General features: G+C 35.0%; 2 protein-coding genes and 22 non-coding genes across 24 annotated transcripts; 4 read left to right on the plus strand and 20 right to left on the minus strand.

Annotated features, from left to right (window-relative positions):
* Nucleotides 1-42,385: 42,385 nt before the first annotated feature.
* On the minus strand, nucleotides 42,386-42,458 carry Trnak-cuu (transfer RNA lysine (anticodon CUU)). Its single transcript has one exon. It is a non-coding gene; the product is annotated as a tRNA-Lys (tRNA).
* Nucleotides 42,459-44,531: 2,073 nt separating this feature from the next.
* Trnak-cuu (transfer RNA lysine (anticodon CUU)) lies at nucleotides 44,532-44,604 on the minus strand. Its single transcript has one exon. It is a non-coding gene; the product is annotated as a tRNA-Lys (tRNA).
* Nucleotides 44,605-46,032: 1,428 nt separating this feature from the next.
* On the minus strand, nucleotides 46,033-46,105 carry Trnak-cuu (transfer RNA lysine (anticodon CUU)). The gene has a single exon. It is a non-coding gene; the product is annotated as a tRNA-Lys (tRNA).
* Nucleotides 46,106-48,900: 2,795 nt separating this feature from the next.
* Nucleotides 48,901-48,973, minus strand: Trnak-cuu (transfer RNA lysine (anticodon CUU)). Its single transcript has one exon. It is a non-coding gene; the product is annotated as a tRNA-Lys (tRNA).
* Nucleotides 48,974-50,759: 1,786 nt separating this feature from the next.
* On the minus strand, nucleotides 50,760-50,832 carry Trnak-cuu (transfer RNA lysine (anticodon CUU)). Its single transcript has one exon. It is a non-coding gene; the product is annotated as a tRNA-Lys (tRNA).
* Nucleotides 50,833-52,940: 2,108 nt separating this feature from the next.
* Trnak-cuu (transfer RNA lysine (anticodon CUU)) lies at nucleotides 52,941-53,013 on the minus strand. The gene has a single exon. It is a non-coding gene; the product is annotated as a tRNA-Lys (tRNA).
* Nucleotides 53,014-53,813: 800 nt separating this feature from the next.
* Nucleotides 53,814-53,886, minus strand: Trnak-cuu (transfer RNA lysine (anticodon CUU)). The gene has a single exon. It is a non-coding gene; the product is annotated as a tRNA-Lys (tRNA).
* Nucleotides 53,887-54,308: 422 nt separating this feature from the next.
* Trnak-cuu (transfer RNA lysine (anticodon CUU)) lies at nucleotides 54,309-54,381 on the minus strand. The gene has a single exon. It is a non-coding gene; the product is annotated as a tRNA-Lys (tRNA).
* A 2,179-nt stretch (nucleotides 54,382-56,560) lies between these two features.
* Nucleotides 56,561-56,638, minus strand: Trnak-cuu (transfer RNA lysine (anticodon CUU)). Its single transcript has one exon. It is a non-coding gene; the product is annotated as a tRNA-Lys (tRNA).
* Nucleotides 56,639-57,706: 1,068 nt separating this feature from the next.
* On the minus strand, nucleotides 57,707-57,779 carry Trnak-cuu (transfer RNA lysine (anticodon CUU)). Its single transcript has one exon. It is a non-coding gene; the product is annotated as a tRNA-Lys (tRNA).
* A 4,790-nt stretch (nucleotides 57,780-62,569) lies between these two features.
* Nucleotides 62,570-62,642, minus strand: Trnak-cuu (transfer RNA lysine (anticodon CUU)). The gene has a single exon. It is a non-coding gene; the product is annotated as a tRNA-Lys (tRNA).
* A 2,271-nt stretch (nucleotides 62,643-64,913) lies between these two features.
* On the minus strand, nucleotides 64,914-64,986 carry Trnak-cuu (transfer RNA lysine (anticodon CUU)). The gene has a single exon. It is a non-coding gene; the product is annotated as a tRNA-Lys (tRNA).
* Nucleotides 64,987-66,972: 1,986 nt separating this feature from the next.
* Trnak-cuu (transfer RNA lysine (anticodon CUU)) lies at nucleotides 66,973-67,045 on the minus strand. The gene has a single exon. It is a non-coding gene; the product is annotated as a tRNA-Lys (tRNA).
* Nucleotides 67,046-67,488: 443 nt separating this feature from the next.
* Nucleotides 67,489-67,561, minus strand: Trnak-cuu (transfer RNA lysine (anticodon CUU)). Its single transcript has one exon. It is a non-coding gene; the product is annotated as a tRNA-Lys (tRNA).
* Nucleotides 67,562-69,894: 2,333 nt separating this feature from the next.
* Nucleotides 69,895-69,967, minus strand: Trnak-cuu (transfer RNA lysine (anticodon CUU)). Its single transcript has one exon. It is a non-coding gene; the product is annotated as a tRNA-Lys (tRNA).
* A 14,194-nt stretch (nucleotides 69,968-84,161) lies between these two features.
* Nucleotides 84,162-84,234, plus strand: Trnak-cuu (transfer RNA lysine (anticodon CUU)). Its single transcript has one exon. It is a non-coding gene; the product is annotated as a tRNA-Lys (tRNA).
* Nucleotides 84,235-89,635: 5,401 nt separating this feature from the next.
* On the minus strand, nucleotides 89,636-104,011 carry LOC140142547 (uncharacterized). Its single transcript, XM_072164541.1, has 2 exons — nucleotides 102,978-104,011; nucleotides 89,636-91,245 (listed from the first exon to the last, which is right to left on the minus strand). Exons 1-2 carry the CDS (start codon nucleotides 103,447-103,449, stop codon nucleotides 90,326-90,328), a joined length of 1,392 nt encoding a protein of 463 aa, XP_072020642.1. The 5' UTR covers nucleotides 103,450-104,011; the 3' UTR covers nucleotides 89,636-90,325.
* Nucleotides 98,654-98,726, plus strand: Trnak-cuu (transfer RNA lysine (anticodon CUU)). Its single transcript has one exon. It is a non-coding gene; the product is annotated as a tRNA-Lys (tRNA).
* Trnak-cuu (transfer RNA lysine (anticodon CUU)) lies at nucleotides 99,157-99,229 on the plus strand. Its single transcript has one exon. It is a non-coding gene; the product is annotated as a tRNA-Lys (tRNA).
* A 1,264-nt stretch (nucleotides 104,012-105,275) lies between the features above and the next one.
* Nucleotides 105,276-105,348, minus strand: Trnak-cuu (transfer RNA lysine (anticodon CUU)). Its single transcript has one exon. It is a non-coding gene; the product is annotated as a tRNA-Lys (tRNA).
* Nucleotides 105,349-109,376: 4,028 nt separating this feature from the next.
* Trnak-cuu (transfer RNA lysine (anticodon CUU)) lies at nucleotides 109,377-109,449 on the minus strand. Its single transcript has one exon. It is a non-coding gene; the product is annotated as a tRNA-Lys (tRNA).
* A 970-nt stretch (nucleotides 109,450-110,419) lies between these two features.
* Trnak-cuu (transfer RNA lysine (anticodon CUU)) lies at nucleotides 110,420-110,492 on the minus strand. Its single transcript has one exon. It is a non-coding gene; the product is annotated as a tRNA-Lys (tRNA).
* A 2,997-nt stretch (nucleotides 110,493-113,489) lies between these two features.
* Trnak-cuu (transfer RNA lysine (anticodon CUU)) lies at nucleotides 113,490-113,565 on the minus strand. The gene has a single exon. It is a non-coding gene; the product is annotated as a tRNA-Lys (tRNA).
* Nucleotides 113,566-139,198: 25,633 nt separating this feature from the next.
* LOC140142135 (G-protein coupled receptor 52-like) lies at nucleotides 139,199-140,221 on the plus strand. Its single transcript, XM_072164101.1, has one exon. The coding sequence runs from the start codon at nucleotides 139,199-139,201 to the stop codon at nucleotides 140,219-140,221; it is 1,023 nt and encodes a 340-aa protein (XP_072020202.1).
* Nucleotides 140,222-144,179: the final 3,958 nt, after the last annotated feature.

The following is a 144,179-nucleotide window of genomic DNA, read 5'->3' on the forward strand; positions in this document are numbered from 1 at the left end:
ATAGACTCTCTAATGCTATCTTCAGAATATAGCAATGTAAATAGACACTCTAATGCTATCTACGGAAGATAGCACTGTAAATGGACACTCTATGCTATCTTTTTGGATAGCAATGTAAATAGACACTCTAATGCTATCTTCAGAAGATAGGACTGTAAATTGACATTCTAGTGCTATCTACAGAAGATAGCACTGTAAATAGACTCTCTAATGCTATCTTCAGAATATAGCAATGTAAATAGACACTCTAATGCTATCTACGGAAGATAGCACTGTAAATGGACACTCTATGCTATCTTTTTGGATAGCAATGTAAATAGGCACTCTAATGCTATCTTCAGAAGATAGCAATGTAAATTGACACTCTAATGCTATCTTCAGAAGCACTGTAAATAGACACTGTAATGCTATCTACAAAAGATATCACTAGATACTCTAATGCTAGCAGAAGATAGCAATGTAAATAGACATTCTAATACTATCTTCAGAAAAACATTGTAAATAGACACTCTTATACTATCTACAGAAGATAGCAGTGTACTCTAATGCTATCTTCAGAAGATAGCAATGTAATTATAGATATAATGCTATCTACAGAAGATCGCAATGTAAATAGACACTCTAATGCTATCTTCAGAAGATAGGACTGTAAATTGACATTCTAGTGCTATCTACAGAAGATAGCACTGTAAATAGACTCTCTAATGCTATCTTCAGAATATAGCAATGTAAATAGACACTCTAATGCTATCTACGGAAGATAGCACTGTAAATGGACACTCTATGCTATCTTTTTGGATAGCAATGTAAATAGACACTCTAATGCTATCTTCAGAAGATAGCACTATAAATAAACACTCTATTATAAATAAATAGACTATTTTATAGACTATAAATAGACACTCTATTGCTATCTACAGAAGATAGCACTGTAAAGGGACACTCTAATGCTATCTTCAGAAGATAGCAATGTAAATAGACACTCTAATGCTATCTTCAGAAGATAGCAATGTAAATGGACACTCTAATGCTATCTTCAGAAGATAGCAATGTAAATAGACACTCTAATGCTATATTCAGAAGATAGCACTGTAAATATAGACACTCTAATGCTATATTCAGAAGATAGCAATATAAATATAGACACTCTAATGCTATCTTCAGAAGATAGCACTGTAAATAGACACTCTAATGTTATCTTCAGAAGATAGCAATGTAAATAGACACTCTAATGCTATCTTCAAAAGATAGCAATGTAAACATAGACACTCTAATGCTATCTTCAGACGATAGCAATGTAAATAGACACTCTAATGCTATCTTCAGAAGATAGCACTGTAAACAGACACTCTAATGCTATCTTCAGAAGATAGCAATGTAAATAGACACTCTAATACTATCTATGTAAGATAGCACTGTAAATGGACTCTCTAATGCTATCTTCAGAATATAGCAATGTAAATAGACACTCTACTGCTATCTACGGAAGATAGCACTGTAAATGGACACTCTATGCTATCTTTTGGATAGCAATGTAAATAGACACTCTAATGCTATCTTCAGAAGATAGCACTATAAATAAACACTCTGTTATAAATAAATAGACTATTTTATAGACTATAAATAGACACTCTAATGTTATCTTCAGAAGATAGCAATGTAAATAGACACTCTAATGCTATCTTCAAAAGATAGCAATGTAAACATAGACACTCTAATGCTATCTTCAGAAGATAGCAATGTAAATAGACACTCTAATGCTATCTTCAGAAGATAGCACTGTAAACAGACACTCTAATGCTATCTTCAGAAGATAGCAATGTAAATAGACACTCTTATACTATCTATGGAAGATAGCACTGTAAATGGACACTCTAATGCTATCTTCAGAAGATAGCAATGTAAATAGACACTCTAATGCTATCTTCAGAAGATAGCACTGTAAATAAACACTCTATTATAAATAAATAGACTATTTTATAGACTATAAATAGACACTCTATTGCTATCTACAGAAGATAGCACTGTAAAGGGACACTCTAATGCTATCTTCAGAAGATAGCAATGTAAATAGACACTCTAATGCTATCTTCAGAAGATAGCAATGTAAATATAGACACTCTAATGCTATATTCAGAAGATAGCAATGTAAATAGATTGACTCTAATGCTATCTACAGAAGATAGCACTGTAAATATAGACACTCTAATGCTATCTTCAGAAGATAGCAATGTAAATAGACACTCTAATGCTATCTACAGAAGATAGCACTGTAAATAGACACTAATGCTATCTTCAGAAGACAGCACTATAAATAAATACATAGACTATTTTATAGACTATAAATAGACACTCTAATGCTATCTTCAGAAGATAGCACTGTAAATAGACACTCTAATGCTATCTGCAAAAGATAGCAATATAAATAAACACTCCAATGCTATCTACAGAAGATAGCAATGTAAATAGGTACTCTAATGCTATCTTCAGACGATAGCACTGTAAATAGACACTCTAATGCTATCTTCAGAAGATAGCACTGTAAATATAGACACTCTAATGCTATCTTCAGAAGATAGCAATGTAAATAGACACTCTAATGCTATCTTCAGAAGATAGCAATGTAAATAGACATTCTAATGCTATCTTCAGAAGATAGCACTGTAAATATAGACACTCTAATGCTATCTTCAGAAGATAGCAATGTAAATAGACACTCTAATGCTATCTACAGAAGATAGCACTGTAAATAGACACTAATGCTATCTTCAGAAGATAGCACTATAAATAAATACTCTATTATAAATAAATACATAGACTATTTTATAGACTATAAATAGACACTCTAATGCTATCTTCAGAAGATAGCACTGTAAATAGACACTCTAATGCTATCTGCAAAAGATAGCAATATAAATAAACACTCCAATGCTATCTACAGAAGATAGCAATGTAAATAGGTACTCTAATGCTATCTTCAGACGATAGCACTGTAAATAGACACTCTAATGCTATCTTCAGAAGATAGCACTGTAAATAGACACTCTAATGCTTTCTACAGAAGATAGCACTGTAAATAGACACTCTAATGCTATCTTCAGAAGATAGCAATGTAAATTGACACTCTAATGCTATCTTCAGAAGCACTGTAAATAGACACTGTAATGCTATCTACAAAAGATATCACTAGATACTCTAATGCTAGCAGAAGATAGCAATGTAAATAGACATTCTAATACTATCTTCAGAAAAACATCATTGTAAATAGACACTCTTATACTATCTACAGAAGATAGCAGTGTACTTTAATGCTATCTTCAGAAGATAGCAATGTAATTATAGATATAATGCTATCTACAGAAGATAGCAATGTAAATAGACACTCTAATGCTATCTTCAGAAGATAGGACTGTAAATTGACATTCTAGTGCTATCTACAGAAGATAGCACTGTAAATAGACTCTCTAATGCTATCTTCAGAATATAGCACTGTAAATGGACACTCTATGCTATCTTTTTGGATAGCAATGTAAATAGACACTCTAATGCTATCTTCAGAAGATAGCACTATAAATAAACACTCTATTATAAATAAATAGACTAGTTTATAGACTATAAATAGACACTCTATTGCTATCTACAGAAGATAGCAATGTAAATAGATTGACCCTAATGCTATCTTCAGAAGATAGCAATGTAAATTGACACTCTAATGCTATCTTCAGAAGATAGCACTGTAAATATAGACACTCTAATGCTATCTTCAGAAGATAGCACTGTAAATAGACACTAATGCTATCTTCAGAAGATAGCACTATAAATAAATACTCTATTATAGATAAATAAATAGACTATTTTATAGACTATAAATAGACACTCTAATGCTATCTACAGAAGATAGCACTGTAAATGGACACTCTAATGCTATCTTCAGAAGATAGCAATGTAAATAAACACCCAATGCTATCTACAGAAGATAGCAATGTAAATAGGCACTCTAATGCTATCTTCAGAAGATAGCAATGTAAATTGACACTCTAATGCTATCTTCAGAAGCACTGTAAATAGACACTGTAATGCTATCTACAAAAGATATCACTAGATACTCTAATGCTAGCAGAAGATAGCAATGTAAATAGACATTCTAATACTATCTTCAGAAAAACATCATTGTAAATAGACACTCTTATACTATCTACAGAAGATAGCAGTGTACTCTAATGCTATCTGCAGAAGATAGCAATGTAATTATAGATATAATGCTATCTACAGAAGATAGCAATGTAAATAGACACTCTAATGCTATCTTCAGAAGATAGGACTGTAAATTGACATTCTAGGGCTATCTACAGAAGATAGCACTGTAAATAGACTCTCTAATGCTATCTTCAGAATATAGCAATGTAAATAGACACTCTAATGCTATCTACGGAAGATAGCACTGTAAATGGACATTCTATGCTATCTTTTTGGATAGCAATGTAAATAGACACTCTAATGCTATCTTCAGAAGATAGCACTATAAATAAACACTCTATTATAAATAAATAGACTAGTTTATAGACTATAAATAGACACTCTATTGCTATCTACAGAAGATAGCAATGTAAATAGATTGACTCTAATGCTATCTTCAGAAGATAGCAATGTAAATGGACACTCTAATGCTATCTTCAGAAGATAGCAATGTAAATAGACACTCTAATGCTATATTCAGAAGATAGCACTGTAAATATAGACACTCTAATGCTATATTCAGAAGATAGCAATATAAATATAGACACTCTAATGCTATCTTCAGAAGATAGCACTGTAAATAGACACTCTAATGTTATCTTCAGAAGATAGCAATGTAAATAGACACTCTAATGCTATCTTCAAAAGATAGCAATGTAAACATAGACACTCTAATGCTATCTTCAGACGATAGCAATGTAAATAGACACTCTAATGCTATCTTCAGAAGATAGCACTGTAAACAGACACTCTAATGCTATCTTCAGAAGATAGCAATGTAAATAGACACTCTAATACTATCTATGTAAGATAGCACTGTAAATGGACTCTCTAATGCTATCTTCAGAATATAGCAATGTAAATAGACACTCTACTGCTATCTACGGAAGATAGCACTGTAAATGGACACTCTATGCTATCTTTTTGGATAGCAATGTAAATAGACACTCTAATGCTATCTTCAGAAGATAGCACTATAAATAAACACTCTGTTATAAATAAATAGACTATTTTATAGACTATAAATAGACACTCTAATGTTATCTTCAGAAGATAGCAATGTAAATAGACACTCTAATGCTATCTTCAAAAGATAGCAATGTAAACATAGACACTCTAATGCTATCTTCAGAAGATAGCAATGTAAATAGACACTCTAATGCTATCTTCAGAAGATAGCACTGTAAACAGACACTCTAATGCTATCTTCAGAAGATAGCAATGTAAATAGACACTCTTATACTATCTATGGAAGATAGCACTGTAAATGGACACTCTAATGCTATCTTCAGAAGATAGCAATGTAAATAGACACTCTAATGCTATCTTCAGAAGATAGCACTGTAAATAAACACTCTATTATAAATAAATAGACTATTTTATAGACTATAAATAGACACTCTATTGCTATCTACAGAAGATAGCACTGTAAAGGGACACTCTAATGCTATCTTCAGAAGATAGCAATGTAAATAGACACTCTAATGCTATCTTCAGAAGATAGCAATGTAAATATAGACACTCTAATGCTATATTCAGAAGATAGCAATGTAAATAGACACTCTAATGCTATCTACAGAAGATAGCACTGTAAATATAGACACTCTAATGCTATCTTCAGAAGATAGCAATGTAAATAGACACTCTAATGCTATCTACAGAAGATAGCACTGTAAATAGACACTAATGCTATCTTCAGAAGACAGCACTATAAATAAATACATAGACTATTTTATAGACTATAAATAGACACTCTAATGCTATCTTCAGAAGATAGCACTGTAAATAGACACTCTAATGCTATCTGCAAAAGATAGCAATATAAATAAACACTCCAATGCTATCTACAGAAGATAGCACTGTAAATATAGACACTCTAATGCTATCTTCAGAAGATAGCAATGTAAATAGACACTCTAATGCTATCTTCAGAAGATAGCAATGTAAATAGATATTCTAATGCTATCTTCAGAAGATAGCACTGTAAATATAGACACTCTAATGCTATCTTCAGAAGATAGCAATGTAAATAGACACTCTAATGCTATCTACAGAAGATAGCACTGTAAATAGACACTAATGCTATCTTCAGAAGATAGCACTATAAATAAATACTCTATTATAAATAAATACATAGACTATTTTATAGACTATAAATAGACACTCTAATGCTATCTTCAGAAGATAGCACTGTAAATAGACACTCTAATGCTATCTGCAAAAGATAGCAATATAAATAAACACTCCAATGCTATCTACAGAAGATAGCAATGTAAATAGGTACTCTAATGCTATCTTCAGACGATAGCACTGTAAATAGATTGACTCTAATGCTATCTTCAGAAGATAGCACTGTAAATAGACACTCTAATGCTTTCTACAGAAGATAGCACTGTAAATAGACACTCTAATGCTATCTTCAGAAGATAGCAATGTAAATTGACACTCTAATGCTATCTTCAGAAGCACTGTAAATAGACACTGTAATGCTATCTACAAAAGATATCACTAGATACTCTAATGCTAGCAGAAGATAGCAATGTAAATAGACATTCTAATACTATCTTCAGAAAAACATCATTGTAAATAGACACTCTTATACTATCTACAGAAGATAGCAGTGTACTTTAATGCTATCTTCAGAAGATAGCAAATGTAATTATAGATATAATGCTATCTACAGAAGATAGCAATGTAAATAGACACTCTAATGCTATCTTCAGAAGATAGGACTGTAAATTGACATTCTAGTGCTATCTACAGAAGATAGCACTGTAAATAGACTCTCTAATGCTATCTTCAGAATATAGCACTGTAAATGGACACTCTATGCTATCTTTTGGATAGCAATGTAAATAGACACTCTAATGCTATCTTCAGAAGATAGCACTATAAATAAACACTCTATTATAAATAAATAGACTAGTTTATAGACTATAAATAGACACTCTATTGCTATCTACAGAAGATAGCAATGTAAATAGACACCCTAATGCTATCTTCAGAAGATAGCAATGTAAATTGACACTCTAATGCTATCTTCAGAAGATAGCACTGTAAATATAGACACTCTAATGCTATCTTCAGAAGATAGCACTGTAAATAGACACTAATGCTATCTTCAGAAGATAGCACTATAAATAAATACTCTATTATAGATAAATAAATAGACTATTTTATAGACTATAAATAGACACTCTAATGCTATCTACAGAAGATAGCACTGTAAATGGACACTCTAATGCTATCTTCAGAAGATAGCAATGTAAATAAACACTCCAATGCTATCTACAGAAGATAGCAATGTAAATAGGCACTCTAATGCTATCTTCAGAAGATAGCAATGTAAATTGACACTCTAATGCTATCTTCAGAAGCACTGTAAATAGACACTGTAATGCTATCTACAAAAGATATCACTAGATACTCTAATGCTAGCAGAAGATAGCAATGTAAATAGACATTCTAATACTATCTTCAGAAAAACATCATTGTAAATAGACACTCTTATACTATCTACAGAAGATAGCAGTGTACTCTAATGCTATCTGCAGAAGATAGCAATGTAATTATAGATATAATGCTATCTACAGAAGATAGCAATGTAAATAGACACTCTAATGCTATCTTCAGAAGATAGGACTGTAAATTGACATTCTAGTGCTATCTACAGAAGATAGCACTGTAAATAGACTCTCTAATGCTATCTTCAGAATATAGCAATGTAAATAGACACTCTAATGCTATCTACGGAAGATAGCACTGTAAATGGACATTCTATGCTATCTTTTGGATAGCAATGTAAATAGATACTCTAATGCTATCTTCAGAAGATAGCACTATAAATAAACACTCTATTATAAATAAATAGACTAGTTTATAGACTATAAATAGACACTCTATTGCTATCTACAGAAGATAGCAATGTAAATAGACACTCTAATGCTATCTTCAGAAGATAGCAATGTAAATTGACACTCTAATGCTATCTTCAGAAGCACTGTAAATAGACACTGTAATGCTATCTACAAAAGATATCACTAGATACTCTAATGCTAGCAGAAGATAGCAATGTAAATAGACATTCTAATACTATCTTCAGAAAAACATCATTGTAAATAGACACTCTTATACTATCTACAGAAGATAGCAGTGTACTCTAATGCTATCTGCAGAAGATAGCAATGTAATTATAGATATAATGCTATCTACAGAAGATAGCAATGTAAATAGACACTCTAATGCTATCTTCAGAAGATAGGACTGTAAATTGACATTCTAGTGCTATCTACAGAAGATAGCACTGTAAATAGACTCTCTAATGCTATCTTCAGAATATAGCAATGTAAATAGACACTAATGCTATCTTCAGAAGATAGCACTATAAATAAATACTCTATTATAAATAAATAGACTATTTTATAGACTATAAATAGACACTCTAATGCTATCTTCAGAAGATAGCACTGTAAATAGACACTCTAATGCTATCTGCAAAAGATAGCAATATAAATAAACACTCCAATGCTATCTTCAGACGATAGCACTACGGAAGATAGCACTGTAAATGGACACTCTATGCTATCTTTTTGGATAGCAATGTAAATAGACACTCTAATGCTATCTTCAGAAGATAGCACTATAAATAAACACTCTATTATAAATAAATAGCCTATTTTATAGACTATAAATAGACACTCTATTGCTATCTACAGAAGATAGCACTGTAAATGGACACTCTAATGCTATCTTCAGAAGATAGCAATGTAAATAGACACTCTAATGCTATCTTCAGAAGAAAGCACTGTAAATATAGACACTCTAATGCTATCTTCAGAAGATAGCAATATAAATAGACACTCTAATGCTATCTACAGAAGATAGCACTGTAAATAGACACTAATGCTATCTTCAGAAGATAGCACTATAAATAAATACTCTATTATAAATAAATAGACTATTTTACAGACTATAAATAGAGACTCTAATGCTATCTTCAGAAGATAGCACTGTAAATAGACACTCTAATGCTATCTGCAAAAGATAGCAATATAAATAAACACTCCAATGCTATCTTCAGACGATAGCACTGTAAATAGACACTCTAATGCTATCTTCAGAAGATAGCACTATAAATAAACACTCTATTATAAATAAATAGACTATTTTATAGAATATAAATAGACACTCTATTGCTATCTACAGAAGATAGCACTGTAAAGGGACACTCTAATGCTATCTTCAGAAGATAGCAATGTAAATAGACACTCTAATGCTATCTTCAGAAGATAGCACTGTAAATATAGACACTCTAATGCTATCTTCAGAAGATAGCAATGTAAATGGACACTCTAATGCTATCTTCAGAAGATAGCACTGTAAATAGACACTCTAATGCTATCTACGGAAGATAGCACTGTAAATGGACACTCTAATGCTATCTTCAGAAGATAGTACTGTAAATAGACACTCTAATGCTATCTACGGAAGATAGCAATGTAAATAGACACTCTAATGCTATCTACGGAAGATAGTACTGTAAATGGACATTCTAATGCTATCTTCAGAAGATAGCAATGTAAATAGACACTCTAATGCTATCTTCAGAAGATAGCACTGTAAATATAGACACTCTAATGCTATATTCAGAAGATAGCAATATAAATACAGACACTCTAATGCTATCTTCAGAAGATAGCACTGTAAATAGACACTCTAATGTTATCTTCAGAAGATAGCAATGTAAATAGACACTCTAATGCTATCTTCAAAAGATAGCAATGTAAACATAGACACTCTAATGCTATCTTCAGAAGATAGCAATGTAAATAGACACTCTAATGCTATCTTCAGAAGATAGCACTGTAAATATAGACACTCTAATGCTATATTCAGAAGATAGCAATGTAAATAGACACTCTAATGCTATCTACAGAAGATAGCAATATAAATAGACACTCTAATGCTATCTTCAGAAGATAGCAATGTAAATAGGAACATAAATGCCACTGTAAATATTGTTTAGGGTTTAAATATATTTACAGATCGATAAAAAATATGTTTAGATTTTGTTCAATTCCTAGAACATGTAGAAAGTTTTTTTGCAGTGCCAATTTTCATTTTAAGAAAAAATTCGGCCTTTGAACTCATCACTCCTTATTATATACTTAAAATAATGATATCGCCCGTGTTGGGTGAGACAAGTCATTTATTCTCAAAGTTCTAACCCCATAAGAACTACCTGCCGATTGGCCAAAAAGAAGTTTTCATTATCAATTGGACCAATCAGCAACATTGTTAGAATACTTTCACCACACAAAAAATTGGGGTAAATTATTTGCAAAGCTCCAATCTGATTGGTGCTTAAAGTGAAGATATCATGTAATTGACCAATCAGAGGCAATGTGAGATCGGCAGGTAGTACTCTGGGGTAGTACTCAGTATTCTTCTACAATTATGTCCTAGTTATTCGTAACAAGTATACTTACACATTTACAGTATTCAAATAGCAAATTATTAAAGATTGAGCGGTTTAGATTTGAGGATGTGATAACGTCAGATGCTTGAACTTGCCACACATCTGGAAATCCACCGAGCTTGGAATGTTTCACGTTCTTAACAGAAGAAAACGCACCTGTGGACCGAGTTTACATGTATACACACCTCTCACAAAGTAATGTTACTCTTACGGAATCGAATAGCAATGTTTGCACAGCATTTTTTGTGGGACATGAGAGCACATCGAATTGCATTGTTACAGTGTTATCCCCACCTGTGATGTTTACAACGTCTTGGCAACCCATTTAGCTATACTTAATCTGTAAGGCACTTAACTTATTTGGGTGTTTTGAAAGTAACCCTCCTTATTATAATTACTGTAAAACAGTACATAATAATACAACAGCAATGGTAGACTTTGTTGACTTACAGAATTATTTTCATTTGATTCATTTAAACCTCACCTACTCGAAACATTCTGCATAACATGTTTCCAGATATTCCTAATATTTGTTCATATAGACTGACAAGGAAACCGTTGTTCGTTTGAAAATCAGAATGTTGTTTAGTAAAATCGTATGATGTCTAGTATTATGTGAGCCCGGTAGGCGACTGCTCCATGTTATTACCCCTAGCCCTCTGCGTTTCAGACATTGCCGAACCACACGAGCAGAAAATAAAGGGAACCTCCAAAATAACTGATCGCCATTGGTGGCCAGATTTTTCGCACTAAGTACGTCGAAGTTCACTTTTCAAAGGGCGAACTGTGGTAAAGACAACAAAAACAACTGGTAAGAAAGTCTACTAGATGACCTCAAAAGGTTAAGTCGTAGGTGAAAATTAAAATGGCGAAATATCAACAAGAAATGTTACTCTTTTGAGCGAAAATATAGCTTAAGAAAGTGCAAATGTTTGTCATTTTTCGGCACAAAATTATTGTAAAAAAAATACGTCACGGATGTAAACACCAATCTCCTAATAGCCGACATTTCTCCAGCTAGCTCGTCAAAATCCCTGGCCCGTGATTGGTCTAGGTATATTTGATGTCTATGCTGTTATGGCATTCATTGAAGTTGGATAAGACGGTCGAGTCAGAAATTAAACCTAATTGTCCTGTGTTCGAATTCACATTTATCTTTTTTTTTCTTGGAAACTTGAACTAATATGATTCGAACCTATGTCGTTCCGATTTAATTTCTGAATGTCACTGACTGGATTCTGATCTATCCAACAGCACAATAAATGACAGAACAGTATTAATAGTATATTGGTTGACCACATCTTGAATTCAGTGCATCCTTGAGCGGATTGTCCATCTGAGACAGTAGTGATTAGGCAGAATTTTGCGAAATGCCGTTCTGTAATTCGACTATTCTACTTCAACTTCATTCATTATAGGAGTTGTATTTTACAGTAGAGTGAGTTTGTATAGATTATCTTTTAGACGGCGAAGTAAACTGCATTTCGCAAACTCTGTGTTAACATGGTTAGTAGGCATGGTGGGTCGCACAGTGTCATCGCCCCGATATCTTCATGGCAGAAATCGCCATGGTAGGTAGAATCCATCGACACGCATGGCCATTTTGTTCCGACCTGTTTAATAGTTTTGAGACGCATAATGGGCCGAAGGACATCTGACTAAGGCTACTGACAATTGTCCGGTGACTGACCTCGCTGTGTGTGAGTCGAGCATGGTACGCCATAGGTCATATGCTTTTAGACTACCCACGATTGGCCTATAAACTGCGCTATATAATTCGGCACATATAAAATCAAAATTATTGCCAGTTTTTGAGTTCAAGACGCAAGCTTCTTTACGGGAGATATTCATAATTTTCTATCCCGGTATCCAAAGATTTTCATCTGAATATCAAAATCGTGCATAGCACATTCACGTGTATCGATCCCGGGATCCTTTGGTGTACCAAGTAATTATTAGCCAGGCGATGTCGGTAGTCTACCTTCCCAGCATACTTCGGTACCTATTTGTACACCTGCTATGACTTGAACCCATGATCTGGTGGTTATGAGTCCGATGGCTTGCTGCTGTTCTGCACATAAGCCTATACAAAACAGTAGCACATTTATTATACTACATTAAAGGAGTTTATTCATCGATGCGTTCAAAGCTTTCAAACAATGCAATGTTGAATAACATGCAAGTACAAGAGTGCTTTCATGTAAAATCGGTATGTAGCACTGCATCAATCATTTCTTTAAATAAACTACATAAATATTACATGTCTGGCTTTTTGAAGTAATGTTTGTCATTTTTTGTCATCGTTTTTTCGTCAAAAGAATGCAACGTCTACATAAAATATAATGCCGACGACATTTTAAGTTTCAAATAATTAATGGCACAATTACTCACTGCCGGTCGCCTACATTCGGTAATGTCTTTGATAATAAGACAGGTCTCTTACAATATGCTTACTAATTCATTAAAATAATAATTACATTATATAGAGTGTTTTTATGTCCTTTTCTTTCTTGAAGATATTCATCAGGACTGTTCATGATAAACTGGTATTTGTAATTTCTTACAACTAGTCCAAAAATTTCCACTTACTTGCAGACGTTTCGAAAACTGACAGTTTTCTTTATCGATGCTATTGTTGCAATGACGATCTGTGTACAGCTGATGATTTCTGCTGCTTGGCAACGGCCAAAAACAGTTGTTCACAAATCGGCTATCACCGATCATGTAGTAGAAAACAATCATGTCATCGATTGGGAGGAGGCTAGGATCGTCGGCAAAGAGAGTAATAGATATAAGAGATGGATTAAGGAGGCGATCACCATCAGAAAGCGGGGCAATACCATGAACAGAGACGAGGGGCAATACAACTTGAGTCACATCTTTGACGATCTGATAAGTGAAAAACCAACTGGCAACTCCGTTGCCAAGCAGCAGAAATCATCAGCTGTACACAGATCGTCATTGCAACAATAGCATCGATAAAGAAAACTGTCAGTTTTCGAAACGTCTGCAAGTAAGTGGAAATTTTTGGACTAGTTGTAAGAAATTACAAATACCTGTTTTTATGTCGATATGAGTTTGGCAGTAAATATGAATAATCCATCTCAATTAGTATTATTATATCATAATGTATTAATGTATTTTGTTGAAATGTATTTTAATTGTACTTTTCCGTATGCGTTATTAAAATGTTAAGATATATTTTTGCGTGTTGTAGGCTATGTTGAGTTGTATCCTGACTGGATCGAGTAGGTTTGTGGGTGGGTTTGGTTAATAAATAGGAACCGGGCCAACGTCACCTGTGTAGCTACATGCTGGGGATCTTCTGCGTGGCATGCGAGGGGTCCGAGGTTCGAATCCAGGGGTGCCAAGTGACTTTCTTCTTCATCTTCTCTCCTTTTTTTTTTTTTTTTTCCCTTCCGATACCCAAAAACCACTGTTAGGGTGAATGCTCTTATCCTGATATCCGCAGGAGAGAAAGCCCTAAAAATAGCGGTATATCAGTGTATTGTATTGTCAATTGTATTGTCTCTTTTACATATAATTAGGGCTGACAATAGAACAAGATCAAGAACACCAACAAGAGAAACAACTATATATACAAACAAACATGAAGCAAAGGCAGTTGGTCTAAAAGATACAGCTGCTGGCTATCTACCGTGTTTACGAGATACGCGTTTCCAGATGATGCGTATGCATATCTTTATATGGCACATTGGCAGCCCCATTTGTGCCAAATTTCCACTTTTGTAAAAATACATATCCCGTAAGTCATTATTTCGAGCTTATAAATTTGTTAGTAAGAAATGACATGGCATAAGGCACATGAAGACTTAACTTGTTCTATTTTCGAATATCCCTTTTAGCGTTCAGTTATTGTCTTTTTACACATTTGACACGCCCATCGTTCACATAGCACATAAAGGAACATACAGGAGACGCTTCTATAAATCTGTATATCGTATGTTACACCATGGATTCGTATAAACTGGGTCATTAAAATATAATTGTGACCACGCTACTATAGCGGCGGTTACCTCTGCAATTGTCAACGAATTCTATCCTCTTCATCCGTCACAGATAGATCGGCTACTTTTGTAGGCTACAAATAATTAATTGGTAAAGCACCGACAAAGTGTTACATTATAATTGTACAGAAATGGATTTGTAACTGAACAGAAAAGGCGGCAGAAAAAAGGCGCGGAGAATCTTTTTGTTTTATGCATCTAATTCGTTCATTGGTGCATCGTGTTTTTGTTATCTTCTGATCTGCAAAAGCGGTAAATCCGCCACCGTATATCGAGACAGGAATACTTTTCGTCGTATCTTAACATAGCCCTACGTCGTGAGGCAAACTTCATGCTACAAAGGTGTCATTATTTGTCTTTAAATTGTTGTAATTAAAGGAAGGAGTGACTTTATTGGTTTAGGATTGGGATTTTATGTCAAATATCGCAGGTAGAAAAAAGTCGAACTAAGAACTTTTTTGTCCCGCAGGGAACACCTTCAGGAAATAAAGGCTTCTCCCAGTTGTCTTTATAATGTTCAAGAATCCAAAAAGTTCCTTATAGAACCATGTATAAAATGGTTCTTTCTGGCTTTTGCAGAACCTTTTTCAATAATAACATTGTTCTTTCTGGCTTTTGCAGAACCTTTTTCATGTATAAAATGGTTCTTTCTGGCTTTTGCAGAACCTTTTTCATGTATAAAATGGTTCTTTCAGGCTTTTACAGAACCTTTTTCATGATAAAATGGTTCTTTAGTCTGGCTTTTGCAGAACCTTTTTAGTTGTTTGTAGATCTATTTAAGGTTCTACATGCAGGACAGCCTTAGAACCTTTCTCTGAACCTTAGAATACACTTGAAGAACTTACTATTTAATCTTTATCTTCAGGTATTCAATCCGCCAGCAATGTCTCAATGTCTCAAATATTTTAAGCGATTGCTAAATCCAAATTTTGTAACATTACTTTTCCTATATAGTTTCACAAGTTGCTATCAGACTATACAGCTTCTTCTGCACTGAGGCTGATATTACATGTACTATCGTTGGTGGCATTAGAAGCTGATAATTCCCCTCATCTCCGTTCACATTGTTTCTCACTCTCCTCCCCCATCGAGATTGCTCCCCTGATTTGGCTCCTATTTCTTAACGATTCCTTTCACTGAAGAACTGATGAAAGTACTGCGTATATCAGCTTGAAACTGTAACACAATTTGTCCCCAATATCTAATTTTATTCAATATTTTGTGGAGATTTTGCAAGCATGATGTTGCAAAGACACTGGAACCTCGAATATATATATACACTGTGCGTATTTTTCTTACACTCAACACTCAAAGCTGAAAACGCATTGCTCATAAAAGCCCAGGTAAGGGCTTAATAATATACCATAATATCTCAGACCCTGGGATTGCAAGTTTAATCAAAACAAAATGTCACCAAAACCAGCCTAATTCGACAACGCGACACCTTAATGCGTTTGGACAGGGAATCAACCGGGTAAAATCAGACTTTCTATTGCCCAAAAATTTACCGAAGTACTTTTGACGTCAATCAGAGAACAATTTGTACAAACCCCGCAGGGAAGCGCTAATACCTGAACGCCGAGAGAGAGAGATTATTATAGTAGCTTTCATTCCATATAATTTAAGAAATTTATTTTGATTTAAGCAATTGAAACCTATCAAAATAAGCCTAACCTAACCTATTAATGTTGCGTATATTCGCCTTGTTCAGTCAAATAAAAGCACATTTATTTTGTAAGTAGTTTTTGTTAAAACTGTGAGATAGATATTAATTCTTCATTTGCTCTGCATGCGTGCTAAGGTTATAAACCCGCAGGCATATTCCTTAATTTTTTGAACCTGAGTATAATGATCGAGCTGTACCGCGGTAAGACTCGGTCCAGCTAGTTAATTTCCTGGTTTCATACGCACCATTTGTATAGTATTTTTAAACACTACACATTAATGTGAAGTTCGCTTTTGAAAAATATTTTGTCCAATTATTTCTTGTACCGGTTATAGCAGCAACTAAGTGTATTTCAACAAAGCAATAGTTTTACCTTGCACTGTAAGTTAAACATTGTAGCATGATAAACATATAATATTTACTTAAGGGGGTACTACACCCATGTGGTAAATTTGTGACTATTTTTGGATTTTTCTCAAAAAATAATTACACACTGGTAGCAAATTAAGTTATGTATATTATTGGGGCAAGAAATCCAATTACTACACTGAAATTTCAGCGACTCAAGACAAGCGGTTCAGTATATTAGATAGGAAACGAGGTACATCCTAGCGGTACCTTATTTCTGATCATAAATAACAAACCGCTTGTCTTGGGTTACTGAAATTCCAGTGTAGTAATTGGATTCCTTGCCCCTATAATATACATAACTTTTGTTACTACTGTGTTATTAGTTTTTGAGAAAAATGCAAAAATAGACACACATTTATCGAGGGGTGTAGTACCCCCTTAAAGTCACACAGTTTGTGAATCTATTTTAACTCTCTTCACGCGGGTGTCGACTGCAGACGACAAGTTTAAAAATTCAAAAATTTCAAAAATGTAAATTTTCATGACCATATTTGGAATCAGCATGAAAAATGCATTAAAATGAGTACAAACAAGCCTAGTATTGATTCAGTAGTTCTTAAGATAGCTCTTGATATTTTGAGAAAATATTTCAAAACTTGACATTTTTCCATTGAAGCGCATGGCTAGCACGCAGAGCATTAACATTGAACATTTATTTTGTACTTTAATGTGTTAAAATACAAACTGTTAATAATTTATCACCGGTATACGTCATAAGACTTTTAATAAAGGTTATGTCTGCTAACTAAAGTGAATATTAAAAAGTAGGTCTAGATCAAACATCCAAAATTATTAGCATGTCTTCAATCATTCAAATTGAAAGGATAATATACTTCATAATCTATTGTTTTATCATAATGTAGTGTGCTGGTAGCGCTATACGGCAGCAATAACATCACCTGCTATGCTTTTCCTATGTTGGTACCTTCCGTCAAATACATTTCCGAACCGTGCGATAAGAACAGTATACATGGCGAAATAGTCGATTCATCATTCACTTGTTTATCACGTTTTCAAAAATGGTATAAATGGTGTTTTTTATTTTTCGAATTCGGTTGTTCCGTTTGAAATTCACACACCCTCTATGGAAGACATGATCTTAATCTTTCACACAGGGAGTAAGTATTTTAAATTGAGTTATTTAAATATGTGACTCTATACACTCCCTGTAAAAAGATTAAGGTCATGTCTTCCATAAGGGGTGTATGCATTTCATCTGGAATAGCCCAATGTTCTTTAAAAGTGTGCTATAGTCTATTCAGTATAAAATCGCACATGACCCAGTTCTGGTTTCACTTTTCACTTAATGTCAATAATTTTGTTTCAGAAAAAGACATGTTCAAGTTGTGGCAACATTAACCAAAGCTGCCACACATTTTCCAAAAGTTTTGCATACCATTTGATCTGTGTCTCTCCTGGGAACCTGTGTACTTTTCCAAAGGTCACGTGCCATCTTATAGCGAAATATTGACAGTATGTGTAGTTATGTATTATGTATTTATTTATGTATTATGCACAGACAATACCAAATATTGTCAATAGTAGGCTATCTGCTGTATTGTATTATGACACTCTTGTGTCTCTGACCTAGTTTGCTGACTTGGCATCATAAAGACAGTTAGGCCTATTATCGTAAGCAACAAACATTATTGTTATCTATCCGATAAGCACTTGCCATACAATCTATAAAAATGTACCATTTGACATATACATTTTCAGGACTAGATATTGTTACGAGTCGAAAAATTACTCAATTAGGCCAAAAGCATCTTTTACTTTTAGCCAAATTCACTTCAGAATGTACGAGACAACAAAACATACTGTTTGTGTAAGTTAACAAAATCTGAATCTTAAATGAAATATTATTGATAATGATTTTGCACATAAACATAGATACATGGATACACTTTGTAATCACACTAGTAATTACTATATTATCCGGCAGGCTTCTTGTTGATTACAAAGTTCTGTTGCGCACTCAGTGTTCCGGACGACTGATGTATAATCCTGCTTCAACTTGTCTTTAAAAGATCACTATTCGGCGAAGTCCACTGATGACTTGAATATATCCTTTGCGTGAATCCTCGCACAGATGGCAATTTCCCAAAATGGTGCTGCTTTCACCAATCACTCACTTTCTCCACTGTTCCACTTCATACATTGATATTCATTCATATCATAAACCAGACTTCAGCAAGTCTACAGAAGAATATATACCCCTTTTGGGAAGAGAAGGGTACTTTGTTGCACTCGAAATCTCCTTCGTATATATAATTGCTGGAAAACAGCACATTATTGGCTATGCAAATTAATTGGCTCACATGTATAACGGCTCTTGTTTGAGTCACAATTTTATCAATATAGCTGAAGTGTTGATATATTCTAACGATATAATTTATCTAAACCATTATACTTAACAGATCGAGCCATTACTTCAAACTTTTGTCAGTATCATTGTTCTGAAGCTGAAAGACATTACTGAAATTCTCCGTCCCGTTTATGGTCATGATTGTTATGAGGATTGGCACGAGAACTAACATCTACAATATTTTCCAGGCAAAGAAATAATTAAAAACCACATCGGATGTGCGGGCAGATAAACTTTCATCGTGAGTTTCACTGTGGTCAGTAAAATCAACCAGACAAATTCAAAATATTACAAAAGCACGTGTTCTTTAAGTTTTATAAACTATTTTCCATGAGATCACGCTTCACGATGAGCACTTTCAATTGACAGATTTTAACATTTGTATAACATTTATGTTGTTATATATTTTAATTAATTTAATTCTAACAGCCGAACTCCAATAAACGAACAGAATAGTGCGTATATGTTCGATCTAAAAATACCTTGGTTGATACAACGAAACAAACAAACGTCTAAGTCAATCAAGATCAGGAATTAAAAGATTCAATAATCTCCCACGTCGGTTAATTCCAAAAAGCTTTTATTATAATGTTGCAAAAATATATAAATTGTAGATTGTTAAAGATTTAATATTGCGCTGCTAGCTATAGCTTCAGTCGCCTCTGTGTTATAATAAAGGCGAATTAAAGCGTACATCACTGACGTGTATTCTAATTGCTCATATTCTCAGCTTGTCACTTTTTGGGATACATTTATAACTAACAGTGAATGACACTTCCTCGTAAAGGTGGTTTCCTGTCTCGAAGTCGTATGAGCCAAAACGGCCGCCTTTTCAACGGCGTAGTTCAACAATCTCCACTCAACAATCACAGCGCTAAACTTGACCTTCAGTTATGGAGTACGAGTTTTTGTGCCCAAAGCATTCAAAGGTCATTTGATAAGTATACAAGTGTATTAGGGTTCAAACACTGCGTACTGGTAGATGAGCATATAAGAGTCTAGTGTGATGTAATAAAAATGCAGAAGTAACAAATATAGGCAGAGGTTTGCTCGTATGCTTTAACTTAAACACATATTGCTGAGAAAAATGCATTGCAATCAAAATGTAATTAGCACATACTATCCAGACTAATTATTCGCACTTATTTTTACCAAGTTCAAGAGCATTCATTACTTGTGTGTAACGAAAATTGACCTCATGTTTTTGGGTATGTGGTTTGATACCCAAAATGAATAGCACTACGGATTGTGTCGTGATACTGTGGAAGTTGTCTTCGGGAACCTATGGAAACTGAAGTTATAATGGTCTTGAATTCTTTTTGCATGTAAGACATTAAAGGCCCTTTCAGTGATTTTACAGGAACATTAAAAAAAATGGAAATTTGTCATAGTTGCTTAGAAATAAAGAATAAGTCTACAGAATTTCATTAAACCACTTTTCCCTGAATACATCGACAAATTAGTCAAAAACAGAAGTTTTAGAAAGGTTTTCTACTTCAACTCAGATCGACTCGAGAAAATCGAGATTTTCGTACAGTGCGCCACCAATCGACTGGAAAAACTTCCTAGTCCAGTGTTTCTAACACGGGGAAGTAGAGTCTAAATTGATTTAAAACAGACGCTTAATTTTTGTAGTAGAAAACAAAATAAGCAATTAAACATGTTAAAGGTCACCGAGGCAAACTAACGGTCAATTCAAATATGAAAAACAGTTAAAATTGTGTATTTTGTTTAAAATAGTAGCTACTGATGTAATAAGTAGTAGAAACAATACGCAACGCGTGTTGGTACGTGGAGAGTGAGCTTCTTTCGATCTCGAGTCGGACTTTTGTACTGTCAGTATCAAAAGTCCAGAATCATGCAAATGCTTTATTTTGTCTAAAATACACGGCTTTCGACCGAACCACTAGCAGGCTATGTTAGCACATCTATGCCAATTACAAAGGTACCAAAATCTGAATTTTGATGATTTTTACGATCGTCCGGATGAGCAAATCACTGAATGGGCCTTTAAGAAGCTCATATCAGCAAGAAACAGAGAGCGTATAAACAAATCTGTGAGATGAGAAAGAATACTTTCTAATTATCTTGCCGTCACACTGTACTTTCTTGACATTGCGTTTGTTTGAAGATTTTGATCAAATTATTATGTTGTGAAATAGTTATCCAAAATGACTGGAATTGTGAATGAATGTGCCTGAAGATGAGAATGTGTGACTTTAAAGCTACCACTAATCGAGTAATGAGATGATTTTCTGTAACGAAAATGTATCTTAAAATGGTATTCCAAGGGAAATGTCCATCCACCATATTGCGCTTGAGCCATTCATCTATTTTAGATGACCATCTTTATACACCATCCAATTTGGAAAGCCATCTTACAACTGATCAAAACATGCAATGAAACGAAACATGACGGTCGTGAAATACATCGATAGTGTGATCATGACACTTTTTAAGTATTCTACTGTAACTTCTCAATACGTCAAATTATCAGCCTAGATGAGGTAAAAATGATGGCGACAATCAAACAATCATGACAATATCCCAGCAAACACAAAACGTTTTCGACATCATTCGCAAAAGGTTATAAAAGGTTGTCAGAAAACGTTTAAATGTCGGGTTATATAAAGGGTATATTAAGGGTATAAAACGTTTTCATAACATTAAAAATCATTTTTTGATAATCTACTGCTCCGCAAACAAAAAATGTTTTAGAGAAAACGTTTAAATGTCGGGTTATATAAAGGGTATAAAACGTTTTAATAACATTCCAAAAACATTTTTGAAAACTTGATACAAAACATTCTAAACAGAATGTTATTTTGGGGTTGAAAAATATTTTGCAAAAAATATTTGCCCAAAATATTTGCAATAACGTTTTAAAAACGTTTTCATGACCTTTATATAACCCAACATTTAAATGTTATTAAAACGTTTTGAAAAAACATTTTAAGAACATTTCTGTGTTTGCTGAGTGCAAATATTTTAACATAATGTTATTTAAGTGTTAACAAAATATTTGGCAAAAAATGTTTGCAAAAATAGTTTACAATAACATTTTTGAAACATTTTAAAAATATTGTTGTGGTGTGTTTTTATACAAAACTTTTCAAAACGTTTTCATGACCTTTATATAACCCGACATTTTAATGTTATTAAAACATTTTTATGTAAACCAAAAGCCAATATATAACTGATTAAAAACGTTTTTAAAACGTTTTTGTATTTGCTGGGATGGCCCTCCAGTTTGTCTGCCATTTTAAGAGACAAATGTCTGACGACGTTTCAAAAGTGATGTTTTCTGCGTATTTTGGGGAAAGAACAGCAAAGTCAATTCTTCGATCACTCCAAAAGATCGTCTGCTACAGAAGATTCGGGAGAAGATATATAGGGAGGAGCAGAAGACATTGGACCGGACTCGCTATTCATTCAGCGGTGCAACTTAGTGCCCTAAATCGTCACGCCTGGAGATGCACATCGGTGGTCCCCTGCCACCAACCCTCGATCTTACTGAGAAAGGAACCGGATAGACTGAGTTTTAGGATCATTTGCTTTTTGAAAACATAGCTCAAAATTGAAAGCTTTGATCATATTTCTTGTCACATATGACTATTATAAAGAATATTCTTACGAAGAATTACAAACTGTTTAATCATTATAAGATTTAACCATTGAATCAGCATCATTGTGAACGTCAATTTGAAATAAAATAAAAATAAAAGACGACACAATGGTAGAAAACATAATAATTATATTTATTTATTATAGTCATAAATAACGTTTTGACAGACATAAGTAATATGTTACAAAGCCTTTACAGACGACACAAATTATGCAATGGCGGGAACTTATTCCGTGTGATAGATGAACGTATACACCAGTACAGCCATCAGAACGCCATTACCTTTACACATCGTCACCATATTAACCAGCGTAGTATTCGTGTAGCATATTAGCACGCTAAATCTGATTTAGATACGCCAGAAAAATTTGGCTGGCATTTTCATCACGCTGACCTAATCAGCCAGTAAATAATTATGATGAATTATCGGACTAGATGAATTAGGATGGCTTATTTCATCCACTGGAGGGGATAAAAGACGCAAATAAAACATCGTGAATGATGAAGACGCAATCCAATAAAGTGCTAATAAACTTCTCTCTATTTTGACTTATGTATACGAATAATAATCACGCCATTGGAACTAGGAATGTTTGTACTCGTATAGTTAAACTTCTTTAAGCATGTAAATGTTCAATACTGCTGTTGCATGGTTTGTTTTTATTACCACCATCTTAGTACTGAGTGGTTAATATTATTATGATGCATTGCCTGCCTAAATGAATGAAGATGCCTTCCCTTTCAAATGCGTTCGTCTTTTTGGACTAATTTGTCTAGCTCATGTTAAACCGTCATCTACGACGTACTAATGAGAGCTGAAACGTTTGTTGTATTTCATGTACAGTCAAGCTCACGCCAATATAGCAAAGCAGTACATTGCATTATTTTTACACCCTGGTATTCCTAATTAAAGGAGAAGAATATCAATCCTGATTCACTGTCGATAACCAAATTCATTGCCCCAGTAATTCAGTAAGAATTAAGTCGTGATACACTATTCTAGGCGCAGTACCCTTAGCAACCGAAATATTCTAATGACCTTGGTTGCCGAGTCATTTTAATGATGATTGAATAGTATTACTGAAGATAAGCCATCAAAATGTAGGGATATACTTTCAGACTGGCAACCCAGATTTGGCGATTCGCACACATCGGTGCTGCAATTTATGACCTTTGACCTCAACTTATGTATGTACGTGTCACAGACTCATGGTTTCGAATTCGGCCGCCGTCTATGTCGTTCAATAAGGTTCTTCATCGCAAACTCATATATATAGTTAAGGATTTGCATATATAACAAAATACAGATAATCTACCCGCCTATTGTACCAAAACCTCATTATTTAAATGAGGAAAAGTTGGGATGAACTTCGTCCATTGAACAGACCAATACACATAATAAAAAGGCATAATGGGATGATTATGTGGTAGACAAGCCAAATTACGATATGACCTACGGCTACCACTAATCAGTCCCAGAACAACGCCAAATATGGATTAAAAGACCTTTGACCTTGGATGTACAACAGCATGTTATGATCTAATGGGAAACTGTGCACATCAACATACACCATTTCTATCAAAAGTATCAAAAAGGCAACGGCCGATATAATTTGAAACCACATAAATTACTAGAGTTGGTTCTTCTCTTGGATTTGGACCAAGCTTTAGAATATCGACTGTTGCGTTTTGAAATAAAACAAACCAGAAATTTATCACCCATAGTAAAGATATGGCACATGTACCGAATACATGTACATACATTGGCTGACCTTGTGGATTTCCTGGCCCAGCCATGCTAACCACATAAGGAGATTATACGATTAACCTAGTGCAGCTATTGTCATAGCAGGGTATTATTATGTAATACTCCTGATCCATATTTGGCGTTCTCTTGGACTGCTAATTGCACCAGAATCCACTTCGCATGCATCCATCTATCAAAGGTCCCAGAATTCCAAATAGTGAAACAGTGCCTAATTTGCATAAAATGGCCGCTTGATGTGTAGGGGGGAAGAGTGAAGTAAAGAATACTGAAATATAGTTACTATATATTACTTTCTTTACTTTTAAGACGTGTATATCGTTCGATTTTGTCCCGAAGTCATTTATCCCGGTCAACTATATTTACATTCATCTTGAATAGCATTATGTTATATTTGAAGATCTTATTTCCAAACCGTGTTAAGTCCAGAACCACAAGTGTTACATTTACTTGCGTGATACAATCGTTGACAATTTTGACATTAGCAACAGTGAGTTGTACCATCAACAAGCCATTATTTACCACAACAATGCTGGTAAACAATATGCAAACGATTGTTCTCATTTGGGAATCAAAGGCCTCACACAAGGCCTCACACAGTATTGTTACCGTGTGCCCATCTACTGTTTGCTTTGTAATGGTGCATCCAACTGAAATTATAATACCTATAGCGTAACAACCCATAGCAATATCGCACAGGTAAATCAGACACATATATGTGTGGACTTAACACGGTTTGGAAATATAAGCTCTTTATTTTAAGCCTGTTGAAGTTTCGCAAGTTGTCCATATACTAGCCTCATTCGAATGAGCAATGGAACTATGACTTTGCTAAAGAGCGCTTACAAATTGATATGCAGGCAAAGTGAAACATGGGTTCGAGCCCCTGAATATATATTGATTTCTTTTCTTTTTTATTATCATTTTACAATATCCTTCATCATATTATTTTTGTCATTCTATTATTTTTTTGCCAATGTGCGTCCTTCTTTTTTTCTGTATTTCTACCTTTATAATACGGCACTGTAGAAAGATTCCCACAATTGCAGCACTGGTGCTTTTTAGACATATGCTACATATGCCATAATATATGATACGGGTGCAATTACTTTAATTTGAAGTAAATGTATTTTATTTTGGAATGAAATTTTGAAGTATGAAACTGTAATGCAAGGGTAGGCCTTAGTTACAAATATTTTACACACAATGACATTGTGAAACACACAATGCTATCTTCTGAAGATAGCTACACATCATGTCCAAAAGGTTGATGCTATATTATGATAGCCGTAGCTCATTATTTATTTACTTTAAAAATAACTTCAAAAATAAGTTTGGAAAATCGGTTTCTTGTAGCTTAGAGCCCTAATTACGAAATGTGTGTGTCATTTAGCATTAGGGATGTTTTGAGTAACCACTCCCTAAATAAACCAAACTTGTTATGATCAATTTTATTATGATTCAAAAGCATGTAATCTACTTCCAAATTGTGTATAATATGAAGCTCATACTACATTCGGTTTTTGAGTTATGGATAAACACTATGGATGACACAGTATCATGCAATTTAGATCCTAATTACGAAATGTGTGTAATTTAGCATACCGTAAAACCCCGCCTACAAGCATATATTGTCTTTTTTATGAAAGCTAAATTAATTCGAAGTAAGCGTAAATATACCAATACAATAGATTGGTCTTAAAATAATACTTGTTTGTATATGCTTGGATCCGTAATTTATTTGCTCAAAGTCCATAATGGCGCCTGGATTAATGTATTTTTCATCAGAAGCACTCTATACATGTATGCTTGTAGACGGGGTTTTACGGTATACGGGGTGTTTTCAGTGACCACTATTCCCTAAATAAACCAAGTTCTTATCAATGATTTTATTATGATTGAAAAGAATCTACTCCCAAGTCGTGTGCAATATGAACCTTATGCGACATTCCGTTAATGAGTTATGAGACGAAAACGAAAGTTAGATGACATATTTTGCATTCGCCAGAGACAATCTTGGAAAAAGGTACTTGGAACACTATACGTTAGGGTGGGCCAAAAAACACGTTTTTTCTCGGATCGACTTGGAACTCTCGGAGAATTTTACTGGGGTATATACTAGTATTGTGCTGAAATATCAGTAAGATCGGAGCATGTTTCGCCCAGGCAGTAGATTTTCACAAAATCCCTACTTTTTTGCTATTTCTTACTGTATAACTCTATATAATTACTGATATTTTAGCACAATAGTAGTATGTACCCTAGTAAAATTCTTCGAGAGTTCCAAAACGATCCGAGAAAAAAAGTGTTTTTTGGCCCACCCTAATGTACGTTGTCGTAATTCCGTGCGGAATTTGAAATGATCATGGGAATGACGTGTATTTTGTTTACGAGCAAACATGACACCTACAACAATGATTTACCCTTCCCCTCTCCCCATCAATCAATGTTGGAACAATTTGGAAAACTGCTGAAAACATTGGCACGGGGGAGAGGGGTGTCAGTTTTACGTTCTTGACACAAAAGTGTTCCAAGACTTATTTCCAAGATTGTAGGAGAAATGGTGGGTGATAATTAGTATAAGATTTTTAAATGTCCATAAAAGTGAAATTTAATACAATTCACAATTTTTGAAAGTTATATACTACATGAATATGCTAAATCAAATTGCCCTCCCAGTATAAATTATCCTTATTTACCTCCCTGCATGCATACCTGGGATGGCGTGATCACATGATAATGATTTTTCACGGAATGTTGGTCATTCTGTCTTCTAGAGAATAGCACGCCATGGTTTCATAACAATGTTGCTTTTTCGTACAAAATACGGATTCAATCTTGCCTTATCCTAAACATGGGCATTATGGGATGGGGTTAATTATTGTGTGGGTGAACAAAAATCACATAATTATTTTCTTCTTCTTTACCGTACTTTGGTAGGAATAAAATAAAAGCAGGTCCTAAATAAATGATATTGATACTTGCAGTCTGCTTGCAGTCAGTTTACTAACCTTTTGAAACGGCAACCAAGTAGTGACGTCAAAATCCAGGCAAGTGGAGTTGCGAAAAGTAGCATCTTTGAAACACCCTACACGAGTGTGATTTTATGTGAACTTCTTAAGGGCTCGGATAGCAAAGTGTTCACATATTTTTTGTGGGATCTGAGAGCACATCAGACATATATTTTGATATCAAATAAATTGTCAAATTTGATTTATAAAAATTAAAATGCCCTCAGTGTTGTCGCAAGAAATAGTCCACTTTTCTGTTGCATCAAAATTAAATTGCCAATGTATCCGAATAAAGCACTTCCAGGCTATATGCATTTGAAAATTACCTATTCTCACATTAATTTTTATTATATACATGTAGCAAAATAACTTCCCTTTCGAGGAACCTGTCATCCAAAGATCAATCTTTTGAGCTAAAAATGAACAATTTTACCAGAATAGTGGACACACTTCAAGATACTCAGTCTTATGCCTCAAGGCATAAAACATGTGAAAAATAAAACGACCGGGTAATGGGCACACTTAAATGAGTGTGATATACAATATTTTGTGTTTATCATGCGCAAGCGTTGGTATCAAGAATCATTCATATTTTTCACCATGAGTATTTTTAGTGGTTCAAGGTACACCCAAAAGTCTTGAGAATACACCCGTATTAAAAAGACACCCAGATTTCTTAGAAATGCGCCCAAATGTCTTAGGAATACACCCAAATGTATAAGGAATACTCCCAAATGTATAAGGAATACACCCAAATGTATAAGGAATACTCCCAAATGTATAAGGAATATTCCCAAATGTATAAGGAATACTCCCAAATGTATAAGGAATACTCGTAAATGTATAATGAATACCCCCCGATATAGGGAATACTCCCAAATGTATAAGGAATACACCCAAATGTATAAGGAATACACCCAAATGTATACGGAATACACCCAAATGTATACGGAATACACCCAAATGTATACGGAATACTCCCAAATGTATACGGAATACTCCCAAATGTATAAGGAATACTCCCAAATGTATAAGGAATACACCAAAGGTATTTAGGGGTTTTGCAGAAGTGCAGAGATACCACTTACATGCATGTACTTCAGATTCCAGAATAATTTTGGGGGATTCAAACAATATTATCCTGTTTTGCCAAATAAAACATAGCTCAATCATAATCCTTTAGTTGCACCTAACTGGCAACAAAAGTCAAATTTACATAATAATTTACATAATAGTGCATGTTTACAATACATGTTTTATTATCTAATTTTTGAAACGCTGGCGAAACTTCGGCCAAGTACAAGTGACCAGTTGAGAAGGGGTCGCCATCTAGGACAGGGCATTTACAGCCTTTACAGGACAGGCCAACAATCTATTAATCGGGCTTATTATACCCAGATCGGAACCGACTGTAACGAGGTCTTTTTATCATGGGTCATCTGCCCCGACTCTACCAGATGAGCCTCTAATGAGGAATTAAGATTTTTTGTCCTGCTTGGATTTGAACCCGAGACCTCTCTCACCAAAGGCAAGGACTTTAGTCATATTAGTCAGTGTGCCACACTGCTCCTTACGGTTCTTTTTACGGTTGTTTTTAAATTTTAGAAGAGCAATATTTTCTCAAAATTTCTAAATGCTTCCATTTAAATGTTGTCTGCATGAACGTGACTTTTGATAATCAGCTGATGATCGCGCACGGGCAATGGACAACATACTCGATGATAAACTGTATTAAATAACCAATTTGATGCTTACAAATACAATGCTATCTGATCATAGGCCCCTAATTTAAAATACAATGTAATTCATTTTTTCTTCTTTTTTCTAACAGTCCAAAACGATTCCATTAGATTTATAAGTTCACGTGATCATTCCTTTCAACACATTCAATAAAATGAAAATAATAATGTATGCACATTTGAAACAGTAATTTAAACAAAAATGGGTGCAAAATAACATAATTATATGATAAAATGAATGATGTTTTATAGATCTTTAATGTTGGGTTAGATTTTGGCAATCATGAGGCAGTGATCGAGGCATGGATCGCGGGGGCAGATGGCGTACAAGTGCCCCGAGGCTGTGGCGTTATAGTATACAAGTAGGAGTAGCATGTCATCAGAACACGGGAAATAACCCATTCATTCTGAACCATCTGGCTTACGAACCAAAAACACTCATCATTGACAGTGAATATAGCGTTTACGCTGAAAAGTAGGTCTGTTTGGTAAGTGTAATTTATATTAACCAGAAACAAAATAATGAAATATTGAATCGAAAGGGGGGAGTTTGTTTAACCCTTAAACAAGGTGTCCATTATAAATGAAAACGGTCTCTCCGACCATTAACACACCGGCAACACCGGATTTCTGCACAGCAAGATTGAAACAGCTGAACGCTTTAGTATTTTATGTTACATAGTTTCGAGCCAATTTTTATTCAAGATAAATTCTCAAGATTAACTGAAAAAAGTGCAAATGACACAAACACTTCTATTTTGTAGTATTCCGATATTTTATTTACACAAGGAGCTTTGGCCCACCTTTTTACCGAACCCCTTTGCACGTTTATGCCTTTTTCTATTTATGCTATCTACCGTAGACAACACCATGCATTGAAGTATACACATGCCTTACGGCTGGTCATAACACTTTCCTTCTTTCTCCCCGCCCGACATTTACCCCCATTAATAGGCTAAGTGTTGAGGGGTTTTACTGCAGCAGTCATCAGTGCACACATTGGTCCCTGCCAACCTTCAGGACTAGCACACCGTGGGCGCAGGCGATGAATTCTAGTGCCGTCTCAACGGAGCCATGTACAAAAAAGCTTTACCAAAGCTGGTCAGTCGTTTTCTTGAAGAAGGCTCGAGCCTTAAGGGTTTCCGTGCGCTATGGCATGATACCACACCGTTCACCGTTTCCACTTACAACACAATCTCATATCTGTTAATTTTAATGCAATTTCAATATATTTGCTAGTGTTGTATAGGTGCACGTATTCCAGCTGGTGTTTCGTATTGCATATATATAACTTGCCGTCTGGCTACCCTCAGGCAACATAATTTTTCATATTTTGTAACGTTACACCAGAACGTTACAATTTGACTGAAACTAAATGTTGAGGTAAGTAAAAAAATCAAAGAAAATATTCCCAAATATCACACAATCTGAAAATTGTACCGTACATCTTGTATTCAAATATTCATTTATCATTTTTATAATAATTTTTTACATTTTTGAGGCCAAAACACAGAAGCATGTGATTCATATGCGCGTTTGAACATGTTTAAGGTAAGCAAACAGCAATAACTACCATCATAAGTATAAATCTCACATCAAAGCCTGTTTGTTCTCATACAATATTCGCTCATATTATTGAACACCAATATTGTATATATTTTTTTATATTATGGTCATGCAGTCTTCCACTGAACACGAATGGGAACGGTTAAGTCATCCCTCGCGGTGCATCATGGGCAATCGGAATTGAGGTCTATATTTTCAACCCACCGCCTAGTCTGAGAAGATATATCACATGTCCCACAATGCATTTTTTCAATTTCGGTTTTTATGCTTGTAGGCTATGCAGTTCAACATGGCTGTGAGTCTTTACTAACAAAAAGTAGGTCGATGCGTCATGTAATTATTTTGTGTAAGCTAATCCTGACCCTAACCCTAAGCGTAATTCTAATCATAACCCTAATCATAACCCTAAACTAACCCTAACCCTAAAATTACATGAAGGACTTCAATGAAGAGACTTACACATCTTTGAAAATAATGGTTACGTTATTGACTAACAACTCAAGAATAGCTCTTTTTAGCCAGTCAACATGAAACAGATATGTTTTACAGGAGCCTGTGCAAAGAAATGTAAGTTTCATTTGATTGCATGAGATTGCAAAGGATTTTGGGAAGGGTGAAACATCTTCTCTGCCTCCTAGTATATACTCCTTTGTTCATATACATAGTGACAGTTTTTTTCGTAAGCAAATCGGATTTTCCACTTGAACGCGGCTGAAATGTACTCTGATCTTTACCGCATTTTTGTTCAACTTTTTCACTCTCGTATCGTAGCCAGGGGTCAGTTTCGTCGAGATTTAAACCCGCGGTGAAAGTCACCGCGACAATCCCCGTCGCTATACGCGAGGTCCCATAGCACCATGTAACCACTCGGGGATTTTTTTTGCAACAATAACTATTCCCTTTTTCACGCAAACAAAGATATTACAGAGACCCTGTTTTCATTTTAATTGTAAACTCCAATGGACTTAATAACCTAAAGCACTTTTGAAATTGCCCCAGAATACTTAAGTAGGATTTTGTATAGTTTTACTCCATTACAAATCCGATTAATTTAGGTCAAAATAGATATATATCTCAGACAGATATGAATCAACCGATTCTATTCAGAAATTAATTTTTACCAAATTGCAACATTGTTACAATGCATGGCGATATTCCATCAGATTTTCAAAAACAGGAGCCCATTTAGTTTTAAATGAATAGAGGGAAATTGTAACAATGAATTTCTAGAAATTCTACAGATAAAATTAGGTCTTTGAAAGTTAAAATTTATAACAAAATGTTCTTTACAATATTTATTTGTTACCTGGGCTGACCTAAATTTACTATACCACAAACTCAGATGGGCAGGACCCGTGATTTAAAGAAATGGAGAGAGGAAGATACTATAGTTATGAACCACCAAGTTTCCCAACCAAACACCACCACTACCACCACCCAACAACCACACCACCACCTGTCTCACACCACCACCACCAACAACAACAACTTCAACAACCTTGCACCTTGCACTGGTGCCGATACGCAATTCTCTCCGACAACATACACACTGGATTTCTGCACAGCAAGATTGAAACAGCAGGGAATGTGTTAGCATGTCTGAGGGCCCTGACACCGGTATGCGGGGTATCCCCCAGTATAGTCAAGTTAGCAGTTAAGTTAGCAGTCAAGTTAGCAGTCAAGTTAGCTCAATCGCTAAGGCGTTCGACTGTGGTGCGAGAGGTTGTGGGTTCGAACCCTGGCGGTGCCTTGTACGCTCACGTGGAAAGAAAATTGAGTTCGCTTGAAATTCCCTGGACAAGGAACTCACTGCTAATTTGTCTCGTTGTAACCCGTACGAAACTCGGGGAGCTGATCCTGGTTGCGATGGTTATTTGTGGAATGTCTAGGGTGTGCGCTCTTGAAGCAGCAAAGTCCCTGATTTGTTGTTTAATGGTTTGTGGAATGATGTGGGCCGTAGTGGTCAGCGACAACCTGTAATCTTGTGGATCAACGTCTAGGCGTTGTGCCTGTGCGTAGCGCACTATAAATCACTGCGCTTTTTTTTTTATATGGGGCTCCCCGTTAAAAATTTGAAAATTGAAAAATGTCAGCCTTTTAGGCCCAAAATTACTAATTTTAGGCACATTTTCGGACTTTTGCCCACTTCCAAAAAACTTCAAATGCTTGCTTTCAATATCCGATTTCATGGTTGCTAAATGCAGAAATTGTAACAAGTCATAATAAAATGCTCAATTTTAACGATGTTTATCATCATGTGCTCTAATATTTTGCCTAACTTTGCGGGTCGTTGAAAAATTGGTATCCATTGAAAATCCGATTTTATCTGGGACTTCAAATGTCGAAAGTAATTTCTCATAAATACTCTTTGCGTTGTAAACATTGACCCACCATTCTCTGATTAAAATTTACTGATGATAAACAAATTTGGTTTCCATAGTAACTCAGTAATGAGGATTTTAAATACTATAATTCTTGAAAGCCAAACTTTAAAATGTATTTATTTTACTTGTTTGACTTCTGGCGAAAATATTATTGTGAACTTAGTTTCTTTATTGTATAATCACGGCCAATTCAAGTAAAAAAAACCGTCCGAAGTATGACAATAAGTGACAAATAATATGATTTTCTTTTTGTTAAAAAGATCGATATAATTATGCTTTCTTTGACCATCACGTAAGTTTTAGTCGAATGTAAAAGCGTTTCATTTGAATACCTTTTTATGTTTTCCGCGTTTTTAGCAATGACGTCATGTAGATATAAAAATGCCACAACATTTACAGTACAACAATATTGTACACTAGTCTTGTATGCCTAAAATTATATTGGTCCGACAGGAAAATAATCATAAATATTCCAAAACGATAATATCACCGATCGTAACATACACAAACAACTCTGTAAACATGTTATATATACAGTGTTAATTGTACATATGCAACGCCTCTTTATAATGCTATTAAAATAAACGCGTAAAGTGTTTAAAAGTATTTTGTCATTTTTTTGCAGTAATGAACTTGTAGCATGTTCCTCGGATGCACACCTGTACCTGAACCTTGCGTGTGTATACAAGATCACAAAACTCGATTACAGAAATGGGTTCAATACTTTAACGAATCTACGTCACTTTTATAAAAATCAAAGGCCTATATTTGCCATCAAAAACGGTTAATCATCATGATTATCGTTTTCTAGACTTTTCACCTTGCATGAGGTCATCGCCTTATAATTACTATTAACCCCTTCTATGCGGTAGCTACAGAGACGATCAAACATTTTCTTTTTTTTAATAATCACAAAATTATCAAATTGTTTTTATATTTTTGTAAACAAACAAGACAAATTTGGTGTGATTTTTTTGTGGAAATGACAGTTATAGATATATGTACAAACAAAAATATATAGTATTGGTTCATAAGTTATTGCAATTCGATTGAGCACTTCAAAAAGGACTTATACGAATCGCAGGTGAGTTTTGCATGATGATTGTTTTTCCTCTGGTCGCGTGCAAAGCAACACAACACGACTAGAGGGAATTTCAACTTATCTGAAAAACTGATACACTTACCGACATTACAGCAACCCTTAGGGTTTATTTTCCAACTTCCAAACATTGCCTTAAACTATACCAAAAAAAAGAACGTACAGCTGCAAAACTTAAAGTCAAGTTGTGGTTTCTTTAGATTTTATATTTATTTAGTAAAAGAAATCATTTAGCTATATAATGTACCTATTGTTTAATATCCTTTTAAATTATTGTTCTTAAAGCGCAAAGACCAAAGAAAATCCCAACTCGGTATATAGAAGTCAAAGGTTGCGTTTTGAAATCGGAAAATGCTTTTGGCGTGTGGATTTCTTTTGCTAAAGTATAATGTGCACCAATAAAACTAACGAAATGGACTGTCTCTTGAAATTAGCGTTGTGAAGGGGGAATTGGCCAAATATTTTAATTTTGCCTTCTGGGAGTATCGAGGGCATAACTTTTATTCTTTTGAGGGTAGAACTTTCTTTTATTTCCAGTACATTCTTTATTCTTTCTTTCTCTTAATGTGTCTTCCTTTCTTCCATGCAATCTTTTTTCTCTTTCTTTCTTTTCTCTTTCTCCCTCCATATTTTCACTTTCTAATTTTCTTTGTTTCTTTGTTACTTTCTATCTTTGTTTCTTTCGTTCATTCTTTCCTACTTTCTTTCCTTCTTTTTTGTTCTATCTTTGTTTATTTGTTGGGATGTATTTGCTTGCTTATTTGTTTGTTTGTTCGTTCGTTTGCATCTTTCTTACCATGCTTACCCTATTCTATCTTCTTTTATCTCTGTCTTTTTATTCCTCTCTTCCTTTCCTTTCTCCTATTTTTTTTATTTTTTTCACTGACATTATTCCTACTTTACATTTCTGCTTTACTCCTTCTCTGCTTTGCATCTCTTCTTTTCCTCCATTTTTCAAACTTCCCCAGTCTCTTTCCTCCTTTTTGTTATTTCTCTTCTGTTCACTTTCATTTCCATCTAATTCTTTCTTTTTAAGACGTTTCTCTCTGTTCTTCTTTATGTTGTTTTCTGTCCTTATCCACAAGTCTTTCCTAATTACTGCAACCATTTACTTACCCATCCGTTCATCCGCCTATAAATTACCTATCCATCTCAAGTCGTTTCCTTTGACACCTTCTTACATCTTAACTTTATAAGTAGTCCTACCAGTAAGCCATGTTTTCTTTCCTTTTTTACCTAAATAAAGCATACGCGAAAGAATTTTTGATTTCGCGGCTCCCAAGCGGACATTTTACAAATCAAAGAATGGTCACTTATTGCATGGCATAGGCTATATGTCCTAATATCATGTGCAAATGTTACGAAATTATTTAAGTGCGTTTTTATTTGTCACTTTGTGAAAAGACGCGTTTTACCTGTAATTATATGGAGATAGTGGCCACTAAGGGCGTTATTACTCCAGTTCAGTTTTAGACTTAAAACGCACATTATATAGACATGTTTGCGTCTTTATTTTTTGTTGATAGAGTATTCAAGTATGCAATTCTATATTTCATTAAATCAAGGTTTGTCCTAAGAAAATTAAATATCCTGTCATATGCCTTAATACTTAAAAAACAGAGGTGTCAACGAAAACAAGCGAGTCCTACCACTCGGACCATGAATTTAAGGTGGATGCATGTGATCGCATCGCGCACAAAGCTATAACTTGACTGGTTTTTTTTTTCAAAACAGATTATCATTTTGATGAACTTATTTTAGCAAAAAAGGTCTTAATTACATTTTGTAATAACAGTTAACCTTGGAACCAATGGTGCATCGTTTCTAAGATATATTTTAAAAAGGATGGATTTTGAGCAGATGCTGTTAGGTGGTCCTATTCTCGTTGTCAATACTGGCTTCCCCAAGTTCCCGTGAGAAGCACACCATAAACGATCCATCATTTATCAATGACAGCAGCACTCTATTAAATGAGAATACGAGATAGCCAATGAATGCCCCATCTTATTTTGAATAAATTGAAATAAGTATCTTTTGCCTCTTAAATAAAATTAAAATGAATAATTATTATTTGATATGGTATCATTTCATTTTCAAGATTGACTCTGAGCGATGATGACCTATTGAAAAAAAGTCTTTTACCGAAATAACAATATAATTATTTTGTGCCGCGCCATTGTATATCCGCATGATAAAAGTTTGCTATACCAACGGCATTATATCAAATTATTCCAACTTATGTGATTAGTATCAAAAAGTGACGTTTTCAGTTGTGTGTTTATTAGGTTATTCCATTTAAAATCCACAATACCCCTGTGGAAGATGTAGTTTAAGTCTTCCACAGAGGGAGTAGAAGTTTCGAATAGAATAGACAATTTGGTAACTTCCGTTTGAAATACTCACTCCACTTGTGGAAGTGGAAGATATACCATAATACATGGGGAGTATGGGTTTCAAAATGATTAACTTTGACCTATTACATTTGAAAAATCCCCCCTCCCTGTGGAAGGTGTTTCCAAAATCTTCCACAGGGGTAGTGTGGATTTTAAATGGAATAGCTCATTTGCATAATTATCGATTTTTTTATAGTTAAAATCTAAAGCGCAGTTAAAGATAATTATTTGTATAGAACCAAAATAAGATTTTTAATGTAAAGAGATAAGGAATTCGAAAATGTCACTTTTAATTGTATATGTGTGTTAAAATATTTAACAAAATTATTTTAATGATAATTAACAGAGTTATTAAAATAAATCTGTGATCATTGCTCAAGAACAGCAAAGCTACAGAAATGTGGGTATAATTTTTCAGCATATTTCTTCTAAGAATTACGTATAGCACTTTTTAATTGTGTTTTTGGCCCACGTATATATAATGTGCAGGTCAGTGGATCTATTTTTGATATTTAAAAAAATATTTGTAAAAAGTGTTATATGAATATAATATAGAAATTTTTAGTGAATGCAAATATTGCCTTTTGATATAATTCCAATATTTAAATGTCTATTGGTTTTTTTCTTCAGTCGTTCAAAATGAAGGCACCTTACACTTCTAGTCAAGAATCGCGAGACATAATAAAATATTAAAACAGTTTTGTTGTTGTTGTTGTTTTTGAAATTTTGCTATAACATGCGTGAAAATGTAGTGAATTTGCCAAAATAACCACAGAAAGACGCAGTTAACGTTGGCCAAATACTCTTTGATAATCGTTAGTTTTCAATGAATATTTCAGTATGCTTAATTATATCAAGAACGTATAAAATAAAGTTGGCACATGCAATGTGTGATTGACTCATAATTATGATTTAACGTCTACAATGACAAATTTTGAATTAGTCATAAAGTAATATGATTGAATAAGCATGATAAGTGTTTGCACACGCTCATCATGAGTCCACATTAATTCGTGCCTGTTGAAATTATTTGGTAGCATGCAGTTGTCTTGGTCAAATTGAGAAAATTTGTATTTTATGAAAATTTGTGTTTTTGGTGCAATTTTATTATCAAATCATAAATAAGTACATTTTTGAGGACTATTTTAGTTGAGATCAGCTTCTTTGTGTCATTTTGGGGGAAATGTGTCGACTTTTTTAGAGATACGAATTCGCTCAACATAATATTTACAAAACATCAACCGCGTTCGAAGTTGCATCTCAATGTTATAGTTTTTATCATGAACTTTTTTCATCTTTTATGACTATTATATATACCTATATCTTGGTTTTTAAAGAAAATATATATTTAAAGCAACCAGTTGCTTTATAGGTGAAACGGTGAAAAAGGGTGCATTTGAATAGTTATACCATTTTGCACAGTAACATATAATTAGTGATGTGGACCAACATTGGCGAATGAAAGCCACATTCCTTCGGTATCTTCCCCTCAACATGTCTATAGCAAAGCAAACTTTTATCCGCATATATACGGTAAAAGTCTTGTGAAAAATTGCAATTTTCCGTACATGATGTTCTTGAAAATATCTCACTTTGTTTTTCACACTAAATCGAAAAGCAACTTAATTCTGAAGTGTTCAAACTGTAACGCTTGTGCCTGAAATAATATACCCACGCTGCTATCTACTGAAGATAACAGCCTTTTGATAATCATATTAATCGGCATCAGATAATCACATCAATTTTACCCCAATTTTCCCATACTACACAGGTTTCGAAGCTAATTTCCTGTACCGCCCACCTCTTCCATATCTTTTTGACATACACCAACACAACAAATGCAAATTGTAATGTGAGCTTTTCAAACTTTCTCAACTCTGTCGCTAGATGGCTTCTTCAGGCTTCCATCACGGTGCGCAAAAACGCTTTTCTCAGTCAGCTCAGTCAGTATGTTGGTGTTCCAGCGCCACGGCTGGCGATGTCGTCAAGTCTCTGCTGTTGTTTCTGCTACACAATTCATTCACCGGCCCTATAAGCGCTTTCTGAAGGAAAATGAAAAATAACAAAGACATAAAAACACAGTGTCTTACTTACAAGTTTCACCCATTAGCGGGCGTATAGCCTTCTGTTAAGCGTTGTCGGTTAAACCCGCCCGGCGGCAGATTTGAAAAGATTTTTACACCCTTACGGGTGTTCGATTGAAAAGCGATAGTGCTAAATAGTCTTAACAACTCTCTGTTTCTTTTTAGGATTCTTTGTAACAGTATCCGTTGTTCAATTGTAAAGTAAAGAAGAATTACATGAACAGAGAAAATATATAATTATTATTTGACCGAAAGGTACTTTTCTTAATCCTGGTTTGAGGATATAAATGAAATCTGATGCGCTGTGTCGCGTGTAAAATGCACATGTGATGATACTCAAATTGCTGGTATATATACAGCATATGCAGCTATGAGTCTTTGTAACCACTGCCTTGTGACCCTATCTAAATTGCCCTTTGGACAAATTCAAGGATTTGGTTTTTGGTCCGAGTATTTTTGGTGTAAAGAAGAAATGTAATTTTGTTGCCAAATTAATTAAAGCTGGGACAAAACAAAATAATCATTGGATTAACAAAAATTAAAAAGTGCTTAACTGTTAAACACCACGATGTATGTTTTTAATAACAAATTTTACATTTGAAAGTGTGTTTTTTGTTTGTTTGATTGTTTGTTTGGTTTTTTGTTTGTGTTTTGTAAAGAAATAACTTAACAGCAAAATATAACTAGAATATTATTTGATATTGGAAACGGACTGTTCAAAGAGAATGAATGAAAATACTTCACGCGTGTGAACAAATGGAAATAAGTTTTAAAACATAGGCAGGCAAATTTGTTAGAAGAAAACCGGGATACACTTATCAAATTTAATGTTTTTTATGTACTAGTATTCGGTGAAAAAAATTCACTAAGTGTTTATGGTCAAAGCCTGAGAAGCACCCCTGTGCAAACTAGAAACATATATAGTAGAGAGTTGAGCACCAAAGCTCTTTGGTTTGGTTTTTCATTTATGTAAAAAATTTAACTTTTTGTTGCCAACAAACTGTATAGCCAATACACTAAGAGTCAATGTTGGGGAGCAGTGTGGTACACTGGTTAACGTCTTCGCCTTTGGCGTGAAAGGACCCAGGTTCAAATTCCGCTGGACAAAAAAAACCCAATAAATCCTCGTTTCTCATCTTGAAAAGGTGGAGCAGATGACTCGTGACAAAGACCTCGTTACATCGGTTCCGATCAGGATCAGGGTAACGCCCAATTATCGTCTACACTTACCTGTCCTGTAAAAACTTCCTGACCCACTATCTACGGCGACCCCCTTCACCAAAGTCATTTGACATGGTTGAAGTTTCGTCAGCGTTATTTAGCCGATTTCCGATGTTCATACCTAGTTATGCTTGACATTAAAAATGTTCTTGATGTTCATTCTTAATTCTGGTGTGAAAGAGAAAGTAAGCGACAATTTTCCCGCCATTTTGTCGCCGTATGCTACAGCACCCAAGATGATAGCCAAGACTTGTTTAATATTGATTGTCGAACGAGCAACTTGAAGACGATGTCTGCAAGAGCGCCCACGCGTGCCGATGTGACTTGTACATACATTTTTAAGGCATGTAGGAAAACGGTATGACCTTTTTCTTTTAAGTGGGTCATTTTATTGCATAGTTTCACTGTTTTCTTAGACTGTTTTAGTGCAAAGTGTTATTAAATTTTTATTTCGATTAACAGACACAGGGGCTGGGTGTTAGACAGAGCGACACGTCGATGGCGACACCGACATGCCAATGGATGATGCATAACGGAGGAAGGGGAGAGAAAAGGGGGAGAATCATTCAAATGTTATAAGACGACAAGACGAATGTATAAAAGTAATTTTCTACTTAGCAATGAATTTTTGTATCGACAATGGAATAACGAAATAAATGTGTTCAATGTTCAATTCTGTTTTTTGTTTTGTTTTGATTTTGTTTGTTTGGTGCGTGCATTATATACACACTGCAAAAAGCGTGTTTAGGAAACACTTTTCTTGCACCACATTTCTAAACATGCTTGTTTCCTAAACCCTATAGTGGCAGCCAGCCCTGATATATAGCTACTAACCGCTCCATCTCGGGGCACTTGACGTGATGGGGGTGTGCAGAAAGCGCAAAGAAAAAAGTGTGTTTAGGAATTAAACACTTTTCTAAACACTATCTTGCACCATGTTTTTTAACATGTTTAAATGCTACACATGTTTAGGAATTTGATGGGTATGTGTTTAGGAATTTAACACATGATGTTTTGGAATTTGACATTGGTTTTTAGGAATAAAACACTTTTCTTGCACCACGTTTCTAAACATGTTTGATTACTAAACACCAATGTCAAATTTCCTAAACACAGCCCATCAAATTCCTAAACATGTGTTGCATTTAAACATGTTTAAAAATGTGGTGCAAGATAGTGTTTAGAAAAGTGTTTAATTCCTAAACACACTTTTTGCAGAGCAATTGCTATCTCCTGTAGATAGCAAAATGTGTACATATGGTTGTGGCAAGTACTACATTCGAGAGAAAACAAATGGGTATACATGTAAATGCCATATCGCGATCATGTGATAACAAAGTGAAATTTATACATAAGTCATAAATTTGCTATCTCCAGTAGATAATAATAATAATACAAGAATCTATATAGAGTGTATTCAATAAACCAACCGGAACGGTATAAAATTGAAATGGCAGACATGCTGGAGGACAGAGGGACAGGTCTCTAGATCGATTCCACAACCATTCATAAATATCACACATTTTATTGTATTATCATGCATTTTCCCGTGGTACCTTATGGAGGACAGAAATTTATTTAAATGAGGATGACTCTGTCATGAGTGACGTTGTATTGCATACCCTCTATACATTAGAGCATAAAAATATGCAACTTGGAACCTCGTTTGTCGCATATAGGGGCCTACAGCACCCTAGGCAATGATAAGGTACTATAAAAAAATCTTGAAAAGTTCTATAAAGACTTAAAGAGCCATCCTCTTTAAATATAGCAGCTCACGCTCTGATAGCTCTGACCTTGGGCGGAAAGGCTGCATAGTGAGCAACACTGTGCTGAATATAACTGAGTGTGAATGGCCATTTTACCACTTTCTCTACACCACTGAAGTGGAAAGCATTGTCCCATAAAATAAGTTTCTTATGAGTTGAAATATTACACTGCCACGCCATATTTTTCTCGTCTGTGAGGTCATGGGTCAACGTTCAACGTTCAACCTGAGAGTTTATAGTCTCCTTCACAGCCGGTTTATGTCGTTCCTACACTGCAAAAAGCGTGTTTAGGAATTAAACACTTTTCTTGCACCACATTCTAAACATGAGGAACTAAAACAACAAAATCGAACAAATATTCCAATCAACGAAAGAAGAAACACAAGTGTTCGTCATTAAGGTATGGTATTAATTACAACCTTTATCAAAACAAAAAGAAATCGAAAAAAAAACCACGACGACTATATTTATTCTACAGAAAAAGCACAAATATTTCAAACCAACAATCAATAAAAAAATAAGGTGGTAAAAGTAAAAGAAATCGCCCAACGTGGGGCTCGAACCCACGACCCTGGGATTAAGAGTCCCATGCTCTACCGACTGAGCTAGCCGGGCTGTTATGCACAAAATGGGCTATTCCAGAAATTAAAGGCACCCCCAGTGGAAGATATGGGATTCCAAAATTTTTCATCATTTTTTGCTCTGGGAATTCCAAAAAAAAGTAAAAGAGTAATCCGCAAATGAAATATTAGTAAAAAAAAAGTAGTACATGTGATTTCAGTAGAAAACAGTGGGACAAAGAATTTGGCTTTCCAGTGATACATGTTTTATACATGTATATTTGATATTTGATATTGTTGTCATATCTTCATCAGGTATAGCTCGTGCTATCTTCAGTAGATACACATAGCTATCTTTAGTAGATACACATTGCTATCTTCAGTAGATATATATGTTATCTGCAAAATGCAGATAGCACACCGCTATACTAAATTTATGTTTTAATGCATGTAATATTATCTTTCACCTCTCTCCCTTTTCTCTCTTCGTTTTGGCAGTGACTTTATCTACCTCTATCTTCTGACGTAAAGGGTACGCGAAACATTTGCCAAAATCGGTCCAAATGCTTTTTGTTTGTTTGTTTTTTGCTTTGTTAAATTATGTATTGTCTTGTTTTAATTGGGAAAAATTTAGAAGGGGCACAACTTTGTTCTTAAGAAACCTTGTACCTTGTACCCATGATGCTTGAGAGTATAACCTTAGCCCTTTAGTTGTAATGTTATTTTTACAATCACAGAAGTTAACATCCATCCATATCACCCTACACAGTGTATCGCCCTATGTATAAGCGTACGTCCAAAGAATTTCAAACAAATTTACAAAACCGGACAAACCTTTAGACATGATGGCAAAAAGATGGATGTCTTTGTAAATCTTGCACCGTAGTAGCAGAAGGGATACACGCGACTGCACTCAACGAATGATGACTCGATCCATTTACATATACCTCGCGATATGGGTAAAGGGCTACGTTAATACATAAATGATTGTGTCACTAAATCTTTGTGTTCTTAAGGGAAGGGGTATGAACGTTTGGACAGTATTTATTGTGGGACATTAGAGCACATCAGACATATCGAATTGCATTCTGAATACGAAGAATGGCCTTCTAATATCAAATTATTTTGATTTTTGAAATTCGCAATGTAATACACATTTTATGGCAAATCATTAAAATTGATATTTTGATATTTAACAGTACTCGAAGTAAACTTTATAAATCTGATGATTTCTACCTAAAGTGTATGTAGGTGGTGAAAAGCCGACGATCAATTGAAAATATTGACCTTTCGTATTGAAGATATGGATTTTTTCCCAAAACACGAAAAAATCCATATCTTCAATATGAAAGGTCAAAATTTTCAATTGATCGTCGGCTTTTCCTCCCAGCTACATACACTTTAAGACTATATCATTAAATTTGTAAAATTTACTTCGAGGACTGTTATATCTCAAAATGTGAAAAATATCAAATTTTAATAATTTGTCATAAAATTTATATTATATCGTGAATTTCATAAAATGAAAATTATTTGCTATCAGAAGACATTCTTCGTATTCAGAATGCAGTTCGATATGTCTGATGTGCTCTCATGTCCCACAAAAAATGCTGTCGAAACGCTCAAAACGCTCATTCCAGTTGCCCATTTTTTATTAATTTGTAAAAACTAGATAAAAAATATCCAGGAGCCGCTTTTTCATATTTTGACCAACTTCACCAAAAATATTTGAAATTTGGGCGAAAATCGAAAATGTTTATGTATTTTTTTGAAAATTCTGCATTTTTTTGACAATTTTTGGTGCAAATTTCTCGAAGTTTTATTTATTGCAATGGCCACGGTTTAAATATATTTAAAAATGTATTATTCACATCATTTAACCTCGTTCATAAAAAAAAACAGCTTCTTCTATTTTGTGTTAAACATTTATTACAGCTCTCTGCTCAGTGCTTGTCAACTATTGAACAGTGAAATTGTGCGCCAATAAGGTATGGTATTAATTACAACCTTTATCAAAACAAAAATAAATTGAAATAAAACCATGACGACAACATTTATCATACAGAAAAAGCAAAGCTATTTCAAACCAACAATCAATCAAAAATAAAGTGGTAAAAGTAAAAGAAACCGCCCAACGTGGGGCTCGAACCCACGACCCTGGGATTAAGAGGCCCATGCTCTACCGACTGAGCTAGCCGGGCTGATATGCGCAGATTACTGCGTGTCATCTCATCTTATCTCATTTTATCTCATCTTATCTCATCTCATCTTATCTCATCTTATTTCTTGAATGTGTTTTTCTTTTTGATTGCCAGATTATGTTACATTTTGTATAATCATCAATTTTACACGAATGATTGGTGAAGACAGTTAAGTACTAATCATTTCCTAAAAAAGATATATAAATCTTAAAACTGTTGAACATATATTTTTCTTCTTTACTTATTTGCCTACTTATTGCCTGTTATATTGCTTCAATCTTTTCGTTGTAAAGATTGCAGTATATAAGTTTGTTGTTTGTGTATGTAGGTGGGATGAAAAGCCGAAGATCAATTAAAAATTTTGACCTTCCGAACCGCATTTAAACCACATCAGACACTTAGAAATTTGTTGGTACATCCAAAAGACAAACGGGAAGTTACTCAAACATCAGACTGCGTGTACGAAATTCCTTGTCTCAATTGTGACAAGTCCTATATAGGTGAAACATCCAGACTTTTCGGCACCAGACTCAAAGAACATAAAACAGAAGCTGAAAAAGCTTCCAAGAAAGCCTTCACCCGTTCTCAGAGACAGGCCTCCATTACAGGGGAGGATAATAAATCAGCAATAACTGACCATGTCTCTGAGGAAAATCATGTTATTGGATGGGACAAATCAGAAATCAAAGACAGAGAACAGAACAGAAAGAAGAGATTTATCAAAGAAGCCATTTGGATAAGGAAGAGGGGGCCAAAACACTCAACAGAGACGAAGGAACTACTTTCTTCCGCACATATATGACCAAGTCCTAAAACCAACAGCGCCACCAACGTCAGCTCCAGCAGGTAGCAGCCGTCGAGGTGCAGGGATTGGTCATTCAATTTGAGAAAGTGCTAAGTGTTAGCACGAAACTGTCATTGATCGAGGTATGTAACATCAAAATTGGATTTGCTTTAAGAATTCTGAACTTAATGTTTATGTATTTTTTTGAAAATTCTGCATTTTTTGACCATTTTTGGTGCAAATTTCTCGAAGTTTTATTTATTGCAATGGCCACGGTTTAAATATATTTAAAAATGTATTATTCACATCATTTAACCTCGTTCATAAAAAAAACAGCTTCTTATATTTTGTGTTAAACATTTATTACAGCTCTCTGCTCACATGCTTGTCAACTGTTGAACAGTGAAATGTATTTACTCCACCATGCCAAAAAGGAACTAAAACAACAAAATCGAACAAATATTCCAATCAATGAAAGAAGAAACATAATTGTGCGCCAATAAGGTATGGTATTAATTACAACCTTTATCAAAACAAAAATAAATTGAAAAAAAAACATGACGACAACATTTATCATACAGAAAAAGCAAAGCTATTTCAAACCAACAATCAATCAAAAATAAAGTGGTAAAAGTAAAAGAAACCGCCCAACGTGGGGCTCGAACCCACGACCCTGGGATTAAGAGTCCCATGCTCTACCGACTGAGTTAGCCGGGCTGCTATGCGCAGATTACTGTGTCTCATCTCATCTTATCTCTTCTTATCTCATCTCATTTCTTGAATATGTTTTTCTTTTTGATTGCCAGATTATGTTACATTTAGTATAATCATCAATTTTACACGAATGATTTGTGAAGATAGTTAGGTACCAATCATTTCCTGAAAAGATATGTAAATCTTAAAACTGTTGGAAATATAGGTTTTCTTCATTACTTATTTGCCTACTTATTGCCTGTTATATTGCTTCAATCTTTTCGTTGTTAAGATTGCAGTATATAAGTTTGTTTTTTGAAAGAAAAAGTAACATAGGCTTATAATTATTATGATTTATATCTGCAGTTGATATATTTGATTGATTTTACGTTGTATTTTCTATGTGAAATATAAACAAAATAAACACATTACTTTTATCGTTTATTATAAACTCAACCTATGAATACAACATTACACTTAACAAACAAAAATAGTTATATCATGGAATCAGGGTATGAAATATTTTCTAAAATGTAACCATGTACTTGGCTTTTCAGCGATATACATGTGATGCGATCAAGCAAAATCAGTCGGAACTAGGAAATAAATTTATTACATTTTCATTTTCTTATAGGATAGTAGCATTTACAAAGCTGGATTTTGCAGAAAACCCAATTGAATTGAACAACCAGTTCCAAAGATATGTGCAATTAAAGAGTTTCCAAAGCAACAGGAAACAAAAGGAAATAATTTCTTTGTTTGGCTATATCTCAAAATCAATATTGCCGAGTTCCGATTGATTTTGCTTGATCGCATCACATATATTTGATATTTGATAGGTGTATCTCGTGCTATCTTCAATAATACACATTGCTATCTTCAGTAGATACGTTATCTGCATAATGTCGATACCGATAGATATACGCAAAACATTTGGCAAAATCGGTCCCAAATGCTTTTTGCTTGTTTGTTGTTGTTGATGATTTTTGTTTGTTTGTTTTTGCTTTGCTTTTCTACAAATTTTGTATCGTCTTGTTTTATTTGGTAAAAGTCTAGGAGGGACAAAGCTTTGTTCTTGGGGAAAATACCCTGTACCCATGATGCCTCTAATGCTTGAGCGTATAACCTAAGCCATTTGGTGGCAATGTTATTTTTACAATCAGACGTTAACATCCATCCATATCACCCTACACAGTGTATTGCCCTGTGTATAAGCGTACGTCCAAAGAATTTCAAACAAATTTACAAAACCGGACAAACCTTTAGACATGCTGGCAAAAAGATGGATGTCTTTGTAAATCTTGCACCGTAGTAGCAGAAGGGATACACGCGACTGCACTCAACGAATGATGACTCGATCCATTTACATATACCTCGCGATATTACATAAATGAGTGTGTCATTAAATCGGTGTGTTCTTTTAAAAACCAGTTTTCATAATAAAGTATAACATTACTTGTTCATTTTGAAATTGGTTGGGTTCTTCTTGATTTTGTGTATATGTGAGCATGTGACAAATAAAATAGGAACAGTAAATTATAGAGAAAATGAAGTACGTTTTAAACCATCCTGCATGTGCATACAACATATTGCATCTCATCTCCCGAATGCCTGATTTATGTCTTTTATTTATTGCAATGACCACTGTAAAAATATATTTTCAAATATAATATTTAAAACATTTAGCTAGAAACATAAACATCTATATAGTATAGCGGTAAGCTATCGGCATTATGCAGATAACATATTTACTGTGTATCTATTGAAGATAATAATGTGTATCTACTGAAGATAGCACGAGCTACACCTATCAAATATCAAATTATACCGTATATACATGTATCACTGAAAAGCCAAGTATATACATGGTTACAGAATCGTATTATTTTCTTTATCCCATTGTTGTCTACTGAAGATACACGTACTACTTTGATAATATTTAATTTGCTGGAGAAAGCAGGGATAAAGAAGAAGGGAGAGACCCATAGATCAAATTCAAGTAACACACTGCTATCTACTGAAGATAGCAATGGGTACTGGAGATATAGCATAAACTATACTTACTGATTATATATATATAATATATAGCAATATATTGCATTACTGTAAAGGTGAGTTGGCCTACTTTATCACAGAATTTTATTTCATTTGCTGAATTACACAGTTATCTACTGAAGATAATTATAATACATGCACCAATTTAGAAAATATTTCATACGCTGATTTCAGGAGATAACTATACTAAGTGTAATGTTGTATTCATAAGGTGATTTTAATGCACAATCAAAGTAATGTGTTTTCCGTTTATATCTCACAGTTGTTCACGAAAGATACAATTTAAAAACATTTTAATGTATCAACTGCAGATATAAATTATAACAATTATAGACCAATATGTTACTTTTTAACTTTTTCGTCCAAATAACAAACTTTTAATTTAAAACAAAATAACAGGCATGAAGTATAACTTAAGTAAAGAAGAAGAAGAAGAAGAAACCAAACATTTTCAACAGTTGTAAGGTTTATATATCTTTTCAGGAAATGATTGGTACCTAACTGTCACCAATCATTCCTGTAAAATTGATGATTATACTAAATGTAACATAATCCGACAATTAAAATTCATTTGTTTTATGGCATGGTGGAGTAAATATATTTCACTGTTCAACAGTTGACAAGCATGTGAGTAGAGAAGTGCAATAAATGTTTAACACAAAATATGATAAGCTTATGACGACAACACATTTATCCTACAGAAAAAGCAAAGCTATTTCAAACCAACAATCAATCAAAAATGAAGTGGTAAAAGTAAAAGAATGCGCCCAACGTGGGGCTCGAACCTACGACCCTGGGATTAAGAGTTCCATGCTCTACCAAATGAGCTAGCCGGGCTGATATGCTCAGATTACTGTGTCTCATCTCATCTTATCTCATCTCATCTTATCTCATCTCATTTCTTGAATATGTTTTTCTTTTTGATTGCCAGATTATGTCACATTTAGTATAATCATCAATTTTACAGGAATGATTTGTGAAGATAGTTAGGTACCAATCATTTCCTGAAAAGATATGTAAATCTTAAAACTGTTGGAAATATAGGTTTTCTTCATTCCTTATTTGCCTACTTATTGCCTGTTATTTTGCTTCAATCTTTTCGTTGTTAAGATTGCAGTATATAAGTTTGTTTTTTGAAAGAAAAAGTAACATAGGCTTATAATTGTAATACAGTTGATATATTAAATTGTTTTTAAGTTGCATCTTCAGTGAACTAAACACATTACTTTGATTGTTTTTAAACTCACCCTATATACAACATTACGCTTTTTAGTTATCGTCTGGAATCAGCGTATGAAATATTTTCTAAAATGTAACCATGTACTTGGCTTTTCAGTGATACGTGTATATATATATATGATATTTGATAGGTGTAGTCTCGTGCTATCTTCAGTAGATACACATTGCTATCTTCAGTATAGATACACAATGCTATCTTCAGTAGATATGTTATCTGCATAATGCCGATAGCACACCACTATACTAAATTTACATGTATGTTTCAACATGTGACTCTCGTCCACCACTCTTTTCTTCTCTCCTTTTTTTTGACAGTAGCTTTATCTACCTCTATCTTCTGCATAGGGTATACACGAAACATTTGCCAAAATCGGTCCCAAATGCTGTGGGGTTTTTTTATGTTTTGTTTGTTTTGTTTTTAACTTTTGCATTGTCTTGTTTTAATTGGGAAACATTTAGGAGGGGCAAAGTTGTTTTCTTATAAAGAAACTCTGTACCCATGATGCCTCTAAATATGCTTGAGCGTATATAACCTAAGCCATTTGGTGGCAATATTATTTTTACAATCACAGAAGTTAACATCCATCCATGTCAAACTCCACAGTGTATTGCCCTGTGTATAAGCGTACGTCCAAAGAATTTAAAACTAATTTACAAAACCGGACAAACCTTTAGACATGAGCAAAAAGATGGATGTCTTTGTAAATCTTGCACCGAAGTAGCAGAAGGGATACACGCGACTGCACTCAACGAATGACGACTCGATCCATTTACATATACCTCGCGATATGGGTAAAGGGCTACGTTAGTACATAAATGAGTGTGTCATTAAATCTGTGTGTTCTTAAACCAGTTTTCATAATAAAGTATAACCTTACTTGTTCATTTTGAAATTGGTTGGGTTCTTTTTGATTTTGTGTATATGTGAGCATGTGACAAATAAAATAGGAACAGTACATTATATGAAGTACGTTTCAAACCATCCTGTGCATACAACTTATTGCATCTCATCTCCCGAATGCCTGACTTATGTCTTTTATTTATTGCAATTAGTTCATAAAAAGCTTCTCATATTTTGTGTTCAACATTTATTGCAGTTCTCTGCTCACGGCATGTTTGTCAACTGTCGTGACTGTTGAACAGTGAAATGTATTAACTCCACCATGCCAAAAAGGAACTGAAACAGCAAAATCGGACAAATATTCCAATCAAGGAAAGAAGACACATATTTGTTCGTCATTAAGGTATGGTATCAATTACAACCTTTATCAAAACAAAAATAAATTGAAAAAAAAAACATGACGACAACATTTATCCTACAGAAAAAGCAAAGCTATTTCAAACCAACAATCAATCAAAAATAAGCGGTAAAAGTAAAAGAATCCGCCCAACGTGGGGCTCGAACCCACGACCCTGGGATTAAGAGTCCCATGCTCTACCGACTGAGCTAGCCGGGCTGCTATGCTCAGCTTACTGTGTCTCATCTCATCTTATCTCATCTTATCTCATCTCATTTCTTGAATATGTTTTTCTTTTTGATTGCCAGATTATGTTACATTTAGTATAATCATCAATTTTACACGAATGATTTGTGAAGATAGTTAGGTACCAATCATTTCCTGAAAAGATATGTAAATCTTAAAACTGTTGAAAATATAGGTTTTCTTCATTACTTATTTGCCTACTTATTGCCTGTTATTTTGCTTCAATCTTTTCGTTGTTAAAAGTTTGTTTTTTGAAAGAAAAAGTAACATAGGCTTATAATTGTAATACAGTTGATATATTAAATTGTTTTTAAGTTGCATCTTCAGTGAACTAAACACATTACTTTGATTGTTTTTAAACTCACCCTATATAAATACAACATTACGCTTTTTAGTTATCGTCTGGAATCAGCGTATGAAATATTTTCTAAAATGTAACCACGTACTTGGCTTTTCAGTGATACGTGTATATATATATGATATTTGATAGGTGTATCTCGTGCTATCTTCAGTAGATACACATTTGCTATCTTCAGTAGATACACAATGCTATCTTCAGTAGATATGTTATCTGCATAATGCCGATAGCACACCACTATACTAAATTTACATGTATGTTTCAACATGTGACTCTCGTCCACCACTCTTTTCTTCTCTCCTTTTTTTTTTTGACAGTAGCTTTATCTACCTCTATCTTCTGCATAGGGTATACACGAAACACTTGCCAAAATCGGTCCCAAATGCTGTGTTTTGGGTTTTTTTTTAAATGTTTTGTTTGTTTTGTTTTCAAATTTTGCATTGTCTTGTTTTAATTGGGAAACATTTAGGAGGGGCAAAGCTGTTTTCGTATAAAGAAACTCTGTACCCATGATGCCTCTAAATATGCTTGAGCGTATATAACCATGATAACCTAAGCCATTTTGGTGGCAATGTTATTTTTACAATCACAGAAGTTAACATCCATCCATGTCAAACTCCACAGTGTATTGCCCTGTGTATAAACGTACGTCCAAAGAATTTAAAACTAATTTACAAAACCGGACAAACCTTTAGACATGCTGGCAAAAAGATGGATGTCTTTGTAAATCTTGCACCGTAGTAGCAGAAGGGATACACGCGACTGCACTCAACGAATGATGACTCGATCCATTTACATATACCTCGCGATGTGGGTAAAGGGCTACGTTAGTACATAAATAAATGTGTCATTAAATCTGTGTGTTCTTTTAAAAACCAGTTTTCATAATAAAGTATAACCTTACTTGTTCATTTTGAAATTTGTTGGGTTCTTTTTGATTTTGTGTATATGTGAGCATGTGACAAATAAAATAGGAACAGTAAATTATAGAGAAAATGAAGTACGTTTTAAACCATCCTGTGCATACAACTTATTGCATCTCATTCCCGAATGCCTGATTTGTGTCTTTTATTTATTGCAATGACCACTGCAAAAAATATTTAGCTTTATAGTTCATAAAAAACAGCTTTTTATATTTTGTGTTTTATTACAGTTCTCTGCTCACATGTTTGTCAACTGTTGAACAGTGAAATACATTTACTGCACCATGCCAATAAGGAACTAAAACAACAAAATCGAACAAATATTCCAATCAACGAAAGAAGAAACATAATTGTTCGTCATTGAGGTGTGGTATTAATTACAACCTTTATCAAAACAAAAATAAATTGAAAAAAACCATGACGACAACATTTATCATACAGAAAAAGCAAAAATATTTCAAACCAACTCTCTCTCTCTCTAGGTGCCATATCCTAAGACGTTGGCGATCATGTCATGCCACAATTCTCTGTTATAAGCCATCTCCAGAAGCTCTATCGCTTTATGTTCAGCTCCCCTTTCTTTTAGCCAGTCTTTCAGATTTGATAACCACATCACTCTCTTCCTGCCTCTGCTCCTTGTTCCTTCTATTCTTCCTGTCAATACTAGGTTCTCGAAACCATCCTTTCTGAGGATATGACCAAGGAATTTGAGCTGCTTAACTCTGATTTCACGTAACAGCTTCCTGTTCACATTTGCTCTACTTAGGACATCAAAAATAAGGCGGTAAAAGTAAAAATACCGCCCAACGTGGGGCTCGAACCCACGACCCTGGGATTAAGAGTCCCATGCTCTACCGACTGAGCTAGCCGGGCTGTTGCACACATTATGCTATTCCAGAAATTAAAGGCACCCCCTAAAGAAGACATGGGACTACAAAAATTTTCACCATTTTTTGCTCTGGGAATCCCAAGAAAAAAATTGTCATTATTAGACATGGGAATTCCTAAGAAAAAGACACCTTTTTATTTTAGGCTTGGGAATTCCCAAAAATGTTGGCAACATTTTTCCTGTCTTCTTTAGGGACACTGGGAATTTCCAATTTTTCCAATTCGATATGTCTGATGTGCTCTCATGTCTCACAAAAAATACTGTCGAAACGCTCAAAACACTCATTCCAGATCCCTTAAAACAACCCCAACACGAAATAAGACAACAAAATATTCTTTTGAAATTAAAAATAATAAGAACAGAAACTAGGAAAAACCGTTAATGTTCGCTTATGGATTGATAATAAAACAACAAATAAACGAAAATCAACAAATAAATGAAAACCAATTACAGAAGCAAATATAGTCAAAGGGATTTTGAGATGAGATACCGACTATAAGAAACGCGCTATTTTGATCTTATAATTTATCAAATTTCTCTGCCCCTGTTCTTATGCTTGCCAAACGTTGAATTTTTAATAAATGCATTTGGAATAGAACGAAATCAAACAATAAATGGAACCAAGGTTACAAACAACGAAACAAGAAACGTTACTGTTTGCTTTATGGTTTGGTAATTACAAATAGAAATATAAAACTAACAAAAACATGAAGAAAATATTTAATCTAGGTAAAAAATTACAAACAACATGTAACCAAAAAAGGGCAAATAAAGATACATAAAACGCCCAACGTGGTGCTCGAACCCACGACCCTGGGATTAAGAGTCCCATGCTCTACCGACTGAGCTAGCCGGGCTATGCATACACATGATAACATCTAATCTCTCGAATGCCTGACATATGTCACATGCTTTTATTTATTGTAATGACCACTGTTAAAATATATTCAAAAATATATTATTCAAATCATTTAGCTTATTTCATAAAAAACAGCTTTTCATATTTTGTGTTAAACATTTATTACAGCTCTCTGCTCACATGCTTGTCAACTGTTGATCAGTGAAATGTATTTACTGCACCATGCCAAAAAGGAACTAAAACAACAAAATCGAACAAATATTCCAATCAATGTGCGCCAATAAGGCGTGGTATTAATTACAACCTTTATCAAAACAAAAATAAATGAAAAAAAAACATGACGATAATATTTATCCTACAGAAAAAGCAAAAATATTTCAAACCAACAATCAATCAAAAATCTAAAAAAATAACAGAAACCGCCCAACGTGGGGCTCGAACCCACGACCCTGGGATTAAGAGTCCCATGCTCTACCGACTGAGCTAGCCGGGCTGATATGCTAAGATTATTGCGTCTCATCTCATCTTATCTCATTTTATCTCATCTTATCTCATCTTATCTCATCTCATCTTATCTCATCTCATTTCTTGAATGCGGTTTTTCGTTTTGATTGCCAGATTATGTTACATTTAATATAATCATCAATTTTACACGAATGATTGGTGAAGAAACTTAGTAAGTAACATATACTATAACTGCAGTTGATATTTTTGAATGATTTTAAGCTGTATTTTATACGTGTGCCGTATCTAGCAGAAAACTGAATATATCTAGCTGAAAACATGATGCACGTGATGCATGGGCTATCTTCAGTATAGTGTCTTCAGTAGATAGCAAAAGGTTATTATGCGTGATGGTGTGTCATCTCTAGTAGGATATCAAAACGTGATGAATCCGCTATCTTCAGTAGATAGCAGAATGTGACTTTACATGTGCTATCTCCAGTAGATAGCAGAATGTGACTTAATGTGCTATCTCCAGTAGATAGCAGAATGTGACTTAATGTGCTATCTTCAGTAGATAGCAGAATGTGACTCTTCATGTGCTATCTTTAGTAGATAGCAGAATGTGACTCTTCATGTGCTATCTTCAGTAGATAGCAGAATGTGACTCTTCATGTGCTATCTTCAGTAGATAGCAGAATGTGACTCTTCATGTGCTATCTTCAGTAGATAGCAGAATGTGACTCTTCATGTGCTATCTCCAGTAGATAGCAGAATGTGACTCTTCATGTGCTATCTCCAGTAGATAGCAGAATGTGACTCTTCATGTGCTATCTCCAGTAGATAGCAGAATGTGACTCTTCATGTGCTATCTTCAGTAGATAGGAGAATGTGACTCTTCATGTGCTATCTCCAGTAGATAGCAGAATGTGACTTTACATGTGCTATCTTCAGCCATGATCTTTAGTAGATAGCAACATGTGACTTCGCGTGTGCTATCTTCAATGTGAGTATGCGTGTGCTATCTGTAGTAGATAGCAAAGCGTGATGCATGTAATTAAGAAATATTCTTTTGTTTTTCCAGATGAAACATAACGTGTGCTATCTTCAGTAGATAGCAAAGCGTGATGAATGTGATTAAAGAATATTCTTCTGTTATGCCAGATGAAACATAGCTCAATCGTAATCTATTTGACGTAACTGGGGAAAAAACTCTAACATTCTACATTCAACTATTCTTTAAAGGAAAGAAAGAAAAGCAAAATAATTATAACGGAAAGAAAATATTCAAAAAACAATTGAAAGCAACAATACTAAAGATCAGCAACAACCAAACAAAAACAAGGATGCAAAAGAAACACGATCCGCGCAACTTGGGACAAATAGAACCAATGTTACAAACAACGAAACAAGAGACAACGTTACTGTTCGCTGTATGCCCAGCAAACACAAAACGTTTTCGACATCATTCGCAAAAGGTTATAAAAGGTTTAAATGTCGGGTTATACAAAGGGTATAGTAAGAGTATAAAACGTTTTCATAACCTTAAACAAGATTTTTAGATAATCTACTGCTCAGCAAACAAAAATGTTTTACATAAAACGTTTAAATATCGGGTTATATAAAGGGTATAAAAACGTTTTAATAACATTCCAAAAACATTCTTGAAAACTTGATACAAAACATTCTAAACAGAATGTTATTATGGGGTTGAAAAAATATTTTGTGAAAAACGTTTGCCCAAAATATTTTCAATAACGTTTTAAAAACGTTTCCATGACGTTTATATAACCCGACATTTAAATGTTATTAAAAGGTTTTGAAAAAAAAACATTTTAAGAACATTTCTGTGTTTGCTGGGTTCAAACATTTTAACATATTAAATGTTATTTAAGTATTGACACAATATTTGGCAAAAATGTTTGTAAAAATAGTTTACAATAACATTTTTTGATACATTTAAAAATATTGTTGTAGTGTGTTTTCATACAAAACGTTTTAAAACGTTATCATGACTTTTATATAACCCGACATTTTAATGTTATTAAAACGTTTTTATCTAAACCAAAAGCCAAAATATAACATATTTTTAAATAAAAACGTTTTTAAAACGTTTTTGTGTTTGCTGGGTGGTTTGGTAATTACAAATAAAAAAATATTTAATCTACATAAAAAGTAACATTACTACAAACAAGTAACCGAAAACAAACAAGACAGTAAAAGATACATTAATCGCCCAACGTGGGGCTCGAACTCACGACCCTGGGATAAAGAGTCCCATGCTCTACCGACTGAGCTAGCCGGTATATTATTAGTTATCCCCTGTTTGTTCATGCAATACGAAAAATATCACTGGTTTTGAGGTCGTATCACACGAGGCCGCAGGCCGAGTGTGATACGACCTCAAAACCAGTGATATTTTTCGTATTGCATATGAACAGACAGGGGGTAACGAATTTATCATTCAGTAGACATGAATTTAACACAAATAAATAAAATAAATAAACAAATAATTAAATAATACCACAATCATAAAATGATCAAGTTATAGGCCTACTCCAAACTCTTCCATGCATGCTTTACAGTTTTCTGTCATGCAACTACCGCTAGGCCATGTAATACAGCGCGCCATTGCCAACGCGTGACGCACACTTAGCACGCGACGCGAGGTAGCGCGTAATTGCCGTCTCTATCGCATACGCGCACAGCACAGTGTACAATACAACGCGAGTATGCAGACCCGCTAATTGCCGGTACTGGTAAAGAGCTGAATAATACGGCTATATATTGTACGGTAATTTATGAACACTGAACAATACGAAATTATATTATTTGGCTATTAACCAATGAAATGTCGTTATTCATGTCTACTGAATGATAAATGTGAATACAACTTTTTGCATCTCATCTCTCGAATGCCTGACTTATGTCACATGCTCTTTCACTGGCTGTCATTTATGTATGTGTTAAAAACCTTTCTCATATGTCACGTGCTTTTATTTATTTATTGTAATGACCACGGTTAAAATATATTTTAAAATATATTATTCCAATCATTTAGTTTAGTTCATAAAAAACAGCTTCTCAAATTTTGTGTTAAACATTTATTGCAGTTTTCTGCTCACATGCTTGTCAACTGTTGAACAGTGAAATGTATTTACTGCACCATGCCAAAAAGGAACTAAAACAACAAAATCGAACAAATATTCCAATCAATGAAAGAAGAAACATAATTGTGCGCCATAAAGTATGATATTAATTACAACCTTTATCAAAACAAAAATAAATGAAAAAAAACATAACGACAATATTTATCCTACAGAAAAAGCAAACCAACAATCAATCAAAAATAAAGTGGTAAAAGTAAAAGAACGCGCCCAACGTGGGGCTCGAACCCACGACCCTGGGATTAAGAGTCCCATGCTCTACCGACTGAGCTAGCCGGGCTGCTATGCGCAGATTATTGCGTCTCATCTCATCTTATCTCATCTCATCTCATCTTATTTCATCGCATCTCTTGAAAGTGGTTTTTCTTTCTGATTGCCAGATTAGTCCAGGCCCTAGCTAGAACCCGGCCTACACCGGATAGGGCAGAGATTTTGACACTTGATTTGGGTTATTGGACCTTTGAGGTTAACGAATCACAGAGTGCTTTTGCGAAAGCGGCTGCGAATTCGAGAAATCCAAGATGGCCGCCGGCGGCCATTTTGAAAATTTTAAATTTTAGTTTTCACTCAATATTCATGTGTAATACATCATTCTATAGGTTTTTGCATACAAGGAATCAATTTCTGACATTATTTTTATGATTGAAGGTCAGTATAACATGTTTACATTCAAAATGGCCGCCAAATGGTTGCCAAAAGATGGGGTTTTCATTAAAATGTATTTAGAATTCAATATTTTAACTTATTTGATGTTAAAAATAACCATGGGTTGCTGATATTATGGTCAGTTGTCTATGTCATTTCTATCATCTCCTGGATATGTTTAAAAATCAAAATGGCTGCCAAAATGGCCGCCAAAATCGTCTTTTTTCATTAAAATGTGTTACAGGAGTATTATGAAGTACCAGATTTACAATGAAATGGTGCCAAACATTGTGTTCTTTTGTATTCAAAGTATCTCTCTGGTAAAGGGGTAACAATATGACATCAGCATCAATTAATATGATCTCATGGGCATGTAAACATTCAAAATGGCCGCCAAAATGGCTGCAAAAACATGATTTTTTCATTAAAATGATATTTAAAACAGCATTTTAATAGATGTTGTGTTAAATATTTTCATTGAACGCTGATATAATGTTAAAGGAGTATTTCTATCCAAATTTCTTCCTGCTCATGTGTTTTTACATTCATGAAAGAAACCTAAACCCAAATTTTCATGCAAATCGGACATTCAGTTGGCGAATTATGGGCTATAACATATATTTCAATGGTCCATAGGATTGTGTGTGATACTTTCGTTGTCGACAGAATGAAATTCAAAATCGAACATTTCGGCCCGTTTCTCTAGATATAAATTATAAATTTATAAGATAAATTTGCAAGATTCCTTTTGCACATGATCATTATGCACCTAGTAAGGGAGACCGGGGCAGGTTGGCCCCCTTTTTCCCCACTTATCTGGAGAGCTCAGTTTGTGGGTTAGGAGGCTCTCAATTTGATACTTGAGAGCTGTTTACTCTAGGTAAATGCTAACAAATTTATATGGCTCTGTGACTTATACAAAAGTTATAGTAGTTGTAGGAGAGAGCGAAAAGAAAATTAACCAGGCCGGGGCAGGTTGGCCCACCAAACGGGGCAGGTTGGCCCTCTATGCACAACCGTGTGTTATTGCCATATTTCTTTCCAATAAAACATTCTAAAGTTACAACTGCGGTAAGATATCACCTATCATAGTTCCAAGATAATCAAAAAATAAAATTCATTTTGCGCCATCATGGGTCATTCTTGAGGAAATAGCTAAAATCAAGGAAATAACGTTAACCAATCATCTTTTAAAACCCATAACGAAAAACTGAAAGGCTGTGGATAACAATTGTAATTGACTTTTTTGTTCATTATTAACTATTCTGAGTGATGAATTACTTTTTATGTACAAATTCCCAATTATAAAGAAATATGATATTGAAATATTGCTATTTCCAGTCAAAAAGTGCTCAAATAGGACAACAATATAGATTTTTTGTACTATACTCCGCCTTTGAACAATTTTATCCATGGAACTGACTAGTGTTGGTGTGTAAATTGTATTTTGCTTCATTTGACACAAAATGGGTGAAAATGGAGAAAGTATGCATAACTCTTGCCCATAAACACAATGGGGGCAACATGCCCCAGCACAAGTGGGCCAACCTGCCCCATAGTCTATTTTTGTTTTCCATCAAATTCCGCAAAACAGAAACAGGATGGAAAGCTTTCAACTATATGGCATTTTAAGCAAGACCCATACCTTCCAGCAACTTACAATTTACATAATGTATTATGTGCAACAATAGTGCTTTCTTTCCTTTCTTTTTTTCTCCAAAATGACCATGCAAGTAGTTTTAAATTGATAATATTATGTCTCAACAACATGTAATTTATCTGATTTTTTAAGGAAATGGTGCCACATGAGTGCTTTCTTCGAGATCCAAAAATATCTTTGTGGCAGAAGGGTAACGTAAAATATGTCATTCAAAATTATCCCATGGGTAAGTTCAAAGAAATAAAAGTGACTCCCAAAATGGCCACCAAAATATTATTTTTCATCAAAATCTGTTACAGCGACACTAGGTATCTGGTTTTCAAGGGATGGTGCCATAAAAGGAGAGTATTTTCCCACATAATCATTATAGCATAGCAGTAATAGGAAAACAGCATGGACTTATGGGTAATTGGGCATGTTTAAAATTCAACTTGGCCACCAAAATAATATTTTGGATGTTGGTGTAACAGTCATTTAAAAGAGTATATTATATTCTTTTAAATGACTGTTACACCAACTTTCAAGATACCAGTTTTTACAGGAGATGTCATTTTTTCAGCTTCATGGCATATGGTTAACATTCTGTCGTAAAATGATTCTGCCGGCATGCTCATACCAACGGGACCCCTTATATACTAGGTGCATAATGATCATGTGCAAGAGGAATCTTGCAAATATATTCCCTTTCCAGAGAAACCGGCCAACATGTTCGATTTTGAATTTTATTCTGTCGCCAACGAAAGTATAACACACAATCCTATGGACCATTGAAATATACGGTATGTTATAGTCCATAATTCGCCAACGGAATGTCCGATTTGCATGAAATTTAGGATTTAAGATTCTTTTATGAATGTAAAAACACATGAGCAGGAAGAAATTGGGATAGAAATATCCCTTATATCAGCGTTCCATGGAAATATTTAACACAACATCTATTAAAATGCTGTTTTAAATACCATTTTAATGAAAAAATCATGTTTTGCAGCCATTTTGGCGGCCATTTTGAATGTTTACATGCCCATATGAGATAATATTAATTGATGCCGATGTCATATTGTTACCCCTTTACCAGAGGGATACTTTGAATACAAAAGAACACAATGTTTGGCACCATTTCATTGTAAATCTGGTACTTTATAATACTCCTGTAACACATTTTAATGAAAAAAGACTATTTTGGCGGCCATTTTGGCAGCCATTTTGATTTTTAAACATATCCAGGAGATGATAGAAATGACATAGACGACTTATGCTTTGTTGTCACCATAATATCAGCATCCCATGGTTATTTTTAACATCAAATAAGTTAAAATATTGAATTCTAAATGCATTTTAATGAAAACCCCATCTTTTGGCAACCATTTGGCGGCCATTTTGAATGTAAACATGTTATACTGACCTTCAATCATAAAAATAATGTCAGAAATTGATTCCTTGTATGCAAAAACCTATAGAATGATGTATTACACATGAATATTGAGTGAAAACTAAAATTTAAAATTTTCAAAATGGCGCCGGCGGCCATCTTGATTTCTCGAATTCGCAGCCGCTTTCGCAAAAGCACCTCTGTGATTCGTTAACCTCAAAGGTCCAATAACCCAAATCAAGTGTCAAAATCTCTGCCCTATCCGGTGTAGGCCGGGTTCTAGCTAGGGCCAGGACTAGATTCTGTTACATTGAGTATAATTATTAATTTTACAGGAATGATTAGTGAACACAGTTAGGTACTAATCAATTCCTGAAAAGATTTATAAATCTTAAACTGTCTTGACTGTTGAAAAATTTCTTCTTTACTTATTTATCTTTTCGTTGTTGCAGATTGCAGTAGGCATATATTATAAGTTTGTTTTGTGAAAAAAAACCATATAGGCTTATAATTGTTATAATTTATATCTGCAGTTGATATTTTTTAATCGATTTAAAGTTGTATTTCATATGTGAAATATAAACAAAATAAACACATTACTCTGATAGTTTATTAAACTCACCTATATTATTATACATTTTGTCATATCTTCATCAGGTATATAGCTCGTGCTATCTTCAGTAGATACATGATTGCTATCTTCAATAGATACATATTGCTATCTTCAGTAGATACGTATGTTATCTGCAAAATGCAGATAGCACACCGCTATACTAAATTTATATTTTAATGCATGTAATATTATCTTTCACCTCTCTCCCTTTTCTCTCTTCGTTTTGACAGTGACTTTATCTGCCTCTATCTTCTGACGTAAAGGGTACGCGAAACATTGGCCAAAATCAGTTCAAAATGCTTTTTGTTTGTTTGTTTTTGTTTTTTGCTTTGTTAAATTATGTATTGTCTTGTTTTAATTGGATAAAAATTTAGGAGGGGCAAAACTGTGTCCTTATAAAGAAACCTTGAAACCATTTATTGTAATGACCACGGTTAAAATATATTTTAAAATATATTATTCCAATCATTTAGTTTAGTTCATAAAAAACAGCTTCTCAAATGTTGTGTTAAACATTTATTGCAGTTCTCTGCTCACATGCTTGTCAACTGTTGAACAGTGAAATGTATTTACTGCACCGTGCCAAAAAGGAACTAAAACAACAAAATCGAACAAATATTCCAATCAATGAAAGAAGAAACATAATTGTGCGCCATAAAGTATGATATTAATTACAACCTTTATCAAAACAAAATAAATGAAAAAAACATAACGACAATATTTATCCTACAGAAAAGCAAACCAACAATCAATCAAAAATAAAGTGGTAAAAGTAAAAGAACGCGCCCAACGTGGGGCTCGAACCCACGACCCTGGGATTAAGAGTCCCATGCTCTACCGACTGAGCTAGCCGGGCTGCTATGCGCAGATTATTGCGTCTCATCTCATCTTATCTCATCTCATCTCATCTTATTTCATCGCATCTCTTGAAAGTGGTTTTTCTTTCTGATTGCCAGATTCTGTTACATTGAGTATAATTATTAATTTTACAGGAATGATTAGTGAACACAGTTAGGTACTAATCATTTCCTGAAAAGATTTATAAATCTTAAACTGTCTTGACTGTTGAAAAATTTCTTCTTTACTTATTTATCTTTTCGTTGTTGCAGATTGCAGTAGGCATATATTATAAGTTTGTTTTGTGAAAAAAAAAACCATATAGGCTTATAATTGTTATAATTTATATCTGCAGTTGATATTTTTTAATCGATTTAAAGTTGTATTTCCTATGTGAAATATAAACAAAATAAACACATTACTCATAGTTTATTAAACTCACCTATATTATTATACATTTTGTCATATCTTCATCAGGTATATAGCTCGTGCTATCGTCAGTAGATACATGATTGCTATCTTCAATAGATACATATTGCTATCTTCAGTAAATATGTTATCTGCAAAATGCAGATAGCACACCGCTATACTAAATTTATATTTTAATGCATGTAATATTATCTTTCACCTCTCTCCCTTTTCTCTCTTCGTTTTGGCAGTGACTTTATCTGCCTCTATCTTCTGACACATAGGGTACGAGAAACATTGGCCAAAATCGGTCCAAATGCTTTTTGTTTGTTTGTTTTTGTTTTTTGCTTTGTTAAATTATGTATTGTCTTGTTTTAATTGGGAAAAATTTAGAACGGGCAAAACGTTGTTCTTATAAAGAAACCTTGTACCCATGATACCTCTAAACCTATGTTATTTTTACAATCAAAAGTTAACATCCACCCTTATCAACCTATAAACAGTGTATTGCCCTGTGTATAAGCGTATGTCCAAAGAATTTAAAACAAATTTACAAAACCGGACAAACCTTTAGACATGCTGGCAAAAAGATGGATGTCTTTGTAAATCTTGCACCGTAGTAGCAGAAGGGATACACGCGACTGCACTCAACGAATGATGACTCGATCCATTTACATATGTGACGATCCACATCGAAACGCTCGTAAAGTCGGCCCCTGGTCAATTTTGTTTTCTTGCGTATTTAGAAAATATATATCATAAGCTTTACAATGATATATCATTTGACTCCAAACAATATCCAGAAGCGGGGTTATAGCTTGTTAAACTTTGCTACTTCAGTAAAAAGGTACATTATTTTGGTGCTACAATATATCTCTTTTTCTACATTGCTGGTATTAAATATCAAATGGTCATAATTGGCGGTCACTTCAAATCATCCCCAAGTCAACGAGGTGCAGGACATGTCCTCTCATTGTTAATTGTTGGTTAACTCACCACTTGAACAGGATTTAGCCAAAGCAAACAAAGACTAAAGCTATTTACTTTAAGTATAAGCTTATTATCCTCTTCAACAATAGGATTAAAGATTGGTATTTTGACTGGACTGAAATGAGACACTTGTAGGACAATTATTAGGTACATTATGAATACAAGCTTTGTACACATTTTGGACTGTAACTCGAAATATAATTTGCCGACTTTACGAGCGGTTTGAGATGGATGGTCACATATACCTCGCGATATGGGTAAAGGGCTACGTTAGTACATAAATAAATGCGTCATTAAATCTTTGTGTTCTTAAACCAGTTTTCATAATAAAGTATACATTATTTGTTCATTTTGAAATTTGTTGGGTTCTTTTTGATTTTGTGTATATGTGAGCATGTGACATATAAAATAGGAACAGTAAATTATAGATTAAATAAAATACGTTTCAAACCATCCTGTGCATACAACTTATTGCATCTCATCTCCCGAATGCCTGACTTATGTCTTTTATTTATTGCAATGACTACTGTAAAAAATATATTTTCAAATATATTATTTAAAACATTTAGCTTTATAGTTCATAAAAAACAGCTTTTTATATTTTGTGTTTTATTACAGTTCTCTGCTCACATGTTTGTCAACTGTTGAACAGTGAAATACATTTACTGCACCATGCCAATAAGGAACTAAAACAACAAAATCGAACAAATATTCCAATCAACGAAAGAAGAAACATAATTGTTCGTCATTGAGGTGTGGTATTAATTACAACCTTTATCAAAACAAAAATAAATTGAAAAAAAAACATGACGACAACATTTATCATACAGAAAAAGCAAAAATATTTCAAACCAACAATCAATCAAAAATAAGGCGGTAAAAGTAAAAATACCGCCCAACGTGGGGCTCGAACCCACGACCCTGGGATTAAGAGTCCCATGCTCTACCGACTGAGCTAGCCGGTCTGTTGTACACATTGGGCTATTCCAGAAATTAAAGGCACCCCCTAAAGAAGACATGGGACTACTACAAAAATTTTCACCATTTTTTGCTCTGGGAATCCCAAGAAAAAAATTAGGCTTGGGAATTCCCAAAAATGTTGGCAAAATTTTTCCTGTCTTCTTTAGGGACACTGGGAATTTCCAATTTTTCCAATTCGATATGTCTGATGTGCTCTCATGTCTCACAAAAACACTGTCGAAACGCTCAAAACACTCATTCCAGATCCCTTAAAACAACCCCAACACGTCTATAGACGAATCCAACGAGCCAAGTCATGGTCAGGATTTGGTCGGCCATCTTTGGTTTCCCGCTAGCACCAACCTGGGGTATTGAGCGCCCGATTGTGCAAATAAAAGCCGCCTAACACCTGGAGAAGATGCAAAGACGAGGAGAGTTAATATAATAATATATACAATAGAGGTAATCCTGACGCATCTATTCAAACCTAGTCATTTTGTTCATCCATTTGTACATCTGTGAATACATGCGACGGGATTACCTGCGGAATTATCTCTATTGTATTATTCTATTAACCCTCCTCGACCTTATCTAGGTGTAAGGCGGCTTTAATTTGCACAACTGTTGGAACTGTATTATGTTGTAAACTTAAATCAATCTTTTGTCTACCTGTGTTTTCGCGGAAGGTGTAGAACGGGTGATGGAATGCAGTTTAAAATTTCCACCAAGGCCGAATCATTTCACATTTTGGATGCATTGTAGTCGGCGGGGACCCAACTAAAGGCTGCTAGTCAGGTGTAGGGATGCGTGTATTTGGATTCGTCTCACACCACTCCACGCCATACATAAATTCTCCCAGTCACATTTCCCCAATATGAAATTTTTAAAAAGTAAAATTTTAATTTTAATAATTCTTTTAAAGTTTGGCAGAGGCGGGGTTCGAACTCACGGCTCACCGCTTTGGCTAGTATCACGTTTACCATACGTCCAGCGCCTTAGACCGCTCGACCACGAAGAACTTGATAGTGTCATAGTGAAAATTTATACATATAATATTAATAAATTGCAACTTCATTACTGCATCATATTTTGGAATTTTATCTGCTTAAAACATTAATGTGTATTATAGTAAAGCTACCATTATTTATATTGTTGAATTTTCAAGCGCATAGGGACAATTAATACGAGGGTCCTATGAATAGGCCTACATACACAATACATAACATCGATTTTGATATCGGCCATGTGCTCTGCTGTGCATGTGGTTTCCTGCAGTGGCGGAAGTTGTTTTACGAAGTGCATCCGAACTCCATTTTGAAGCAAATGATTTTGACAAGGCATTGGATTGTTCCAGTTTGCATCCTAAATCCACATTAGACCCTAATATTATTAACAAAATCAAAAGATTAGATTATAATAACAACAAAACGGTAATCTTTTGTCGGGTCTAATGTGAAAATTACATTAAAAAAATAAAGTTTTTACAGAATTAATTTTCACTTAATTCCAAAAAAAATGGCGTATATAAGATTGAAATAAATTATCTACCTTCTATACTAGATCAATTGTGACGCAAGTTGTTATCAAAATTGTTGTGATAGATGTACAGTTAATATTCATATATTCCATTACCTATCTGATGGTACAGTTTTTACACAGAAAATATTTATTTGAAAAACCTGCCACTCGGCTTTTTCCGGAAAGGTCACAGGGTCGCCGTGATCTGTGCAATAATTACAATTAAAATTTTTCTTATTCTAACAGCAAGCGTTTCTAGAATATATTATGGCGAAATGTGGTGTAGATTCGTCTATACCTGTTCCGAATTTTGACATGCCATAGGCTTTGTGTTGTGATCATTTCGATCAGTGGTTCGTAACACAAAGAAAGCGTGATCCAGTTGACCTAGCAACGGTCACATTCTAACGTGCACTACGACAGCGAATTATAAACAACAAGTAACCAAAATAGGCAATAAAAGATACATATTACGCCCAACGTGGGGCTCGAACCCACGACCCTGGGATTAAGAGTCCCATGCTCTACCGACTGAGCTAGCCGGGCTGTGCATACACATCATTACATCTCATCTCCCGAAAGCCCTGACTTGTGTCACATGCTTTTATTTATTGCAATGATCACTGTTAGAATATATTTTACAACATATTATTTAAATCATTTAGTCTAGTTCATAAAAACCGCTTCTCATATTTTTTGTTAAACATTTATTACAGTTATCTGCTCACATGTTTGTCAACTGTTGAATAGTGAAATGTATTTACTCCACCATGGCAAAAAGGAACTAAAACAACAAAATCGAACAAATATTCCAATCAACGAAAGAAGAAACATAATGGTTCGCCAATAAGGTGTGATATTAATTGCAACCTTTATCAAAACAAAAATAAATGAAAAAAAACATGACGAGAATATTTATCCTACTGAAAAAGCAAAAATATTTCAAACCAACAATCAATCAAAAATAAAGTGGTAAAAGTAAAAGAACGCGCCCAACGTGGAGCTCGAACCCACGACCCTGGGATTAAGAGTCCCATGCTCTACCGACTGAGCTAGCCGGGCTGCTATACGCATTTATACTGCGTCTCATCTCATCTTATCTCATCTCATCTCATTTCTTGAATGTGTTTTTCTAATAATCATAAATTTATATGAATGATTAGTGAAGACAGTTAGATACTAATCATTTCCTGAAAAGATATATAAATCTTAAAACTGTTGAAAATATATTATTTCTTTTTTACTTATTTGCCTACTCATCAGGTATAGCTCGTGTTATCTTCAGTAGATACACATTGTTATCTTTAGTAGATACACATTGCTATCTTTAGTAGATACACATTGCTATCTTCAATAGATACACATTGCTATCTTCAGTAGATATGTTATCTGCAAAATGCAGATAGCACACCGCTATACTAAATTTATGTTTTAATGTAATATTATCTTTCACCTGACCTCTCTCCCTTTTCTCTCTTCGTTTTGACAGTAGCTTTATCTACCCATACTGCAGTTACTGTCCGTTTTCCTATACACAATACACAGTGCTCTTTCCCATTGACGCGTGACCTTTACAAATAGCCCTACGTTAACAGTATGGGGATATGACTAGTTAACGTCGCTGTGTGAAAAATAACCGGCCAATATTAAAAGTACTCTTCTAAAGTTCTAGAAAATATAGTTTTTAACATGTCCTAAATTTTAGCTAATTTAGATGTTTGGAAATATTCGTACTTTGGTGTTTTAGTTAATGTTATAGGTAATAGTACATTGCCTAATTAACGTCGCTGTGTGAAAAATAACCGGCCAATATTAAAAGTACTCTTCTAAATTTCTAGACAATATAGTTTTGTAACATGTCCTAAATTTTAGCTAATTTAGGTGTTTGGAGAGGGTCGTACTTTTGTGTTTTAGGAAGGACATGTAAACGACAGATAACACCAAAAATATGAAGAAATTATTTCCAAACCGTGTTAAGTCAAAAATCATTATGTTGCTCATTTTCAAGAATGCTGGTTTACAAAAGCACGACATTGTCTGATTTCGTGAACAAAGCCACACATAACATTGTTCCCTTTCGTTTCCTTTATAATCTGCTACCCAACTGAAGCTATGAATATTAGCTTTATTGCGATATCGCACATGAAAACAGTCACTTGTGCACAACCAGAGAAGATCCGATTTAATCAGTTGAGCTGTTTCAATGAGTGTTATCTTGGTTTAATAGCTTTTAATGGGGTTAAGTCCTGCAAAGGTCGAGATGAATTCTACTGTAGACATGACTGCATCATGCTCTATCTTCTGACGCATAGGGTACGCGAAATATTGGCCAAAAACAGTCCAACATGCTTTTTGTTTGTTTGTTTTTGCTTTTTGCTTTGTTAAAATTATATATTGTCTTGTTTTAATTGGGAAATATTTAGGAGGGACAAAGCTTTGTTCTTATAAAGAAACCTTGTACCCATGATGCCTCTTATGCTTGAGAGTATAACCTTAGCCCTTTAGTTGTAATGTTATTTTTACTATCACAGAAGTTAACATCCATCCATGTCAAACTCCACAGTGTATTGCCCTGTGTATAAGCGTACGTCCAAAGAATTTAAAAGAAATTTACAAAACCGGACAAACCTTTAGACATGCTGGCAAAAAGATGGATGTCTTTGTAAATATTGCACCGTAGTAGCAGAAGGGATACACGCGACTGCACTCAACGAATGACGACTCGATCCATTTACATATACCTCGCGATATGGGTAAAGGGCTACGTTAGTACATAAATAAATGTGTCATTAAATCTGTGTGTTCTTAAACCAGTTTTCATAATAAAGTATACATTATTTGTTCATTTTGAAATTTGTTGGATTCTTCTTGATTTTGTGTATATATGTGAGCATGTGACAAATAAAATGGGAACAGTAAATTATAGATTAAATAAAATACGTTTCAAACCATCCTGTGCATACAACTTATTGCATCTCATTTCCCGAATGCCTGATTTATGTCTTTTATTTATTGCAATGACCACTGTAAAATATATTTGAAAATATAATATTTAAAACATTTAGCTTAGTTCATAAAAAGCTTCTCAATTTTTGTGTTAAACATTTATTGCAGTTCTCTGTTCACATGTTTGTCAACTGTTGAACAGTGAAGTGTATTTACTGCACCATGCCAAAAAGGAACTAAAACAACAAAATCGACCAAATATTCCAATCAACTAAAGAAGAAACATAATTGTTCGTCATTAATTAAGGTGTGGTATTAATTACAACCTTTATCAAAACAAAAATAAATTGGAAAAAAAACATGATGACAACACATTTATCCTACAGAAAAAGCAAAGCTATTTCAATCCAACAATCAATCAAAAATAAGGTGGTAAAAGTAAAAGAAAGCGCCCAACGTGGGGCTCGAACCCACGACCCTGGGATTAAGAGTCCCATGCTCTACCGACTGAGCTAGCCGGGCTGCTATGCGCAGATTCATGCGTGTCATCTCATCTTATCTCTCATGTCATTTTTTTAATGTGTTTTTCTTTTTGATTGCCAGATTATGTTATACATTTAATATAATCATCAATTTTACACGAATAATTGGTGAAGACAGTTAGGTACTATTCATTTCCTGAAAAGATATATAAATCTTAAGGGGGTACTACACCCCTGTGGTAAATTTGTGACTTTTTTTGCATTTTTCTCACAAAATAATAACACATTGGTAACAAAACTTATGTATATTATTGGGGCAAGGAATCCAATTACTACACTGAAATTTCAGTGACTCAAGACAAGCGGTTCAGTATACATGATAGGAAATGAGGTACATCCTAGTGGTACCTTATTTCTTATCATAAATAACGAACTGCTTGTCTTGGGTCACTGAAATTCCAGTGTAGTAATTGGATTCCTTGCCCCTATAATATACATAACTTTTGTTACCACTGTTTTATTAGTTTTTGAGAAAAATGCAAAAATAGACACAAATTTATCGAGGGGTGTAGTACCCTTAAAACTGTTGAAAATATATTTTTCTTCTTTACTTATTTACCTACTTATTGCCTGTTATTTTGCTTCAGTCTTTTCGTTGTTAAGATTGCAGTATGTGTAAGTTTGTTGTTTGAAAGAAAAAGTAACATTATAGGCTTATAATTGTTATAATTTATATCTGCAGTTGATATATTTGATTGATTTTAAGTTGTATTTTCTATGTGAGATATAAACAAAATAACATTACTTTAACCGTTTATTAAACTCGCCTTAAGTATAAATACAACATTACACTAAAATAGTTATCTCCTGGAATTCGTGTATGAATTTTTTTCTAAAATGTAACCATGTTGGCTTTTCAGCGATATACATGTGATGCGATCAAGCAAAATCAGCCGGAACTAGGAAATATTACATTTTCATTTTTTTTATAGGATAGTAGCATTTACAAAGCTGGATTTTGCAGAAATCCCAATTGAATTCTCGCTATTCGCAATAAGGGCGCCGCCAGCGGTTTGCGATGTAATCGTGATGTATCATGATGTATCATGGGAAAAGGTCGACATCCAAGTCCGCGCAATACGAATATTACCATGCTATTACATAGGAACACGTGACAATTAATTTTTACTTTATCGATTAATTTTTACTCTATCGCGTGTAATACCGTTATATTGACAAACTAAAAATATTGTCACGTGTTCCTACATGTAATAGCATGGTAATATTCGTATTGCGCGGACTTGGATGTCGACCTTTTCCCATGATACATCATGATACATCACGATTACATCGCAAACCGCTGGCGGCGCCCTTATTGCGAATAGCGAGAATTGAACGACCAGTTCCAAAGATATGAGCAATTAAAGAGTTTCCAAAACAACAGCAAGAGGTCAGAGGTCAGCTGCGAAGTCAGGACGTGTGGCATAATACGGCGAGAGGAAAATCTCTCTGAAATCCCTTTTTGGGTTTCATACTCCCCCCCAAATAACTGTAATATCTTTCCATCTAACTTTGGGAAGTGTTTTATTCCACACGCGGCATATTTACACCAGCCGAACCTGCACAAACTTCCAGCTACTTTGCTGTAAAACAACTGGTGTAGAATTCAACAACCTACGCAGCCAAGATGGCGACCATGAGTTGCTAAATTCCGCTGCGGGGGCAGGGCTTCCAGTTCTTAAAAAATGGGAAATAATCTGTAAGTATTACTATTTTGTCTATTAACATTGTATATCAGATCTACGTCCGCCTTATTGCATGATGCTGATGATGTAGAATTCACTTTTGACAACAAATCATCGTATGGCTTTTCAGCAACCACAAATAATGTTCTGGTATTTCATCAGCCACGTTATGACAATACAAGCATGTTGTATACAAATATGACTTTACATGTAAACCCTATGTTGAACAGTAGTAAGAAGGTTATGAACATGAAAGAAGGCTACCTGTTCATGGTTATCCTGTTGAGCTCTTGGGACATAGAATTAAATCCTGGCCCTTATAAGACAGCTCGTAAAGTGAAGTGGCCATGTGGCATCTGTGAAAGAAATGTGACATGGAATACAGCTGGCATACAATGTGACCAGTGTAAAGTGTGGTATCATCAAGACTGTATGAACATGCCTACGTGTGTTTATGAAGGAATGACAAATGTTTCCTGGTATTGTTGCACGTGTGGTTTACCGAATTTCAGTACATCCTTGTTCTCCAATTGGGCCATCAATACGTCCAATAGTTTTTCGAGCCTCGATCCTGATCAAACGTGTACAAGCCCAGGTCCTGATCAAACGTGTGCAAGCCCAGATCCAATCAAGGGTCCAATACCCACAGCGACTTCATCGCCAATTCAATCTACTCGTAAAAAGAACACTAAACCCTCAACATTACGCTTATTATCTGCAAATTTCCAAGGTGTTAAAGGCAAGAAACAGCAGTTACTCCACTCCGTTGATGCGGTAAAACCGGACATAATTGTTGGAACAGAGTCTCTGCTAACTTCTTCCTTTGGTGGGAACTATAATGAGCTCTTCCCTCCTGGTTACAGATCCTTTACTAACAACACATGTCGTGGTATATTCATCTTGGTTAAAGAAGAAATACCTGCAACACTCGTTGAAGATCTGTCGATAAGTGACAGTACTATGGTTGTCCAAGTTAAAATCAAAGGGCAGAAACTTCTCCACGTTGTTGCCTTTTATGGTTCGCCAAGCGAAAAAGGATGTGGCTCATTTGATAACCTTGACTCGGTTTTATGTAACTTGCAACAGAAATACAAAGAGCAACATACTCTATGGTTGAGTGGAGACTTTAATCTTCCAGATGTAAACTGGGAAGATCATCAAGTTATGTCTGGTGCTACGAGAGCCCGCCAATCAGAATATATGCTCGATCTATGTCATAAATATAACCTGGACCAGATTCAGTTAGAACCTACGCGTGTTACGAAAACCACTGCTAATGTACTGGATCTATTCTTTACATCCAACTCATCGCTGACCAATGCCATTACTGTCATTCCAGGGTTCGGCGACCATGATGCAGTCTTGGTTGATTCATCGCTGAAACCGGAAGTTCACAAGAAACCACCTCGCAAGATTTTTCTATACAGCAAGGGTGATATGAATGGATTGAAATCAGACCTTGGGGAATATGTTGATAGCTACTTAGAGGTTTGCCAAAATCGCACTGTTGAGAGTAACTGGTTGAGTTTCAAATCCAAACTTTTTGAACTGATGGACAAGTTTATCCCTAGTAAGATGAGTACAACAAGATACAACGTTCCTTGGTTTAACCGAGAGCTTCATAGAATGAGAAGAAAACAACAAAGACTCTACAACAAAGCCAAGAAAAGCGGTAATCACAGACTATGGGAAAAGTTCAGAGAACACAGAAAGTTATACAACAAGACTCTCCGTGAAACGCAGAAATCTCACATCAAGAACATTTTTAGCCAAGATACAGAAGAAAATAAGAAAGCTTTCTTCAAGTATATAAAAAACCTCAAGAAAGACAGGAGTGGTATAAGTCCTCTGAAATCAGGCAACGGCACCGTCTCTGATCCTCAAGGGAAGGCAAATGTTTTGTCTGACTATTTCACGCATGAAACATCAGGTGATATCCCAGAAATGTCTTCAAGAAAACAGCCAACAATTCCATCTTTGGCTTTTTCAGGTGATGGTATTGAAAAACTTTTACAAAAACTGAACCCAAATAAGGCCTCCGGCCAAGACAATATACCGGTTCGCATATTAAAAGAATGTGCTGAACAAATTGCTCCTCTCCTTCAAGCGCTTTTAACTCAAAGTTTGCAAACAGGGAATCTACCAACAGACTGGCAGACAGCATTTATTACACCCTTGTTTAAGAAAGGTGATAGATCTCTACCATCAAACCACCGTCCAGTATCACTAACATCAGTGTGCTGTAAGACCATGGAACATGTTATCTTCAAACACATCATGGATCACTGTGACACTCATAATATCATTACCGATGTCCAACACGGATTCAGGCGCAATCGCTCCTGTGAATCGCAATTGTTGGAAACCATCGACGACCTAGCTTTTAATGTTGACAGAGGCTATCAAACCGACATCGTGGTACTAGACTTTCGAAAAGCTTTCGACATGGTTCCCCATCAAAGACTCTTGTCAAAGTTAGATCATCTAGGAATCAAAGGACCAATACATAGTTGGATCAAGACCTTCCTTACTTGCCGGAAGCAGAAAGTGGTGGTCGACGGAGCGGAATCCGTAGCAGAAGACGTGATATCAGGTGTCCCGCAAGGTACCGTCATGGGACCGCTTCTTTTTCTACTATTTATTAATGACCTGCCTCAATCCATCAAGTCGCAAATTAGGCTATTCGCCGATGATTGTTTGCTCTATCATACCATACGGTCGCAAGCTGACCATAAGATCCTCCAGGAAGACTTACACCATCTTGAACTCTGGCAACAAAAATGGCTCATGCAATTCAACCCCAGCAAATGCACCGTCATCAGAATGACTAGCACCAGACGTACACCAAAAGTCTTTGATTACTCCTTATGTGGACAGACACTGACTCCGGTTGATTCCAACCCGTACCTTGGCGTCGAAGTCTCCCGCACCCTGTCATGGAATACACATATCGACAAAACAGTGAAAAAAGCAAATTCTGTCATGGGTTTAGTCAAAAGGAACCTTTATGCAGCACCCAAAGACACAAAGATTCTCGCCTACCAATCAATTGTGCGGCCAACTTTGGAATACGCAGGTTCCATATGGGATCCTTACACAGCTAAAAACATCTCCAAAATCGAGAAAGTGCAACGTTCCGCGGCCAGATTCGTATGTGGTGACTACAGTCGTCATAGCAGCGTCACATCAATGCTTAGCGACCTTGAATGGCCAACTCTTCAAGAAAGAAGGAAAGCCTCAAGATTAACAAACCTATACAAAATCAGAAACCAGGAACTTTTTGTCAACGCAGCAAATAAAAGGCTGATACCATCAAGGAGCACCCGCATTCATCAGGCATGTTACAAACATTTGAATGCCAGGACAGAAACATTCAAGAACTCATATTTCCCAAAAACTATAGTCGACTGGAACGCCCTGCCCCCCAATGTCATCGGAGCTACTTCAACAACACAGTTTAAAGCAAGATTGAAAACACATCTGCAGCATAACTAACTGACCCTGACCCTCCATTGGCGTGATACTCTACGGAGGCGGTGCCAATTACGAAGCAGAAGCAGAAGCAGAAGAAGCAAACAAAAGGAAATAATTTCTTTGTTTGGCTATATCTTAAAATCAATATTTCCGAGTTCCAACTAATTTTGCTTGTTTGCATCACATATATTTGATATTTGATAGGTGTGTGAACTTGATCTGAACTTAATCTGGGTCTGAACTTGATCGTGAACTTTATTTAATTGAAAAACGTAATGTAAATGAACTCACCATGTCTGCAAAACAAGAATTTTTCAAAGACAAACTTTCTACATGTTCAACAAAAGATGTCTATCGCACAATTAACTCGCTTCTCAACAAACATGTTCAACAACTACCATACTATGATTCTGCTACAGACCTTGCCAATCAATTCTCCTCATATTTTGTAAATAAGATTGTAAATATCAGAATGAAACTAGACAGTCAAAATGTAACTGTTCCTGATCGCTTTTGTGACTCTTCTTGTGAAAATATTCCACCACTTGAAGTGTTTAGGCCAACTACTGATGAAGAAATATTGAAAATCATCATGTCATCACCAAGCAAAACCAGTCGGTTGGATCCCATCCCAACATGGTACCTCAAAGACAAGAATCTACCTCAACTTCTTCCAGTGCTAACTGATATTGTTAATGTCTCTCTTTCTACCGGAGTTTTTCCAAAAGGAGCTCATTCTGCAATTATAAGGCCGCTCCTTAAAAAGCCAACTCTGGATCAAAATGTTCTCAAAAACTACAGACCTGTTGCCAACATAACTTTTGTTGGCAAATTAATTGAAAAAATAGCATGCTTACGTCTTACAGAACATATGGATTTAGACCACCTTGCGGATCCTTACCAATCAGCATACATACCACTGCACAGCACTGAATCAGCACTTATAAAAGTAAAAAATGACATTATGTTTTCAATTGATGCTAAAAGAGCTGTTCTTCTTGTATTATTGGACTTGTCAGCTACCTTTGACACAATTGATCACAACATCTTAATTTCTCGTCTTTCTCAACGAATTTGTGTCAAAGGACCCGCACTAAACTGGTTTCGTTCATATCTTGCTGATTGGTCTACCCAAGTGGATATAGCAGGTCAACTCTCAGAGCCAATTATCTCGCAGTTTGGTTTGCCACAGGGCTCTGTAGTTGGACCTGTTGGCTACACTGTGTACACCCTTCCAGTTGGTGACATTGCAAATTATCATAATGTTTCTCATCATGTTTATGCCAACGATACACAGTTATATGTATCATTTAATCCCAAAGTGCCGGGCGATCTTGACAGTGCAATAATTCGACTTCAAAATTGTATATTAGATATAAAAAAACTGGATGACTGCAAACAAACTGTCGTTAAATGATAGTAAAACAGAATTCTTTATAGCTGCATCACCATATTATTATAACAAATATTTGCCACCTAATATAACTTTATCTATTGGAAATGAACGCATCGAATCTGCAAAGACCGTTAGGAATATGGGTGCTTTTTTTCGATACTCACATGACTATGTCTTCTCATATTACAAATGTTAGCAAATCTGTTATCTTTCATCTTCGAAACATGGCTAGAATTAGGAAATATATCGACCAACCTACATGTCATCATGCCACACGTTCATTGATACTTTCTCGTCTTGACTATTGTAATGGCCTTCTCTCCTCATCACCATCTACTCATATTATTCGTCTACAATGTCTTCAAAACTGGGCAGCACGTCTTGTATTTGAAGTCGACCGAAAACACTCAGTGGGTCCACTTTTGAAATCACTTCATTGGCTTCCAATACGCCAAAGGATCATTTTCAAATTACTTTTGCTTGTATATAAATGTCTTCACAACCAAGGACCAAAGAGACAGCTCCGATCTTGCGATGATTATCTTCGTCTTGACTATTCCATGACTAGAGTCTTAGCTGGTGATAGAACTTTTACAGTTTTTGCATCAAAAGAGTGGAATAAGCTACCTGTCTATATTAGACAATCTTCATCAACAAATGCATTCAAAAAAGCGCTTAAAACTTATTTGTTCCCATAACATGTTCTTATTGATATTGTAATTTATATTATTTTTAAGATGCACCTACAAAATGTAGTTTTAAGTTGTAGTATTAAGGTATTAATGTATTTTGTAAGCGCTCTGAGCCTTATGGAAATGGCGCAAATGCTCTTTGTATTGTATTGTATTGTATTGTATTGTATTGTATTGTATTGTATTGTATTGTATTGTATTGTATTGTATTGTATTGTATAGCTCGTGCCGATAGCACACCGATATACTAAATTTAGATGTATATGTTTCAATATTATTGCATGTGATTATCTTCCACCACTCTCTTACTCTTTCCCCTTTCTCTCTTCGTTTTGACAGTAGCTTTATCTATATCTCTATCTTCTGACGTAAAGGTATACGCGAAACATTTGACAAAATCGGTCCCAAATGCTTTTTTTTTTATTTACTTGTTTGTTGTTGTTGATGATTTGTTTTGTTTTGTGTTTTGTGTTTTTGTTTTTTTGCTTTGCTTTTCTTCAAATTGTGTATTGTCTTGTTTTAATTGGTCACCTTTTTAGTAATATGCAGGAGGGACAAAGCTTTGTTCTTGGGGAAAATGCCCTGTACCCATGATGCCTCTAATGCTTGAGAGTATAACCTTAGCCATTTGGTGGCAATGTTATTTTTACAATCACAGAAGTTAACATCCATCCATGTCAAACTCCACAGTGTATTGCCCTGTGTATAAGCGTAAGTCCAAACAATTTAAAACAAATTTACAAAACCGGACAAACCTTTAGACATGCTGGCAAAAAGACGGATGTCTTTGTAAATCTTGCACCGTAGTAGCAGAAGGGATACACGCGACTGCACTCAACGGATGACGACTCGATCCATTTACATATACCTCGCGATATGGGTAAAGGGCTACGTTTATACATAAATGAATGTGTCATTAAATCTGTGTGTTCCTAAACCCGTTTTTATAATTTAAAAAGGATACCTTATATATATGTTCCTTTTGAAATTTGTTGGGTTCTTCTTGATTTTGCGTAAACGTGAGCATGTGATAAGTACATAAACAATAAATTATAGACAAAATGAAACACTGCATTCGATTGGCGACATTAATGAAAGTAATAAATATAAAAGAGTAGTTTGAATCCAATTATGTAACGCAAATCTTTGTTAAGTAATTTTTCCGTTGATTTCTTATTTATGTTATAAATGGCGATTTACCATTAACTTGTTATACTGCTCTCATAGTAAAGCGAACTATCTACTGACCAAATAGATACTATATAGCCTACATTATTACTAAGAAGGACACGATTGGTCTTCAAAGTAGTCGTGTATGGCACGTATATTGCACAATAGAAGAGAAAAACTTGATTATTCGCTGAAAAACCTGGATTTTAGCGATAAACTAGGTTTATCGGCGAAAAACCAAGTTTCTCGCTCAAGAAAACTTTGCGTTTCGAATCGTTAAACCTGCATTTTTTAATCGAAAGACCAGGTGTATCAAATTCGATAAGCTAGGTTTTTAAAAACCTGGTAAATAAAAAAAAAAACCAGGTTTCTCCGCCGATAAACTATAGGTTGAGTAAAAACTTTTCGAATCGATAAACTTGGTTTTCAAATCGAAAACCTGGTTTATCAAATGTGATAAGCTATATAGGTTTTTTGTTTACTTGTTTGTTGTTGTTGATGATTTGTTTTGTTTTGTGTTGTGTGTTTTTGTTTTTTTGCTTTGCTTTTCTTCAAATTGCGTATTGTCTTGTTTTAATTGGTCACCTTTTTTAGTAATATGCAGGAGGGACAAAGCTTTGTTCTTGGGGAAAATGCCCTGTACCCATGATGCCTCTAATGCTTGAGAGTATAACCTTAGCCATTTGGTGGCAATGTTATTTTTACAATCACAGAAGTTAACATCCATCCATGTCAAACTCCACAGTGTATTGCCCTGTGTATAAGCGTACGTCCAAACAATTTAAAACAAATTTACAAAACCGGACAAACCTTTAGACATGCTGGCAAAAAGACGGATGTCTTTGTAAATCTTGCACCGTAGTAGCAGAAGGGATACACGCGACTGCACTCAACGGATGACGACTCGATCCATTTACATATACCTCGCGATATGGGTAAAGGGCTACGTTTATACATAAATGAATGTGTCATTAAATCTGTGTGTTCCTAAACCCGTTTTTATAATTTAAAAAGGATACCTTATATATATGTTCCTTTTGAAATTTGTTGGGTTCTTCTTGATTTTGCGTAAATGTGAACATGTGATAAGTACATAAACAATAAATTATAGACAAAATGAAACACTGCATTCGATTGGCGACATTAATGAAAGTAATAAATATAAAAGAGTAGTTTGAATCCAATTATGTAACGCAAATCTTTGTTAAGTAATTTTTCCGTTGATTTCTTATTTATGTTATAAATGGCGATTTACCATTAACTTGTTATACTGCTCTCATAGTAAAGCGAACTATCTACTGACCAAATAGATACTATATAGCCTACATTATTACTAAGAAGGACACGATTGGTCTTCAAAGTAGTCGTGTATGGCACGTATATTGCACAATAGAAGAGAAAAACTTGATTATTCGCTGAAAAACCTGGATTTTAGCGGTAAACTAGGTTTATCGGCGAAAAACCAAGTTTCTCGCTCAAGAAAACTTTGCGTTTCGAATCGTTAAACCTGCATTTTTTAATCGAAAGACCAGGTTTATCAAATTCGATAAGCTAGGTTTTTTAAAAACCTGGTTTATCAATCGAAAAACCAGGTTTCTCCGCCGATAAACTATAGGTTGAGTAAAAACTTTTCGAATCGATAAACTTGGTTTTTCAAATCGAAAAACCTGGTTTATCAAATGTGATAAGCTATATAGGTTTTGAAAAACCTGGATTCTCGATCAAACAAAAACAGGTTTTTCGATCGTAAAACCAGATTTCTCGACCGTGAAACCAAGCTTTTCGAAACACTTTGATTCTCAAATCGAGAAACTTGTATTTTTGAATCGAGAAACCAGGTTTATCGATCGAAAAACCTGGTTTACCACCGAAAAACCGGTATTCTCTATTTCATTGTGCACTATGCCATATACCTTTATCGTCTGCGCAGACGAGGGTTAATACATCCCCTGCTATTTTGAAAACAAAACTGAGATGGATTCCTCCGTCAAGTGAGGAAATAAGAAGGGCGGCAAAAGACGGATTACAAATGGGACGGGAGGGAAAGCCCTACTCAAACAGAGAGCAGGTCGCTTGTTGGGGTTGGGACTTCAAATTGATTCCTTGTCTACGTGAAGTGTTTATTTCTTGAATCCGATCTGACGTGGGGTAATTGTACTATATGAAAGTGCAATAATATAGTCTCGAGTATACTCTTCACATAGTTTTTGTACTTGCAGAATTTGTTGTGGTTCGTGCGGGAAAACATTACTTTTTGGTGCAAACATGGTTTGCTGTAAAAGCAGGGATTTTTCAAAAAATGGAGGAAAGGGGTGATCGATGGATGAAAGTAATCAGGCTTATACTACTATTGTTTGTAAAAGAAGAAATGTATGGCATAGGGGAATAAGAAAAAAGTGCTGTCTCCTGGTGACTTAATTTATACACTCTGGTATACTAAAAGGCTTGTATTCTCAAGTACGATATGTTCAAAATGTCAAAAAAGAAGGTTGCTTGATTAGAAACCTTAATACATGTTACCCTCCTCATTTTCCTCAATCTTTTCTTCGTTCTTCTTCTCCTTTTTGTTCGTGTTCTAGTTTTTGTTCTACCCAACAAACACAAAACATTTTTAAAACGTTATAACATGTTATGTTTTAGATTTTTGGTTTGTGTAAAAATGTTTTGATAATATTAAGGTCATGAAAACGTTTCAAAATGTTTAGTATGAAAACACACTACAAAAATATTTTTTAGATATTTTCAAAATGTTATTGTATATACTTAAATAACATTATGTTAGAATATTTGCTGTAAGTTATCAAAAACGTTTTTGAATGTTATTGAAAACGTTTTATACCCTTTTTATACCCTTTATATAACCTGACATTTAAACATTTTCTGACAACCTTTTCTAACCTTTTCATGTCGAAATGTTTCGTATTTGCTGGTTCTTGTTCTTTATATCATCCTTCTTCCTCGTCTTCTTCGTTTTATTCCGCTTTTTCTACTTCTATTTCTTCTTGTTCGTCTGTTGTATCTTCTCATCCATGTCATCCTTCTCATTTCTTGTCCCTTTTCATTTCCATTACCTTCTTCTTCTTTTTCTTTTCTCTTTCTTTCTCTTTCTCTTTCTCTTTCTTTCTCTCTTTCTTTTCTTTTTCTTTTTCTTTTTCTTTTCTTTTTCTTTTTCTTTTCCTTCTTTCTTCTTCTTCTTGTTCTTCTTCTTGTTCTTCTTCTACTTCTCCTTTTTCTTCTCTTTTCTGGATTAGATTATGTTCTTTATATCATCCCTTCTCCTTTCTTGTCCCTTTTTATTCCCATTACCTTCTTTTTCTTCTTCTTCTTCTTCTTCTTCTTCTTCTTCTTCTTCTTCTTCTTTTCCTTTTCCTTCTTCTTCTTCTTCTCTTTTCTTCTCTTTTCTGGATTAGATTATGGCATTATCATCATTTTTATTTATCCTATTCCAATCAAACCCAAGTTTTCACAACGTTTTGACTAACTACCCTTATAGTTTATCAAATTGTTACAATTAAATCTCTTTCACGTGAAAAGCGCTCGCATTATGTTTTCAAGAAAGACGTTTACGTTCAGTGACTTATATTGGCTTTTAACGACCTTTTAAGGGTAAATTGCAAGTTTGAAGTTAAATGCTGTGTTTATGCCTGTTTTTCAAACTATATACTAAAATCATAATACTATTCCCGAAAGAATTGAACACCGCTGCATGTTAAATTCAACGCAAAAAGGCTTTAAAAGCTAGTAAATTATTAAATCTATCCTCAAATGATACGCAATATCTCAAAAACTATGGAACCTATACCAGACATGTTGGTACTCAGTTTGCATTAAGATTCAAAATATGGGCATAAAAATATACAATTTTGACATTTTTGAAAAGTTTTTGACAAATTTGCAACCTGCTGTAGTCGTTTATCGAGGAAAAGGCTAAAGAAGTACCTTTAGAGTTAAGTTGTGATCTAGTTACACCAAGCGTGGACATCTCACCATGCAAAACCATCAAAAATTAATGCATAGTAAACTGACTCTGTATAGTCTGCAACTCAGTATATATTCCCGCCATCCAGCAGGCAAGCAAACCCAGCCTAGCAAGGTGCGGACCAGGCCTAGCTAGCGGCAACACCATGGCGCCATTTAGCATCTGTTTTCAACATCAAATTCAAAGATTTGAGAATAAGTAATGAAATTACTCACGTGAAACCAATCTGAGTCTTGCCATGTTTACTTCCACCATGTCTATCCTCCTTAAGCTGAATTTATACTCCATCGCTGAGTTGCGAGCGATTGGTATCTGACCAATGGGCTGGCGCGTTTTTCACAACTCAACAAAAAACGCGCTACCTCATTGGCTAGAAACCAACCGCTTGTCGCTCAGCGATGGAATATAAATTCAGCTTTATAGTTTTACTCATCATAATTTTATATATCCATTTTATTTGATCCGTTTTAGTACGGTACCTTTTCAGTGTAGACCTAAATTTACATCCAGAATTTTTTGTCAAAATTTCATCTTGTCAACATTCTAAGAAGTGAAACAATAAATAATGTTAATTTTGAGAGAAGTTTTCGAATTTTAGGGAAAATAATGTTTGCAATAAGCCCAATCGCCATTCTAACTTCCGGTTTTTGAGAGCAGTTTTGGGACACTTTGACCTCTGACATATCGGGAAAATTGACGTAATTAAAAACTAATTATTATTAATTTTCTTATTATTGTCATAATGTTGATCATTAAAAATACTAAATAATTAATTTATGAAATAATAATATTTTTTATATTTGTTTTAATTATTGTAAAATATTTTAGATTATATTTTGTACGTACAAAAACCCAATATTTCAGGTCAAAGGACAAAGTGTCCCAAAACTGCAAAAACTGTCCTACAATGCATTGCAAACTTCCAATGCCGATTTAGCTTATTAAAAAAACAATGAGAGGGTGTAACGGTCATTCAGTCTATATCAATGTTTCACCAAAATATCATTCGCATCATGATTTTTTCAAATTCATCCAAATGTATAGCCCAACCTTAAGATATAAAATGAGTTAAACCAATACTGTTTGACAAATTTACTTTCTAAGAGAAAATTATTCAATATAACATGGTGGCATTTATCTCACTGTAATTGTAGAATATTGTTTTATTTGAGAAAAATAAATGCTTCTTTTTTCATCCGTATAGCCTTAAGCAGCAAACCTGTTCCATACGCTGGTACTGACCATGCATGACCAGTGAGTTAAATTAATGCCCGAGGCCCATCGGTCAATCAGATGCTGACGTCATTGAGAAACATCCGAGTTTATGAAAATCTTTACAGAAAAATCAAATAGAAAGGTAAGAAAGCAAAATCTTATCTTTTGTTTTTATTTCAATAATTTTTATAACAATTAATAACTTATAAATTCGCCATTGCTCACCAGTTCATTGGTGTTGATTTGCTCGAGAAGTCTAGCCACCAATTTGCTCACCGATTCGAATGTGTGCAAATTCGAAGCTACATAGGGTAATCGAGTAAGTGTTGAACTTGAAGTCCTTTTGTGTGTGTTTGTTAAACTTTCGCTAGCTGAGAAGTGTTACCGAAGTCAGAAAAAGATAGCACTATTTTTCTTAAATTAAATTTGTAATAGCGCTATATAAGTGCTGGTATTATTTTTTTTTGCCAGATAAACATTGCTCAATCTTAATCGTTCAACCTTACTGGGAATAAAAGTTAAATTCAGCTCCAAGTTTTGTAAAAAGGACAATAATTCTGTCAGCCCGGCTAGCTCAGTCGGTAGAGCATGGGACTCTTAATCCCAGGGTCGTGGGTTCGAGCCCCACGTTGGGTGGATAGTGTTTCTTTTGCATTCTTTGTTTTTGTTTGGTTGTTGCTGCTTTGAATTGCTTTTTTAAATTTTGTCTATCCGTTGTAATTATTTTCCTTTTCCTTCTTTTTTTTTTATAGAATAATTGAATGTAGAATGTTAACTTTTATTCCCAGTTAAGTCAAATAAATGATTAGGATCGAGCTATGTTTCATCTGGAAAAGCAGAATAATATTTTTTTAATTACATGTATAACGCTTTGCTACCTACTGAAGATAGCACGCGCATACTAACACTTTGCTATCTACTGAAGACAGCACATGCAAAGTCACATTCTGCTATCTACTAAAGATAGCACATTAATCACGTTTTGATATCCTACTAGAGATGACACACGCATAATAACGTTTTGCTATCTACTGAAGATAGCACATGCAGAGTTACATTATGCTATCTACTGAAGATAGCACATGCAGAGTTACATTATGCTATCTACTGAAGATAGCACATGCAGAGTCACATTCTGCTATCTACTGAAGATAGCACATGCAGAGTTACATTATGCTATCTACTGAAGATAGCACATGCAGAGTTACATTATGCTATCTACTGAAGATAGCACATGCAGAGTCACATTCTGCTATCTACTGAAGATAGCACATGCAGAGTCACATTCTGCTATCTACTGAAGATAGCACATGCAGAGTTACATTATGCTATCTACTGAAGATAGCACATGCAGAGTCACATTCTGCTATCTACTGAAGATAGCACATGCAGAGTCACATTCTGTTATCTACTGAAGATAGCACATGCAGAGTCACATTCTGCTATCTACTGAAGATAGCACATGCAGAGTCACATTCTGCTATCTACTGAAGATAGCACATGCAGAGTCACATTCTGCTATCTACTGAAGATAACACATGCAAAGTCACATTCTGCTATCTACTGAAGATAGCACATGCAGAGTCACATTCTGCTATCTACTGAAGATAGCACATGCAGAGTCACATTCTGCTATCTACTGAAGATAGCACATGAAGAGTCACATTCTGCTATCTACTGAAGATAACACATGCAAAGTCACATTCTGCTATCTACTGAAGATAGCATATGCAGAGTCACATTTTACTATCTACATTCATCACGCATTATAACGTTTTGCTATCTACTGAAGGTAAAACATTAAGAGTCGCATTTTGATATCTACTGAAGATAGCACATTAAGAGTCGCATTTTGCTATCTACTGAAGATAGTACATTAAGTGTCGCATTTTGATATCTACTGAAGGTGGCACACGCCGAATCATATTTTACCATCCGCTGAAGATAACACACACATATTCACATTTTCATATCTACCTAAGATAGCACACCCCTAATCACGTTTTACTATCTCTTGAAGACAGCACACGCATCACATTTTACTATCTACTGAAGACAGCACATGTATCACGTTTTTCTATCCTACTATAGAGATGACACACGCATCACGTTTTGTTATCTACTGAAGATAGCACGTGCATCATGTTTTCTCCTAGATATGTTCAGTTTTCTGCAAGATATGGCACACACATGATCACGTTGTTTTGTATATAGAAAAACAGCGTGATAAACTGAAGAAAACACAATGTATACGTATTTTTCTATACTGAAGATAACACATACATTTGCGCACATATGGCTATATCTATCGAAGATACTCATTTGCTATCTACAGAATATAGGAACTGCGTGTACCATATATAATTATACACGTTTTCTACCAAAATATATAGATATAACATAATTTCTATCTTCTGAAGATAGCACTGATTAAACATAAAATGGCGCGCATCTTTGACGAATATAGGAACTGCGTGTACCATATATAATTTTACACGTTTTCTATTAAAATGTTAAGATAAAACATAATTTGCTATCTTCTGAAGATTAAACATAAAATGGCGCTTATCTTTGACGTCATAAATAGGGTTTTTTTTTAAGATCATTAGGCTACATACCAACGGTGTAGTAATTGATTTGACTACCACGATGAAGAACTATGTAACAAATCGGTATCAATCATTGACTTAAATGATGATACATTAAAGCAATTATGAAAATAGAATAGAAAACAAGTTATGTATATGACCCTTTAATCATACAGTTACATTAACAATACCAGAAGATAAATAAGGCAATTAACACTATCATCCTGTTCAAATAATTCAGATAAGTCAAGAAAAGAAACCGTCATATAAAGTACAAATCCTCTGTACGAATGATATTCGGAATGCTATACATCCGGCGTAAAGTTTTTTTAATACCTACCTATTTCCTTTTAATAGAATTTGTACTTTTTAAACAAAATAGGATCAGGGTTCGAGGACAGATTATGAAGTTGCCTCAAGCAATAGCTCCACCTGTGAATTGTCGGCAGTGAAATTCACCATCCGGTAGAAGAGTCTGTTTTTGATATTTACAGACAGGCTTCCTCCTCTTTTATAAAGCTGATAAACGACTAAGACTAGGGACCATAATGGCCTCATCCCAATGACATAGTTCAATAACCTTAATTAAACAATATAGGGCTAAATTTGACCTCAAGTTACAGATTACGAGTTTTTGTACCCAAATTTTCACAGGTCATTCAATGAATGTGCAATTGTATTGGGGTTAAAGGACTGTGCTCTGATAGATGAGCATGCTGTGGCTCCTAGTGTAAGACCGAGGCTTGGGATTTTAGTATTGTATCAAGCAGGATACGGCTCATTATGAAATTTGTATAGGAAAATATGATGAACGGAAAATGCACATCTATCAAATTCAAATCTGGTGCCAATGAAGGGCGTATAGATTCCAAATTATTGTCACTATCGTCGGCAACAGGTGGTAGAATGTTTTTATCAGATGTTTATTATATAACGAACGTTGGATACCTTTTATTCATTTTGTATTGTTGTGAATTGTATTATCTGATGCATAATAATTATCTTCAATCTAGCTATATGTCTAGAAGTCGTGGATGGCGTGTGGTATTATTAATAATAAGTATCTGGAAAATTATGACTGAAAATGTATTCTGGATGAATTATGATTGAAAATATAGTCAACTTGTCTTTAAAATGGATCTCTAGACGCTTCTGTCAAAATTCATCATTCGCTGATATCACATTACATTTACAATATGAGTTTATTTTTGTCTGATCTTTTATAGCCTTTGAGAAAAACCTTCAAAGTCGTCATTGTTACATCTTACTATTGCTTATATATGTAAAAAAATGTTCAATTGATTCTTTAAATTATGTAGTACTTCGAACAACCCCTTCACCTACCATAACAAACTGTCATCGATGTTTTAGTAATAATTTCAAAACAAACCGACAATGAGATTAATCACTATTTGTAATTTTTATTTGATTTATGGACGATACTAAAACCACGCTCCAATTGACCATTACACGCGCCGATAATTGTTCTTTAAAGTTCAAATATTTCATTCTCAAATTTCTGTTTCTGATCACCTTACATAAAAAATCATTTGGTACTTATCACCCTTTTAAGCTTAAATTACCATAATTACCTATGAAAACAACATTAAGGCCAAGTAAGCGCTGGAGGGCGTTTTTCGAAATTTTAATAATCGCATTAATTGATATTCTGGCAGCTTCAATATTTAGGATATAATGATCATGTTATGCTATAGCAAAACCCATACTTGTTTAGAAACATTGATATAATTTGGATTTCTGGCCCACCAAACTAATAAAAAAATAAAATGAAGAAGGGTAATATAATTATGTAAGAACACTACGTTTTACGTATAGATTTATACAAAGGAAATTGTTAACCTTTAGAAGATCAAATTACTTGAAAAAACACGACATAATTTGAGTAACGACGTTATTAAAAGAGTAATGGTCCCATTGCCGATAGCTACAAAATGTAGAATAATTACTAAAAAATTAACTTGCATAAGCTAAATGTTATTATAACTTAATCGCTAAATTATATCACGTGTAAGCGGCACTCGGATTTAAGAAAACAACAGTTAAGAAGGGAGGTGTGTAACAAAATCTTTTAAGCCATTAACATGATTATAAAACAGTGGTTTAAGCTCAAAATTGACTTAAATGATGTAAATTAAAATATCGATGTATTCTATTAAGGGTAGACTAGGTATTGTTGGTCGAAGCAACCAAAAAAAAAATCGATTTTCATTATCTAAATCAATATATTATTGAAAAGTAATACTTTGATATTTTGCAAAAGTTCATTCTACAAATCATATATTTTGAAAACTTACTTGATTTATTGTAATTAATGAATTATGTACGTTTTTTAAAAGTGTTGTTGTTTCAGCCCTCTTTACAACATAACTCAAGAACCTCAGGAGCTACAAAAGTATATCTGCGATATTTGAATTCTTCTACATACTCGCTACGAAATGATCAATGCAATTTTTGCCAAAGCTCACTACCATTCGTAAGATGCTGTGCACTGCCAAATCGCAACAGTTTAAAATAGTTGCTAACCTTAAGGAAAATATTAAACTGTTTCAAAGTTCCAAGAACGGGTAGCAGCTTAGAATAGTGTATAACATTCTATAATTCCTGATCCGTCCCATATTTTTAATAGGTCCCTATCCCATAAATAAATGCTATATATCTTATTTCCCATGATGATGTCAATATCAACAAAACCATTGAGTAAATCGCTTAATGATCGTCGCAATTCCACTGTGATTAGCAATAGCAATTTAGCAATCAGACCATAAAATTATGATGATCAATAAAAAATAAATATGTTACGGTCTGACAGGAAAGATCGTTAGTCGTATTCTTAAATTTTATTGTGTGACGTCATTAAATACACTAACGGGAGTCTTTTATAGCACACATGCAGATTTCGTATCTATAGAATATTACTGAAAACATTAATATTTAGGGACTAAAAGCTCCTGTTCTCATTTTTCAAATTTTGATAGAAAAAAATGATATTGTCAATGCAGTATCCTAGGTTAGTAATAATCCCAAAATCCTTATCCTAGCTCAATGAATCCTAGCCATAAAGAATCAGTGGGTATCAATTGATTTTGCTATCTACTAAAGATAGAACATGCAAAGTCACATTCTGCTATATCTGATTTAAAACAATGCAACCCTAATTGAAATGTATCACACACTCTTGAAGTTGATGAAATCAATAGCGTAGCGTTATTTTACCTGTTTTTACCAATATGGTTGTATACTTATAAATAAAATGGTCGCCTTTTCACCTCTTTTCCTGTACCTTCCTCTCTCCCCCTCACTCCCCCTCTAATCTCGCCCTCCACTCTCTCCCTCTTCCTCTCCGCCCCTCCCCCTCTCCCCTCCCTCTTCCTCACTCTCTCTCCCCCTCTCTCGCATAAACTAAAGAATCTATAAGATGTTAAGGGGGAAAATTGCCACAGGACATCTTAATCACCAACCAAGATTGAAATGATCAGTAAAAACCACATAAGAAGTAAACCCCACATAATATCTCTGCCTGGAGCACCTTAGAAAAACAAACACCAAATACCATTTCTTTTCACCACATTATGTATTTTCGTAAAATTGAACGCCATAATACATGTGTAAGTCCACATTTTGTTCCTCCAACAAGTTATATTATGACCTGAATGATTTGATACATTTACGTATTTAGTATTATCATTGGTGTTCCATTTTCACATGATATCATGGATTTAATATTGCATTTAAGTTTGCTATCTACGGTAGATAGTAAACGGCGCTATTGCAACATGCCGCTATCATGGCTATTCACTAGTTATAAGATCTTTCGGTATTCTGTACATATGCATTATTATTGCTTCATTTTGTAGACGAAAACTGACTTAACTATTTACAATTAAAAAGTTACGTAATTAATAATTAAACACACACGAAAAGACCAATCATCGCCACACGTTAGTACTTTAAATAATTACAAAATTTGTTCCAAGCCTTACTTTTGATTCTATATCCAAATATTCTACGGAATGTCAATATCTATGGAATGTCATGCAATGCATCATATGTAATTAATGTTCAAAATGTTCTATCGCAAATTTATTGCAAATTGAAATTAACTCGAGGTAATAGTTTGACTAATATGGACAAGCATACGAATATCCATTAATATGTGAAGATATACAATTATCCCTAGGTACCGTAGGTGTGGATGAAGTAAAAGGATGGTCAACGGCACCCAGATGATAGTAGCCGTTGAAAGGTAATGATGAAACCTCTTGGTGGTTTGTCGTCGCCGGGAAAAATGCTCTATCAGATGAAAACCGCGGCACTGCATCACCTCCATCAAGGTGTGATGACGGGCTATAATTAGTAGGTGACATCACTGACGATAGTGTTAGATTTGAATCTTGAAGCAACGCAAGTTGCAATGATTCTGATGTCACCGCTGTTAACCCAGCGCGACTTGCGGTATTCGCGTTCCCTGTGACAAAGTTAACAAATTCTGCTGTTGTATCGGAATTGATTGATTTACTCGCGCATAAATTGTTTTGCTGATCTTTCATTTCATTTGATTCAACTTTCATATCCAGTGTGTGATTCGGATTGGATTCGGAGCCACTACTCTCTTCTTCTCCATTTGCAGGTGCTGCGTAGCAAGCGTTTCCGTCTTGAATCCTGGCTGCATAGGCTTGATGACTAGCTGCGGGCGACCCGTGTTGATCCCCATCACCGACCGCATCGCAATCCCTAGCTTTGTCGCTAAGATACACGGATGTAGACGCCACCTGCGAGGCAGCGGCAGCAGCGAGTACAGCTTCTTTAGTTGCTTTACTGGATGTAGTTTTTAGAGCAAGTCGTTTCTGTTTCATACGACGATTTTGAAACCATACTTTAACCTGTCGTTCGGAGAGCTCTAGAAGAGAAGCGATTTCAATTCTGCGTGGCCGACATAAATATTTATTGTAGCGAAATTCTTTTGCCAGTTCCAAAAGTTGCGTGTTAGTAAACGCAGTGCGTACTCTCCGATGCGGTCCGTTTTGATCTTTGGCATTATCTGAAATGAGAAATGAACAGATGAAAGTATATTAGATATTTTATACTAATTTTAGCCGGGAAATAATACATAATTTAAAACTTTATGCAAGTTTTGACAAAATGTTATACGTATATCTTGTATAAATGGAATATAATGATTATTTTCTCACAATAGCGCACTTTTTGCTTTGTTTTTGTGCTAACTTAATGACCTTTTATACTCTATTGTTCATGGGAAAACCAAATCATTATAAAAACGAATCATATTATGCCGCCTTTAATTTGACAATCTAAAAGTGCAGTAATTGACCAAAAATTAGCCAATTAATATATTATAAATTTCTAATTTACATATTATTTGCCATTTACCAACAAAGAAATGACATAATATAAGAGTGTTAAAAAGCCCATAATTCCGACACACACAGACACGGCTGCTTTGACGCGTGCAATATGACTCATATTATGATGAATATGTTGTCATATAATAAAACTGACTGGCCTTGACAAGTGCTAAAATATTGCAACATAACGTGATAGTTATATTGGACTTGATTGATAATAAATGATATCACAATTGAATCAAGCCGTCATATAATTATGCATGGTCCTACATATTGAAAAGATAAATGTAGAAACACATCTCAGATATGAACAAAGGTCTAAAATGGCTGAGATGTTAGAACCAGAAATTAACCAGAAATGGTGAGAACATAATAATATCGTTATAAAACGGACTCAAAGTAAAACAATGTAAAACCAGGACTGTAGTATAATAAAGGACATAGAGAGTGTATTTGTTTTGAATTGTCACAAATACTTCGGTTTCTCTGAGACTTTTCCAAATCATGTACAATAAGTATGGTGGATATTTTTGTAGCATTTGTTCTCTACTGAAGATAACACATGCACATTAAGTCATATCTATTTGAATAATCAGTATGGTGGCAGTATTTGCTATCTACTGAAGATAACACTTACACATTTGGTCATATCTATTTGAAGAAACAGTATGATGGATATTTTGGTAGTATTTGCTATCTACTGAAGATAATACATACACATTTGGCCATATCTATTTAAAGAATCAGTATGATGGATATTTTGGCAGTATTTGCTATCTACTGAAGATAACACATGCACATTTGGTCATATCTGTTTGAAAAATCACTATGATGGATATTTCGGCAGTATTTGCTATCTACTGAAGATAACACTTACACATTTGGTCATATCTATTATGAAGAATCAGTATGAAGGATATTTTGGCAGTATTTGCTATCTACTGAAGATAACACATACACATTTGGTCATATCTATTTGACGAATCAATATGATGGATATGTTGGCATTTTTTTGCTATCTACTGAAGATAACGCATACACATTTGGTCCTATCTGTTTGAATAATCAATATAATGGATATTTTGGCCTTTTTTGCTATCTACTGAAGATAACACTTACACATTTGGTCATATCTATTTGAAGAATCAGTATGATGGATATTTTGGCATTTTTTGCTATCTACTGAAGATAACACTTACACATTTGGTCATATCTATTTGAAGAATCAGTATGATGGATATTTTGGCATTTTTTGCTATCTACTGAAGATAACACATGCACATTTGGTCATATCTATTTGAAGAATCAGTATGATGGATATTTTGGCAGTATTTGCTATCTACTGAAGATAACACATGCACATTTGGTCATATATATTTGAAGAAACAGTATGATGGATATTTTGACATTTTTTGCTATCTACTGAAGATAACACATGCACATTTGGTCATATCTATTTGAAGAATCAGTATGATGGATATGTTTGCATTTTTTGCTATCTACTGAAGATAACACATGCGCATTTGGTCATATCTTTTTGATGAATCAATATGATGGATATTTTGGTAGTATTTGCTATCTACTGAAGATAACACATGCACATTTGGTCATATCTATTTGAAGAATCAGTATGATGGATATTTTTGCATTTTTTGCTATCTACTGAAGATAACACATGCACATTAAGTCATATCTATTTGAAGAATCAGTATGATGGATATGTTGGCAGTATTTGCTATCTACTGAAGATAACACATGCACATTTGGTCATATCTGTTTGAAAAATCACTATGATGGATATTTCGGCAGTATTTGCTATCTACTGAAGATAACACTTACACATTTGGTCATATCTATATGAAGAATCAGTATGAAGGATATTTTGACAGTATTTGCTATCTACTGAAGATAACACATACACATTTGGTCATATCTATTTGACGAATCAATATGATGGATATGTTGGCATTTTTTTGCTATCTACTGAAGATAACGCATACACATTTGGTCATATCTGTTTGAATAATCAATATGTTGGATATTTTGGCCTTTTTTGCTATCTACTGAAGATAACACATTCACATTTGGCCATATCTATTTAAAGAATCAGTATGATGGATATTTTGGTAGTTTTTGCTATCTACTGAAGATAACACATGCACATTTGGTCATATCAATTTGAATAATCAGTATGATGGATATTTTGGTAGTATTTGCTATCTACTGAAGATAACACATGCACATTTGGACATATCTATTTGAAGAATCAATATGATGGATATTTTGGCATTATTTGCTATCTACTGAAGATAACACGTACACATTTGGTCATATCTATTTGAAGAAACAGTATGATGGCTATTTTGGCATTATTTGCTATCTACTGAAGATAACACTTACACATTTGGTTATATCTATTTGAAGAATCAATATGATGGATATTTTGGCAGTATTTGCTATCTACTGAAGATAACACATACACATTTGGTCATATCTATTTGAAGAATCAGTATGATGGATATTTTGGCATTATTTGCTATCTACTGAAGATAACACTTACACATTTGGTCATATCTATTTGAAGAATCAGTATGATGGATATTTTGGCATTATTTGCTATCTACTGAAGATAACACATACACATTTGGTCATATCTATTTGAAGAATCAGTATGATGGATATTTTTGTAGCAGTTGCTATCTACTGAAGATAACACATGCGCATTTGGTCATATCTATTTGAAGAATCAGTATGATGGATATTTTTGTAGCAGTTGCTATCTACTGAAGATAACACATGCGCATTTGGTCATATCTATTTGAAGAATCAGTATGATGGATATTTTTGTAGCAGTTGCTATCTACTGAAGATAACACATGCGCATTTGGTCATATCTATTTAAAGAATCAGTATGAAGGATATTTTGGCAGTATTTGCTATCTACTGAAGATAACGCATACACATTTGGTCATATCTAATTGAAGAATCAGTATGATGGATATTTTGGCATTATTTGCTATCTACTGAAGATAACACATACACATTTGGTCATATCTATTTGAAGAATCAGTATGATGGATATTTTTGTAGCAGTTGCTATCTACTGAAGATAACACATGCGCATTTGGTCATATCTATTTGAATAATCAGTATGATGGATATTTTAGTAGTATTTGCTATCTACTGAAGATAACACATGCGCATTTGGTCATATCTATTTAAAGAATCAGTATGAAGGATATTTTGGCAGTATTTGCTATCTACTGAAGATAACACATACACATTTGGTCATATCTATTTGAAGAATCAAAATGGTGGATATTTTGGCAGTATTTGCTATCTACTGAAGATAACACTTACACATTTGGTCATATCAATTTGAATAATCAGTATGATGGATATTTTGGCAGTATTTGCTATCTACTGAAGATAACACTTACACATTTGGTCATATCTATTTGAAGCTGACAAAATACACATGCATTTGCTATCTACTGACGATAGCTTGAATGTTCCGCATACAGAAAGTACTTTTACAGCATTTAGTTTGTGTTATATGATAAAAGATGTTATACGACGATTGGAACTACTAGTATATAAGTCGATTGTGACATGATCAGCTAGTAATCAGCGGGAATTGTTAGGCTTTTACCACTACGCCGAAAAGTAGACCCACGTAAAGAGTGCTGTGGTTTACCTGCCTCATCTATATTTTTGTGTTAAAGAATGTAAACAAAGTATAGGACGATTCCCAAAATAAAATATATTGATATTAATCCGCGATGTTATAAGGCCCGATAATTTACTAGCTGATCAATTACCCAGCAAACACAAAAACGTTTTGAAAACGTTTTTAATAAGTTATATTTTGGCTTTTGGTTTACATACAAACGTTTTAATAACATTAAAATGTCGGGTTATATAAAGGTCATGAAAACGTTTTAAAACGTTTTGTATGAAAACACACTACAACAATATTTTTAGAATGTTTTCAAAAATGTTATTGTAAACTATATTTGCAAAAATATTTTGTCAACACTTAAATAACATTATGTTAAAATATTTGCACTCAGCAAACACAGAAATGTTCTTAAAATGTTTTTCAAAACATTTTAATAACATTTAAATGTCGGGTTATATAAAGGTCATGAAAACGTTTTTAAAACGTTATTGCAAATATTTTGGGCAAACATTTTTCGCAAAATATTTTTCAACCCCAAAATAACATTCTGTTTAGAATATTTTGTATCAAGTTTTCAAAAATGTTTTTGGAATGTTATTAAAACGTTTTATATCCTTTATATAACCCGATATTTAAACGTTTTCTCTAAAACGTTTTTTGTTTGCTGAGCAGTAGATTATCAAAAAATGATTTTTAATGTTATTAAAACGTTTTATACCGTTAATATACCCTTTATATAACCCGACATTTAAACGTTTTCTGACAACCTTTTATAACCTTTTGCGAATGATGTCAAAAACGTTTTGTGTTTGCTGGGTAACTATACGAAAAACTGTTCTTGATATCAAGTGCAGAAATGTTTTTTACGCGAACGTGCTTATATAATTAGGGACGTTAAATTCTGTAAATAATGAGACATTACCATTCTCCACAGATTAACAATTAATTTTAATAGATACAATACCTGAAATTAGCGAACAAATACAATACCACTTTGTCGTTTTTTTGCTTGTCGCGTTACATGTTGAACACGTTGAATACGTCATGACAAACTACCTTCACTCCTTTAACCCCTTCAGAGATGGACTATTACTCTGACATTTACCCCACCATAAAAATCATCATAAATTATATTATGCACTATGCAGCAACATTTGACAGTAATGCTATACTTTTCAAGTACACCAATGAATATTGTCATAGTATTAACAAAACAATTGCTAACAATAAATAATACGATATATTTTCTCAGAATATTAATCTATAAAATACGCTTTATGTCAGTTTTGAATAGATTAATCAACCTTTATGCGCTTGAAAGGTTTTATTCATAATTTGATACTCATTCATCATGTCTATGTATGTTTTCATGCTATATGATGTTGTACTATATGTACCATATTTGACCCAAAACAATCGAATGTCGTGCATTTTCAAATCAAGTTATTAACTTGATCTGACAACATTATGCTCCTGTTTTCAAATGTTAATCCTCACTAAAGTCTGGTCTACCCCGATGTAAAGTTACAAGCTTTTGAGAGAACAAATTTCGTATGTTTTCTATTGTAATTCATCATCTAATCAAGCTTTTATCTCAACTTGATATTTTGCGACATGAGACTGGTTTGATGAAATCGAGTGATGATATGCTGCGGGTATAAAATGATGGATATGTGAGACCTTGTAGATCAAAGAGAGCGACGGAAGACTAACACATTCATTGTTTGTTGTAGATATATCACCATCAATTAGGTGAGCGAGTATCATACATATATGACATGGGTTACCTGGTGTTTATTTCTATCAAATACCTTGACAGACATTTTTAATGTATTGGCTTACAGGTGATTATATGGCTAATTGACGAACACTTTTTGCATGGCGTTGCCGGCCCTGATAAGTCGACGTTATTAAAATGGCATCTCGCAAATCATATACACCCGCCTGCCCCCTCCACCTCCCTTATGCATATACAACATCACCCCCACATAGATTGCACACACAAAGACGTAATTATACCCCATTGGTTTTATGTCTTTAGGAATAAACAGGTATAGTCTTGCTATCTACCGAATATAACTAGTTGTTTTCTGAATAAACAATTATAGTTTTGCTATATACCAGGATTTCATTGGGGGTGCTGATTTTGAAAAGGTGGACTTTATTCCAGGGGGCGATTTTGTGAAAAGTGGACTTTCTTCCCAAAATGTGAACCTTTCTGGTCCAGAAAAGCGTAAAAAACCTGATTTTCTTGCTCGCTACGCTCACAAATCCTGAAATTTTGTATACTTTTCGAAATTGGAGGCGGGGGGTGTGCGCCCCTGCGTACGGGCCTGTTATCTACCGTAGATAACTAGTTGTTTTCTGAATAAATCATTATATTCTTGTTATCTACCGTAGATAACTAGTTGTTTTCTGAATAAATAATTATAGTCTTGCTATCTACCGTAGATAACTAGCTGACTTCTGAATAAGTAATTATAGTCTTGCTATATCTACCGTAAATAACTAGTTGTTTTCTGGTTGTACCTTTGCAATAAGTTTTTAGTTTTTTCAAGGTTACATAAGGAAATATACTCCCATAATTGATCTACACGATTTAAGATTATTTTATATGGATTTATGTCTTTTAAGACAAAAAACACAATCTTGCTATCTACCGAAGATAGCCATTATTGTATTGGGCGTACCCTTAGAATCTGTTGGTAATTATCATCCTTTCCAATCTTATTGGTTTCTGTATAGTGAAGCTTGGTAACAACACTATTCATATGGTTTTGTGTCTTTTCTATTTGAAACCCATACTCCCCCTGTGGCACAGACTTTAGATAAATCTTCCACAGGGGGAGTGAGGATTTCAAATGAAATATCTCAATGTAGGATTGCCTTTCATTAAATACCCCTATGTTTACATGGTTCAATGTAGTATTATAATCTTGTTGTCTACTGAAGATAGCAAGAGGAATTATCATATGCTTTCTTTTAAAACCGATTGGCCTACATCTTATGAAGGATGGCTCAAAATAGGATAACATTTGCAATATTTTTTTTAATAAATTTGTGTTTATTTGTGTTTTGTTTAATCTTGTCATTTTGCTCACGAATCTTTGCATTATATTTTTGTATATCTTTTGTTTATGTTTACTGTTTTTTGCATTTAGTTTGTTTGAAACTGCTTGTCATATTTTGCATGACAAGAGGGTATATCTTATTATGTCAGTTTATAGAATATTGTTTTATCAATTGTTTGTCATAAGTCAAAAATGATGATCTTTTAATACAAAATTTAACATAATCTGGCAAAATATAGACATGAAAAAAGTCAGAAAAATTATTAGTGATTTGATTATCTATACATAACAAGCATGCGATAGACGAGATGTAAGCATGTATTCATAACAGCCCGGCTAGCTCAGTCGGTAGAGCATGGGACTCTTAATCCCAGGGTCGTGGGTTCGAGCCCCACGTTGGGCGCTTTATATTTGTTTTTCTGCCTTGTTGGTTGTAATAGTATTGCTTTTATGTTGGTTGAATTTTTTTCCCGGTTATTATGTTTCCTTCTTTTTTTGTTTGATAAGGGGTATAATAATTTCCAATTTCTTGACCCAAAGAGCTAAGAGCAAAATCTTTCGCTTTATGTATTTTTTATGGAGTGGCCTTTCTGTTCCTTGCTCTTTTTTCTTCAAATCTGTTTCTTTTTCTCCAAACAGTTGAGTAAATTCCTTTTGTTCTTTACCTTTTAGTGTAAAGTTGTGTATGACCAGAAAAGATGGGAATCTTCTCTGGTATGACTAACATTTTCTTGTTTAAAATTTCAAAAAACAGAATATTAATATTAATTGTATCAATTTTTTATCATAAATCTTAACTGAATGTGATGAGACGTACAAATGTGTTTATAACAGCCCGGCTAGCTCAGTCGGTAGAGCATGGGACTCTTAATCCCAGGGTCGTGGGTTCGAGCCCCACGTTTGGCGATTTATGTCTGTTTTGCTTTCATTTCTCGCTTCCCGCTACTTTATTTATTGGTTGTTTGTTATGTTTTGTTTTGTACTTTATTTATTGGTTGTTTGTTATGTTTTGTACTTTATTTATTGGTTGTTTGTTATGTTTTGTACTTTATTTATTGGTTGTTTGTTATGTTTTGTGTGCGCTTTTTATATTATTTCCTTTTGTCTGCTTTTTTTCTTCCTTGGTTTCCTTTAATTGATTTTATGTTAGATGTAGGGGTGGGTGAAGGTCGGGGGCGAGTTGGTGGTGGGTGGGGTGGGTGTGTGGGAATGGGGGAGGGGTGTGTGCTTATGGTGTATAGGGGTGGTGGGGTGTACTTGTAGATAAATGAGGTGGTGGATGGGGTGCGGGTAGATTTCCTCCAAACTTGCGTTTCCAAAAAGAGATACACCCACAATAATTATAGGCCTACTATTGTTCCGTGATGTCAAATGACGAGTTCTCAGGTGTACTCGCAAAGGCTTATGGGATTTACCGAAAAGGTCAATTGCTGTCTTTGGTAGATAGCAAAACTATATTTGTGACTTAATACAAGACACAATCACATGACTACATTGAGAGTAATTTCATTGACCGTATTTCCTCTTCTCAACAAAGGTACTGCAATTGCAAATATATGCCTACGGCCTTTACTATGATTGGCTATCTTAGGTAGATAGCAAGATTGTAGGCCTATATTTTGTCTCAGGAGTCACAAAACTATATAAAATGGCGTTAACATAATCAGTATTCACATGAGTTCTATGAATAGTAAGCCTATTTTCCTTTTTAATGAACAATCTGAGACAACAACGGCAACTTATTACAAAGATACACACAGAAAACAACTAGCTATCTACGGTAGATAGCAATATGTATTTCGCTCTCAGAAATCACAAAACCATAAAAATAGGGTTATCCTACATGTATTAAGATAATTCCTGCAGTATTTCAATTCTAAGATTAATTATGTCCCCAAAAAAGAAACAATAAAACATTATGAAAAGTTCAAAAAAGGAAATCGATTCGCGACTTTTGATATAATGGTCTTATTTCTGGCCTGAATTCGGAAAATAAATGTATGTACAGTATAATAGTAAGCATGCATATCGGTTTCATTGAACACACAAAATGGTAATAGTGTCCCCTAGTAAATACACGTTGACTCCATCCGACAGGTGGATCGGCTTAGCATTGGTTTGCATACGCGGATATATTGGTCGCATTAAATAATAAGCAAGATTTTCTTGTTAATACAACCCCTATCTCAAGAACCACTAAACCAATACTAGGCTTGTTTGTACTCATTTGCATACATTTTTCATGCATATTTAAAATATGATCACCAAATTGTTAAAATTTGAAATTTTTAAAAATTTCTGAAAAAATGGATCTGACAATTATTTTTTTCATCTACATTTAATGGTTAATGAAATTGAATCTTCTTATGCATCTCACCGAATAAGGTTCCTATCTTTGGCTGCATGAAAGTGGCATGTAAACCAACCCAAAAAACAGGCCGTTATTTCATTCTACATGTACTGATTTATTGAAAATGATCATATTAAATGACCTTTCGGTTGTATCTCTATCTTTAAAGAAGACCCAATTATTGTGTAAAATGTTCCACCTGTTGACTATTTTTGTCAAGTATTAAGTAAATTCTAATTAACCAATTTATAAAAATAGATGCAAGTTGTTCATCCTCCTTACAAAATGTTGCCAAATTGAGTTAATGGCATATTTTGGTGACACGATAAGACAACATTTGAAATAAAACCAAATGAACTTCGACATAGTCAAACAATTAGCTAGTCCTACATCGTTTTTGAGGAATGTTGATAATTTGATACTCAAAATCTAAATAAGGATCTCCGCAGTTCTGTTTGTCAGTATCTTGAAGAATTCATTTTGTGTCATTTGAATTTAAAAATGAATTTTTTCTCGTTGAAATCGGAAATCAATTATGTTACCGGTACTACTCATATTATATGAAACACGTTACCATGGCAACAGCTGCATACATGGCTGTATACAAAGAAACATGGCTGCATGTGATTAAAAAAGAAGAAGATAAGAATGTACCGATATTGAGTGTATCGGGAAAAAACACTCAAAAAAGTCCTGCAAACAATGAATGTTTACCTTTTCGAAATAGTTTCAACGGCAAGAACCAATTTGAACAAAAAATAGTGAAATTTTGAGTAACAAATCAAACAGCAGTATAAATATGCAGATTGCCTAACCAATCCGTATGTCAGAGTTAATTTTATTTGTTTGTTTATTTCATTCACATGTTTCTTTGTTCATTCTGTCGCTAGTTTGTTGACGATGATGGGATGTCTACTGAGAACCTTTCCCAGTCTTTAGTTAAAGATAACAATAAAACATCAATTAGCCCCTGTCAAATTCAGAGATAACCTTGTCACTGATCAATTTGATAACCAGGCAGGTTTGGTTCACCCCAGAAGAACTACTTCGGCGGAGCTTCCTCTTTAATCTAAGGCGTTTTGCATTCCTTAAAATTCGGCATGGTTGGTTTAAATGTAACGCCAAGAGTCAAGGTTAAGCCAATGTCATGTACGTCAGGTTTTGCTCCGGGTTTTGCAAAAAAGTTGGAAATATGGATAGATGTCATAATATTTAAATGTTGACTTTATGATACAATAACACAAAGGAACAACTGCACAAGGTGAACCGGATAACAACGGAATAAAAATTGGTGCTATACCCGGGGTGCTATGTTATATGTGACGTGGTATATCGAAAGGAGACACTTTGGGGCAGGACAATGGAGAAAAAGCAAAAAATCTGCCCGGGGTAGATTTTGTCACAATTTGGGTTTGTTGCAAATTTGTGATGTTAACAATGTTTAAAATAATTGTATGATAGTTCAGACCGGAATATAACTGTCATCTTGTATTTTTCAGAAATTTTTCAAGTTCATTCCTACTTCCAACATTGTCAATAATATTTGTAAAGGCCGATATCTCAATTTCCAATTTTATAATACCATAACTTACGCACTCAATATCTTCGCTTAGGAATGTCTGATTTCATTGGAGAAAACGGCATTATGGAGCAAAATATCTCTATATTTAAGATATGTAAAAACCTCAAAATTGATAACCTGCAAAAAAGTGTCTTTTTTGATATACCACGGCACATATACGTAAACTGGGATCTGCAGGGAAGAGTGTTTTATTTTTGTAAATCCACCCAGACACGCAATGGTAAATTCATGACAGAGGATCATCTGTTGCGGCATTTCGTCTCGGCATAAACACACGGTAATTATTTGATGGATCAGATACAATACAAATTATGTTCCAGAGTATTACTCAGACGCAACAGATGCATTTGAATTACCTGCCAACTATGGGCGTCAATCCCGGGGGAGGGGGGACGTGTACCCCACGATTGTCCCCACATGTGCATGTAGAATTAAATCTGTTATTTGTATAAAATAGTGATACCTTTATCAGTGTAAATTATAAAGTTACAATAAAAATAATATAACGGAATTGAGAACAAAACTAATAATCTAACCTAGCAAACTTAGAATCATTAGGCCAAATTTGGAGCAACTTGAAAACAACAAAATAATGAGGACCATTGTTTTTAACTTTAAAGGAAATTACAAAATAGAAAAACATAATAAAATCTCAGTCGCAACAACAAGAAAATAATCAAGAAATCACAGTTATTTTCTGCAGTGAGCAAAAATTGATTTACCTTTTTTGTTTTTCTCACATGCTTCGCTGAATCTGCGTGCCCCCGGTGTGTCATCCACCCACGGGAACTCTGGAAGTTTCACCGATGGAATAGGGGAGTTATGTTTTCTGGTTCCTGTACCTCCTCCCTGACCACGTATCTTGGCGGTAGGAGGGACCAAGGAAGAATTACTATACACACAATCACTTGTGGCTATTCCTACAGGTGATGGGCAATTGTTTGCAGACGGTGAAGTTGCCCCAAGTTCTGTTATTCCGTGATGGTATCCCATGATAGATGGTGAGGTATTGAAACGGTAATGTTGTTGGCCTGTAAGGTGGTTATTAGTCACGGATGTCAGTTCGAGATGCCTATAGCGAGGTGCTGGTGGTTCCGCACAAGGTCGCGAAGTGTCCCCCGAAACGTCCAGAGCAGGCGATGAACAATAGCCGCCGCAACTATCACCACCATCTTTACCGCTATTCATCATCATTAGATGAAAATATCCTCCGCTTATTTTTAGAATCAAAAATCGTGATGTTTATGATTGAGTTGCATGAATTATGACCCGCATCGTTAACGCGGGGCAAATTGTCACGCTTTAGGAGCACCGCGATGCCAGCATGCGTTAACAATCGTTATTTGATGGCATTTGATTTCTCCTAATAATGATGAGCAATGACGAGAAGTAAAGAAACTCCAAACACTATCATAAGGTTTATCCGCTAAAATGTATACATCGAAATATATCACGTGGGGGTCTTTATATCCACATGATCCAATGCGATATATAAGAACTGAATGACTTTGGTGGTGAATCTTCTTACAATGAGTGGGTCAAATAATGGGTGCGCCCTGGGTGAAGATGAAGATGAAGATGATGATGATGATGATGATGCGTCGGGAAGATGTAACCAAGAGGATGCAAGAAGGTGACGGACGACATGGTAGTAATTGGAGATGATGATGCTATCATTATCAGGTTCGCATGGGTGGTTTCGCATGGCTGGCATATGGCCTAGACTGTTCTCTAGTGATCATATCAGGTCTTTAGAGTATAGGGATGGATTGCCAAAGACACGATGACACTGAGAGGTGATGACAAGTCGTAAGGTGAAGATGGCTTAACAGGCTTAGCCATTATCCCCAATAGGTCATACCAATGACTTACAGGGTGGCCTATGTAAATAAAATCTCAGTTATCATGGACATCTAGCCTTAAGCATACATGATGACTTAAGTCAAGTCGCTTTTTTTTCCATGGTCAACCGGTTACAAGATTGTATCTTTTGCGGCTATAACTTGTCAAGAAAATCTGTTTAAGAAATACATTAATAAATATAGTGATCATTAAAGCTTTAGCCACTTTAATTGTCTTTATTTGCTGATCTTTTTGTCGTTTTATTTTGTTTTTGTTTTTATTATTATTGCTTAAGGTGGTACTACACCACCTGATAAATTTTGTGACTAATATTGCATTTTTCTCACAAAGTAACTACACTCTGATAACAAAAGTTATGTATATTATAGGGGCAAAGAGTCCAATTACTTCACTGAAATATCAGTGATTCAAGATTATATGGGGTACATTCTAGCAGTACCTCTTTTCTTATCATAAATAACGTACCGTTTGTCTTGAGTCACTGAAATTCCAGTGTAGTAATTGGATTCCTTGCCCCTCTAATAGACATAATTTTTTTTAAAGTGTGTTATTATTTTTAAAGAAAAATGCAAAAATAATCACAAATTTATCTAGAGGTGTAGTACCACCTTAAGTTAACGTTTGTTGTTGTTTTTGTTGTTGTAAGTAATTTGTGTGAATTTTAAAACAAAATTTTAATTTCTCTATACACAGACAGACAGCCAACAAATCGTTAAGCCAAGACAACCCATAAACTATAATAAGATTAGCAACTATTTTAAAACTTGACTTGTGTTAAAAACCTTTCTCATATTTTAAAACTGTTGCGATTTGGTAGTTCACAGCATCTTGCGAATGGTAGTGAGCTTTGGCAAAAATTGCATTGATCATTTCATAGCTCGTGTGTAGAGGAATTCAAATATCACAGATATACTTGTGTAGGTCCTGTGGTTCTTGAGTTATGTTGTAAAGAGGGCTGAAATAACAACACTTTTGTAAACGCACATAACTCTTTAACAACAATAAATCAAATAAGTTTTCAAAGAATATGATTTGTAGGAGGAACTTTAACAAAACAATATTTTAATTATTGATTTAGATGATGAAAATCGATTTTTTTTTTGGCTGCTTCCCAAGATGCAAGTATAATAATAGAAAATAAAAAGCAATAACAAATTCGCCCAACGTGGGGCTCGAACCCACGACCCTGGGATTAAGAGTCCCATGCTCTACCGACTGAGCTAGCCGGGCTGATATGTATTCAGTTCATCTCATCTCATCTTATTGATCTCGTCTCATCTCATCTTTTTTATTTCATCTCATCTCATCCATCCCAACCATCCCATTCCTTCTCATCTTACTTCACCTCATCTCATCTCATCCCATCTCATCTCATCACATCCCATCCCATCTCATCTCATCTAATCACATCCCATCCCATCTCACCTCATCTCATCACATCCCATCCCATCTCACCTCATCTCATCACATCCCATCCCATCTCACCTCATCTCATCACATCCCATCCCATCACATCACATCCCATCCCATCCCATCCCATCTTATCTCATCTCATCACATCCCATCCCATCCCATTTCATCTCATCTAATCACAGCCCATCCCATCCCATCTCACCTCTTCTCATCTCACCCCATTTCATCTTATCTCAACTCACCTCATCTCATCTTATCTCTTGGCTTCTTTTGATGAAAAGAATAGATAGAATCTGGTACTACTTTTGCAAACTTGCTGGGGTGTGTCTGGATCTGATTCCGCTGGACTGGTTACAGTAAACGCAGATAAAGGTGCGATGATGGATATTTAGCACGTTAGCGCTGCTCACTAGCAAATTGCGCGGTATTTGTATCTTTCTGTTTTCCCCCGCTTTTAACGACGGTAGCGTGCTAATAGCAAACCTTTGTTATTTCGTGATAATGGTAGTGAACCAATTGCGAGCTATTTCCAAAAGTGCTAAAAATGTTCTCGGCATGCATGATAGGCGCTAATAGCGGCCATTAGCGTAATGCGCGCTATTAGCGTGAGTTGTGCTAGTAATAAAATGAATGATTAATTTTGTTTTTGTCGCCTATGTTTGCATTTGTTGTTTTTGTGTGAAACATTACTCGTTGACTGCCGATAAACGTCCCAATAAATCGGACTTAGTCACCGGTCAGTTCTCATGATAGATTTCCATGGCTAACGATGGTTAACTATGAAAACATGTTAAAGGACATCAAGAAAATTTTCTAAGTTATTTATTTTGAGCTCTTTCGAGTATCGACGAGTAATGGATATATTCTGTAGATTTAGGTTTTGTCTGTGACTGCTAATGTGAGGCCGTCGTAGGTCGTACGGGGCTCAAACTCGGTGGGTGGGTGTAGCTCTGTCCTGGCAAGAAGAAGTTTATGTTCGTTAAGTCATCCGACCCCGGGGCCCCCCTCCCAGGGGTCATTTGAGGTCAAATGACTAAAGACTGTCATATGGGCATGAAACTAGGTCGTACGAGGCTCAAACTCGGTGGGTGGGTGTAGTTCTGTCCTGGCAAGAAGAAGTTTATGTTCGTTAAGTCATCCGACCCCAGGGCCCCCCTCCCGGGGGTCATTTGAGGTCAAATTACTAAAACTGTCATATGGGCATGAAACTAGGTCGTGGGACTCAAACTCGGTGGGTGGGTGAAGCTCTGTCCTGGCAAGAAGATGTTTATGTTCGTTAAGTCATCCGACCCCAGGGCCCCCCCCAGGGGTCATTTGAGGTCAAATGACTAAAAACTGTCATATGGGCATGAAACTAGGTCGTACAGGATTCAAACTCGGTGGGTGGGTGTAGTTCTGTCTTGGCAAGAAGATGTTTATGTTCGTTAAGTCATCCGACCCCGGGGCCCCCTCCCAGGGGTCATTTGAGGTCAAATGACTAAAAACTGTCATATGGGCATGAAACTAGGTCGTACGGGGCTCAAACGCGGTGGGTGGGTATAGTTCTGTGCTGGCAAGAAGATGTTTATGTTCGTTAAGTTATCTGACCACGGGGTCCCCTCCCAGGGGTCATCTAAGGCCAAATTACTAAAAAGTGTCGTATGGGCATGAAACTTGGTAGGTACAGTCAACATTTAAAGCAGCATTTTTGAAGGTCATTTTGGGGTCATCCAAGGTCACCACGGGTCATCTGAGGTCAAATTAGTAAAAGCTCATATATGGGCATGAAACTTGGTAGGTACAGTCAACATTTAGAGTTATAAGTTTAGGTCATTTTGGGGTCATCCAATGTCACCCTGGGGTCATCTGAGGTCAAATTAGTAAAATTGTCATATGGGCATGTCACCATCAGCCTGGTAATCGCCAAATATGGGTAACCGCCTAGTCTATTTTAAAACTGATGCATCAATGACTATGTTCATCATGTCATATAGAGGCCTTGCATGCGACGTATCATCCCGTAAATATGGCGGACTACTCAAATGCATTCAACAAAAGCATGATTGCAATCTACCGTGACAGTTCGTCTCACACACATAATCCTGCACTACGATCAAATAGGTTGATGACAACATATGATTGAATGGACTGCACTCCGCCATAACTACGGTGAAGGACACCGGTTGAAAACCTTTGTTTGGAGCCAATCAATAATTTCATGCAGGGCCTCTATTGTATCATTCTCACATAGATATAGAAATACTAAATTCGTTCACTATCTATATTTTTACTTCTAGTAGAGCTCCAATCTAAGGGTTAAAGTTATGTTTAGGTTAGGTTAGGATTTTTTAAAAGTACCCAGTACAGTGAACCTTATGGTACAAATGCGCGCGAAAATTTTAGCATAGGCCTATTGAAACTAAACTGGTGAAATATGGGACAAAAGTGGAATAAATTCATGAAAAGCGCTAAAATGGCATTTTGTGGCTATAAAATGGCCAAATATGAGGTTAATTTCGACACAAACCAATACACAGGCGTCAATATTGGGGGGTGATTATATTGACCATCCCCTGGCAAAATATTGTGGCATTTACCCCCCCCCCCCGATCTACGCCTATGTAATTTAGAGCCCTGTGACTCCATCGGTCTCCCTCTGCCTCTCTCTCCTCCCCCTCCCCCCCTTCCTTTTTTTCTTTCTTCTTTGGCGGAAACTCTAATAGGCACAAAGGACCAATATGCGATACGTAATATATTTCCTCTTCTTTCTATATCTAACCTCCTTGGGCCTACATATTAGTACTGATATATCATACGCTGGCGAAATTACCTAATTAATCGGATTAATTAACATACTGAGCAATAGGTGAAAACAATTTTGACAAAAGGAGTTGTCCTTGTCAATTTGTAGACATGTACTTTTGATTATTTACATAGCTTCTTCTCCAATCACTGTGTAAAACATCCATCCAAAAATCTGATTGCTATTATTATATGGATGAATGGACATATCACAAAAGGATTGCTTATCTCAATAGGGCATGTACTTAAGCATTTTTTTTAACTGACCGGCGTTATTGGGCGTTTTATCGGAGGTCACCGAGTAATGCCGAAGATCAAAATCGATTTTATGTATTGTGTATGTATCATAGGACGCTCGTATTAATTGTCTCTATGCGCTTGAGAATTCAACAATATAAATAATGGTAGCTCTATTATAATACACATTAATGTTTTAAGCAGATAAAATTCCAAAATATAATACGTTTTCTGCCTTTGCTTGTCACGTGGTAGGCCTATGTTGAAGTTGCGATTATATTTTTAAATAAGTTTCAGATGAATAACAAGAAGACAAGTGGCCTAGTGGTCTAAGGCGCTGGGTTCATAGAGTACTAAGCGTTGCGCCGTGAGTTCGAACCCCGCCTCTGCCAAACTTTAAAAGAAGTAAATTAAAATTTGAATTTTTTGAATTTCATATTTGGGAAATGTGACTGGGAGAATTTATGTATGGTGTGGAGTGGTGTGATAGGGCATGTACTTTAACTGGCCGGCGCGGTCCGGTGACTAAGTCTTTATTGGGCGTTTTATCGGCAGTCAACGAGTAATGACTTTTGCTTTTTCTCAAGTTGAATATTCCTTTATGTGTTTCTTATTATCATATTTGTTTTCTTATCTTTCGCTTTTTTATGTTTGTTATCTTTCTTGTAGATGTGTTTCTATAATTAAAATATGAGTGTAGATTTATCATGCATCCAAATAACTGACAAATGAGCAAACCAACCAGAAAACAAAATTGTAATCACCATGATTACTGTTAAAGTAATATACCGGTAACAAAAGACAAACCAAAAATGTATTTAAATAGTCGCCCAACGTGGGGCTCGAACCCACGAACCTGGGATTAAGAGTCCCATGCTCTACCGACTGAGCTAGCCGGGCTGACATGTGTGCAGTTCATCTCATCTCATCTCATCTCACCTCATATCATCTCATCTCGTCTTGGCTTCTTTTGATGAATAAACGATAAGAATAAATAACATTTGTAAAATAAATCGAATCCGGTGACTTACTTTTGCAAACTTCATATATTGTGTTTAGAACTGACCCCGCTGGACATGGTTAAGGGATCTAAAATGAGCGTTTATTGCGTTTCGACAGTATTTTTTGTGGGACATGAGAGCACCTCAGACCTATCGAATACGAAGCATGTCTTTCTGATATCAAATAATTTTCATTTTTTGAAAATCACAATATAATACAAATTTTATGACAAATTATAAAAATTTGACATTTTTCAAATTTTTGATATATAACAGTCCTCGAAGTAAATTATATAAATCTAATGTTATATTCTTAAAGTGTATGTAGCAGGAGGAAAAGCCGACGGTCAATTGAAAATTTTGACCTTTCATATTGAAGATATGGATTTTTCCCCAAAAAGACCTAATTAATTTTTTTGGTGTTTTGGGGAAAAAATCCATATCTTCAATACCAAAGGTCAAAATTTTCAATTGATCGTCGGCTTTTCATCCCACCTACATACACTTTAAGTATAAATCATCAGATTTATAAAGTTTACTTCAAGTACTGTTAAATATCAAAAATATCAATTTTAATGATTTGCCATAAAATGTGTATTAAATTGCGAATTTCAAAAAATCAAAATTATTTGATATCAATTCGATATGTCTGATGTGCTCTAATGTCCCAAAATAAATACTGTCCAAACGTTCATACCCCAGCCCTTAAGTGATACAGTGAACGCAACATATCAAGTTTGCAAAAGGACAATGTCATTCTTATTCTTAATGACTTTGCACTACAAATTTACTCGTTACCAAATTATTTATTAAAATAAAAATGACACGCAACGAACCGAGTAACAACAAAAAGTTCTTGAAAATAAAGTCGCCCAACGTGGGGCTCGAACCCACGACCCTGGGATTAAGAGTCCCATGCTCTACCGACTGAGCTAGCCGGGCTGACATGTGTATAGTTCATCTCATCTCATTTATCTCATCTCGTCTCTCTTCATCTCATCTCATGTTATTTATCTCATCTTATCTCATCCCACCCCATCCTATCTCATCTCATCTCATCACATCTCATCTCATCTCATCCAACCCCATCCTATCTCATCTCATCTCATCTCATCAGTTCAGTTTTCAGTTCAGTTTTATTTCATCAAATTCCATCCATTAAATAATTACAATATAAAAAAAAGCTTTTACAAACATCGTATAATATGGTGAAAATGATGCCACTGAACGCAGAGCGTGTTGTTGTGGCACCCTTTACAAAAGTTATAGTATTAAATAATTATGATAAACAAAACTTTTAGAATAATAATAAATACAATAGCAAGATATATGCCTTGTGGTTTAGGTATATTAAACTTATTATCACAAGAGCTAAGCTTTCAATTATGATTATAAATCAATGAGTAATGATGGTGAAAATAACAACCAAACCTACACAGTAGGCGTAAAGGGGTTGTAAAATCCCATTATAATATAAAACAGTTCAGGCATGGCATAAGTATTACGGTACAATAAACAAAAATGTATTTAGCCCGGGTGAAAGCATCAGCACATGATTGCACGTGCACTTGCAACGAGTCTATATAATGAGCTAAGTTATAACTTACATAGCAGATAACTATTTAATGCAATATTTTGTAAATTAAATCTACACCAAGATATTTAATGCAATGATAAATTAACATGGTAAATGGTGTATAGTTCTGCAGAGCAAGAACAATGAAATGCAAAAGTGATAGTCTGCATACAAGGCCAAGCGAGCTGACAAAATTTATCAAATAGCATATTTTTAATATAACAAAATAATAATAATAATGATAACTAAAGACTGGAACAATACAAACAGAGTACAGACAAACGGGTCCGATTTTATGTGGAACATATATAATGAATTACCGTAATTTTATGAAAGTATATCCTGACCAATGAGAAGAGAAAAAAATCCCACCCCATCCTATCTCATCTCATCACATCTCATCTCATCTCATCCCATCACATCTCATCCCACCCCATCCTATCTCATCTCATCTCATCACATCTCATCTCATCTCATCTCATCCCACCCCATCCTATCTCATCTCATCTCATCCCACCCCATCCTATCTCATCTTATCTCATCTCATCTCATCTCATCTCATCTCATCTCATCTCATCTCATCTCATCACATCTCATCCCACCCCATCCTATCTCATCTCATCACATCTCATCTCATCTCATCACATCCCATCACATCTCATCTTATCTCATCACATCCCACCTCATCGCATCCCATCTCATCTCAGTTCACCTCATCTCATCTCATTGCTTCTTTTGGTGAATAGAGAACAAGAATTCCGTACTTATTTTTGCAAACTTGCTGGGTGTGTCTGGAACTAATCCCGCGATCCCGCTGGACTGTTACGTGATACAGCAAACGCAACGTATCAAGTTTGCAAAAATCAATGTCTTCATGCTACAAATTGATACGTTACAAATGCCTTTCCTTTTTTAAATACACACGCTATTAATCTAATCATATATCATGTAAGTCAATCACTTTGTATTAAATGTTGCTTGCAATGGCAACTGCCGACCAACTATCACCATAGGCATTCATGAGATGAGATATGATACGATGCTATGAATAAAGTCGGTAGAGCATGGTACTCTTAATCCCACGGTCCTGGGTTCGAGCCCCACTTTGGGTGGTATGTTATACTCTTTTGCTTATTCTTTTCTTTTGTAGGGGTGTTTGTGGGTGTCGGGTGTTGGTTGTGGGGTGGGGAGTGGGGATATTTGCGCTGTGTATCTAAAATGAATGATTAATTTAGTTTTTGTTGTTTGTAGCCTATGTTTGCATTTGTTTTTGTGTGAAACTTTTGCTTTTTATCACCTCATCTGATCTCACCCCTCTCATCTCATCTCATCTTACCTCATCGTATCTCATCTCTTTCACCTCATTTCATCTCACCTCACCATATCTCACCTCACCTCATCTCATTGCACTTCCTCACATCTCATCTCATCTCACCTCATCTTATCTTACCTCATCTCACCTCACTTCATCTCACCTCATCTCATCTCCTCTCCTCCCACCTCACCTCATCTCACCTCCTCTCATCTCACCTCCTCTCATCTCATCTCCTCTCCTCCCACCTCACCTCATCTCACCTCCTCTCATCTCACCTCCTCTCATCTCACCTCCTCTCATCTCACCTCCTCTCATCTCATCTCACCTCATCTCCTCTCATCTCCTCTCATCTCACCTCCTCTCATCTCACCTCACCTCCTCTCATCTCACCTCATCTCAACTCACCTTATCTCACCTCACCTCATCTCACCTCCTCTCCTCTCATCTCATCTCACCTCATCTCCTCTCATCTCACCTCACCTCCTCTCATCTCACCTCATCTCCTCTCATCTCACCTCACCTCATCTCATCTCATCACCTCATCTCATCTCACCTCACCTCATCTCCTCTCATCTCACCTCACCTCATCTCATCTCACCTCATCTCCTCTCACCTCATCTCATCTCATCTCATCTCATCTCATCTCATCTCATCTCATCTCATCTCATCTCATCTCATCTCAGCTCATCTCACCTCATCTCATCTCACCTCATGTCATCTCATCTCATATCATATCATCTCACCTCCTCTCATCTCATCTCATCTAATCCCGTCGTGGCTTCTTTTGATGGATAAACGATAAGAGTAGATACCATTTGTAAAATGAATGGAAATCTGGAAATTTTTTGCAAACTTGCTATGTTGTGTATGGAACTGACCCGCTGAGCAGGTTACGTGATACAGTAAAGGCAAAGTGTCAAGTTTGCAAAAGGACAATGTCATTATATTGACTTTGTGCTACAAATTAACCCGTTACCAAATAGCTTTATTGAAGTAGAAATGATAATGCAACGAGCAGAGCAACAACAAAACGTTAATAAAAATATGTCGCCCAACGTGGGGCTCGAACCCACGACCCTGGGATTAAGAGTCCCATGCTCTACCGACTGAGCTAAAAAAGGGGCATAAAGGACTCTAAAAGGGGGAAGGAGAAAGGAAAAGGAGGAAGGAAGGGGAAAAGAGAAGAAGAAAAAAAATGAGTTTGGTGGTGGAGTGGTAAGCACTTCCGCCTGTCACCCATTCGACCTGGGTTCAATTCCCGGCTGTGCCAAGTTTTATATTTTTTGTCCTGCTGTTTTGATAATTTTGTAGCAGTTTTATGCAATATCTGTACTTAAAAGTACATCTAAGCTAATTTTTAATTTTTTTTTCAAGTTTTCCTCAAAAATCATGTAGTGTTTATTGAGCATTTTTTTTATAATCCATAAGGCTAGATTAAAGGTGTGAAAATACCACAATCAACCTGTCTACCTGTCGTCCATCTTTTTCTGAGAAAATGAAAAAGGGAGCTGCAACCTTTGCTTTCTTGCCCTGCGGGGCGCTTTCATATTGGAACTCACTTGGAGTGTTTAGTCGTCGTATGGAGTCGCCGGCCTCAGGCCTGCCGGCCCTGCGGCCTTGCTGAACATCAGAACTATGTCAACGGTTGAAATTGGAGGGAATTGCTTTTTGCATGTCCTATTTCTGGTCCAAATTTGAGATATCGAAAACGGACCTTTCCCTTTTATAGGGATTTCTTGTTTTTCCAAAAGGTTTATTTTTATTTTTACCTTTCCAAAAGGTAGATACAAAGGTATGCAAATACCACAATTAACCCCTACGCCAGTCCCCCCTCTTTTTTCTGAGATATTGAAAAAGACAATTGGATAGGCCTACTCACACTTTTACCCATATTCGAGAAATCGAAAAGGACCTTCCCTTTCACAGGGATCTTTTAATCTTCCAAAAGGTTAATTTTATCTTTTTTCCTTTCCAAACGGTGAATACAAAGATATTTTAATAACATAATTAACCTACACGCCTACCCCCCTTCTTTTTCTGAGAAATTGAAAAAGAAAACCCGATAGGCCTACCCCTCGTGGTGTCCAAATTCGAGAAATCGAAAAAGAACTTCACCTTTTATAGGATTTTTTTTTATTCTTCCAAAGGGTTAATTTTATTTGTATTTTTCCAAAAGATGGATATAAAGGTACGTTTATACCAAAATAAACCTGACTACCAGTCCCCCCTCCTTTTCGGTGAAATTGAAAAAGACATCCATATTCGAGAAATCTGAAATGGACTTTTCAAAAAATTCATTTGAATTTTTCCAAAAGGTTTATTCTTTTTATATCTATCAAGAGATGGATATAAAGGTATATTTATACCACAGTAAACCTGAATACCTGCCCCCCTCTTTTTCTGAGAATTTGAAAAAGACTTCTCCATTGGCTCATCTTTTTCCTAGTCCAACTTCGAGAAATTGATAATGGACCTTTCCCTTTTATAGGGATTTTTTTCATCTCTTCTTCTGAGAAATAAATTTAACCCCCCTAAGAAGGTATGAAAATACTAAAAGACTTTATCCTCTGGATCTTTTAGCAGGTTCTGTTCATTCCCGTCCTTTCTTTTCAAAAAAATTCGTATATCATACAGTGCATATACGCTCCGCTTCCGAGCTAAATAAAATGGCGGACGTTAGTGATCAAAATACTTCCGGGTTCCGTATAAAAATACACGCATGCGTAGATTATGCCCCCGTTATGCCCCCTCTGGCTTGCTCTGGCAATAGCTCTGGCAATGTGTGGGAAAAGTCTGGGAATGTCTGGGAATTGTGTCGGAATGCTGGTATTGACTGGGATTTGGTTGCGATTCGCTGGGTGTTGTTTGCGAGTCCAATGGAGGTGGGGTGGAGCTAGCCGGGCTGTTATTAACACTTTATTGCATCATCAATGTCTGTAGTAGGCCTATTACAAGAATTCCGATCTAACATGTACGATTCTCAATTTTTCATGAGTGATGGATGAAGACTGTAAAATAATATCGATCTTCTATAAATACACGACTGTACATGGAAAATTGATCGATACAATATCTAGGTATGGCAGAACGATCTTATACAAACGATATCGTAATTGACATAATAAAGATATCTATCCATCATAATGTCTTTGCAAGTGGTAGTCGTTGTCATTTTAAATGGCTTTGTAAACAAAGGTACTCGATAGAATACCTTTATTTGATCTTTCCCCGTTTTTTAATGTTATGTATAACATGATAAAGCCTAAATTTGGACACAATATTATATGTATACACCGCGTTGATTCAAAAACAATGTGAGCCATTTTAGCATATTTTAACATATTTTAAAAAACAAATCGTATCAAAAGTTTAAAAACTGTTGATACGATTTGTTTTTTAAAATAATTATGTTTACGTTCGATATCCGACTCGCTGCTTGGTCTCACAGCCTCGATTCGAACACAATATTATATGTATGCACCCGGGGTATGCACCACGTTGTAAAATGATTAAAAAACAATGAGAGCCGTTAAAGTTCAAAGAAACGTTTGATACGATTTCAAACAAATTTATTTTTTTTCACGGCAGTGAAATGATGCCACTTGCACCCATATCTCATATGCACAGTTTATCCCTTACATATCCTGTGTCTTGAATAGCTACATAGCACACTACCCTGTGGTTATAAGAGGCTAGGAAATAATTCCTAATATCTCATACCCTAGTTTGTATGCCTTTATCTAATCTTGCCCCACTGACAACTTACTATTTAACACTTAACCTGTCCAAGAGTCTGTCCAGCGTAGGATTTTTTTAGCCTTTTTTAGAAACATGTTTGCAATTGGCTTATGGCCATCACATGCTGACAATATACATAACTGATTGGTTAAATAAAACTAGCAGGGGTTAGGTCAGGCCTCATCACAAAGTAAACATCATTCTGTATAGAAAACTGTGTAGCAGGTGATTTACTTCAGATAAAGTTCAATATAACTACATTGCACAAAACTAAGTCCATTATCTATAGTTAATTGAATGTTTATTGACTCTTGTAATAACCCATGTGTATAAACCTGTATAATATTGACAAAGACAAATATCACCGACCCTGACAAAAATCTAGCAAGAGCTAATAAAAATTCCTTTAAAAAAGGAATGGGGCGCCCAATGTGAGCTTGGTCGTGATGTGGTGAATTTCATGGTGTTTAGATTTGGTATTATTATCTCTTGCAAACCCGGCGACACCTCATTATAGATTTTAGACCTGTCGATAGGTTGTAAGAGGGGATAGCCTTTTCCAGGCACGAATTGGGCCATATATAAAGAAAGTTTTGCTACTTTGCAACGCAATAAAAACCTAAATGCAAAATGAGATCCTGTAGGTGGCTTCCGAGGTGGCTTAAAAACTAAATGCAAAATGAGGTTTAAAAAATATTGTTTTCCAGAGTCAAGACGCAGGTATCATTATTAAGCCTCATATCACTTATTTATTGTCAAATAAGTGCAGAGTAGGTTAGATATGAATATTAAATGTTACTTGTTAGATCAAAGTAGCTCAAAGTACATGTACTATACACCTGATCCGTGAACTTGTCTTTTTTAAAGACAAATTCTTGTTATAAATATGTTTAACGTTCGACATCCGACTAGCTGACTGGTCTCATCACACATTAGTCATCTCACAGCCTCGATTCTGACTCTAAGTCTCTAACGGACTGTGACCGGGACTGTGACCCCCTCAGTTCTCTCCAAAATTCGCCTATAAATACTCAGAGAGCACAAACCACCTTCCTCTCAACATGACCCGAACCCCAGTGCGCCTGGAGCACTGTGTATTGACGATGACTCAATCAATCTACTCGTTTTATTGAACGCGAAAATGTACTATTGCTCTGAGTAATACTGGTATTCTACTTTACCAGTCGTTATTCACGGACATGGGGGAGGAGCTAATCGCACATTACATTATATGGAAAAAGTGAAAATTGTTGTATTTTGTCAATTTAGCAAAAACAAAAAACAAAACAAAAACAACAACGACGCAGCCCTCCCTCCTAACTTTTCCAAAAAGGCAGGCACATGAAACGAATTTTAGATTTTATGTGTCCTATAGGCCTACTTATGATGATGGTGAAATAAACTTGAACTTGAGAAGTATTCAAGAAATAATTGGTCATAGGTATTTACTACTGATTTAGGCTTATCTTGTACTTTAGGATTAGGGTAAGGATCTGCTGCTTGGGCATTTGTTTGTTTGTTTGTTTGTTTGATTGATTGCTTTCACTATTAAAAAGAACTTCAAAACGCTTGTACCGTGCAGTGAAATGATCAGATAACGTTTTATTCGATATTTTGTGAATTTCGAAACTTCTCGGTAATACTTTAAGCTTCCATAATTGGCAGAAAAAATTCAAAAGTTGGTTATCAACAATGACATGATTATGTTGCTATCTGACCTTCATTGTTTGAAAGAATAAATGATATCAAACTATAATCTTTTGTTATTTGTCAAACATTCCCTATTCAAGCTGTGTAAATAAACCTGCAATTGACATAGAACTTATCAAGGACATGAAGGCCAAATGGCTACAACATGACCTTATGTGATTTTCTTTGTATTTAAAAGATTATTTAGGTTTATAGTGCTTGCTTTTGAATTGATAAAGGGTAGAATGAACAAGACCTCTACCTCTGACTCTTCATCCTCTCTCTCTCTCTCTCTCTCTTCCCTCCCTCTCATTCTCTGACCTTCCTCCCCTCTTTATTTATCTCTCCTCTCTCTCCCTTTCTCTATCTCCCCTCCCGCACTCTCTTCCCCTCCCCTCTCCCTCTATCCTCGCCCTCTCGCTCTCCCGCTCCCACCATTGCCCTCCAACTCACTCTCCAATTGAATGTTCAGCGTTGTCTTTCCACTTCCAGGAATACCAATGTGTATAAGGCAAAAAAAAAAAGTTTGTTTCCTGTAGCAGGTCAAAAAAGTCAATGCGAAATGCGGTTTTTTATTTTATTTATTTTTTGTTTCTAATAATCCATGTCTTCAAACGAAAAAAACCCTTTTTTTGCTGCAAATTGGAATGGGAATTACAGTGGGTCTCTCCGACACACACAAATATCGTATTTTTTCATATTCAAGAATATTTATGATCCCCTTTCAACCTGTAGATTAAAAAAAGTTTTTAAAAAAATGTGTAATATTTTCTCCAGTAGTTTTTCACTACGCTCGTTTGTTGTGTGATGTGTAAATGCTTACTCCAGTAGTGTTTTATATTATTTTTGCGACATTTCCGGTTTTGGGATTTTTTCTTTGTAAGTGAAAAAAATTCTAATGCGCAAAATAATCTGTCTTTCATTATGTCATTTATATGCCTATAATACGCCGCGCCACCTAATCCCATATCTTTTAGTAAACGTCTACACATCTACATACCCCCACTCACCCCACCCCCATACACCATCACACACTAATGTTATTTATCATCATTTATTATAATCATCATTATAATTATTATTTTATTGCTAGTTTGATTGTTGCTTTTAATTGTTCCTAATTATATAATCGGTAAATTTATTGTATTTTATCATTTTGTATTTATAACCATGGTAACTTGTGAAGATGGTTACATGTGAATATATCTATATTTGAGCAGATATTTGAGAGAGCTGTGGAGTCGGAAAGAAAGAAATCATCGCCAATTGTCGATCAATTCCTTGTTAACATTGGAGTAAAGGAGAGACATGGGGAATCAAACGCCATTAGCTCTAACAATTCATTTCCAATATGAAAAAGAAGTGGACAAATATTCGGCTATACTTCACATTATAGTATACTTCCATTGTTGGAATCCATTGACGCATGTTTTGTGAGTCAAACTCGGTTTATGTGAAATGATGAAGAATATTATCCATTATCTGATCTCTCTCCTATTTGTATCGAACCAGCCCCTGTTAAAATAGAGATATTATGTTGTTGTGAAACTAACTTACTACAAAATGTTAGCCTAATAAAAATTGTTGGAAAGAACATACCGTAAAACCCCGTCTACAAGCATATACAGTGTTTTTGTTGAAAGCTTAATTAATACGATTAATGCGTAAATATGCCAATACAATAGATTGGTCTTACAATAATACTTGTTTGTATATGCTTGGATCTGTAATTTGTTTGCTCAAATTCCATAATAGCACCTGGATTAATTTAGCTTTTATCAGAAGCACTCTATATGCTTGTAGACGGGGTTTTACGGTATCATTATAAATTCATGCATGTCTATAATATTTAACAGATTTGAGAATTCTGCAATAAATATACTTATTTATTCATTTGCTGCCAATACTTACAGGATTGCTTCAGGATTTGAAATAATTCGACTAATATAAATGGATTTATCCACGAGTGTGATTATAATAAATATGAAAACATTACTGAACATGGTCTTCAGGACTGTTATTGAAAATAAAGACGAATTTCATAGTTCTAGTCCAATAAAACAGCACTTACTGTGGACGTTTCGAAATCTGTCAGATTTCTTTATCAACACTGATGTTGTTGTGACTACCTTCTGTGTACAACTCGTTGTTGCTTAGCAACTTGGTTGGCAGTTGGTTTCTTCAGGAGATCGTCAAATACGTTTGCACCCTAAAGATAAAAGGGACCCGCTCAACACCACATAAGTTGTTTATTCCATCCCTTGCAAGACGGGGAGGAAATTCGGTAAGCGACTTGAAGAACATTATAGGGCAGAGGCAGATAAGGCGTGTGTTAATGTTCGCACAAGAGCAAACAGAAAAGCATCTCAATCAGCTACCAATAAATCAGCCATCACAGACCATGTTCTCGAGAAAGACCACATCATTGACTAGGAGGAGGCTAAGATTTTAGGCAAAGATGCAGACAGATACAAACGATGGATCAAAGAATCGGTGAAAATCAGACAACAGGGCACCACCATGAACAGAGACGAGGGGCAATACAACCTAACTCACGTATTTGACGATCTCCTGAAGAAACCAACTGGCAACCAAGTTGCTAAGCAACAACGAGTTGTACACAGAAGGTCGTCACAACAACATCAGTGTTGATAAAGAAATCTGACAGATTTCGAAACGTCCACAGTAAGTGCTGTCTTATTGGACTAGAACTGTGAAATTCATCTTTAATATGAAAACAGTTCCACGAAGGATTCCGTGTATTCTATAGGAAAACGAATCTACTATAATTTCTGTTTTAGCGTGCATTCGTGTGTAATATCACTGTATTGTATTGACATTTAAACACACACAATGACATAATGTTTATGTTTTGTATTCGTATTACGCGGACTCTGGATGTCTACTTTTTTCCCATGATGCACTGCGTATTTTGTCCTCTCTCCGGCAACCGCTGGAGGCGCATCGTATTGTGAATCGACCGAATTCTTTAACTCAATTTGTTTTTCAAAATGGTCAAAATGGAGATGTAGAAGTGTTACACTAAAACCTTTGATATAGGCGTTAATGTACATGTTAATATTTAATGTACATATTAATATTTCGTGTTTCTGTTTCTCTGCTTAGCACATGCATCAATTGAGCCTAGCCTGTCAATACCAGAACAAAAATAAATTTTATTTGGAAAAGATATATTAGTTCATCGGACCAAAATCTCGAGACAAATTGAGATCTTCCTCTTACGCAAGTCTTCACATTGTGGCTTTATGGCGATATTAGTAATATCTGAAATAAGTTTAAGGGATGGGGTATGAGCGTTTGGATAGCATTTTTGTGGGACATGTGAGCACATCAAACATATCGAATTGCATTCTGAATACGAAGGATGTCCTTCTGATATCAAATAATTTTGATTTTTTGATATTCTCAATGTAATACACATTTTATGGCAAATGATTAAAAATTGATATTTTTGATATTTAACAGTCCTCGAAGTAAACTTTATAAATCTGATGATCTGTACTTAATGTGTATGTAGCTGGGATGAAAAGCCGACGATCAATTGAAAATGTTGATCTTTTTTCCCCAAAACACAACAAAATAGGTCTTTTGGGGAGGAAAAATGTATATCTTCAATATGATATAATATTTATAAAGTTTACTGTGGGAACTGTTGAATATAAAAAAATTTAAATCATATTTTACTAGTTTACCATAAAATTTATATTATGCCTACTATATCGCGAATTTCAAAAAATACTTTTATGTACTTATCATCATTACTTTTAAAGATACAAAGCAATGTCTAAAATTTCCATGAGTGATCCTGCGTGCCACCTTAATAATATCAGAAATTAGATTCAGTTCAAGCACATAATATTCCAAAAACCTTCTATCTCGTGTCTATTGTCTACTTTCTGATCTAATCGAATCTAATTTCTGATCTGGGGCCACTTCTTTTTAACATTTACACCAATGATCTTCATCTGCATTTAAATTCCAAAGTTAATCAGTATGCTGATGATAGTTTTATTTCCCGCACAATTAACAATGATTCTGATGTTGCTGTTCTCCAAAATGATTTGAATACACTCGGTGGTCGGAAAACAATGCTCTTCAGTTAAATCCTCTGAAAAAACCATTCTGTTTAGATTGATTTGTAACAAGTTTTCAAAAATGTTTTTGGAATGTTATTAAAACGTTTTTATACCCTTTATATAGCCCGACATTTAAATATTTTCTGTAAAATATTTTGTGTTTGCTGTGCAGTAAATCACTTAATGTTATTTAATGTTATGAAAACGTTTTATACCATTAATGTACCCTTTATATAATCCGACATTTAAACGTTTTCTGACAACCTTGCGAATGATGTCGAAAACGTTTTGTGTTTGCTGGGTTGTGAAGATGTTTATATGTGATTCATACACTCTTATATCAAAGCAGCCAATCAGAAAAGCTGTTAGAAAAGTACGAAACATGCATTGATTGTGTATATTGTGCACTCCGCCTACTACGCGCAGTGTTTCTCGCGCATTCGCGTCGCTTAGGATTGATTCATTTTTCGAGCGGGTTGATACATTTAGATTTGGTTCTGTTTTCCAACATTTTAGTGATAATTTTGTTATATAAAAAAAGTAAAAATCACGTGTTTTTTCTTCTCGTGTATGAAATAGATTTCGGGGGGAGTGCATTAGGCGCATCAACATCAGCACAAGTGCATTATTTTGTCTACTTTCTCGAGCAATAAGTAATACGCGTTCATTAACCTATAAATATATCTATTTGAAAGAGCTGTAGAATCGGAAAGAAAGAGGAGGGAAAAAAGCGCAGTGATTTATAGTGCGCTACGTAAAGGTACAACGCCTAGACGTTGATCCACAAGCCTCAGCACACTTTACAGTTTGTCGCTGACCACTACGACCCCACATCATTCCATAAACCATTTAACAACAATACAGGACTTTGCTGCTTCAAGAGCGCACACACTAGACATTCCACAAATAACCATCGCAACCAGGATCAGCTCCCCGAGTTTTGTACGGGTTACAACGAGACAATTAGTAGTAAGTTCCTTGTCCAAGGGAATTTCGCCAATTGTCAATTAATTCCTTATTAACATTGGAGTAAAGGAGAGACATAGGAAATCAAATGCCATTAGCTCTAACAGTTCTTTTCCAAAATAAAAAAAGAAGAAGTGGAAAACCCCGGTGCTCCTTCAGTACTTCCATCGTTGGAATCCATTAACGCATGTTTTGAGAGTACAAATTCGGATTATGTGAAATGATGAATAATATTTTCCATTATCTGATCTCTCCTATTTGTATCTAACCTGCCCCTGTTAAAATAGACATTGTTATGTCGTTGTGAAACTAACGTACTACAAAATGTCAGCTTAGTAATAGTATGGAATGAACATTATCACTTGTGATGCATGTATGTCTAAATATTAAGGTCTCGGATAGCGACGTTTTCACGTATTTTTGTGGGGCCTGAAAGCACATCCGACATATCGAATTGCATTTGAATACGAGGAATGTCATTCAGTGTTCTGATATCAAATAATTTAGATTTTTTGAAATTCGCAATATAATGGACATTTTATGGCAAATTAATGAAAATTGATATTTTTGAAATTTAACGAAGTAAATGGTATAAATCTATAGTAAGAATTCCAATTGAATGAATTGGGGGTTCATTCATAGGATTGAGGGCATGATCGCTGTTTATGCCCGAGGCGTGAGCCGAGGGCATAAACAGCGATCATGCCCGCAATCCTATGAATGAACCCCGTTCATACATATTACATACCCAACATTCTTAGCAATTCAATACAGATGAAAATAATAAGGGTTTACAAGTTTAAATAACATTTCCATACCGTTTTCCTTCATAAATTGGAAGAAATGAGTAGGCCTACTTGCAGGAAGCAGCTCGGCTCATGAGGTCAACGGCCGGGAGTCAACGCGTGATACGCGTCATCTTTTGCGCTGCGCGTGAGATGGGCGCGGTGACATGCGCGTGTACGCAACACTGGCAAATCGTGGATCGTGTTAATTGGGTTCCGACGCAGCTTGTTTATGCCCTGCGTACTGGTCATAAACGGTATTTATGACCAGCAAAAAGGGCGCAAATCCAATCAGAAACGTCGTTATATCGTGAGTATGTATGAACGCAGGTTTTAACAGCTGCACTCGATCCAACCGCGATCGTATATTGCGTATTTCAAACTACAACGCGAACGCACGACCTTGGATACAATGCTATCCAATCACGAGTGCGTTGGCATGGTTGGATTCACTTCCGCGTTACTCACGCACAGTCGCACACGATGGCGTACATCGCGCAGTGTACGCAAAAATTCGTCACGCTATTGAAAGCTGCGTTCATTCAATTGGAATTCCCACTATAATAATATATGCTTTACTTTAAAAAGTGCAATTTTCATCGATGTAAAAGCTTAAAGTAAGTGGTTATGGTGAACGAAAAAAATGGCATGTAAAATCAAATTTGGCGCTTTTTAAGTTGGATTCCTTGGATTATTTCCTTTCTGAAAATGTATACTTTTAGGTACTTATCATCATTACTTTAAAAGATACAATACAAAGCAATGTCTAAAATTTCCAACTTTGTGTGATCCTGCGTGCCACCATAATAATATCAGAAATTAGGTTCAGTTCAAGCACATAATATTCCAAAAACCTTCTATCTCGTGTCTATTGTCTAATTTGTACCATTAACACGCTAGCCCAGATAAATTTCTTTCAATTTCTTGTTCAAAATACCCATTAACGTTATACCGCGTCATGCAAGTGGAGCATCATGTTATGTGAATAAAACTAAAATCTTATAAAGTCGAGTTTACACTCAGTCGCGGAGCGACAGGTGATTTGTTTTTGACCAATGAGGTAGAGCGCTTTTCCCATGCGATCCAACTTATTGGCTAAAAAAACAAACGCGCGATTGAGCATTTTTGAGTGTAAATTCAGCTTCACACAGATTTGTCTGCTGAGAGCGACTTGGTATGTTATTGAAAATTTGCAAATTCAGTTTAACAAAACGTCTCTGCGAAGAACGATTATAGTTGCAAGAGTGTTATCTACATGTAGATTGTCTGCAAAACTAGTACCGTATGTTGAGAATATACAGTTGCTTGTTTCAAATACTAGTAAACGCGACGTAAAAACGATGCCGTGAACTACCAAATTGCAACAATTTAAAATAGTTGCTAACCTTAATCTTGTACAGTCGATTAATAGTATATACAGCGATTTAAAATCACAAGCAAAACTTTCGACAATTTATTCGACTCATAACTAAGCACTCGTTTTCCTGAAGCCACGGCACCGGGAAGGCATTTTAAAGTTACAAGCAGACATTTCATTTTAGCACAGAGTAAATTGATGCGACATTTACCATTACGATGGCAAACGATTCTTATCACGGTGCCGAAGATTACAGTCCGATACAATTGGCACTACGCGCTTCTTTTGCTTCTGTAACTGCAATCTTATCTGTCGTTTGCAACTTCGTCTGTCTTGTGGTGTTACCTCATGTAACCAGTATTCCTCAGAACAACAGGTATTTCCTCATGTCTTTGACCATCGCCGACTTCGGCACCGGTATTGCTACTTTTATTTACATCGCTCCAGCAGCAAATGCGCATTGGATCTATTCGGACAATTTGGGTGCCTGGGTGAGCTTCTTTACACATTTATTTCCATTAATGTCCATCATATCACTGATATATCTCACTGTAGATAAATACGTTGCGATCATGAAACCTCTACGATATCCTCAACTTATTACTAAAAGAAGAGTAATTGGACTAATTATATTTACCTGGTTCATATTTGCCGTGTTTGTTGCCCGCGTTTACTCTTCGCTAATTGCTGGGCCTGCTGAGGTTTATTTAGTCAGCGCCGCGGCTTGTGTCTCTGGACTTCATCCAAATTCTGACGTCGTGTTATATCATACAATTTTTAGTGGCGTTTGTATTGTATTCCTGCCTTTGGTAACAATCATCTTGATATACATCCATTTGTACCGAATAATACGTCGACAAATCTGTGAGATCCAAGAACGATACGTACCAAGCCGGGAGCATTGCAGCACAAAATCAGCTCTACATGCAGAAGGGAGAGTCATTCGAATGTTTGCCGCCATTACTATAACATACGCTATTGTTTGGATACCGTATTTTGCTGTCATCACATACAAAAACTTTACTTTGAATACAATCCCGTGGTTAGATTTCATTGCAGCCTGGTTTGTGTATTCTGGGAGCTGGTGTGATGCGGTAATCCTGATTGGAATGAGTGCTGCATTCAGGAAAACAGCCAAACGTCTACTGAACAAATGCGTCAGAAGAAAGCGAATCGCACGTACAAATAGTGATGTGTTTACAATCAGTGCCCGTAACAATAACATTGATGAATCGTAAACTTTTAAGCAACCAAGTAAATAGACACGTAGAAACGCTTTAATTCAGTTGTTTTATGCCATCTGCAAGAACACCAATTTGACAGCCAATGGCTAATAATTTGGAAACGAAAAGATGGAAGTCGACGATGACAATATCCTGAATTTGGTAGATAAGACTTACTATGGCCGTTCATGTTAAATTACAAGATCGTTAATCTTGTACATATATTAATAAAGCGATTAAAGTAAAGTAAATCTACAAGCTCAATTTCTAATTATTCGATTCAATTGTAAAGCACTCGTTTTCCTGAAGCCACGGCACCGGGAAGGCAATTTTTCCATTCACAAGCAGACATTTTATTTGAACACATAATTAGATTAATACAACATTTACCATGTTTACGATGACAAACGACTCTTACCACGGCCATGAAGAATACAATACGATTACAACGGTCATACTGTCAACTTGTCAACGATTCACTTCTCTTTTAATGAAAATCTAAAGCAAACTGTAACCAAAACCAGTTGTAAACAAAATGAAACCGGCTCCTGTTGGAGCCGGTTTTTATTGTTCTAAACAATGGAATGCGGTTCAACCGCGGGTAACCTCTACGATATCCTCAACTTGTTGCTAAAAGAAGAGTAATCGGACTTCATCTTTACATGGTTCGTATGTGCCATTTATTACGCCTCTCTGAACGCTCTGCGAATTCATGGGCCTCCTGCGACTTATTTAGTCAGCTTTGCTGCTTGTGTCCCTGGACTTTGCGTATTGCATCAACTCTAATTGCAGAAGGAAGAGTCATTCAAATGTTTGCCGCCATTACAATAACATACGCTATTGTTTGGATTGTTTGATTATCTTGCGTCGCTATGACAATGACAAGACCTCGTATCTCAAAAAAGTGAAGTGTTCAGGAGGGCAAACAAAATACAATTGAAGACCTGAGCGCAAGAAGACCGTAAGTCCACTTGGCCCCTCAACATGTATACGCTAAAGTTGCGTATAGTTTCGTATAGTTTGGTAATGTTTTATACATGTTCAGGGGCCAAAACAAATCTTTCACAACCTTTCATGATGTTTTCACCCTGGAACATGTATTAAACATTATAAAACCCTAAGAAACTATACGTAACTTTAGTGTATACATGTTGAGGGGCCAAGTGGACTTACGGTCTTCTTGTGCTCAGGTCTTCAATTACTGTCTTGAAATTGTAACACCAATGACTGCTTTCTTTTGTCAAAATACGATGTTATGTATGCGCTTTGCTACCGTCATCACTAAAATAACTCCAAAACACAAAGAAAGACACGAAAATGGAGTTTCAAATTTTGATGTTTGGAGATACAAGATTTTCGCACAATATGTATAATAACATTCTGAACATTCCTTTCGATATTTGGTCGAAATGTGTATTGACAAAACCTCGTAACTTCGTACTATATCTTATCTTATCCTTTATATTAGAGACGAGGTTTTGTCATTTCAATTTTAAAAATCAGGTTACTGTGGGTTTATTGTTGCAGATAGACAAACAATATTTTGCCAGTATAAAGCCTGGATTACTAGCTACAAAATCAGTACAAAATCTCAATTTCACCGAGAGTGATATACGAGGTCTGATCATTGCTGCGACGTAATATGACATACAAAAAAAACTTTACTTTGAATACATTCCGTGGTTTGATTTCATTGGAGTACTGGTTTGTGTTTTCTAATAGTGATGTGTTATACAATCAGTGTCCATAACAATAACATTTGTGAATCGTAAGCTAGGAATCACTGAACAACTCAATAAACTTTAACAGGCTCAAAATGCTGCTGCACGCATGCTCACAAGGACTAGAAAAGTTGATCATATTTCACCCGTCTTACAACGTCTGCATTGGTTACCAATTCGGTATCGCATTCATTTCAAACTCCTTCTTCTCACCTGGAAAGCACTCCATGACATGGCACCTTCTTATATCAGTGAACTTATCAATTTATATATTCCAACACGTAACCATAGATCATCGGATAAGCGTCTTCTTTCAGTTCCTCGGACTTCTTCTTCATTTGGCGACCGGACTTTCTAGGCTTGTGCACCTACACTTTGTGATTCACTCGATGTTTTCAAAAAGACTTTAAAACTCATCTGTTTAAGATTGCTTATGACAATTGACTTCTACAAATATGCGACTGTTTTTATAAATAATTCTGTATTAATTTTTAATTGTTCAATGTTTGCGCCTCGGAATAGGTTGTTACTCTAGATAGATGGCGCATTATGATTGCATTACTATTATTAGTGTTATTATCATTATTTTTATTAGTGTTATTATTATCATTATGCTAATCACTCGCACCTGTAAGATTAGTATCTTCGGAAAGAGCGGTATTGTATTCAATCTATGATTGCAGACATACACAGGTGATCAGTGCAACCTGCCTGTAGTGCAGGGCGATCTATTCAAAAATTGTATTCATCTATTGCTATGGTAGTTAATCCGATTATTACGTAACTTCGACAGCGTATTAATAATATCTTAAATTGGTTTAAGGTCAAAGCACATAATACTCTAAAAATTATATCTTGTGTCTACAGCCTGTCTAAAAAAAAATTGTGCAAGTAAAAAGCGCCCTCTATGGCAATTAGAGAATACCGTTGTGACATAATGCTTACATCAACGTCACAGGCGCAGTCTTAGCTCTCAAATTCTGTTTGTTCTGTTCAATTTGCTTGTTCCAATTTCGAGATATGTTTATTTAACAACATAAGGGTAAAATCACAATTGTGCCACTTTTACTAGGGAAGAGAGCTGTACATGTAAATCAATGATTGCTGATGCTGATCCGTCTAATGCACTCCTCCTTTCGGGGCGCATGCATTAGACGCATCAACATGAGCACGCGTGCATTATTTTGTCTAATATCTCTCCCAACAAGTAATACGCGTTCATTAAGGATGCACACAGGATCACTGAAGTGTTACATGGCCAAAATTGAGTTTTCATCATTAATGTCATCTTCAAACCGTATTTTATCTTGTCATTAATAGATTTTAAAGAAATCTTAAAATTTGAACCATAAGAAAAGCTATTTTAAAGACCCTTTTTCATTAAAAATTCGTCAAAATGCAAAAAGCAAATAAATCATTGTTTTCCCGCAATATATCGCGTTCTCGAAACGCGTACTGCGGCGTACAGCTAGCAAAGACACGCACACATGATAAACTGGATGGGCGAGGTGATTGCTGATTGAGACGCTGGAGTCGCCAATCGCGATAACTACCGTATTTTATCGTATTGATCTCTTCCAAGGTAGGTAAAGCTTGCACCATTGCATTGCGAAACTGCGGGCCGACAGACCACCACCGTCCCCATCCTAGAATCAGTAGGCCTACTCGATAAATTTCGCCAAAAAAAGTGCTGATATAGTGGTATAAATTATAGGTTTTTTATATGAACATAATTTAGTGAATTTTTTGTTTGTTTTTATTTTGTTTTTCAAGTTTCATTCTGAACTTGAAAAGATGAAATTTATCTGTAAGAAGTAGTTACCCGTAAGAAGCCCTGTAATGATGACGCAATCTGGTAGATACGATAGAAAACGTAGGCCCTAAATATTTTGCTAGTAGTAGGCTAGACTTAGCCCGTACATCATTAGGCTTATTGTTTTATGTTTAAAAATTTGTTTTATTTCATTCATTCATTCATTCATTCATTCATTCATTCATTCATCATTCATTTCATTGTTATTATTTGATTTACCAAGTTGGTGTAGTTGGACAAGAATATAGGCCTATTATATTAGCTTATATTTATGCGGGTATTTATGCAGTCCCAGCCTTGGTTCGGGGGCCTCTGCGGTCGTTCAGTCTCGTCTTAATTTTGAAGACCATAAAAATAGGCAAGCAGTTACTACCGGTAGGCCTATATTAGATACCTAAGGCCCTGAATAATGTTTCAAAGTGTTATTAAAACACGGATTTAAGATTCGTTTTCAAACGTTCTCTCTCCTGATTGATTATGATTGCGATAAAAGCTTTTGGTTTTACAACACTTTTTGTGAATGTTTTGGCCGAATGCCTTTTTATTTGCAATGTTTGCCTGGTTTTCAACTTTCACGTTTATAATGTTTTCTGCATACTTTAAAGGGTAAACTGCTTTAAAGCATTTTTCGTGAATGTTTTCATGCAGTGTTTTAAAACGCTCTTTACAGCATGATGCCTATACGGTAGGCCTACTGCGCTGCATAAACCACAATCTAATTTAAAGCCACAAGTGTTCCGTTTTCTACTTTTGAAATTCGGTTTTGTTAGGCTATGTCAATTTCCGTGTTTTTCAGTTTTCTTGTGACCTCTCCGTTGTTTTGCCCGTTTAACATAATATATAGGCCTACTTTTTGTCCGTTTTACAAGAAGTTTATTCAAGACATATTACAACTTTTACCCCAATTTTTACACGTTTATTTGATTGAAAACAACAACAGACACACTTTTTTTAAATTTTTGTTGTTGTATTTTATTCACTTTTTATGCGGTACAAAATATTTTACAACTTTATTGTAGCTTTAGGCCTAATAGGCCTATGACCTTTGTACGTGTTTGACATTCCGTAAAAAGTTAAAAATAAAATATGATAACTACAAACAATTACAATAACAAAAACGGAATATTGAGTAATGCGACACATCAGAATCTTTTCAAATTTTACTTGGGATTCCTGTGGTGTAGGCCTAGCTATAACGGGCGTTAAAATCTCATTGGCGCGGACGGGCCGTTGTGGTGCCTCTCAAGCACTAACTAAAAAGAAAAAGCAACGAGTAGTAACAACATCATGTTTGCGGTTCAGAAAAGGACAATGAACATAAAATGCAATATTTGTCAACACCAAAAAAAAAAAAAAAAAAAAGGAAAGAAAATAACCAAAAACGATAAATTAAAAACATTGCATTTTTAAAGCAAAATTAAGAAAATTAGGACAAAACAGAAATCACAATTATAATAGGCCTATGTCTCAATTTATTCTTCATTTCATAAAACTTCCTGATTATCTGCTAAAATAATTGCTTGTCAGTTATTCTATGCTACTTTTAATGTTCTGATGTCCGCAAATTTTAATACAGAGCATGATCTTTTTTGTACGGAACAGGACAAAATTGTGCTTAAATAATCATGGTTTCGTTCGCGGCAACACTACCATGCACTGTGCAACTTATTCGCGTAACCTGTCTGTCTGTCCGCGCGCCCTGTCGCTCCTCAAACGCTGACGCGACGCCGCGGCGCGCCACAGCCTTGCCGGAAGCTCTGCTGCACCATGGAAACAAGACTGCAGTAAATAAAATGATTACACCATGTGGATAAATATCTGCCGAATGTGCACGGATAATTTAGTAAAATTGTATATTTTACCTTCTAAATCACCAAAAAAATGCCAATCTGCTGCAGTTGGACGCCCCTTCTCATTTTCTAACTTGACCAAACGTCACAAGTCACCGGATTATATATTTATGGAATAATCTTCAAAAATGGACCTAAAATCCGCTGTATTTTTCTAAATCGCGATTTTCGGCAAGTTCACTTTTGACCACTTTTAACCATTTTTGGTCCGCCATAGCGTCTAAATGAAGCATCACTGAGGTAAGTTTTTAAGTCAAACGTTTAGATATGGCCAAAATCTAGATAGTGTTTTTTCATTTTTTTTTATTAGGGCCTAGAACTTTTTTTATCACCCATGATTCAAAAATTTGAACACGGGTCACAGGTTTTTACTGATTTTTTGCCTATATTTTAAAAACTAAGCAAAATTTCGAAAAAATAAAAAAACACTTTCTAGATTTATTTGTCTTAATTAATAAAATTCATGTTTTACAGTTTTGATTTTCAAATAATTTTTTATGGCGGACCAAAAATTGTTGGTCAAAAAAGCCGTTTTTGGGATTTTCTCGAAAATTGTACTTTTGACCCAAAACTGACATTTTAAATGGATTGATGAGCTCATTTCCGTTCAAAAAATGTATACTTTTATATACTTTACATAAATAGTTTTCGAGTTATGAGGTGAATAATAATGGATAATTAGTGATCCTGTGTGCCTCCTTAACATATAACATGTATAAGTGCGCAATATTTGTTTGTCTTTTAACATGTCTTAAGGGATCTAGAATGAGCGTTTATTGCGTTTCGACAGTATTTTTTGAGGGACATGAGAGCACCTCAGACCTATCGAATTGCATTCTGAATACGAAGAATGTCTTTCTGATATCAAATAATTTTCATTTTTAATATAATACAAATTTTATGACAAATTATACAAATTTAATATTTTTCAAATTTTTGATATATAACAGTCCTCGAAGTAAATTATATAAATCTAATGATATATTCTTAAAGTGTATGTAGCTGGGAGGAAAAGCCGACGGTCAATTGAAAATTTTGACCTTTCATATTGAAAATATGGATTTTTTTCCCAAAAGACCTATTTTTTTTGTGGTGTTTTGGGAAAAAATCCATATCTCCAATACGAAAGGTCAAAATTTTCAATTGATCGTCGGCTTTTCATCCCACCTACATACAATTTAAGTATAAATCATCAGATTTGTAAAGTTTACTTCGAGTACTGTTAAATATCAAAAATATCAATTTTAATGATTTGCCATAAAATGTGTATTAAATTGCGAATTTCAAAAATCAAAATTATTTGATATCAGAAGGACATTCTTCGTATTCAGAATGCAATTCGATATGTCTGATGTGCTCTAATGTCCCAAAATAAATACTGTCCAAACGTTCATACCCCAGCCCTTAAGTGACTAAGAGAACAGCATTTACCATGATAAAATCATTGACATGCACATGTATTTAATTTTTACAACAGAATGTGAAATATTTATTTATCTTTTAATCTCTTTTAAGTGGAAAAAGGGAATCATCATTCCTGCATCATGATAAAACAGTAAAACAGTGTGTAATTGATGCATTCTTTTGATTTCACGAAGGAACTCTTGATAAACTTGATGCTCTCACTGTTACATGTAAAGCCCTCTTCCCCAGTAAAAGTGGCACAATTGCGATTTTACCCTTTCGTCTTTAACTAAACATATCTCGAGATTAAAACAAGCAAATTGAACAGAACAAACGGCATTTGACAGCTAAGACTACGCCCTTGACGTTGATGTAAGCATTATGTCATAACGGTATTTTCTAATGGCCAAAGAGGGCGCTTTTCACTTGAACAATTTCTTTTGAGACAGGCTGTATAGTCTAATTGTTACCATTATCACGCTAGCAAAGATAAATTCTTTAAATTTCTTGTTCAAAATATCCATTAATGTTAAATGGGTCATGTGATGTGATTTTAAAACTAAACGCTGCTAAAGCCGAGATTACACTCAGTCGCAGAGCGGAGAGCGATTTGATTTTGACCAATGAGGAGGAGCGATTTTATTAATTTAACAAAAACACGCTCTGCCTTATTGGTTAAAAAACAAAGCTTGTTGCTGAGTGACTGAGTCTAAATTCAGCTTCGCACAGATTGGTCTGCTGAGAGCGACTTAGAATGTTATTTAAAATTTACCAATTCAGTTTAATAAAACGTCTCTACGAAAAACGACTTAGTTGCAAGAGTTTTATTAAGATTTTGTCTGCAAAACTAGTATGTTGAAAATAAGTTTGTTTGTTTTAAGTACCTGTAAAACGCGACATTTAATACGGTTAACTATATTAGTTGGCAATAATCAATAGAACTTGAAGACCTGAGCGCAAGAAGACCGTAAGTCCACTTGGCCCCTCAACATGTATACACTAAAGTTACGTATAGTTTCTTAGGGGTTTATAATCTATAATACATGTTCCAGGGTGAAAACATCATGAAAGGGTGTGAAAGATTTGTTTTGGCCCCTGAACATGTATAAAACATTACCAAACTATACTAAACTATACGCAACTTTAGTGTATACATGTTGAGGGGCCAAGTGGATTTACGGTCTTCTTGCGGAATATATAAACAGGTTCTAGCCACCATTGAATTTTCATGCGAGTGTGATAATAATAAATATTAAAACAGATCCACGAAGGATTCCGTGTATTCAATGGATAGAAATCGAATCTACTATAATAAATTGTTGTTTTAAAGTGCATTATAATATCATTGTATTCACGTTCAAATATGTTTCTGTGTTGTATTTGTATTACTAGGGCTTTGGATGTCGACTTTTCCCCATGATGCACTATGTATTTTGGCCTCTCCCAGGCAACCGCTGGAGGCGCTTCATTTTGTGAATCGACCTAATGGACAAAATGGTCACAAATGGAGAGGTAGAGTTGTACTGGGCCCTAGATATAGGTTTTCATGTGCATATTTCGTGTTTATGTTTCTCAGCGCTACAAAAGTGTTTTCACAATTCCGACCCATGCATTAATTTTTTGAACCTGTCAATACCAGAACAAAAAAAAAAAATATTTTCAAAGGATCCATTAGTTCATCAAGCCAAAATCTTGAAAGTTATCAACTTTTACTCAAAAATGCTTCAACAATTTTATACAAGCACAAATTTGAGATTTTCCATTAGTTTTATAGCGATGTGTTTACCATTATAACATTGGTGAATCGTAAGCTAGGAAGCAACAAAGTAATCGACACGTAGAAACTTATTTAATTCATTTGTTTCATGTGATCTGTAAGATGCCATATCAGCCCGCCCGACAGGCAATCAATACTTTCGTAGTTTATTGGGTTGGCAAAAATAACACGCCCAAATGGCCAAGTGGTCCAAAAAACGCGTAAGATAAACGTGTAAGATTGCATCTTACACGTGTAAGGTTGCATCTTATACGCGTAAGATTGCATCTTATACGTGTAAGAATGAAGCGAGATTTTTAAATTGACGAATCACAGAGTAAGAAATCACAAAGAGCGAATCATCTCATGCGTAGCAAACTTCAACTAATAATATGTAAAGACGTTTTGTGATTTGTAACATCCACGACTTCTTATACGTGTAAGATTTGGATTTTAGTGATGGACGATACGTGATTATTATTGGCGGCGTACTGAGGATAAGGGGAGCTCGTTACCAAAATCGTAAACGAGGCATTTTCTTAATTGCTATGAGTGATACAATGTCCTGTATTATTTATAACGAGTTATTTTCCATAAAAAAAAAATGGGGCAGAAAAAGGGGATACTTCACATAGTAACACCATAGAGGTTATCCGTGTTCTATAAGCTGCATATCCTATCAGCGACTGCTATACCTTGTTTAGGACTTTCAACATGATGCAGTCATGTCTACAGTAGAATTCATCTCGACCTTTGCAGGACTTAAACCCCATTAAAAGCTATTAAACCAAGATAACACTCATTGAAACAGCTCAACTGATTAAATCGGATCTTCTCTGGTTGTGCACATGTGTCTGTTTTACATGTGCGATATCGCAATAAAGCTGGTATTATAGCTTCAGTTGGGTAACCGATTATAAAGGAAACGGAAGGAAACAATGGTATGTGGACCTTTGTTTACGAAATGAGACAATGGCCTGCTTTTTGTTAACCAGCATTCTTGAAAATGAGCAACATAATGATTGTTGACTTAACACGGTTTGGAAATAATTTCTTCATATTTTTGGTGTTATCTGTCGTTTACATATCCTTCCTAAAACACAAAAGTGCGACCCTCTCCAAACACCTAAATTAGCTAAAAATTTAGGACATGTTACAAAACTATATTTTCTAGAATTTCATAGAATAGTTTAAATGTAGCTTGTACCGTTTTTGTGTGGCATCCTTCAGAACGGAGCGGTCCGTTACCAATATGGCTCAATATTTTCGGTCAAATCTCCATTCAATTAACACGGGTAGTTGGCTAGCTATGAGCTAGCTATGCTTTGCCCTCACTGATATTCTACAAAAGTGAGACCCCTTCTGAACATCTAACCTAGCTGTAATTTTAGGTCATGTTAGAGAAATATATTTGCTAGAAGTTTGGAGAATAGTTCAATATTGGCCGGTTATTTTTCACACAGTGATGTTAACTAGGCAAATGCAATATACTTCTAACGTACGCTATTTGTAGAGGTCACGCGTCAATGGTGAGAGCACTGTGTATTGTGTATAGGAAAACGGACAGTAACTGCAGTATGAAAGTAGTACCTGCATGTGCAACCATGACTGTTTCAAAATAGTCCGCCACAGTAATGCAGGTAGCTCCGAGGTCATGTATTGAATTGGTTTGAATGAGGAATACCACGGGAACCACCGCCTTTTGTTAGAAGTCACACATACTGCAGGTACTGTCCGTTTTCCTATAGACTAATCCAATTTCACGCATTCCTGCTCCTCAATTAGCCATTAGCCGCGACGGGTACCCAACTATCCCACCTAAAATGTGGGATGATGCGACCTTGAAGGGTATTATAAACTGCATTCTATCACCCGTGTAACACGTAGACAAAAGAATGATGACAGTTTACAACACAAAAGAATCTAACATCGAATTTTAAGCGGGTTTAATCCACCCAATTGGGTACTCACAACACCTGTTTGGAGCATGCGGGTACCCAAATATGGCCGACCAAATCCTGACCATGACTTGGCTCGTTGGATTCGTCTATACACAATACACAGTGCTCTCACCATTGACGCGTGACCTCTACAAATAGTGTATGTTAGAAGTATAGGCCATTGCCTAGTTAACGTCACTGTGTGAAAAATAACCGGCCAATATTCAAAGTATTCTCTGAAATTCTAGAAAATATAGTTTTGTAACATGTCCTACATTTTTAACTAATTTAGATGTTTGGAAATATTCGCACTTTGGTGTTTTAGTGTATGTTATAGGTAATAGGCCATTGCCTAGTTAACGCCACTGTGTGAAAAATAACCGGCCAATATTTAAAGTATTCTCTGAAATTCTAGAAAATATAGTTTTGTAACATGTCCTAAATTTTTAGCTAATTTAGGTGCTTGGAAATATTCGCACTTTGGTGTTTAGGAAGGATATGTAAACGACAGATAACACCAAAAAATATGAAATTATTTCCAAACCGTGTTAAGTCTACAACCATTATGTTGCTCATTTTCAAGAATGCTGGTTAACAATATGCACACTATTGTCTCATTTCGTAAGGCCCACAGAGTATTGTTACCTTGCGTTTGCTTTATAATCGGTTACCCAACTGAAACTGTAATACCAGCTCATTGCAATACCGCACAGGTAAAACAGAAACATGTGTAGTGTGGATTTAACCAGAGAAGATCTGATTTAACATAGTTGAGCTGTTTTCAATGAGTGTTATCTTGGTTTAATAGCTTTTAATGGGGTTTAAGTCTTGCAAAGGTCGTGGTGAATTCTACTGTAGACATGACTGCATTATGACATGAGAAAAGGGGATAACCTCTATTGTTCAAATCCATCAACGCTAATTTTGCGAATCAAACTCGTTTTATGTGTAGTTTAGGTGAATAGAGGCGAATATTTTCCATTATCTGATCTCTCATCTCATCTAACCATTCCCTGTTTAAGAATAGATATATTATGTCATTGTGAAACGAACGAACTTGCACAAATGAACTCACTAATATTGAAAGAACAGAGTATTGTTGGTGCATGCACCTCTATATACCGTAAAAACTCGATAGTTAGCATATGTGCTTAATCGAGCGCTTTTGAAAACATGATATATTGTACCAAAGGCCTGCGCTTTACAAACTGAGCTAATTAAATGGGGTTGAGACGCAAATTTGCAGGTTTACCTGTTCGTATATAACTATGTGTATCGATGATTTGCTCAAAACCCTTAACTCTTTTGTGGATGGAGCACTTAATGTTTGCATCTTTTAAAAGCGATAGATAGTAAGCACATTATGCTAACTATCGAGTTTTTACGGTAGTATATATTAACAGATATGCGAAATCTGCAATAATTCAACTGAGTATATTATAAAATTCAGGACAAGCTGAACAAAGCGGTTTTCACAATTCTGACCCATGCATCAATTGTTGAATCTGTCAATAATACCAGAACAAAAAATAAATTTTATTTTCAAAGGATCCATTAGTTCATCAAACCAAAATCTCGAGACAAATTAAGAGCTTTCTTTAAGGAAATCTTACATAAAATACAATTTGTGACTTTATGACGATATTAATAACATCTGAAGGTCAAAGCACATAATCAAAGAAAAGTCCATCTCTTGTCTATTGTCTAAGTGACACCATTATCACCCTAACAAAGATAAATTTATTTCAATTTCTTGTTCAAAATATCCATTAACGTTATACTGCGTCATGCGAGTGGAGCATCATGTATTGTTATGTTGTTATGTGAATAAAACTAACATCTTATAAAGCCGAGTTTACACTCAGTCGCGGAGCGACAGGCGATTTGTTTTTGACCAATGAGGTAGAGCGCTTTTCACAATTTAAATTAATACGCTCCATCTTATTGGCTAAAAACAAACTCGCGATTGAGCATTGTTGAGTGTAAATTCAGCTTCGCACAGATTTGTCTGCTGAGAGCGATTTGTGGTGTTATTGAAAATTTGCAAATTCAGTTTAACAAAACGTCTCTGCGAAGAACGATTTAGTGTTATCTAGATTGTCTGCAAAACTAGTATCGTATGTTGAGAATATACAGTTGTTTGTTTTAAATACTAGTAAACGCGACGTAAAAACGATGCTGTGAACTACCAAATCGCAACAGTTTAAAATAGTTGCTAACCTTCATTTTGAACAGTCGATTAATAATAGTATATACAGCGATTTAAAATCACAAGCAAAGCTTTCGACAATTTATTCGACACATACAACCGTAAAGCACTCGTTTTCCTGAAGCCACGGCACCGGGAAGGCATTTTAAAACCACAAGCAGATATTTGATTTTATCACAGAGTAGATTGATACAACATTTACCATTACGATGGCAAACGACTCTTATCACGGTGCCGAAGATTACAGTCCGATGCAGTTGGCACTACGCACTTCATTTGCTTCTGTAACTGCAATCTTATCTGTTGTTTGTAACTTCGTATGTCTTGTGGTGTTACCTCATGTAACCAGTATTCCTGAGAACAACAGGTATTTCCTCATGTCTTTAACCATCGCTGACTTCGGCACCGGCATTGCTACTTTAACGTACATCGCTCCAGCAGCAAATGCGGAGTGGGTCTATTCGGACGATCTGTGCGTCTGGGTGTGCTTCTTTCTACATCTATCTCCATTATTTTCCATCATATCACTTATATATCTCACTGTAGATAAATACGTTGCGATCATGAAACCTCTCCGATATCCTCAACTTATTACTAAAAGAAGAGTTATTGGACTGATTATCTGTACCTTGTTCATATGTGCCATTTATGATGCCTCTCTTAACTCTCCGCTAATTCCTGGGCATCCTGCGATTTATTTAGTCAGTGCCGCCATTTGTGTACCTGGACTTATTGCAAATTCTGACGTCTTGTTATATCATACATTTTTTAGTGGCGTTTGTGTTGTATTCCTGCCTTTAGGAACAATAACCTTGATATACATCCATTTATACCGAATAATACGTCGACAAATTCGTGAGATCCAAGAACGATATGGACCAAGTCAGGAGCATTACAACAAAAAATCAGCTCTACATACAGAAGGGAGAATCATTCGAATGTTTGCCGCCATCACCATAACATACGCTATTGCTTGGATACCGTATCTTGTTTATACGACATACAAAAACTTTACTTTGAATACAATCCCGTGGTTAGATTTTATTGGAAACTGGTTTCCGTATTCTGGGAGCTGGTGTGATGCAGTTATCCTGATTGGAATGAGTCCTGCATTCAGGAAAACAGCCAAACGTCTGCTGAACAAATGCATGTTTGTCAAAGGTATTCGAACCGCACCTAATAGTGATGTGTTTACAATCAGTGCCCGTAACAATAACAACGGTGAATCGTAAGTCAGGAGCTCGAGGCAACAAAGTAATCTATACGTGTTAACTTTTGATTCCGTTGTTTCATGTGATCTGCAAGAACACTAATTCGACAGCAAATGGGCAATAATTTGAAGACGACAAGAAGGGAGATTACGACAAGACCCTGAATCTGGAAGATTCGACTTCCTATGGACAATAATGTGAAATTACAAGATCTTTAATATTGTACAGTCGATTAATACAGTGACTTAGATAAAATAAATGTTGAAGCTCAATTTCTGACAATTATTTGACTCATATTAATTGTAAAGCACTCGTTTTCCTGAAGCCGTGGCACCATGAAGACAATTATTCAAGTCACAAGCATTCAGTAGATTGACACAGCATCATGTTTATGTTACAAAAGACATGAAGAATACACCGGTCGTACTGTCAACTTGTCAATGATTCACTTCTCTTTTCATGAAATCTAAAGCAGACTGCCCTGAACCAATAACAATTTGTGACAGTGTAATTGTAACATCTATGTATTCAATTTAAAAACATGCATATTTGAAACTATGAAATAGTATACTAACCCAGCAAACACAAAAACGTTTTAAAAACATTTTAAATACGTTATATTTTGGCTTTTGGTTTAGGTAAAAACGTTTTAATAACATTAAAATGTTGGGTTATATAAAGGTCATGAAAACGTTTTAAAACGTTTTGTATGAAAACACACTCCAACAATATTTTTAAAATGTGTTCAAAATGTTATTGTAAACTATTTTTGCAAACATTTTTTGCCAAATATTTTGTCAACATTTAAATAACATTACGTTATAATATTTTCACCCAGCAAACACAGAAATGTTCTTCAAATGTTTTTTTTTTTTTTCAAAACGTTTTAATAACATTTACATGTCGGGTTAGATAAAGGTCATGAAAACGTTTTTAAAAGAGGTGAGGCAAAATGCCTTTATTTCTTTGTTATTATCTCTTTTCCATATCATTATTATCTCATAATTATTACATAATATCATGTTTCACTTGATTTGACATTACTCATATTAATTCATATGTCATATCATACATCTTATTATTGTATCATACATAGGCTTACATGTATTATTATCATACAATGTATTTTGATTGGGATTTCATGTTCAATACATCATGTTATCATTTTACAGGCCTGTACATATTAGAACCTCATAATTTAAGACAAGATTGCATAACATTCCAGTACACTTTACCGTACTGCCAACCACATGAATCAATGTCGATTCTTTTTTTTTAATAATTTTTTATCTTTGACAAATAAATTGTCTAGCTTACGCCATTATTTATGAAATTTTCTATATTCTTTCTTTCTCTTTTTCTTTCATCGTACCATTATGGTATAAATATAATGTTATCACTTAATATTCCAGTATATTTTGCAGTGATTCCATTTTTCTTTGTCTATATTTATTCTCAGTTTTCGTTTTGTATTCAACATTATTTGATCAATTCTTTTTATTTCCTGAATAAATAACATCAATATAGGTATAGATTTTCCAGTATCATTGTATATTATTCTAGATTTGTAAATAGCAAAACGCTTCAAAACAATTAAAATATTAGCTAAATGTTTTTCATTACTATCAATATCCCACCCACATAAAATGTTTTCCAGGTTTATTTTAAACAAGTTGCAATTTTCCATTTGACAAATAAAATTTGAAAATTTAATCCAGAATATGTTGTTCTTTGAACACATAAAGAAATGTCCCAAATTATCTGTACTATTCCAAAAATCACATGTATCTGAATTACTAAGTTTCCATAAATACAAATTCCTTTTACATTTAATAAGATTGTATAACACATTAAATTGGAATTGCCCCAATATATTTTCAATTCTGTTTCGAATTTTAAATTGAAATACCTTTTCCCACACACTTTCATACACGCCATGTTTTTCCCAATACTGAATACACACAGGTTTCTCCAGATTAGTATTTAACATACTATAAATTTCTTTCGTTTCAAGGATGGATATATGTTTAAATTGCTTATTCTGAAATTCAAAAATAGTGGACGATTTTTCTTTACAGGAGGACATAGAATTACTCCTGACCCCTTTTTTCCAGTTTTCTGGAATCGCATGAATTAATTTGTGAAATAAGAAAATGTTCAGTGGATTTTTGATAATTTGAGATAGTTCATTTAAATTTATAAACTTATTATTTATAACAATGTCTTTCATGCGTATTACACCTGCGTCAATCCATTCCTTGAAGAAAAGAACTTTATTTTTATGTCTTATATTTGTATTTCCCCATAATACAGTATTATTGTTTACATGAATGTTTTTCCTTTTTCTGTTTCGCAGGGTATACCAAGCTTTTATGTCTGTCGCATTACAGTTAAGCTCGAGTATTAAAGACAAGCCACCAAGCTGTTTGAACCAATGTTGTGATATTTTCTTCCATATAGCATTATTGTTATTTCCATCTAGAATTCTAGCAACCCATTTTATTTTTAAAGCAGCTATTTGATGCTCTAAGTTTATCATTTTCAAACCACCATATTCCATATAACCTGTTATTGTTTTTCTTTTAACCTTTTCTCTTTCGGAACCCCAAATAAATTAAAAAATTTGTTTGTTAACGTTCTTAACAACATACTCGGGTACATTTACATTACTGGCATTATAAAGTATTTGTGAGATACCCAGCGTTTTGATAATAGTTATTTTACCATAATATGTTAGTTTTCTCGCTTTCCAGCTATTTAAGGTTTTTTGCAATTTGGTCGATTTAGGTTTCCAGTTAAGGTCCTCGGTAATCTTCTTATCCTTCCCAAAATATAAACCAAGACATTTCACTGGACCTTCGGTCCATTTAAAATCTGGAATTAAATTGGAGGGTTTATTTATTCCCAGCCACATTCCCTCAGTTTTTTGTTTGTTTATAGTTATTCCTGAAAGAAAGCTGAACTTCTCAATTTCTTCCATAACATTTTTAACAGAATCCATGTCATTTACAAATACAGTGGTGTCATCTGCTAGTTGAACAATTTTAATTTGTAGGTCTGGTTCCTCTTTGAAAGAGACACCCTTAATATCTACATTATCTTTAATATTTATTGATATATATAATAAATAATAAGGCCGATAATGGACAGCCTTGACGAATACCTCTTTTTAATTCAAATGATCTTGATAACCATCCATTCATTGAAATGCAGCTATTTATATTGGCATAAATGGTTATTATCCATTTTAAAAATTGTGAGCCAATACCAAATCTTTTTAGACACTTCAACAGAAAATTTATTTCCAAAGAATCGAAAGCCTTTTGGAAATCAATAAATAATATAGCGCATTCATTATTCTTACCATTACAATATTCAATAACATCCTCAATAATTCGTATGTTTTGTCCAATGAAACGACCCTTAACATATCCACATTGTTCTTCACTTTCTCATCTTTTTAAGAATATTTTGGACACGATTTGATAGCACAGCAGTACATATTTTATAATCATAATTTAACAAAGTTATAGGTCGAAAATTATCCAAATTGTTTTTATCACCTTTTTTGTAAAGTAGATTGATAATCCCTTGTCTCTGAGAGAATGACAATGTACCTCTTTCAATACCTTCAGTTAGGGAGTTCGTAACCATTTCCTTTATATCAGACCAAAAACATTTATAAAATTCGGGAGTTAATCCATCAATTCCGGGTGATCGATTAAGTTTAAGTGTTTGTACTGCTTTTGTACATTCTTCAATTGTTAGTAACCCTTCACATTCGATTGTTTCTTCATTTGATAATGTTTCTACACGAGTTTTGTTAATATAGGCATCATTATCTTTATCTTCTATTTCTTTTGATTTATACAAATTAGTATAATAATTTACAGATTCATTTAGAATGTCATCTGTGTCTGTGATATTTTTACCGTTTTTTAACTTAAGTTCTGTAATTGAATTTCTAGTTGCTTTGTGT

Source organism: Amphiura filiformis, chromosome 20 (assembly GCF_039555335.1).
Source record: "Amphiura filiformis chromosome 20, Afil_fr2py, whole genome shotgun sequence".
In the NCBI taxonomy this organism is placed as follows: Eukaryota; Metazoa; Echinodermata; class Ophiuroidea; order Amphilepidida; family Amphiuridae; genus Amphiura; species Amphiura filiformis.

Coding starts and splice junctions, on each gene's coding strand:
- LOC140142135 (XM_072164101.1), top strand. CDS start 139,199: ATGGCAAACGACTCTTATCACGGTGCCGAAGATTACAGTCCGATGCAG.
- LOC140142547 (XM_072164541.1), bottom strand. CDS start 103,449: ATGATGATGAATAGCGGTAAAGATGGTGGTGATAGTTGCGGCGGCTAT. Junction 91,246..102,977: donor ATGTGAGAAAAACAAAAAAG/GTAAATCAATTT, acceptor TTCTCATTTCAG/ATAATGCCAAAGATCAAAAC.